The sequence below is a fragment of the Marmota monax genome, unplaced genomic scaffold (assembly GCF_021218885.2).
Source record: "Marmota monax isolate L192 unplaced genomic scaffold, Marmota_monax_Labrador192_F-V1.1 WCK01_AAM20220418_F8-fsc00113, whole genome shotgun sequence".
Taxonomy (NCBI): domain Eukaryota; kingdom Metazoa; phylum Chordata; class Mammalia; order Rodentia; family Sciuridae; genus Marmota; species Marmota monax.
The window spans coordinates 402,679-513,200 of NW_026694479.1; the positions used below are offsets into that span (position 1 = coordinate 402,679).

At 40.6% G+C, this 110,522-nt stretch overlaps 1 protein-coding gene and 1 long non-coding RNA gene across 5 annotated transcripts; one reads left to right on the forward strand and one right to left on the reverse strand.

Annotated features, from left to right (window-relative positions):
* Positions 1 to 26,839: 26,839 nt before the first annotated feature.
* LOC124075551 (uncharacterized) lies at positions 26,840 to 35,180 on the reverse strand. The gene is made up of 4 exons (XR_006846093.1): positions 35,075 to 35,180; positions 32,125 to 32,332; positions 30,419 to 30,479; positions 26,840 to 26,937 (listed from the first exon to the last, which is right to left on the reverse strand). It is a non-coding gene; the product is annotated as an uncharacterized LOC124075551 (long non-coding RNA).
* Positions 35,181 to 41,010: 5,830 nt separating this feature from the next.
* On the forward strand, positions 41,011 to 106,785 carry Acsl1 (acyl-CoA synthetase long chain family member 1). Of its 4 annotated transcripts, none has more exons than XM_046419071.2 (21): positions 41,011 to 41,168; positions 58,881 to 59,107; positions 77,410 to 77,524; positions 81,317 to 81,381; positions 84,118 to 84,219; positions 86,660 to 86,759; positions 86,967 to 87,145; positions 90,592 to 90,624; positions 90,772 to 90,823; positions 91,345 to 91,418; positions 93,930 to 94,007; positions 95,483 to 95,617; positions 97,029 to 97,163; positions 98,019 to 98,114; positions 99,087 to 99,159; positions 100,666 to 100,754; positions 101,364 to 101,480; positions 102,838 to 102,981; positions 104,486 to 104,587; positions 104,703 to 104,774; positions 105,066 to 106,785. In XM_046419071.2, exons 2-21 carry the CDS (start codon positions 58,913 to 58,915, stop codon positions 105,204 to 105,206), a joined length of 2,097 nt encoding a protein of 698 aa, XP_046275027.1. In that variant the 5' UTR covers positions 41,011 to 41,168; positions 58,881 to 58,912; the 3' UTR covers positions 105,207 to 106,785. The 4 variants fall into 4 exon arrangements, with proteins under 4 accessions (XP_046275027.1, XP_046275028.1, XP_046275029.1 ...); XM_046419072.2 differs by lacking the exon at positions 41,011 to 41,168 and adding an exon at positions 57,064 to 57,203; XM_046419073.2 differs by lacking the exon at positions 41,011 to 41,168 and adding an exon at positions 58,586 to 58,608.
* The last annotated feature ends 3,737 nt before the right edge of the window (positions 106,786 to 110,522 follow it).

Genomic DNA, 110,522 nt, shown 5'->3' on the forward strand with positions numbered 1-110,522 from the left:
TTAAAATGCATAGCGTTTAATCTACTAATCCCTCGTCTAAGAATTCAGCTAAGAAAATAATCAGACTGAAGTCCAAACTGTCTACAAAAGATGTTTGTAACAGGAGGGAATTAAAAGTCCAAAAAATGTAGGTAGGATCAAGTGAGTTGTTATAAATTGTAAAATAGAAATCACTGAAGTCATTAAAAATTATGAGACAGTGCAACATTTATTGGCATAGAAACATTCCACAGTACCTTTTCTCATAAATTTTTTTTTCTTTATGATGCTGGGGATCAAATCTAGAGCCTTGTGTGGGCTAGGCAAGCACTCTATCATGAGCTGCATCCCCAGTCCTTTTATTTTATTTTTTTTCTGTTTTCTCCATCTTTGCAATATACTACAACTATCCATCAACTATAGCTAACAACAGTGAACAGGTTATCTATCCCATTTGATCCAGGTACAGATTAGAATTCTTAAGCCGGGAGTGGTGGTGCACACCTGGAGGCTGAGAAGTCCAAGGTCAAGGGACCTACATCTGGTGCAGGCCTTCTTGCTGAGGCATGCCATGTTGGAAGGTAGAAGGTGAAGAATGAGAGTAGGAGAGCAAGGGCAGGGTTAAGGGGGATGAACTCATCCTTTTATCAGGAGCCCACTTCTTCAATAACTACCCTACTCCTACCACTAATGATGGCATTAATCCATTCATGAGGGCACAGTCCTTGTGACTTAATTATATTTAGTTACCCCTTAAATGTCCCACTCTCAACATTTTTGCGTTGTTTCTAACACATATATAAGAAGAGATGTATTAGGAGCTGTTCACGCCTATGATTATGGAGTCTAAGTTCCATGATCTGCAGTCTGCAAGCTGGAGGCCCAGGAGAGTCAGTGGTAGAGTTCCAACCCAATGCCCAAACCCTGAGAACCAGCGGAGCTAATGGCATAAGTCCCAGTCCTGAGAACCAGGAGTCCAAGGTTGAGACAACATATGTCCTAACTTAAGCAGAAAGTGAATTTCCCCATCCCCATTTCCTTCTATTCAAGCCCCCAATGGATTGGATGATACCCACCTTCATTGGTGATGGTGGATCTTATTTACTCGGCCTACCAATTCAAATGTTAATTTCTTTCAGAAATACTTTCACAGGTACACCCAGAAAACACACACACACTTTACAAACTTGACCGAGCTAAGGATACCCTTAGCTCGGTCAAGTTATTCATCATAGGAAGGAAAAAGGAAGGGGAAATGTATGTGGATAGCAGGATTCCCGGGAAGGAGGAAACAGGTGTTGAGGAGTTGCCATCCAAAGGTCCTATATTGGATTTATTCATGGTAGACAGTGGAATTTGCTAGTTGGGTTAGGATGTGTTGCACTCTAGGTAGGCAAACCCCATTCTCATTCAATATTTTTTTAATCAATTATTCATTCAATTGCTCATTCAATTCTTCTTAATTAAATTGATTAAACTAATTTAACTGCTTGCTTCTGTGCCGCCTATAACTTGGCCTCCCAATGTGGAGCTGGGGTGGGAGCAAAAATCAGGACCAGGTCAGGATGCACAGACCACAGCAGTTTTTTTCCTCAGAGAAATTTTGATACAAAGTATCAGTAACTGGCTACTTGTGGTAGTTTCCATTTGCTGCTGCAACAAATTACCATAAATTTAGTGACCTCTGACAACACCAATTTATTACCTTACAGTTCTGGAGGTCCAAAATCCATTGCACTGGGTGAAATATGGTTTTAGTAGAATTACGTTCCTTTCGAGACTCTAGGGACAAACTGTTCCCTTGCTTTTTCCAGCTTCAAGAGATGCCTTCCTTTCTTGTTGCATGCCCTCCCCCCATTGCTTCAGGGGGTGCTTATATCTTGGCATGCCCTTCTCTGACTCTGGCTCATTTCTTCCCTCTCATAAGGATACCTGTAATTACATTGGCGCATGCAGATAATCCAAGATTATCTTCCCATCTCAAAATCCTTCACAATCACATTTTCAAAGTACCTTTTGCCATGTGAGGTGTATAGTCACAGGTTTTAAGGATTAAGATGCGGATGGGTATCTTTGGAGAACTGTTACTCTATTCTTCAACTGACAAGGCAAAAATAGAACACTAAGGTAGTCATATATAGACTCAATCAGCCTCTGCAGGGAGTAGCATCCTCAGCTAAGGTTGCAGTAACAAAGGGGGAAGGTGTTGGCATACTTGGAACTCAGAAGCTTTGAAAAGGAGCCCACAAAACAGACATCCAGATCTCTGAGGATGAGGTACAGTGGCTGATCCTATGTCTCTGAAGCACACTGAGGCAGGTTCTCTGACGGGTTGAACTGCAGACCATACATCAGGAGGAAAGCACAGCTCGGGGGAAGAAGCCAGGGTTCTGATGCTGACCAGAGCAGGAAGCAAACAGGAAAGCCAGAGGAAGTCACAGCAAGGAGCAGATCCCTCTCCCTTTTTCCTCGCTGACCAGATTCCCTCTAGTATTCTGCACTGACAGAGGCTAAGAGGGAACCAGCTGGCAAAGGAAAAATATGTGTGAGTCCCAGTTCCAGAATCACAAAGCGGAGGCACAGAAGGTAGGTTGGAATGAAATGGAATGCATGATTTTAAATTTCTCATAAAGAAAACTCCAGATCCAGACAAATTCACTGGTGAAAATTATCAGGTATTTAAGAAAGCAATAATGTGCCAGGTGTGGTGGTGCACAGCTGTAATCCCAGGTGAGGCAAGAGGATCACAAGATCAAAGCCAGCTTCCACAACTTAGCAACTTAAGAGATTTAGGGAAACCCTGTCTCAAAATAAAACATAAAAAGGGCGGGGGACTTCGCTCAGTGGTTAAGCACTGCTGGGTTCAATTCCTAGTTTAAAAAAAAAGAAAGAAAGAAAGGAAGGAAGGAAGGAAGGAAGGAAGGAAGGAAGGAAGGAAGGAAGGAAGAGATTATGTTAATTTTACATAAGTTTCCCCAGAGAACAAAACAAATAGAGACACTTCTTCTGGTTTTCTGAGGCCACTCTTGCCTTAATACAAAAACGTGACAAGAATATAAGAAAGAAAAGCTACAGACCAGTATAGTATCATGTTTTACATTAGCATGAAAACAAATATTTAAATCAACTCGGTTGTTCTTTTCGCAAAATACATCCAGCAATGTCTAAAAAGATCACTACATTGTAATGAATTTGGCCTACTTGGAGAATGCAAGAAGGGTTTAATATTTGAAAAAGAGTGAAATTTGTCTCATTAACCAAATAAAGAGAAAAACATCATAGGACCTTCTAGATAAGTATGTAGTTGCGGGGGGGGGGGGGACTTGACAAAATTCATTGTATATTCATCACTGGAACTTTAAGCAAATATAACCAGAAATGCTTGACTCTCATAAAATGAACCTATAAAAAAAACTTTATGGTTGCATGTTTAAAATGTTCCTTCTAGAACTGAGACCAACATAAGTATTTCCTAGCCAATTTCATAAGCAAGATGAAGAAAACAAGTAAAGAACAGGAACAGAGTTCTGGGGATGTAGCTTATGATAGAGCTCTTGCCTAGCAGGCTTGAGGCCCTGGGTTCCAACTCAGCACCACAAAAAAAAAAAAAAAAAAAAAAAGAGAGAAAAAGAAAAAAGATGCATATAAGCTCGAGGACGAAATCTGCCTCTATTCAGAAGTAATTTGGTGATGTACATAGAAAATCCAATAGAATCTACAGATAATTATTTTATTGAATTAGTGAGTTTAGCAAGGTTGTTAGATATATACAAGTGTACAAAAATTACAATAACAAAAAATCAAATTTAAAAAAGTTTCATTGGGACAAATGTACAAAACTCAATTCATTGGTGATTAATGTCAAAATAGTTAACTATTAGGAAGGATTGAGAGGTAGTAATGGGGGGGGGGCGGGCATCAGGGCCTCCTGTGCTGCTGGCAATGTTTCATTTCTTGTCCTGAGAGATGGTTACATGAGTATGATTATTTGGGGATAATTCACTGAGCTGCACAAATATGATTTGCTCACTTTATGTGTTTGTGTGTGTATGTGTGTGTGTTACTAAGGATTGAACCCAGGGCTGCTCTACCACTGAGCTACATCCCCAGCCTATTATTATTATTATTATTATTATTATTATTATTATTTTAATTTTCAGATAGGGTTTTGCCAAGTTGCCCAAGCTTGCCTCAAACTTGCCAGCCTCCTGCCTTAGCTTCCGTAATCACTGGGATTACAGGCATGTGCCACTATACCCAGTGTCAACTAAAACTTTTTAAAAACTTCCTTTTTCATAGAGACATCAAATAGTAATAAGTGCACTGGTTCTCTTTCTTCTAAATTGTCCCAAATTTGTTTCCTTTTGCCAACTGCCATCTCACCATGAACCTTTAAAAATTTTTATAGTCCATCTAACCCATTTCAGGTACTTTTCCAGATTCAGTTACCTACATTGCACATTTACTCTTTACAGCTCTGTGAATAAGGAAGTTATTATAACTGAGGCCCAGGGAAGTTTAGTGAACTGCCCAAAGTCTATCAGCAGCAGAGCCAGGATTAGATCCTGGTGTGTTTTCTGCATTCCATCTTGCTTTCAGAATCCAAAGATTAAAAATAGAAAATTCCAACACTTACCAATTCATTTGAGCATTTATTGACTCATTCAAAAAAGAGAAGCACTTCTGTGTGCTGGTTGCTCTTCTAGTTCTAGGGATAGAGCTTGATACATAAAACAAATGTCTCCTTACACTAATGGGGAGGAGAATATATATTACTAGAAAACACTTTCTTTTTTGCCTTTTCTGTATTTTCTAAACCCTTTTCAATGAGTATGCTGTTGTATTTGGGGGAAAAAATGGCAGAAGGGAGGCATTAATGAAAAGTGACATTAGCTTGAGATAGCTGCAAATTTTCTTCTGTGGTGTGAAAAATTACCCCAACAACACACAGAGGACCAGGTGATGGGTGAGGAGGAGAGTTGATCAGAACTTAAAGGAACAGGAAAGGAACCATATTCCTGCTGTCTCCCATCCTGCCCTTCTGTTGTTTGGGGCTTTCTGGATTCCAGAGGCATCTGATGTGCAGTGAGTCTATCACCCCAGCTTGCTGGGTCCCTTTCCTGTAGACGTTCACATCAATTGTCCCTTTTGTGGCAGGATTTTGTTGCTTTGAAATTTTCCCTGTAATAAGTTTTAAATCATGATTTTGATACTCCTTCAAATTACAATAGGTCATTAAACTTTCTAAAGGCTTACAAAGCCGATCTGAAAATATCAAGCAGAGGTTAATAAAGGCACAGACTCAGCTCTTTCTTCTAAGAAATTGCTGCTAATTTTGGGCTCCTCTTACAACATAGCACAACTGACAATAATTTTAGAGCTTTGGAGGAAGTCCGCATGGGCAAATTTCTACATCCCTTCTCCACTCCCAAATCATTGAGCCTAGGTTTTTGTTCATTCCTGTCTGGTCTTGGTTGGATCAGAGTAGGGAGTCCGAACGGAACTCTGCTTCCTGATCATGGTGCACCATGCTCTTTGCACCCGCTCTTTGCACAGAGACAGAGGAATGATTCAGACATCTCTTCAAGAGAGATCACTCACAGCATTATTCCCCATGCAATAAAAGAGAGATCTGCAAGATAAGATCCCAGCATCTTAGGCTGGAAGCATCCTGTAGTTCTGCATCCTTTGTCTTGGGGACATATTTTAGGCAGCAACTTCTACTCCTCTGTTGGAAACCTCTCTTGTCATTGAAGCAGATTTTGGAGGTGCATGAATATCCAGTTTTTAGACTGAGTGCCCTGAATATTGATGCTATGTTTAATTCTAGCTATTCAATGAAATTGTGATTGATGCATACATGATAAAACGGGCTTTGATAGCTTCATTTTAATAATATTCCTAAGATATGTTTTACTCTCTATTTCCCCCCACAAACACAGACATTTCTTCCCCATTTCAATTTTTTATATCCCCCTCTCCCCAAACTATCCTATTGTCAGCTTCTGTTGACAATCCCTCCCCATTCTCTGTTCCTATTTGCTCATGATCAAGTCTCTGCACTCAGAGAACTCTGTGTGTTTTGGTGTCTATAAAGCACTTGCTGCCTGAGTTCAAATCCTGATTCCAGCACTTAATGATAGTAACCTCTTCACACCTCAGTATCCTCATCTGTAAGTTGGGACTGATAAAGAAACTATGTAATGGGTTTATTGGGGGAAGGGTAATGAAGGTAGAGGAAGCTGACCATTAAAGAAGCATTCAATCAACGTTCATTTTTAGTAATATTTCTTAGGTAGATAGAGGTGCTAACATTGTCTTGATAGGAAATCAGTTCTCAAGAACCTCTGTCCAACTCTAGACTTTGTCACATGAGGACAATATGGATAACTGACCTCTGGAGTGAAATCTGCAAGAGGTGACTAGGAAGTGTCAACAGCCCCTCCCTTGCCCAGCACCTTCCAGTTCAGGAAGCTTTTCCGTGTGCCTCAGCCCCTTCCACTTTCCAGCTACTTGACTGTCTGCTCAAAAGACTGAACTTAAATCACAGACTCACTGAGATCAGTGTCCTCACTCATCAGCTAGCCTGTCCTCCCTTTTATTTATTCACTCACTGATGTATTATGTAAGTAGATATTTGCAGTGTTAGGGCTAGAACTCAGAGCCAGGCAAGTGTTCTACCTCTGAGCTACACCCCCAGACTCTCTTCAAAAGAAAGAAAGCTGCAACCTTCTTTTTCCATCTCATGGTTTAAGAGTACAATTTGCCTAGGGTTGAACAACCAGTAAGTGACAAAGTTGTGTTGAAATTCCAGGTTTGGGGGCTGGGGTTGTGGCTCAGCCCGTAGAGCGCTTGCCTTGCATGCTCGTGGCCCTGGGTTTGAGCCTCAGCACTACATAAAAATAAATAAGTGAAATAAAGGTATTTTGTCCAACTATAACTAAAAAAATAAATAAATACATAAATTCCAAGTTTTCAGGGGACCGATCCAAGACCTTTGGGAGACACAGATTTGCTAGGCCTTTCACTCCCACTTAATTTGTCAATAAGCCTAATTTGCTTCTAGGCCTTGACTTCCTCCCAGCCACGTCCTCTGACACACTCGCATACCTGGTGGAGCTTGAGATTAAGCTCGAAGCCTCAACCCAGGTCCCATGGCCTGCTCACAACCGCTTGGCTCAGGACCTGGTTCAGGCACCCGAATTGGCCCATCCCGGGACTCTGAACTGCTCAGTCATGTCAGTTCCTGCATAAACAGACAGATTTCATGGAACAGTACCTCACCTCTTGGCTCCTGGGCACTGGAAGGCTGGCAACCTCCACTGTTTCCCGGCCTTGTCAGCCATATTCTAGACTCCTTCCATTACCTGCTGCTTCAGAAACTGGGGGCACTCCTTCCTTCTTACTTTCTATCACCCATGTTGTCAAAGGACTAATAATATGTTGTATCTGCGTAGATTTTTTTTCTATAAGTCATAGGATGTCTTTATAGAGTGAAATTTGACTATCTACTCCAGCTGTGACTTTGGGCAAATCATTTCACCAGTCTGAGACTTTCAGTTAAAATGACTTAAAAACAGCATACTACAGGGACACAGCCACATCAATGTTTATAGCAGCACAATTCACAAGAGCTAAACTGTGGAACCAACCTAGATGCCCTTCAGTAGATGAATGGATTAAAAAAATGTGGCATATATACACAATGGAATATTACTCAGCAATAAAAGAGAATAAATCATGGCATTTGCAGGTAAATGGATGGAGTTGGAGGAGATAATGCTAAGTGAAGTTAGCCAATCCCAAAAAACCAAATGCCAAATGTTTTCTTTGATATAAGGAGGGTGATTCATAGTGGGATAGGGAGAGGGAGCATGGGAGGAATAGACGAACTCTAAATAGGGCAGAAGGGTTGGAGGGGAAGGGAGGGGGCATGGGGTAATTAATGATGGTGGAATGTGATGATCACTATTATCCAAAGTGCAGGTATGAAGACATGAAAAAAATGATCATTAAAATATATGATGCCTTTATGCTAGAAAATTCTGTGACATAAGGACTGAGGCATCTTTTCTATTACATGAGTATTCTAAGCAGGGGAATATGATTAGTGGGCTAAATCACTAAGTCACTTTAGTCTTTAGGTAGGTCTGTATCTTCCAGGAGGAAGATATGCTCTACCACAGGCAAAGACCTCTAGTCTTTATTTCGAATTCATATCCCTCCTGCTATTGGCTTTTTTTATATGTTATTTTTGGTACCAGGGATTGAACCCAGGAATACTTAACCACTGAGCCACATCCTTAGCCCTTTTGACTTTTTAGTTTGAGTCAGGGTCTAGCTAAGTTGAATAGGGCCTCGCTAAGTTGCTGAGACTGGCTTTGAACTTGTGATCCTCCTCCCTCCTCCTCCCGGGATTTCAGGTGTGCACCACAGCACTCATTTCCTCCTGCCATTGTTTGAGAATCACCTTTTCTCTTTCTGTAGCTTATATCACATTGGTCCTTTTTGTTTTTTTTTTTACTTTGAAACCTTTGAGACCTTTGTAAAATACCCTCCACTTTGTACATTATGCTACTGGCACAAAAAGCATATAATTTCCTTCAATCTGAAAATAGTTTGGAGACATACAATAATGAAAATAACCTTTAAAAGGAAATGTCACCCTGACACTATTAGGGAACTTTGCAGTCACTGGATTTCAACTATTTTAATGCTCTGTACTGTTTGTCTCTCAACTGTTGGCTAAATGATTAATTTCACAGTTCCCTTTTCTGCCTCTTAGACTTTTTAAAAATCTGTTTCTTGCTGGGCAGAATAAGTTCCCACCATATGACTGAGTTATGGTCTCATACTGTTTCTTCAGTGCAGAAGAAAGCTTTATTAATTTAATAATGCACCCATTCAACAACAACAAAAACTCCCACATTTCTCATTTATGCTTTTTACCAAAGAGAGAATGAGACAATGGGAGAGGAGTGAACCTTATGCTTTTTTGAGTTTCCACAATGTAAAACCTCTATTTGAACCTGCAGATTAAATCATTCCATATTTGTGGGCATGCTAGTTGGTAGCAAAACATAAGCCATTAACTAGATTTTTAAAAAATCCAATCTATATTTTTCTCTAGAAGAGATTGACTCACCAAGCCTAGTTCTTTTTTTACTGGAAATACAATCAGATTAATTTCCCAGTCACCACTGCATCGACCTCGGGCCATAGGGCTAGTTTGGGGCAATGGAATGGAGTGGATGTGATACTGCCACACAGGCACCCAGGAAACTCTTCCCTCTTCCTGTGTGCTGACTGGAAGATATCTTCAAACTCATATTGAAAATGGCAGAACTTTAAGAAAGGAACCATGTCCCTGGATTATTATGTGGAAGACCACCCACTGACACCTGCTGGTCTGTGAGGTAAGTCAGGAGCACTCTAGAATTGTTTGATGTAGCAGTTGGCAGACCCTCACTCTTCTCTTCCCATTTAAGTTGAACAAATGTAAGACTACACGATCTTAGAGTAGCCTCTCATGGCATGTTTAAAGATGGTGCTTCTACTATGTACTCTTCCTTCATGTTAAGTATTTTTGAATGACATCTCCTCTACAGAATAAGAAAGGGGTTCAAAGCCATGAGCATTCACCCTCCTTTCAATGTTCCTTTGCTGCTCGTCCATGGTAGCCAATCCTACAGGTCAGAGTTCTGAGCTTGGAAGCCTATCAAGATCTCCCTCTACTTGGGCATTGCATGAATAATTTTTTTTTTTTAAATGGGCTCTTTGGTGTGATTCGACCTCAGAAACTGAAGCAAAGCATTCTTACCGAGACCTTTAACTGCTTTCTGATGATTCAGTCATCTGGTTTCTTTCAAGATAATTGCAATCAAACCATTAATTGCCAATTCAAATCAAACCAGATAATGTTCAATGGCTCTTTTTTTCCCCCTCACACTTGTCCAAATATTTTATTCCCCCCATTGGTCAAGGAACAAATTCCTTTGGTACACGTTAGCAGGAGCTTTGAGATAAGAACAGAAAGAAGATGAGAACTGAAGGAATACAAACAAGCTCACAAGTAACGTATGAGATTCATTTACATAAATCTATTCACAAATAAGATAGTATATAAGTTATCTAGCATGCTTCAAAAGTGCATTCAAAGAGCTAGGGTTGTGGCTCAGGTGTAGAGCACTCACCTAGCTTATGTGAAGCACTGTGTTTGATCCTCAGCACTACATAAAATAAGTAAATAAAGAAAGAAAATTGTGTCCATCTACAACTAAAAAATAAAAACTTTTAAAAAAGTGCATTCAGAACTACAGAGGGGCAAAATCAATATGTGCTACAGTAATGGGACAGTTTGATAAAGTTGGGATTTGGCCCTTGAAAACTATCACACTATATCAATAGGGAGTACAAGCAATGTGAGTAAAAGCAGAGAAGCAGAAATATTAGTAACAATTACAGTGGGTCCTATGTATTGTGCACCTATTAGAGGTCTTGTACTATGCCAAGACTTTCACATTTATTAATATGATCCCTACACAAGCCTGGGACTATGAGGTAGGTATCTTACAAATGAGAGAACTCAGTCTTAGAGAGGTACTCAATGAACTTTCTATTAGCACTTCACCCACGAATAGGAAATTGGGGGCAGTTGAGAAGATACCACTCTAGGAAGTGGAAGGTAGTGGGCCAGGTAGATTGACGAGGCTGAATTAGGGAGACACTGACTACTGAACAGGAATGCTGGGCTGGACCTGTTACAGATTTTTCAGTGTATTAGTGTAGTGTGACAAACTTTGGAGTTGGACAAGATCTGTGTCTATGGTCATGTTGCATGTCAGCTGTGGGACTGTAGGAACCATGGTTAAACTTGCTGAGACTCAATTTTCTCCTTTGTAAAAACTGTTCAACAGTAGTATCAATTCATAGAATTGAAAGGCTTCAATGAGATGATGTATTTCAAGCTTCTACTAAAGTACTAGAGTAAGCATTTAATATATGATAGATGTTGTTGTTACTACCACAACAGCATTTCAGCAAGACAATTTAGAGAAATTTATTTTCTTCTGGTTTGACACAGTTATCTAGAAAAATAATAGCAATTATTATTGTTGTTGGCTTCAGATCACTTCTCTCCAACACACTCAAGTTCTGCTGCCTCTTCACCATGATTTCATCATGAGTTGCACCCAACTGTTGATTGGAGCATTTCCCAGGAAAAAAACCTCCCTGCTATGGTCCACTTCATAAGCAATTCTTGGAGGCGTACGTCCTTCTCAAAGCTTATCCAGTTGGATTTCTCTAATTCCTGCGTGGGTTAAGCACAGGCTTTCCATGATTATTTCCCATCTATGCCCTTCTCAAACATGCTTGCTGCATTTAACCTCAGGCTACAAATAATATGTGCCAATAAACAATATAGATACAATTCCTTCTGATGTAGCATTTACCCAATAAGCTAGCCACATTAGCTTCTTTTATATCACCTTACATCATACAGATAAGAAACCATCTGATTCAGTTTAGACAAAGAGCCTTATCAGATATAGGACACTAATTGCCTAGGTTAGAGAATCAGGGAAGAGTTGACATCATTTTGCAAAAGTAGATTTATGTAGTAGATCAGCATGGTATATAAATGCCTGGAGACCCTCACAGAAGATCTGAGAAATCAAAATGCTATTTTCTAAAAAGATGTGTTTTTTGCCTTTTTCTGTGTTAACACTTTTTGGGTTTTTTCATTTATTTTTTTTATTGGTACACAAAAACCAGATACTGATTGAGGTTAAAATGCTAACTTGAACTGTAAATGTCTTAAAAAGAGAGGAGAAAAGTCAATGGGATAAAATTTAACAGAATGAGTTCTGAAATTTCAATTTAAACAAATTCTATAAGTATAAGTCAGAGGCTGGCAATAGTACTTTGCTGTCAAATTTAGTTGACCCCTGGTCAGTGGGAGATTGTAGTGGGGGGTATGGCTTCATAAAAGCTATCAAAAGCTTATCCTGTGTTTAATAGTAGTAGTAATAAGTTAAAGCGTGTTTTGGTTAAAGAATGAATTCTGATCAGAAAAATGACTTACTCAAGCCTAAATGTCATAGAGCAAGATGCATGGAGGTAGCTGCCCATGGCTGAGAGTTTTGCTTCAGTGGTTTGCTACTATCTCTGGTAATCTCTTAGCCTTTCCCTCATGATGACCATCTCTCAGTCACAGATGGCTGCTGCAACTTGGGCTAATGTTCAAATTGAAGGCAGGGAGAAGGCAAAAGAATAGCCACAACCATGTTTGTCCTTTTCCAAGCAACAATGAGAAGGTTTCTCATTGTCTAGAACTAAAAACATGTGCTTTTTGCCTTTCTCTGTGTTAACAGTTTTTGGGTTTTTTCATTTATTTATTTTTTATTGGTGCAAAAAGCCAGATATTGATTGAGGTTAAAATGTTAACTTGAACTGTAAATGCCTTTAAAAGAGAGGAGAAAAGTTAATGGGATAATGGCCATTCTAAGTTGCATGGCTGGCCAGAGAGTCAGTATTTGGGTTTCCCAATACCTGCATTAGACTTGGGCAGGAAAGGAATTCAATTTGGGAAACCAATAGTGCCAGGCACTTTACTTGTATTATCTCTAATACCCATAACAATTCTGAAGGGTAGGTAAATATTTATTATCCTTATATAACTATCAAACTAAATAACAAAGAAAAATTCTCCAAAAATTAAGTTTATTGGAGAATAGCGTTGCAATGGGAACATATCACCAGAGTGAACTATGTGTGTATTCACAGAGGCTGAGGCAAGAGGGAGTTTTTAAATTCAAAATGAGGGTTATTACATAAGTTGTTTTGAACTAGTTATCCTCAGATACATAGATCAATAACAAGGGGTGTGTCAGTTCAAGGTTGAACAGGCAGTTGTTGGACAGACACCCTTGTGGAAGTATTTTCTGCATAAGGTTTCACTGGCCATTGTGCCAGGTTATAAATCTGTCCGAGTTTTTTGTGATAGCTCTTGTTATCAGGCAAATGTGCATAGATCCCTTTCTTCACGACTTCCTTCCTTTGTTTATTTCTTTATTTTTAATTTTTTTAGTTGTTGATAGGCATTTATTTTATTTATTAATTTTTATGTGGTGCTGAGGATCGAAACCAGTGCCTGATACATGCTAGGCAAGTGCTCTACCACTGAGCCACAACCCCAGCCCTACATTTATTTTACTTTATTTTTTTTTTGGTTAGGGCATGACATTCCTTTTTTATTCATTTTTTAAAAAATTTTAGTTGTAAATGGACACAATGCCATTATTTATTTTTAGTGGTGCTGAGGATCCAACCCAGTGCCTCACACATGCTAGGCAAGTGCACCGCTACTATGCCACAACCCTAGCCCTCCTTTTTCATTCTTGCAATTTTCACATTGGTTTAGGAAGCCAATAATCCTAGACAATTTATTTTTATGATCTTTAATTCCTACAGCAACCCTGGACGGTAGGTATTTATTTTCCTTATTTAGCAAATGAAGAAAATTAGAATCAGCAACATAAAGAAAACCTGAGGAAAGCCTGCAATTAGTAAATAATAAAGCCAGGGTTCCAATTCAGATCAGGTTGAACTCCAAACCTTTGTTCCCTCCCATGATATCATGTCATAGTGTTCTGGTCATGGTGACCCAGAAAGGAAGTATTGTGTCCAACACGTGAGTCGCCATAAATGTTCACCACATTTCTTTTACCAATTAAAGCAGAACATACATAGAGGAAAGTGTGTATGTCTTTGTGCATAGCTTGCTGAATTTTCCTGTGCAGATTATGTAGCATCCCAGAAGAACCCCTTCTCACTCATACTCCACAAATTCTAAGAGCATAGTTAAGTTTTACCTGTTTTTATAAAACTTCATATTAATGGAATTATGTATAATTCATAATATATTATCATACCATATATATTCCATTGGCTCCAACTTTCCTGGGATCCAGATGGGAAGCCTGATTCTAGAACAGTGCAAAAGTTCAGTTATAAGAACTGAGTTAAAGTTCAAAGGCAGATTAGAGTAGGATCAAGGGTGAATATCTGTTAAGACTTGAAATATTAGCTTAAGACTTGAATATTAACCTTCTTGCTAGCTAAGATCATTTTGGACCTTGAGCAATGATATGGATCTTCTTTCTAGAAAAAGCAAATAGGCACAAGACAATAAAATCTTGTCTGCAATGTCAGGGAGCTCACAAACTCTTTAAAGTTCATCTATGAATTCCTTGGGGATTTGTATCCACCTAGATAAGAACCTTTGTCCTACAGGAGCAGGGCTGAGCATGCACGTGGAGGTCACATGATTCCAACCATGGATAGAGAGGTGTAAAACCTGGGAAATGTCCCTGACATGACAACTCTGCCAATAGTTTCTTTTTCTTCTTAAAATTCATTTGGAAAAAAAAAAGCCACACGAACAAGAAAAAGATGACTAGTAAATTGAATTTTATTTCCTTGTTAGTCCCTGTATTCTCAACGATACAACCAGATCCATAGTCTCTCACCTCAGAGACCACCAGTTACCATTTTCTTGTGTATCCTCCCAGAAATGTTCTGACCTATAATCTGACCTAGTTATTCTATTCAAAGTTTCTAGCCCTAACAATTCATGCTGCAAATATTGCCAGACTTGTTTTCCTAAAACATCAGATTATGTTATTTTCTTGCTCAGAAATATTTTATAGCTCCTTGATACCAACATAATGAAATGCAAAATCCCTAACTTGACATCAATGCTCTCCTTCACCAAAACTCTGAAATCCCTCTCTAGTGACTAAAACAAAACAAAAGAACGTGAAACCTCTTCTGTCCCCAGGGAAGACTTCTGCCAGACCCCATGATCCCAAATACCCAGCTGCCATTTTCTGTTAATTCTTCCATTGAGATATTCTTTATATCTTTCCTTTCTTTCTTTGACATCTTTTTTTCCCCAGCCTCTGAGCCAGGCCTGCTCACTTCAGCCTAGTGCAGGGCACCACATGGCCAGTGTCACCTTCTGGAAGCTGCTCCTAGAGCATTTCATTTTCCTTGCAAACACCTTCAGTGAGTCCAGTCCAAACTCCTTTCTCTAAATAGCTGCGGCAAAAATCAAGTGATTGAAATAGAAACCAAATGGCTGTGAACAAGTAATCTATTAAGGCCAGATCCAGATTTTTGTGGGGATGAAGTTTATAATCAAGGGGACCTTCTCTAAGAAGCAGAACATAAAATATAAATAAAAAATCAGGTAAAAAAGCAATAATTTATTTAAAAACTGATTAAATTCTGACTGATATCACAAACATAATCCAGAAAAAGCAACATAATATTTTTAAATAAACTGCCATCTATAACTTAATAATATTATTTTGTGTCTTCACCCAACAATGATTTTGTAGTGTCATTTTAAGTGAGACTAAAGAAAGGTGATTTAGTCTTTCTCCTAGCATGATTGATTAGAATTTGTTCTTTATTATTGATATTAAATGTTATTGATGCATTTTAGGAGTTTGTGAAATTCAAGAAAACTTCTATTAAGTTCCCATAAGACTTCAGGGTCCTTTAAGTTTGTTTTTGTAGTGGTTAATCTTAAATACTCTGAGCTGATTTCACTCATGATCCAGTTTGTTATCAATGTCCCATTGGAGATATTAATTTTCTGTTACACTTGCTGAAATCAGTGTCTTATGACAAATCATTAAGAGTCATAGGACTCTCCTCTTCGTTGGCTAGGTCATCAAATAATCCAAAGACTTATTCATTATTTCTATTCTAAATGTACCTTTTTCTCCTAATGAACTTCTGGTTTTTGTATGATTTGAAAATCCTTTGATAATCATTTCTTGTAATATACATTCACTCTGCAATATCTACCACCACTTCTTAATTACATATGGAAATAGATGAAAATATTTGTATTTTATATGGAAATAGACGAAAATATTTGTATTTTATGATCATTTATAATTGCAAATGGTGCATGATTAAATATATTCTGGTAGAAGAGAATTCCGTTTTGGCTAGGCATTATCTTCCGCTCACAAGTTTAAAAACTGTCATTTTGAAATTCTTTCAAACATATAGAAAAATTTCAAGAATGTGAAAACACACTCCCATGTGCCTTTGCCCAAATTGACAATTATTCAAATTTTATTACATTTGTTTTGTCATGGTACTTGTGTGTGGTGTACATGTTTTTTTTCTTTTTTTTTCCTGCATCATTCAAAAACATTGCATATAGTATGCCACTTTACCCATTAATATGTATTTTCTAAAAAGTTATATGTCCATATACATTATACATGTAAAATATATATATATATATGTGTGTGTGTGTGTGTGTGTGTGTGTGTATGGAGAGAGAGAGAGAATGTGTCTATGACATCCACAGCATATCATCAAATCCAGGAAATTCATATTTATTCAATATTGTTATCTAACCTAGAGTCTATATACCAATTTAACCAATTGTGCAATTATGTCTTTTGTAGCATTTTTTCCATCCAGTGTCTAATTGGAAGTTCTTCAGGTTTTTATTTCCTGCTGCAGCTATTTTTGTAGAGCACAGGCCAGTTGTTTTACAGGATGTTTCTCAGTATAGGTTTATCTGACATTTCCTCATGACTAATCAGGTCACAAATTTGGGTCATGGATGCTATATAAGCAATGCTGTGTTCTTGAGCTTGGAACAATGATTCCAGGCCTTTTGGGAGTCCTTACCTATTTGAGAATGTGTTGGAAGCTATATGGATCCTATTTTTATAAAAAACACATAGGCTGGGCTGGGGATGTGGCTCAAGTGGTAGCGCGCTCGCCTGGCATGCGTGCAGCCCGGGTTCGATCCTCAGCACCACATACAAAGAAAGATGTTGTGTCCGCCGAAAACTAAAAAATAAATATTAAAATTCTCTCTCTCTCTCTCTCTCTCTCTCTCTCTCTCTCTCTCTCTCTCTCTCTCTCTCAAAAAAACAAACAAGCAAAAAAAAAAAAAACAGGCACAAGTAACAAAATCTTGCTTGCAATGTTAGGAAACTCACGAACTCTTTAAATTTGTCTATGCATTCCTTGGGGATTTGTGGACACTCAAAGTAAGAACTTTTGTCCTATGAAAGCTCTTTTTCTAAAGAGCTTTCACCATTTTTCATTTTTACCATCAATGTCTGAAGCTCCAATTTCTCCACAATGTTGGCTTGTGACACTATTTGTGTTAACGTCTCCTGGAGAAAGTGACATTGTAGTTTCTCTATGTAAAGGTACTGTTTTTTTTTTATAATAAATAATTTGTGGAGAGATGCTTTGTGACTTTGTAAATATCCTGTTCTTCATCTTCATCAAGCTCTCATTCTTGAGGTTTAGCATCCATTTATGGTTGTTACCTGAATCAATTATTGCTGTGATCTTGTAAAGTGAAGATATTTTAACTCTATCATTGTTTCTACATTTTAGTTGCATTCTAATAGGAGATAGAACCAACCCTCCCTCTCTCCCTTCCTTCCTTCCTTCCTTCCTTCCTTTCCTTCTTCCTTCCTTCCTTCCTTCCTTCTCCATTTCTTTGATATGTATATCTGCATGCTTCTGTGACTGTGTATTTTCATATGGAAACCTAGGTTTCTATCCCTTGGGTTACAATCTATTACTGTCACTGTGGTTCAATTGTCTCGGAGTTCATTGGTGGAAGCCCATTTAAAACTGGTACCTCTGACCTTTTGACATTTCTTTTTTCTTTTGAGCTTTCATTACTTTCTGGCTTGATGAGATGAACAAGATGTTCAGGGATCTTCTTGTACTTTCCCTGCTCCTGTCTTAGAATCCGCCTTATCTCCAAGATGCCCTGGTTCTTAAGATCTAAGTGTTAGGTGTGTTCCTTGCTACTGGAGTAGCAGAGCTGGATTATCTGAGTTTATTCTGATAACTCAATACCCACCTAACCTCATAGGTTCCTCCTTAGCTTCTCACATTCCAGATTTGTACCTCCCTCTTCCACAGGGAGCATACTGACTTGCAATATCATTATATTTACTCATTTGCTCAGCCCCCAAATACACATAATACAGTCTCAGAATTTTTATACCTATATAACCCTGGAAAAGCACACCTGTTAGAATTCAAGGTTTATTGCAATGCCTTTTTCTTCTTTGCACTAGGAATTTATAGCCAAAAAACTTTTTTAAAAAATTAGAGATAAAATTGTACCCCATCATTTTTAATAGAGTTGGGGTTATTCTGTTTCTATCTATAATAAATTTTAGGGGTTTTATTTTATTTTTTTTTTTTGAGCAGACTTATTGAGATACAATTCACATATCTAGAATTCACCCATTTAAAATATATAATTCAATAATGATTAGTATATTCACAGAGTTTGCATCCATCACCACAATCAATTTTCAAACATTTCAATTACCCTAAAAACAAACCCCATACTCCTTAGCAACACTCTTCAATTCCCCCATCCTCCTAATTCTAGACAACCTTAATCTACTTTCTATTTCTATGGATTTGCTTCTTCCAGCATTTCATACAAATGTGATCATACAATATTCTCCTTTCTTAGCATAACATTTTTAAGGTTAATTCACACTGTAGTATGAATCAGTACTTTATTATTTTTATTCCTGAATAATATTCCATTGGTTGTACAGATATGCCACATTTTACTTATCCATTCACCTGTCAATGGACATTTGGGTTATTTCTATATTTTGGCTACAATGGATATGCTGCTGTGAACAGGTGTGAACTGATGGACTATATGGTACTTAGAGATGTTTAACCATTTGAAAGAACAGTTATCTTTTTCTAAAGAGCTTTCACCATTTTACATTTTTACCAGCAGTGTCAGAAGCTCCAATTTCTCCACATCCTCACAGATACTGTTATTATTTGTTCTTTTAATATATAGCTACCCTAGTAATATCTCATTGTGACTTTGATTTACATTTCCCTCGTGGCTAATGGTTAGAGCATCTTTTTGTGCACTATTTGGCCATTTATATACATCTTCTTTGAAGAATTATCTATTCGGATCCTTTGTCCATTTTTATTGTGGAGTTGTAACAATTCCTTATTTATTCTAGATACAAATCCCTTATCAGATATATGCTTTACAAAAATGTTCTACTGTTTCATTTGCTGTCTTTATTTTCTTGAAGGTGTTCTTTGAAGCAGAAAAAATTTAACTGTGGTCATATCCAATTTATCTATTTTTCCATTTGTTGCTGTGCCTTTGGTGTCCCATCTAAGAAACCAAGGTCGTGATTATTTAAACCCATCTTTTCTTCTAAGATGTAATCTTATGTAAATCTTTAGTTCATCTTTAGTTAATTTTTGAATAAAGAGTAAAGTACGGGTCAAAATTCATTTCTACATATAGACATCCAGCTGTCACAGCACCATTCCTTTACCTACTGAATGGTTTGGGTATTCTTGTAAAAATAAAATTTACTGTTTATGTGAGTGTTTATTTCTAGACTTTTGATTCTCTTCCATTGATCTTTTGGCTATCTTTAGACCACATTGTCTTGACAACTGTAACTGCATACTTAGATTTTGAATCTAGGAAATGGGAGTCCCACAGCTTTGTTCTGCTTTATCAAGATAATTTTGGTCATCCTAGGTTTCTTGAATTTCCATATAAATTTTAAGATCAAGCTGTTAATCTCAGCTGGGATTTTTACAGAATTGAGCTAAATCTGTAGAATCATCTGGGGAAATATTGACATTTTAACAGCATTAATTTTTCCAATCCATGAACATAAGATACCTTTCCATTTATTTGATTCTTTCATTTCTTTCAACCATGTTCTGTTGTTTTTAGGGTATACGTTTTGCACTTCTTTTAAATTTATTTCTAAATATTTTACTTGTTTGCTATAAATGAAAATTTTTTAGTTTCATTTTTGGTTTAATCATTACTACATGAAATTGATTTTTTTGTATATTGGTCTTATATTCTACAATTTTGCTGAACCTCATTCATTTTAAGTTTGTTCTTTGAATATGTGGAATATTAAAAAACTTTTAAAACCAAAATTATGCAAAATAGTATCATTCTTATAATTTTACATGTCTACTGATTGAAAGAATTCTTCATAAACTAGTTTCTGACTATGTACATTTTAAACCTTATTTTTCCTTCAGTATTCATATATCTTCATTCTAGTTCTGTATACTATAGGACACAGAGTATAACAGTATGACTCCAGATCCTCAACTTTAGTAACATAATGCCAATGAGTCAGCCCATAAGCATAGGTGTATTCCTGGAAATTATTACTGGAATCCCCAATAATAATAACTGCATGTTGAAGTTACTGAAAATCACATCAGTTTTTTTCCATACCACCAAAACTAAGTGTATCCATAGCTTAATTTTTCCTTAACTGGATCTCCAAAATGCCCATAACAACTCCAATGACATCTGACAAAAGATAAATGCAATAGAAGGAAGGGTGAAGTAAAAAGATACCAATTATAGTTAATGTATCTTACCTATGAAAATTTACGAGACATGTGACTATGACCACAATTCTAAATTCCTTCTAGTGTCCTGGAAGAAGGTATCAGTGCTATTGAGAGGCTCTGAAACTAAAGTTTTATTAAATTCATTGCAAACCCATTCTTCTCCATGCCTCTGAGTTTGGTTTCCTTATTTGCAAAATCAGGATATTTGCTTTGTTAATTTTAAAGGTGTTGTGCTATATCATGACATCCTGCATATTTTTTAATTTTTTTTAGTTATTTATAGACATTTATTTTATTTATTTTTATGTGGTGCTGAGAATTGAACCTAGTGCCTCACACATGCTAGGCAAGTGCTCTACCACTGGGCCACAACCCCAGCCCCATCCTGCATATTTTAAAAAACATTTAATATTATTATTTATTGCATTTCACAAGTATTTCTGTCATTACAATTATACAATTGCATACAATATACAATTATAATTATTATTTTGACATGCTTAACATAGTGTTTCTGCTCTCATTTAAATTTTGGTAGATCTGTGACCAGAGCAGAAGTGATATAATTTCCAAAGCTAGGTTATAAATAGCAAAGTCTTTTACCTGGCTCTCTTGGGACATTTTATCTTGAAACCCACTGCTATGAGAAAGTGTGAGCTATCAAGAAGCTCATATAAGGAAGAACAAAGAACCACCTCCAACTTCCAGCCACATGAGGAAGCCATCTTGAATGTGGTTCTCTAGTCCCATTTAAGCTGGTACAGAAGGCAACAATGACAAGCTGTAGATTCATAAGCAAAATAAATGATTGTTGTTCTAAGCTTTAGAATTTGGAGTAGTTTGTTACACAGCAATGGCTAAATGATACACCATCCATCTTTCCATTAAACCTCTCTCTTCTCACTCCAAACTGATCTTCTCCCCATTCTGTCATTGCATGGACACTTTGCAATTGTCCATCCTTATGCCTTTTCTCAAGCCATTTCTTCCACCAAAATGCCTTCTTCCCCTTGAAATCTTAAGGACTTCCTCAAATGCCGCTTCCTCTATGAAGTTCCCTTACTTGCTCCAACTGGTTTTGATATCTTTCTCCTCTGAAATCTTGGAGAGCTTTGTTTCTATCACTTATGGTGCTTATTATCAGAATTGATACACAATATATTTATCTGGGAACACCAAGTACTAACCCTTCAGAAAAGAAATCTCCCGAATGATCCATTCTGTGAGTTCCCTCTGCTTTTTAGCAAAGTTTGTTCCACACATTCCCGACTCCCCTACTAGCCCAGAAGTCCCTTCAGAGCAGTGCACCTCATATGTTTTTCTAAGTGACCTCTCCTCCCATGCAAAACATAGAACCTTGCAAGAAATAAGCTCCATACATTGTTTTACAAATAATTTGTTGAGGCTTCAAAACTAGTAGTCTGACTAATAAAAGACAAGGTCCACAGAGAACACTCAGGGATAAAAAGGGAGCTTAAATCTTTAAAACTATAAATAACAGAAATAAGATAGGTTTTCTTAAACTGGGATCTTGAAGTCACAGGACCTTCTAACCAGAGAGGTTAGGAATCATCTGATTGGTTCTCACATTTTTATGCACAAAAGAATCACCCGAAGGGGCTGGGGATATAGGTCAGTAGTAGAGCACTTGCCTAGAATGTGTGAGGCACTAGTTTGATTCTTAGCATCACATAAAAATAAATGAAGGTATTATGTCCATCTATAACTACAAAAAATTTTAAGAAAAAGATTCACTGGAAGGAAAATTGGGCAGGAGGGAACACTGATTCTGAATTCCGCCCTGGATGTTTTGTATAAGCAGGTCTGAGTGGGGCTGATGAAGTCTTCTTTTTGAAAATATATAAAAGATTTTTAAATTGACGTAACAATTTATGTATTTATAGGGTACCATGTGATGTTTCAATACATGGAGACATTGTACATTATTCAAATCAGGATAACCACATCTACCCCTAAACATTAATGGTTTCTTTGTGGTGAAAACATTAAAAGTCCTTTTTTTCTAGCTATTTTGCAATATAAAATATGTTGTTATTTGTAGTCACCCTACTGTGCTTCTGTGCAATAATGCACAAGAAGACACCTCCTCAGGTTTTTTTGTTTTGGTGGAGATAATGCTGGGGATCATTCCCGGGGCTTTGAGCATGCCAGGCAAGCACTCTACCACTGAGCTAAATACATCCCCATCCCAAGATCTGTCCTTCTTAATGAGCTCTTGAAGCGACTCTAATGCAGTACTCTGTGTACCACACTTTCAGGAGCCCTGGAGAGGCCAGACCCCTCTGTTGGTGTTCATTTTTTTTTTCCTTGTGCTGTTGTCACATGCCCTTTGAAGTGCCCATGGTTGCTGCACTACCATCAAGTGGACAAGTGGCATAGCCAGATGGAAAGAAAAGCCATGGGAGCCACAACTCTGGGGCTGTTTGAAGGAGAAATCCCTGCCTCTTTACATCCTTGGGTGGTGGCGAAAACAAATGAAACACAACAGGATCAGCAGGGAGGCCAGTAGCCTGGTTGGACAGTCTGCTGTTTGGAGGTGTCTTCAGATGGGGTGATGTGTTTCCTCACAGTCGAGTAGATTATTACCATTGTGAATCACTCGTGTCTATGCAGCCTCCACCCTTGGCTACCCAGTTCCTACCGGTCCAACATCTAATTTGTAATTACTCACAGCCTCAAGGCTGTGCTGAGATTCTAACTCAAGATCATCTGCTTAATATATCTTTTTTTTTTTCAGCATAGAATCAACCCAGTTCTGAATTTTTCAAGATTAAACCCATGGCATCTTTCCAGTTTTGCTCCCCACATCTTCTGGAATCCTTCACAAGATGAATGAATCTGCCCTGAGAGCTACCTCTGGATGAGGTCTCAAGGCACTGCTGATGCCTGAGACCTCACCCCATACCTCCTAAAGAGGCTGTTCCGCAGCCTTGCACATCTCCATACTTACCTAGAATTAAGACAGAGAAATGTTCTTGAACTAAAACACCATCAGTGTCTTCCTCATCTTAGAAGCAAAAAAGCAAAGGAGCAGGGGCAAGTGGAGAAAGCCCCTACACTGACTCGCCACACATTGCCACCACCTGTGTATTATTAATGAGCTGCAGCGGCTATTCTGAAACATTATCTCTCCGATCCTTATGCATTTTTAATTTTTATAAATATCTGCTCAGACCACTGATATCCTAAATGTCTGAGACCCTTTAAAACTAGAATAGCACGCAGGATAATACAAATATATAACCACAAGATGGATAAATCTCTATCATTGCTACAGACCCTCTTTACCAGCAAAAAAACCCCCAGAATTCCTGAAATTCATCTTTAATAATTGTGCTTTATTGGTTTTTGTTACATGAGCACTCCTGTTAACGTTGTATAACACACTCTATCACAAAATTTCATTTCATTCTACACAACACTATAAGATAGATACTACTTTAGGACCAAGAAAGCAAAGATCTGAGCTGGACACAGTGGCACATGCCTGTAATCCCATAGACTCACAAGGCAGGAGGATGGAGAGTTGTAGGCCAGCCTCAGCAACGGAGCAAGATCCTGTCTCAAAATAAAAAAAACAAAAAGGTCTAGGTATGTAGCTCAATGGTAAGGCAACCCTGGTTCAATCCTCTGTATCAAAAAAGGAAGAAAAAAGAAAGCAAGTTTCTGAGAGTTTTCATGCTTTGGTTTAATGCCCCCACCAAAACTCATGTTAAAATTTAATCCCCACTGTGAAGTAGATAGAGCTGGATCCAGATAGGAACTTTAAGAGGTAATTATGTCATTGATAAAACCAGGATAAAGAATAATTTGGCAATTTCTAACAAGGTTGAAAAAGTGAATATTCCAATTTCTAGAAGTCTGTCTTATAGTCACAAAGCCAGGAGAAACTCCCACATGTATGAAGGAAACAGAAATAGAGATGTTTAATAAAGTGTTGCTTGTACTAGCAAAATAAATTAAATGTTCATCAAGAGAATGGATAAGAAAGTTGGGGTATATTCAAATTATTAAATATGATAAAGCAGTTATAATGAACTGTGTATTAATAAAGATGACAAGAAGCAAATTGCAAAAGAACTTGAATAGATTAAAAACATGAAAGACAATACTACATGTTGTTCATATAGTTATGCAGTAAAAAGACAAAAAAAATACATGAGTGAAAAACACCAAATTTAGGGAAGAAAGAAAATGAGACTGTGAAGGGGAATACACATGTGGCTTCAATTATATCTGTAATATTTGATTTTTTCATAAGAATAGAGAACTAATACAAATATGGCAAATGTTGAAACACTAAGGCTTGTTAGTGGGTACAATGGTATTTATATTAACTTCTGTGTTTTTTTGTAGATTGAAATGTTTCACAATTTTTCAACAATAAAAATGTTTGGCAATAAAACAAAAAAAAAGAGGTAATTATGTCATGAGGGCTCTTCCCTTATGAAGAGATTAATCCATTCATGGATTATTGGATTAATGATTTAATGGGTTCTCTCTCAAGAGTGGGTCTGTCCTAATAGCCAGTTGGACTTTGTCTGTTGTACACACCCCTCCCAACATGTGATTCCCTGTGCCACCTCTAGACTCTGCAGAGTCCCCACCAGCTGGAAGGCCTGTGCCAGATGCAGCTCCCTGACTTCCCAGCCTCCAACCATAAGCGTAAATTACTTAGTCTGTGACATTCAGTTATAACAACAGAAAATAGATTAAGATTTTAGTGACTCACTTAAGATCAAAGAACTAAGTGACAGATGAGGGGTGGAGCCCAGAATCTCCATGCCAATTCCAGGGCACATTCTACCATGGCATGCGGTACTTGCTGTATGTTTGCACCAAGCAGGACCCATACAGTTTGTCCATGAGACAACCTGGACACAGGCTTGAGCAACAAATATGAGAAGGCACCCTCAAGAGCTCCCACCTACCCCTGAGAGACATGGGACTGACTTTGTCTCAGGACTCACCATCCACCTTGCTGAACTTGTCTTAGACTGCACAAGAGCTGAAGAAGCCTCCATTCCATCCACCTTCCTCTCCTTCACTCAGGATCTGGGCTGCTGCTTCCTAGAAGAATAGACTACCACAGCCATCCAATCCTGGAGAGCTGATGTTCCTGCAGGGGATATCTGCAGCTTCAGGAGCCAAAAGGGAATACTCAGACTCTAGAAAAGGAGCAAATAAACCAAGAAAGAAAAAGAAAAATTGGGCAAACCTCAGCATGCATGCCAATCCTGGCCTGAATCTATCCTTGGCCAAGGAGCAATTTAGGCAGGGAAACTGATTCTGCCAGGGGACTATATGTATATATGGGCAGCCACCATGAAATGGCCATGAAGAAGTGGTTGTTCCTAAGCAGTGGTACCCCTCATAAAGCCCATCTCACTGTGGAAGTCAAGGTATTCCTGTTGGACTTTCTGCACCCTCTTAGGTTTGTCCTTGAGACCTGATTTTTTTTGACCTTCAAAAAAAATCTAGATGTCAAACTCAGGAATAGACAACTCACCATGATACTTGTTAATGAAAGAAACATCCACGTTAATTCCTCCTGACAGGGAGATGTCAGAGAAAGCATTATATGTAACAATGTCAAAGACATAATCCCACACACTCTTCACCCCTGAATCATGGAGCAGGCCTGCCATTCCTATGTTTGTTCATCCACCAAACACTTTCCGAGCTCTATTGTGCCTCAATGGTGGGATGCAGAGAAGAAATGCAGCATTACAGAGTCAACACCAAGTATCAGGGAAACAGGGGGGACTGCAGGATTGACACAGCTTTTACTAAGTATATATATGTATGTATGTACGTATATAATTTTTTACACTGCGAACAAATACTTAGTACAACAACAATGCTCCCAGTTTTAAAACACACAGCATTAATCTTCCAATGGGTCACTGGTTAGTCAAGTATGGCTAGGGACTGTCGGATACAGATATGTGTAATAATGGCATCCGTATCCTCAAACACCATTGCTGGCCCTCAGGCACTATGAACTGATTTACAGATCTGGGGGCACCAAACAGTCCCCCAATGTCTGGAGAAGGAGGGGAATTTAGACATCAATGAGCAAAGTTACAATATCCTCTAAATCTGTGCTGTCCAAGAGCCACATGAGGCCGCTGAGCACTTAGAAGGTGACTAATCTGAACCAAGAAAGGCTGGATGTGTAAGGTACACAATGGATTTTGAGAGAACATGACAAAAAAGAACATAAACTATCTCAGGAATAGCTTTTATGTTGATGAAATATACTGATTTGGGATATATTGGATTAGATAAGTAAACAATTCAAATTAAACCTCACTTTTTTTTTTTTAAATGTGGCTACTAGAAAATTTCAACTTACACATGAGACTCACTTTCTACTGCACAGATGTCTAGATGTCAAACTCAGTGAGGGCAGGGACTGTCTGTTTTTGTTGATCCAGTTCATAGAATTCAGCACAGTGCCTGTCCCTTTTCAGGAATGAATGAAAATATGAATGAATAAATGGACACTAGTTATGAATTTCTCTTGAGCATCAGTTCTACACTTTCCTTATCTTAACCTAATGTCTGAGAGGAGATTTGCAAAATCTATCTCCCAAATTAGAATCTCAAGCCCTGACCTCCCCGAGGGCATATCTCACTGTCTGCATGCAAATTCCACTTAGATGAGGAGCAGACATCCAAATTAACATTTCCAGAGAAGAATTCTTTATTTTTTCCCCCAACGTAGTTTCTGCCCAAATCTTTCTTCTCTTAATAAATGGCAACTGATCTACCTGAAAAGAGTAAAATCCTAGATATCAATCTTGAAACCTCTGTTTCCCTACTCTTTTCCTGCCATTAACACCATCACCTAACCCTGACCCAATCAAGAAAATTTTATTGATTCTATGGAAAAATATTGTCTAGATATGTGCATTTTCTCCACTATGACTACTACAGCCATCCTCAGTATAAACCACCTTCATCTTGCTCTTGTGCAGCTATCGTAACTATCCAGGTATTACTGACATCGTCTTCAGAATTTCTGTGAGCCATTATGACCCTTCTGATAAAGACTAAAAAATAAATAAATAAATAAAAGTAAGCCTGATGCATTTCACTGTGAGATGATAAGATGATTTTTATCTTTATTGAACAAATGTACTTTAATATAGAGTATATAAACTGCAAGATGGAAACAGCTAGGGGCATTCATCTAAGTATACACCTGCCCTCGGGCAAGTTTTCATTTTATAAATCTGCTCCATTTATAAAGTTCTCCATGGATGTAGGGTCCAGAGACAGGGAGGCTGAGCTTGGACCCTACTCTTCCCCAGGAGTGGGCATCACTCTTCACCCCAGAACCCTTTCTGCCAGCTTTTGGGGACTTCACTAAGGGTGTTCCCCAGCTCAGATGCAAGTGAAGCATAACCCTCACCCTTAATTGGATGGCACAAAATGTGAAAAACAGTCTTCATTTGCGTGATCACAGAGAAACAAGGAAGTCAAGTATTATAGAACTAAGTCACAGGTATATTTTGTTGATTCAGTTATTTAATGGACTCCTGTTGCTACAGAACTGCAGGGAAAATGGACTTAGCTTACCAGAAAGGGGATGCTTAGAACCTGAATCTTACACGTGGAACTTATGCTCTCTCCCTTCCATGACAGGAGAGCAGGGACCTCTGAAGCTCATCTCTGCAATCAGACTTGGGGCCCAACATCTTCATGCTCTTCCCTCTTCCTGCCCCTAAATTTTCCCTTCTCCTAAAACAATGTCCTTAAACAACCTCCTCCCCTGCAACTCAGTGGGCACCTGCAAACTCATCCCTGACCTTCTACTCCTTGGTGTCATCTTGGACCCCTCCTGTATCTGGTCACTCTTATCCACCACCAGCTCTTATGCATTCCTTCAAAGGTTTCTAGTCCTGGGAGCACCATCTGGAGCTGACCCATAACTCCGTACTTCCACACGATCACAGATTTCCCAGGACAGGTCCTTTCTTCACTCTCTTCCTATTGAGTCTAACCCATCATGCTCATTGCTACCAGGTCAGTCTTCCAAAGCACAATTTTCTTTAAGTCATGCTCCCAAATAAGCATGGGCAGCAGCTCCCTATGGCTTATTCATTCATATTTTATTTATCTGTTTGATTTGTTTTGTGATACTGGGGATCAAACCCAGGGCCTCACGCTTGCTAAGTAAGCATTCTACGACTGAGCCCTCATTCTTTTTTAAAAATGTGCTTGTCCACTGGGCATAGTGGTACACATCTATAATCCTAGCAGCTCAGGAGGCTGAGGTAGGAGAATAGCGAGTTCAAAGCCAGGCTCAGCAACTTAGCAAAGCCCTTAGCAACTTGGCAAAACCCTTGTCTCAAAATGAAACATAAAAAGGGCTCAGGATGTGGCTCAGTTGGTAAGCACCACTGGATTCAATCCTTGGTACCAAAAACAAAAAGCGCATTTTTCCAATTCTAACATTAGGCCATATGCTCTGTGCTGGGATGAACAAAACAGACTGGTAACTCCTGAAGTGTGAATGATCTCCACTCTCTGCTGTATGATTTTGAATACTTTACCAGCTCCCAGACAGACCTCTACTCCATGATTTCCACAGCATGGAACTCCTTCTCCTCTTGTCTTCATTTGAATTTTGTTCATCTCAAAAATGTCAATTTAGAGCCTCCCTCTTTGATGCTTCTTTGAATTCACATCATTTACCCTCTCCACACCAATTATCCGATTCCTATCCTCCAGTCTTATTTTTTAATGCAGTTATCTTTTTATTTGTGTGAATCTTATCCCCACAATTAGATATAAATATTAACACAGCTTGAGGAGGGTTCTCCCACAGAGTCTAATTATTAGATAACCTTGCAATATTTCTGATTAATTGATCTATATAGGAATTTATTATTTGAGGGATTTATTTTCTTATGTGAAAGTCGTATAGAGGAAAATTAGACTATTACTTTACTGTTGTCATGTCAAATTGCTCAACCGAGTTTCTATATTCAAGTTTTATGTTAAATCTTTAGTAAGCAGATATTTAAAATCTATTCTTTACACTAAAAAAATTGTTCATAAACTATTTGTAAAGCAGGTGCCATGCTGAAAGTCAGGGTGTGTGTTTGTTTGTTTTTGGTGGCCCTGGGCATCAAACCCAGGGCCTAGTGCATGCTAAGCACACACACTACCACTGAATGATGCCCCTAGTCCTAAAGTCAGGATTTGATATTTCATTTTTTGTCCTTATCTACTGTGCTTCATATAGCATTAAGCAAACAGCAAACACCTGATTTAAAAAAATGATTGATTGCAATACTTTTTAATATTTCATTGGTTGATTAATCTTGGCTAACTTCACTACTGACTTACTCAAAAGTAGGGTAGTGTTCTGTCCACTGATGCCAAACAGGGCCTCAGACAGGCCTGCTACCCATCAGAGGGGGGAAATTGCTGAATGTGATGCAAGGATAGAAGGATGGCTAACTGGATAGATGGATAAGTGAACGGATAAGTGATGTAGAGTAGCAGGGATTGCTTCCAGTCTGGGTTATCAGAAATTTTCTGAAGGATCTGGTAGTTGAGCCATGCCTTAAGGGCCAAGGAAGACTTAGATATGAGAGATGAGATCAAGGGTGAACTTAGGGAAGCAAACAACTCAAGCAAAAGTTTAATGGACCAGAAGAGTTCGCTATTATTTCCCCACACCAAGTCCCCAAGAAGCAAATAATCCCTCTCCCCCAAGCAATTCCAATTCTAGCATTTGCCTTATTGGTCCAGAATGTGGTGACCACTGTCAGTTATTACTGTCAAGTATTTAACCCCTTCCTGCCTGGGACGGTGTTGCATTATCCCATTTGCAACTGCAGGTGACAAAACAGATTCCCTTTCTCTATCTCTACCCACAGCAGCGAGGGCACAGGCACAGGACCAAAGACAGAAAACTGGAAGCTCTTACCTGAATGACCGTAACAGAGATGAGGGGAGGGCTGGAATCCGCTTGTGGCAACAGCGTTCACCTGTATCCAGCATGGTGACAGTTATTACAGTTTCGATGGCAACATCCTGATTAAACTATTCTTCTTAAAAGATAGCTGTGGTTTTTCCTGCTTCTTGGCACTTGAGCCAGATCAGATATTTCACACTCGAAAATTCTCCAGTTTCCTTCCAATGAATTCTGGATCTACTCAAAACAGTCATAGCTGATTTCTGTTGCTTATGATCAAGAAGCCAGCTATTTTACACTCAACAGCACTGTGCAAAATAGTAGGTGCTTGGCTAATGAGTTGATAGTACAGATGAACATACTTGAAAAGGAGACAAATTTAAGGCAGAAAAATTAACCTAAAGTTTAGACTAGGTCTCTGCATTATTTCTACTTAATATGCAAATTTTGGGAACTTTGGCATGTGGCACTTCAGTAGGAACAACACCAGTGAGAGAGATTTCATAAAATTACAATTATCTAAATCTAGTCTCTCCAGATTATTACCAGAAAGCCAGGTTTTGGGGCAAAGTACAAGCCTCATATACCTGCAGTATACTGCCAGGCTGCTAGACTGATTGACTTGAAGAAGATACCCTGAAAGCAGAGACATCCAGACATTTTCAATAGTGAGTCCAAATGTCCAGAACACCATAAGCTGCCTGCATTTAGAATGGATAGCTATATTAAAGAATAGCCTAGTGAGTATTAAAAAAAATAGGTATTTTCTGTCAGACATAAAAATCAGTGCCTATAAAATACATTTTAATAAACTCTAGCTTTGCAGAGTACAACATTATCATCAATTTTACCCAGTCAGTGACAACATTGACGATATTTACCTCATTGAACTAATTCCAAAACCATGTATTCAATATATTCAGGCCAAAAACACCTCACTCAATTTTCACTACCCAAGAATATTCTTGATGAGGATTCTTGGATTGAAATTTAACAGTCAAGGAAGAGAATGTGTATGCACAGAGATATATAGGTTCCACACAAGGGTCAGACTTTGATCAGAAAGACCAAGGTATTGAAGGAATCAATAATACAATAACTCTTTAGTAGATTAATTAGATAAAATGTTTTGTGCTAAAAACTTTAGAAGATATTGCATTGTAGGGATAGACTGGCACTAGGTCATCAGACTGGGAGCTTTTTGAGGTCCCATATTTATTCAACTTTGCACACCTTTCATGATCAGGGCCCACTACGCGCGTGCACACACACACACACACACAGAAACCTGCACACCCCAGCACCTACCATTGTGGCTAGCACATAGTAAATGCTCAATAAATATTTTTAAGCAAATACATGAAGACCTAAACTTAGAATGAAACTCCACCCCATCACTGACTACACGTGCCATACTGCCAGCTCTATACAACACATCTGGGAGGCAAGGATGGGGAAGTTAGAATAAAGGAGCTATGATGTGGCAGACCCCTTACAACCTGAAGTGCTAGCTATTACATCTGACTTTTCAGATGTGAAAAGTGAGGTTCAACGAGATCAGTCACAGAACTAGGAAGAGGTAGCAAAAGGCTTTGAACTTAGATCTTTTTAATTACAAATCTAGTACTCTTTCCATTTTACCCGGGAATCATAACTAGGGACTCTAAGAAACCCACATAATGCACAATGGGAAATGTTTATGAGTTGGAGATCTGTACCTTTCATCAGATTCCCAAGGTTGTTCAAGATCTTCACAAGGCAAAGATGTGAGCTTCTGGTCACAAGCAGATGTGGACTCGCATTTGCCCATTACACTGGAGAAGAAGGTAAGAGTCGAGGTGGAAGAAGGTGGTGGTTGCTCGAATCACTCAGATTCAACATCCCTCCAAGCTGCTATACTGACTCCAGAAGGTACTGGTGTCCTCCCTGCAAAGAGTGACAAACAACCTGACACAAGTCCCAAGCATTTTCCATGTTCTACTTGGAGAAACTTACAACACTGTGTGTGTGTGTGTGAGTGTGTGTGTGTGTGTGTGTGTGTGTGTTCGGCAGGGATGTTAGAGTGGCTATAGGGACAGGAATCGGACCTCACACACCTGGACATGAAGCCCATGTTGTGTTGTGATCTGAGTAAGAGAGAAACCAGTGGAGCTGAGACCCTAGGGATGGAGAGGAAAACTGCCATAGATGGATTAAGTAGTAAATCTAATTCTACTCTGGACTTTTGGTTACAGCCTTCTTGGAAGTAACATAGAGATTGGAAACTCTGTTTTTTTTTTTTTCATTTAACAGGTGTTTGAACAGTATACACTGCTATAGTAGGCAGGGTGGCAGGGAGCTCTGTGTAACAGAATGGAGTAAGGTATATTCTATTACACAAGGCATATTACACAAACCTGTAATCGCAAGTCAGTGTGACAAGTACTACACCAGACACATGATAAAGAGCTGCAGGTGTACTGCCAGAAGGAAGAGAGATTATACCTAAGGGAATGAGAAGCAGTTCTATTGGAGGTGACTTGGCAGTTCAATTAAATAAACATGTAGCAAACTTCAGGCACTGGATTGGCTTGGGGGCAGAAGAGGTCTAGATTCAGAATGTCTGCCAGGCCCATGATGTTACAAGAATGGAAATTACAACCTACCAAAGCAAAGGCTGACATAGCTCTGGGAATAACAAACTGTGTGTACGTATTCTGGGGGAAGGAATATCTAAGTTAGGTTTGGAAGAATGCATAAGAATTTACCAGGTTTCAGGCAGAAAGATGCATAGACTTAAAGGCTACCCAAAGAGAAGCAAGAATAATAGTAATAGTATTTATAGAGCATTCACCAGGGACTAAGCATTGTTCTAAATGCCATATAGACATTATCTCACAGGGCAAGCCTCTGAGTAGGCACTGTTACCACATTTTATGTGTTCTTAGGTACACATTTTTTTTCGGACTTTTTTTTGGACTTGCAAATCCAAATTGTGGTGGCCACAATTCCCCTTCCTTGTATCCATGTGCTTGGATAATGCTTTCTCATACTGATTTTTGACATGACACATTACTTGTTTTGATCAATGGAAATAGAGCAAACAAGAAGTAGACATTTGAAAGGCAGTTGTACATTGAGGCTTATCCCCTGTGCTGCGTTTGGAGCCCGAGATCACATTTGAACACGCGTGGATTAGTTTGATGAAATGGTCATGCAGACAACTGAGGGACCTTAGTAAATAGTCTACCAACCATCACACCTGTGAGAGAGACCATCCCAGAATATCTAATTCTAGATGATCCACCATTTGATAGTATCTGCAGGAGAGAGCCCAAGAGATACCAGCAGAGGAATCATGGAGCTGCACCCAGCCCCAGAGCTAACCACCAAGATAAGGAGCTCATAAATGTATGTTGTTTTAAGCTGCTCAGTTTTGGTGTGACTTGTTATTTTATACAGTAAAAGCTAACTGATACAGACACCATAAAATGATGGTGTCTTGCAATTAAAATGAGCAGCATTTTTTTTCCTTAGGGATTCATAAAATAATAGTGAATCTTATAATTGATTTAGATTTCAGATCTGATGCAATGCACTTTCATATTCGGCAGTTAAAAAAGCTAGGGATCTGAGAGTTACTTGCCTTAAGTCTTTAATTAGTAAGTAATGGAATTTGAATCCAAGCAATCTGACGCCATACTTTTGGCCCTTAACCTTCAGATAGTTCCATCTAGCTGGAGAAGGTAACAGACAAACTGGTTGATGAGGAAAGCAGGTACAAGTTCTGTAGGTCAACTTAGGAGACATTGAAAAGAGTTTGAATTCTACCATTTGAGAATCAGAAGCCAATTGAGTTAGGAAGATGGAGGAATAAATAAAATCTTGATATTGACCAATTAAAATGCTCATATCAAGAAACAGAAAGAAAATAGTGTGGGGTGGAGGGTGGGGTCTGGAAGCACTGGCCTCTTTGATGGCTCTAGGTTGGGCAGAACTTCAATGGCAGGAAAGGGCCTGAACAGCGGGGCTGAGCAGCTGGTGGACTGTGACCCAGAAGGAGGAGAGAAATACCCAGGACAGTTACTGCCTGGGTCTCTGCAGACTAGCTCTTCCTCATAAAGTGAATGAAGCCAGTGGCTCAATTATATTTAAAAATTACAAGGAGTGTGGGTAAGACTATGGCTTAATTAGGGCCATTGAAGACCATGTGATAGTTATCAGTAGTTACAGAACAGTGTTGGTTTGGTAGAAACACCCTTCTTCCCCACTGCTGGATGCCCAAGACAGTTGAACTTGCAAATCCAAACAGGGGCATAGTGACAGTACCAAAAGATTTCCAACTGGACTAGGTTGACTTTTAGGCTAATGGTTTAATTTTCAGAGCCAATCACTTACAGCAACCCCATGAAATTTAGGGAGGGACCCTAGCAACATGCTCTCATAGTTAAATGTTCCTCTAGTCTTTGCAAAAGATGATTTAGCTACTACCAGTTGGTTCAGTCATCACTCTACACCGTCTCTTCCGTCACTACCCTCTTGCTCAGTAGTGCCAAGGTCATTTTTGGAACCCAGCTAAGGGGAACTGGTGTTGGTTGTATATGTTCCTTTGGGTTTGGGAACTACATTCATGGAATTTGCATCATCAGGGATGCTGTCAGGACGACCTCACCTGCTGGGCCAACTTACCTAGCCTACTGGCAGGAGGTTCAAAGCCAGAGATTCATATCTCCAAATCAAGGCACCTGGAAATTTATGTGATCAGGGAAGAGGAATGCAGATTGAAATGTGAATAGTCAGAAGGTATACCACAGAAAATTCTTCTAATTGGCATGCATTTAAAATAAAAAGCAATGGGCTGGGGATGTGGCTCAAGCACTCGCCTGGCATGCGTGTGGCCCGGGTTCAATCCTCAGCACCACATACAAACAAAGATGTTGTGTCCGCCGAAAACTAAATAAATAAATATTAAAATTCTCTCTCTTAAAAAAAAATGCAATGGATCTCATTCTCTTCAATATCCACTAAAAATTCTAAGAAGTCCAGGCCTGGTGGCATATACCTGTAGTCCCAGCAACTAGGGAAGCTGAGGTAGAAGGATCACAAATTCAAAAGCCAGTCTCAGCAACTTAGTGAGTTTGCATAAATAGAGGCCCTCAGCAACTTAGTGAGACCCTGTTTCAAAATAAACCATAAAAAGGGGTGGGGATGTAGCTCAGTTGTAAAGTTCCTCTGGGTTCAATCCCTGGTACCATTTAAAAAAAAAAAAATCTCGAGGAATTCCATCAGTCTTGTTAGGGGAAAGATTGAAAGACTAGATTTTCTTTCTATTCTTTATATAACAAATTGTGTTATTAAAAATGTCATATGGGGCCAGGCGTGGTGGTGCACGCCTATAATCCCAGCAGCTCAGGAGGCTAAGGCAGGAGGATCGTGAGTTCAAAGCCAGCCTCAGTAAAAGTGAGGCACTAAGCAACTCAGTGAAACTCTGTCTCTAAATAAAATACAAAATAGGGCTGGGGATATGGCTCAGTAGTTGAGTGTCCCTGAGTTCAATCCCAGTACCCCTCTCCCAAAAAAATGTTATATGGGGCCAGCAATGTTGTAGCTCAGTGATAGGGCCTTGCTTAGCATCAAAAGACCCTGGGTTCAATCCCAATTACCACCAAATTAAAAAAAAAATCTTATGTGGCTTTCCTGCTCCCAATACATAATCTCATTCTAATCAAGAGAAAAACATTTGACAGCTGTCAAAAGAAGGATGTTTTGCAAAATACCTGACCAATGTTCCTCAAAACTGTCAAGGTCCTGAAAAACAAGGTTAATCTAAGAAACTCCCCCAGCCAAGAAGAGCCTAAGGAGACGTAAGAGACATACCAAGTAAATGTGGTGTGGTATCCTGGTTGGTGTCCTGAAACAGAAAAAGGTAAAAATGAAGGAAATCTGAATAATTAATGGATTTTAGTCATAGTTAATGTATCAGTGCTGAAGTCTGGCTGCAGCAAAATAACGGTGGGGGGGGGTGTGACGAGCAACTTGTGTACATTGATACAGCAGGAGTGGGAGCCGTTTATTGTAGGACAGGAGGGGTATATATACATTCCACACAGCTTATCTTAATTAACATAAACTAGATACAGCAGTCAACCAATAAGGAATCTCCACACTTAATGGCTCGCTGGCGTTACTTCACAAACCACTCCCTCTGGCAAAATGCCAGGCGCCATCTTGACTTGTTTACAGACCTTAACATATCAGCACTGGCTTGCTGATTGTATCCTAGGTACCCTGCTAATGTAAGACGTGAATCATGTTGGAAGGTGGCTGAGAAGTTGGTGAGAGTGCTGCAATTTTTCCATAAGTTGAAAACTGTTCTAAAAAATAAAGCTTATTAAAAATCTCACACCAAACACCACTAATGAGTACACAGCCCAAAACAGTGAGAAAACTTATTTTGGTAGGAGGGAATAATTTTTTAAAATTTTTAGGTTATTTTTCTGAACTTCATGAAATTTTTGGTGCAATGATAATGGGCAACATTCTTTTCCTTCCCACTACTGAAGGCCCAAGAGAGACTGAAATTTTAAAATTTGTATTTTACTGGGATTTCTGTTCTCATTCAAAAGAAACATTCATTGTTGTATTCAGTTTCGTATTTGTAATTTTCTTCAAGAGCTCCCCCAAACTGTATAAACTTTAGGTTCCACACACCCTGAATCCACCCTTGGTTAGTCCTGATTACATGTGTATAGTTAGAAAGATGTCCAGTTAAACACTGAGTACTATTACTTAAATACCATCCTAGGACTAGCAGTGGAGTGAGAAGGGGTAGGATGGTTCATGAGGATTCATGGGACACAGTGCCTGCCCTCCAGGCACTAAGCGTTTCATGAGGGTCATTAATTATATGCCTATTGTACATGGTGTCTCAAAACAGGTTGAGCATCATTTACTGATTGACAACTCTTTCAAAAATGGCCAAGACCTGGCATTCAAAGCACATTGAATAGCGTTGAATGATGTAACTTGACTTCAGATGATGAGGATTGAAAGCAATAGATGTAGAAGATCAAAAATAATCACAGCTGGGCTGGAGTTGTGGCTCACTGATAGAGCACTTGCCTAGTACATGTGAGGCACTGGGTTTGATCCTTAGTACCCCTCTCTGTAAGTCACAAAATGGAACGTTTAATTAAAGAGTCTGGAACCGGGGCTGGGGATGTGGCTCAAGTGGTAGCGCGCTCACCTGGCATGCGTGCGGCCCGGGTTCGATCCTCAGCACCACATACAAACAAAGATGTTGTGTCTGCCAAAAAAACTAAAAAATAAATATCAAAAATTCTCTCTCTCTCTCTCACCTCTCTCTTTAAAAAAAAAAAAAAAGAGTCTGGAACCTTCATTGAATGAGAAAGCTGAGGGCCTGGGCTGTCAGTCCCTAGGACACTGTTCTATAGTAGGTATTATTCCTGTTTACAGAGGATAAAATAACTAAAGCTTGTATTCTTAACCACTGTGCAATATAACCTCCCATCAAAGTCTATCTGATGGCCACAGGACAATCCTCCAAACTGTGAAACATTTTGAAATGTCAGGAAGAAAGGTTTTAGTTTTGTTTTGTTTTTCTTCATTGTTAGTGCTGGAATACACCTGAGAGATCGAGATTATTTAGTTTGTTTCCTTTATTTCTAGAGGGAAAGTCTGAGGCACTGGGGAATGAAGTTGCTGTCCAATGTCATATAACAGCTTCTGCCAGAGAGAGTAGGAACTCAGATCTGATACCATATTGTGTGCATTCTCCACTCTAAAGTTGTAAATCACCTGTGTTAAGAGTTAGAGCCCGGGAAGAGGCATCCAGCTTGAGTTCAGTGTCTTGGAATGGGAAGAGATACAGAGACAACTGCCTGAATGTTATGGAAAGAAATGTACCTCCCTCCCCATTCATATGTTCAAGGGCCTGAGAATGTGATTTTATTTTGGAAATAGGATCTTTAACAGAGACAATCAAGTTAAAATAAGGTCATTAAGTTGAGCCCTAATGCAATATGTTTCATGTCCTTATAAAAAGGGAAATTGAGACATACTTTGTAGAGCCAAGGTGATATGAAGAGCCACAGGGAGAAGACAACCATTTGCAATCCAGAAAGACCTGCAACAGATTCTTCCTTTCAGTTCTGTGAAAGAACCAACCTTGTCAACTCCTTGATTTCATACATCTAGTCTCCAGAGCTGTGAGTCAATGAATTTCTATTGCTGAAGCCACCTAATTTATGATACTTTATTACACAGCCCTGGGAAAGGAATATACTACAGAACAGGGAAAGTGGCTAAGGATGCCCTGGGCCTCACAGACCGGTCAAAAAAGTAAGAAGGGAAAGGAGAGGATAAAATGATGAAATCATGGTGTGGAGAAAGAGACCTGGGCGAAGAAACCAAGGATTAGCCAATAAAGGAATGTGCAATCTATTTTTTCTAATAAAAAATATTTTTTTCTAATAAAAATCAATGTGGAGTCTATTTATTTTTCTCTCATTTAAATGGGTGCATGTCCATCTGGAAGATACAGATCTTAAAGGGGAGCTAGAAGCAGCCAGCTGTTATAGAAGTTGTTGGTGTGTGGGTTGCTCTCACCACTACTATGCCACAGAGCTCAGCACAGTATGAGAGGAAACAAATACAATTGCTACTTTTGGGTGTTCTGGAAAAGCTCTAGAGACACCCAGGAAAAGTGTTTTAAGATATTATTTGCTGCCTAGTGCAGTGGTGCATGCCTATAATCTCAGTGATTAGGGAGGCTGAATCAGGAGGATTGCAAGTTCAAGGCCAACGTCAGCAACTTAGTGAGACCCTGTATAAAAATTTTAAAAAGCCAGGGATATGGCTCATTGATAAAGCACCCAGGGTTCAATCCCCAGTGCCTCTCCCCCTTCCATTATTTGCTGGAATCAACTTGAATATGCTTGAGCCTAGAAGGAACACATCTGTTTTTAACCAGTGTAAACCTCAGTATAAACCCACCATTGTTATGTTCATGCTCTGGAGGCAGACCATTTTGAGTTCCAGGTGTAGTCTTGCCCTCAACTGACATATAACCTCTGTGCCTCCATTTCCTCTTCTGTAAAAGGGGAATGATGATAGCACCATATCATAGGGTTAAGATGAAGATAGGGTCATGCATGTGCAATGTCTGATATTAAGCATCCAATAAGGGGTATGTTATTGAAGTGGCACCCCCTTTCTCCATAGAAAAGCCCTTTTCACCATGGCTGATTTTAGGACTGTCAGAAAAAGAGTCCAATGTAGATAAACTTCCTATTTTCATATCACCCTGTTTACTTGGCCACTGGCCAAGAAGATACCAGCACTCCAGGTGCTGGACACCCCCTTACTAGTTTTTCACAAACGTATCCAGTATAGTACTTGAAGAAATGTGCAAACAAGGCCTCTGGCCTTGAGCTGGGCTTCACAGAGATGTCTACATTTTTAAGATAAGTTACAAATGAGCACATGGTAACAGCTGGCAGGGGGAGGAAAGAAAGGGGGAGATGAAGCTCTCTCCTTCTCAGGTGTTGTCCTTGAAGAGTTAACTTGCCCAGAACAGTGAAAGTAACAGTAAAAGCTGCTTTTGTGTGAGCTTCTGCAGACTGTGAACTTCTGAGCCCCTCCCCTTACATGGTGGGTATAAAATTCTGAAACTCCCTGAACTCGGGGTTCAGGGATTGTAATTGATTGATTACAGCAAAGGCAGTACCCTCTGAACCTGGCTGCAGCCAAATAAAACTGTTTCCTGCTATCTTCGGTGCCTGGCCTCGTTTGTCCCTACAACATTATCACCAGAGGCCTTTATTTTAACAATAATTCTTCTCTCATCCCTCAAATTCAAAGCAGTACTAGACCTCTGCCCAATGCTTTGTACAAACACCACTGTAACTGGACAACTCTTAGAGCTTAAAGATACTGGCAGGCCTCAGGAACTAAGAGGAAAAGTAACATTTGAGATTTGAGCCTGAAAACAATTGCGTTGGTGTCTGAGAATCCCTCAAAGTTCATCCCATAGAATCCCTCAAAACTGCATGGCAAGAACTCAGCAGGTGAATGTGATGCTTCAGCAATGCCTAATCTCTTTTGCTCTAACTATCCTGGGGCCTGAATTGTCCAGGGTTGCTTCATGTCTAGGACATTGCGGAAGTCCACACAGGTCTTCCCTGCCAGGGACTGTGGCGAAACTCAGGGTGGGGACGGTGGTGAAATCCTGCTAAAAGGGGTCGCGTAAGTCTGTGCCAAAGAAAAACGGAAAGGGAAATTCTTTGACCACCAGACATCCGCAGAGCAGAACACCGGGGACCTGGCAAGAAGTCAGTGGGGCAGGTGGCTGAGCGTGCAAGGTGCAAAAAGACGTCTCCCACCTCAAGGCATCGCAGACTCGCAGTCTCCGGGCCTTTGGGGCTGGGGCACTACTATTTACCCTCTGCCCTTCCTCAGATTCGTTGTGAAACCGGAGGGCAGTTCTGGTGACTTCAGCCGCTTTTGCCCGCCACCCGCTAGCAACGCACGCGCCCAGCGGGGGGGGGCGGGGCCTGCTGGGCGGGGCCTGGAGGATGGGGCAGGGCTTGCAAGGTGGGGCGGGGCGGGCGCGGCACGCGCACTTACAGCCGCCTAGTTCGGCCGCGGCATCCGAGGGGGCGCAGCCAGTGGGCAGTGGCGGCGGTGACTCTTTAAATAGCACCAGAACCCGGCGCTGGGCTGGGAGTGGACTGCAGTGACAGCCGCCCGGCTAGCGGAGGAGGTGAGTGCGCCCGCCGCGGGGAGCCGCAGCTGCTCCCGCTGCGGCGCGGGGTCTTGGCCGAGGCGCGGGGCTGAGGTTGCACCGCGGGGCCGATCCTCAGAGGCGGTGCGCCGCGGGGGCGCGAGAACAGCTCGCCGCTCCCGGAGACGTTCCTTTTTCCGGTCTCTGCTCTGCGGCCTCGCTTCCCAGGGCAGCCCGAGCTCCCAGGCCGCCCCTCTCGCCGCTGCTTCCTGTGCTGGAGCCCGAGTTGCCTGCTCGCCGCTTCCCGCTGGTGGCGCGGGCGCGGGGCTGGTGCACCGCGTATCCGAGGGACGCGTGCCGCGGGACCGGCCCCTGGTTGGCGTGGCGGCGGGGACCGGCCCGGCCCACAGTAGGAGGCCCAGCCCAGGTGCGTGGAGGTGGCCCTACCCGATCCGGGACGGTGTTCTCTCGGCTGCAGGCATCCCTCGTGCCCCAGGGGCAGGGTCTGTAGGGCGCGCTCAGACCACGCTGGGAGCTAGACTGGACCGGTGCCTGGGTGTGATGATGGCCCCTGCGCGGAACGCTCGCTGAAGGGTCAGAGGCAGCACCAAAAGCAGGTTGCCATGTGTAGAAATTCTCGCGGTGTCTCCAGAGGAGCGTTCATAGCCCCTGCACATAGCCGTGATAGAATCATTGATTTAAGGCACTCTGGCCTTTTTTTTTTTTTTTTTTAAATTAGGCAACAGAAGATGATCTCTATCACTTTGTAGCGTAGAGGGCCAGCTTTGACAGATGACTTGAATGAAGGCGTGGATTAGAATCTAGAGACAGACTCCAACTAATCAGCGTTGAATGTCAGGGCTTGCAAACCCTATCCCCACTCCACCCAAGCTCAAGGTTATGGAGCCTAATTAAGAATAGCCATTATAAAAGTGCCCTTCAAGTGCCCTGGTTAAGACCTTTAAGCTGCATCTTGATGCATTAATATCCAAAATACTCCAACTATCAATCAGTACCATTTAGTTATTGACCTTTGATTAATGTGAGAGAAACTGGTTAAATTGCAGTTTCTGACACACCTTTCACAACTTAACCTGTGATTATTCCAAAGAAACCAAGTGTTGACTTAACACAAACAAGCAAAAAATCTACCAGAAACTTCTTTCAGGTGGACATTGCCCAAAACTTACTTTGAGTTAATGATCTGCAATGCCATAGGCTTGAGAAGGTCGAGCTAAAAGGAACCCATCATTTTGGAGCAAGAAAGGGCAGGATGATACAGTGGAAAACACAGGACCAGGTCTTGGGAGACATTCCTTCTTGTTTTGGCTCAATTGGGAAAATCCCTTCCTACCCTGAAACCAACTCCTCATTTATGAAAAGACTGCATTAGACTAAAATTGCATGAAAGAGCTAAAATTCTAGACTGGAAAAGGGAAAGTCTTTCAAAGCAGTACAACTTATACCTCCCCTCTCAAAATAAGGTATGCATATTAAAAACTTCTGTTTTCTAATTTACTGTAAATATAGAAGACTTTAAAAAATCACCCTTCCCTCATAATTATAAGCATTTTGACATGTTTCCTTCCTGTCTCTGTTATTCATATTTTGGCAGGATTTTTATTATTATTGTAGGCAGCCTGACTCAAAAGAAATCTCTGGGATTTTTAATTTTTGACATTTAAGAAGTGATATGTGACAAATGCAGGTAGGGAAAGGCCATCTATTTATACCATAATGGTACAGTTTTCATAGCTACCTCTTTGCTTCTGAGTCAAGTTCGGGATAACTCAAAATGTATCAGCATGCCACAGTGTTTTACTTTGCGTCTAAGTCTTCCAACATCTTTAGTTTTGATGTGACAGTGTTGTGGAATACGGCTGTGTGTCTAGGGGAGGAGCCTGTGAAAAGATCGGGTTCATTTATAACTGGAGATTTCTCCTCTCTCCTAGATTTCCTCTCTGGAAAGTGCAAGTCTGTAGGAATACTAGTAATTTCTAAGTTTATATTCATAACTTCAAAGGAGCATTAGTTTCCAAGATCAGTTGAAGTTATTGAGCAACCTTGCATTTTAAAACAGGTATCCATTATTCCTTTGCATTCACTGTCTCTTATAACCAAACTCTGTTATGTTAGAATCCATTAGTAATGTTTTATGGACAGTCTTGTTTGGATGATGCAGTGTGCTAGTCTCCTGTGCAGTATGCTCCTCTCCTATGTGACAAAATAGAAAAGAATTTCCTTTAAGGCAAATAAGCTTGCTCTCCAACAGGCAGAGGTCAGTCAGGAGATGAATTAAGGTTTCACAATTTTTATTGAAGGTTGTCAATCCAGCTTAAACAGACACATGAGGGTCATTAGAATATGCTTGACATTAATGCATGAAGAGTAATTTTCAGTGAACAAAGCTGATCTGAAGCTGCCCATGGTTGAGTACATGTTAGTTCTTCCAGGGGCTTCTGAGAACTTTAAAGCCCTGAAGTAGCAACTGAATGTTGTGAACTAGAAGGCAGAGGCAGTTTTACCAGTGTTTGTAACAGCAGCTCTGAGACTGTTGTGTCTATAAGATGCTGAATGTCAACTCCTAAGAAATTTTAGTTTGTTTAATCCTAGGGTGATATGTAATGGCAGAAGAGATAGTCATGGCAGAGTGAGTTATGTTAATTTTCCCCAGCTCTTGATATCCTGTCATGTACAAGTTCTTAACAGTATTCAGTCAGTTGTAACCTTAGAGGAATCAAGAAGTGGGGGATGAAATCGGATGGCTTCTTCCTTGATGTGTGGCTGGCTAAAAGGATGTCACCCTTGGACAGAAACTCACCTGGAGGTAGGAAAAGGCTCTGTGCCCCTGTGACATCTGCCTCCAAATGTATTTGCTGATTCCTAAATCTATGATTTCAAAACTGGTGGCCTGGGAAATTTCTTCAAGAATTATTTGCTGGTCCTCAAGTTTTAAGTAAACACTTTGAAATTTATCTAAAGCCATTTTGCCCTCCCCAGTTGTACTTATTTATTTTTTATTATTATAAAAGTAATGGATGCTTATGATAGAAATTTGGGGAAGTAAAAAAATAATAAAAAGGTCTTCTAGAGATGAAGTACTATTATAACATTTTGGTGTATTTTCTCTTGTTTTTTTTTTTCTTAACAAATTTTTTTTTAAAACAAAGCATACATTGTTAATCAAAGATAAAAATTTTGGCAATTTAATTTTAATTACCAAAGTTACATTGTGAACTCTTCCCTTATGTTGTTATGTACTATTTTTAAAAAATGAGTTTCAAAGATGACACCATTGTATACTTTATGGAATATGTTTTAATTTATTTACTTCTCCTTGCTGGATATTGAGGAACAGCTATTTATTTCAAGGCAGTTTACCAAGATTTGTTAGTTTTTTTAAAAAAATAAATCAGGTTCTGCTTTAAATCTCTAGAAATTGACAATGATTTAAAAATTGTTTTTATTAATGTATGGGTTTCAATGGACTTTTGGGTTCTAATGAAAAACTGTTGAAATAAGGTTTTCATGGTTTGGAAAGATAAATTGAAAGGAGTTGGGGCAACAGAGTAGGAGATGTGGGTTGCCTTTTAGACCATTTCCTCATTCTGAGTGGGACGTATGCTGAATGTCTTATCTGTCTATTTGCACATTTTTGTCTATTGTAGAAATTGGCACTTTCCCCTGAGGTTTGTTGTGGAAGAAATACCCATATCCAGTAAGTCAGAAAACCCTTATATGTCATCAAGAGAAAGTTGCAGCAGGGACTGGTTTCACTCTCAAGGCACAACTGTCAACTGTGAAACAGGGCTCTGGCAGCCACAAGAGTGGAGGCCGCAGCCAGAACAGGGCCAAGGCTCAGGGATCACAGGGGTGACAGATAGCAGCTCACAGGTCAAGGCACAGTTCTTGGTGCTTCAGGTATGTAAACTCATTAGTCCCCCCAATGACCTTATGAGGTAGGTCCCACACTTTCTTATCCATACTTTACAAAAGTTAAAAGAACAGGTGCAGAGGTTAAGTTGATTCTTCCAGGATTTGAACCTAGACAGTCTGACTTCAGGGCCTGTGCCCTGGTTGCTTGGCTTTGCTGACCCTCAAGAGCTAGAAGGATTCTCAGTGCGGCAGAGGCTGGAAAGTTCCAAGTTATTCAACTGGTGGCAAAGCAGGACTGTGCTGAGTCTCCTTTTTCTGTATCACTGCTCCTTATTTTTTTTCTCTATCTTATTTACAACCTGCCATGAATTTTCCCTTTGTGCCACCATAGTGCTGAAAGAGACAACAAATTTTGATTCAGCTTGGTTCGGTGCTTGATGATATCATTTGCTTTTTTAGAGAATTAAAGTGTAAGTGGCTTTGTCTGCCCTTGAACTTGGTCTTGGAAGCCTGGAGAAGAGTCAGGACACATGATTAATGCATCAGGTGTACCAGAGGAAAAGAGCACATTCCACGTGCGCACGGGAACCCAGGCTTACCACAGATGGTGGAATAATGCTCGCTATGTAGGAGATTGGCCTCTCTGTGAAAACATAGGTTTGCTTTCTGCTGCATTTCTTTGGGCCCTTTTACCAGAAACAGACTTCTCCACATGTTCTAGATCATATCGAAAACTTGTCATAGACAAGAGAATTGTGAATTTTGAGGGCTCAAAGGGCACAGTAGCATCACTAGTGATTATGAATCTGTTTTTCCTAGTGAAATTTTAGATGGGACTTCAAGATGTGAAATAAATAAGAACAGATCTGCTGTGGTTGAAATGGGGAGGCTGAGTATGGGCGGGATTGCAGATCACACAGATATGGTTGTATCTTCTGTTCTCCCTTGCTGCCTTGGAGGCTCTGCAGAGCAACCCCAAGCTCTGAAGCAGCCCAACTCACTCATCTTTTCGATGCAGTAACTGTGGTGCAGGGAGAAGAGGTGACTCAGCCTCTGGCCATGACACACACAGGAGTTTTGTTCCTGGGCCCTTTGCCTGTTTGGGGAATGGCTGGCCCTCACTGCTGTCCTTGACTTATGTTCTGAAATCCCATCAAGTCAGCAGGTTCTGCTTATTCTAGCCCACTCTCTGTATAATATTGCCCAATACCTACACACTATTGCCAGATCACTCTGAAGACAGTGCTCATTTAGTCTGGAGCCTGTCACCTCTGGGTTAGACAATGAAAGCCTTTAGTTAAACGCGGCAGGAGGAACAGTGACTACTTTTTCTGGAGCAGAGGTCTGGTTGTATCCCTCTTGAGCAGAAACTTTTAGGGCCCTTCTCTGTAAGGCCCCACATCTTTATTTCCTGGGACTTTCTACAGCTTGGCTTCAACCTGCTATTTGCCCTACTTTTACCAAATCATTGTGTACTGTGATTTATAGAAAATAAGCTGGTGGCACAGGGCTGTGCCCCAAGACTGTATGTGAACTGTCTCAATGCCCCAGTGGCCGTCCTGTGTCCTGGTAGGGACTGAAGCTGTGGAGTATCCAGAACAGACCCCCTGTGTGTCTACCTTGGCCCATCTGGAATGCCATTCCTCATCCTAACCCTATTCCTCAGAACCCTGCTCTTTAGAGTCACTCCTGGAGTAACTCTGCCCTTTCTCATACTCCATCACTCACTGTAACCTGAGGCTCAATGACATTCATTCAGCCGGAAGGCATCAGCAGCCTTGCAGGTGGAGAAGATGTTGCATTATTCCCATGCTAGTTAGAAAACTGCTGCTGCCCCAGGGAGCTCCACCCCTAATTCAGAAACCAAAGGACTCATCTACTGCCTAACAGAGCTTCTGGTCTGAGCAGTGGCCTGAGTCTTTTCTGATTGGTTAATGTCTGGCCATATTGGTCATTAAATATTTTGAATAGCATCCCTGTCTCTATCCTTCATGTGCCTTTTCCTGTGTGTGTTTCTTGCTTCTTCACATAGGCATCCCAGCCACACTCTTAAAAGACTTGAGCATGCAAGAGAACTAGTCATTGTCATTTCTGTGTTTTCAGGAACTTTTATCATAGCACCTTAGTGCTCTTAAGTATGTCATATTATCTGATGTTTGATTCAGACTAGGAAACATTCAGAGAGCCCCATAGAAATGGCTCCTGACAAGAATATATGTTCTTGTCATCTAATGTTGCAGGTTTGTCTATTCTATTTTATGCATAGCTTAGATCTTATAGTTAAGCTCAAGGAATTGAAAAATCTCAAGACCAAAACCTGTGTCTTCATGGGTGTAAACTTTGAGCTTAGGAGTACCTCTGAGGGATTTCTTTCTGTTTTGTTTCACTTATGTTAGAAGCAGGTGGCTGTGGGCTTTGCAGGATGTGGGAGGAGAGATTAGTGTCAAATTCTAGATAATCTTACGTAACTGTACTATAGTCTTCATTTACCTGGTATTTCTATTTTAAAACTGTACCACGTTTCTGTGCCACTAGTGAAATGGTCAAATAGATCTTTGTTCTTTCTGTAGGACAGTCGTGCACATTGTGCCTAGGTGTTCCAGCATGTGCAGTGGGCGGGGACCTAGTCTGCTCAGCAGTCCAGCCCCTCACCTCATGAAGCATGGAACAGAAGTCCAGAGGGTGTGGCTGAGCAGCCCCGCCTTATAGGTTACCTGTAACGTTGCACCGGTCTGTTTTCCTCTCCTTTTTCTCTTGTTGGTGATGGCAAGACTTCTCTAGAACTCAGGAAAGGTGAGGATCCTTGGCCTTTGGGGTAGGGTCTGAAGCTGTGAGGTATCCAGGACAGACCTCATCAGATGAGGCTAGACTCTGGGTCCAATGTGGCCCCCATGGCTTAGATTCTCCTTCCACTACAACAGCCAGCCCAGTCCATTTGACTACTTAAATATGACCTGTGACAGTCACCAGCAGTGCTTGCCCTCTCCAGCATGCCTCTCTTGGTCACTGGATGATGTTGAATCTTGGTCTTCCCCCTGCATATGAGTTTCTTTTGACAGACTCTGTGGTTCTGCCTCTCAAATGTGGCAAGCTCTGCAGTTAGCTGTTTTGTATATTGTCACTCATAGGAGGAAACTGACAGTGACTCCATCGGGCAGGTGATCAACAGACGCCACAAGGAGTGCACAGCACACTGTCAGATAGTTCTCAGAATGGGGAAATGTTCACCCTATGGGGACAGCTAGACCATCTATTAGGGTACAGGATGGAAATATTAGAACTTTCATAGATATTTGTTTATTTTTTGCCTTTATTTAAATTCTTATTTGTTTTACAGTGTTCAGGAAATATTTATGGACGATACATGTGTATAGATTATGAAAATCATTTAAATTAGGGACATATTTATTACTAATTGGATTATAACATTAACAGTAGTCATTGGATTATAACAGTATTAACAGTAGTTATTACAAGCTTAGAGAAACAGAGAGTTAACTCTACCACTGGCATGGCAAGAGACTTCTGAATGCCAGTTTTAAAAAGAAGATGACTCAATGTGCCAGTTGAAGGGGAATAGAAACTGAAACTCCTCTCTAAAACTAGGTTGTGATCCATGTTAGAATGGGTTTCTGACTTCAGGAGAAAAACTTAACAATGCAGAAGCCTCAATTGGTTCGTGTTCTCTCTCAGATTGGTTTGTTTCTCTCCCCCCCCCCCCCCCCCCCCCTCTCTTCCCCCCCCCCCAAGGCTGGAGCTGTGCTTGACATATAGTGGGTACTCAGAGAATATGTCCAAACGGAATATATGAACCTTTTTCTTGCTTGACAATTAAGTATCAATTTGAATTGACTGTTTCAAGTCAATGTTTAAGTTGGTCTCCTTTGTTTAAACTTTTGGGCAGTTGACAGGGTACAGTATATGTGCCAGTCTTACTGCTGCACAAATGATTTCCTGAACTGTAAAGTCATAGAACTGTTGAAACCTCAGAAGTGTCATCTGGATGACAGGATGTTTGCGACTACTTTAAAAAAAAATTTTTTTTTAAACATGGATAAAATGAAACAGTATTAGCAAAATGTTGATTATGATTGAATGAGAAGCTCGGGTAATGGAGATATGGTAGTTTTATTACACTTTGTCTACTACTGAATAAGACTTGGAACTTTTCAGAATAAAAATTGAAAAAAGCATAAAAGGAATATAGAGACCTGAAGCTAATGTCACCTACTGAAAGCAGGTCATGACCAAATAGGACAATCTCCTTTCCTCTTCTCTCCTCTGTCTGCTCTCTGAGTGTCATTATTCTATAATCTTAGACAACTTTTTAGATTTGTTTTGTTTTTAGCCTTCCCAGGGCCAGTCACTGCTTCTGATGGTTACCTGAAAGCTCAGTGTAATTTTAACTCATGTCCTGTGGTATCAGACAATACCTCTCTTGTCCCTCCACATACAATGAGCAAAATCTTGCTCAACCTTTTCTGTTGCACCTGTTGTCCCATGTTCTTTAAATGCCCTCTTGAGTCCTGAAGAACTTCACCACATACCAACGTTTTGTAGATTTCATTTGCTTCTGCTTTTTACCTGTAAAGTCCCGAGTTTTCAATTCTGTGAATATTTCAACAAAACTGACACAGGTGCATTAAAAGTAAGTTGGAAATTATAATCTAAGGCTTATATATATTATATTGATATTGTGATAATTATCATGTCATAATATAATTATATTCTTATTATAATAATTGAATTATATTATAGAGCATACAATTATATTACATGGTATATGCTATATTTAAGTTTTTATAGGTGTTCCATATATGGGACAATGGGACAAAATGGGTTAAAGGAACCGCAGTTACCTGTTGAAATCTGTAAACACTGAAAAGTGACTTCTCCAACTTTGAGAGTAGCTGGTTTTTTTTTTTTTTTTTTGAGTAGAAATCGGTCTTTGTGTCTGTCTGCTTCTCACACCTGTTCTGCTAAGCCATTTCTCTAGTTCATCGGTCACTCTGAAACCTTGATCTATTTTAAGAGGCGTCAGTAACTCTACCCAACCTTGTGTCCTGTTCAGCCTCCTTATCCAGGTCATGGTATTTGATAGCTGTGACCTCTGGGAGCTGCTAGGCCATGTGGGTTCCTTGAGGACAAGGACTGGGTGTGTTTTCCATCTCCCACACTGGCCTGGGCTCCAGCAAGGACCTGGAGGGATATATAAGTTGTACACCCCTCTATTGACAAACATGTTGACCTGGCCTCTGCCTAAGGAAGCTGGCTTCCCCTGCCCACCTCCAGGCTCCCAGCATGGTCTAGCCTTTGAGGGTGTCTCCCCACCCCCACCTGTCTCTGCCTATTTAGATTTGGCCTGGTTCCACCCTTAGCTCTGAGCCCTCCTCCTGACCTCCAGTCCATACACAGTGCCTTCTCCCTTCTCCAGGGAGCACCCCAGCCCCCAGCATTTACTTCTGAGGTTATCATCCCCATCTTATTCGGGTGGGTTTGCTCTTGCGGGTGTGTTTGTCTTCATTGGTATCCTAAACTTGCTGAAGGTAGAGAAAACACTGGCAATGCTTTATCTTCATGGTGATGGCCTTCTGTGTGCAAGGGACTACTGAGAGTTCTCTAATTCCCTACAATTTTCAGAGGATTGTTTGTGTGGAGTGAGATCTTTTACCTGGTCAGTAGCTGAGCCAGAGCCCAACACAGAACAGAAGGTGAGAGCTTAGATATGTGTTTTCTGGGAGGGGTTTATATCCCATCTGTCATTCTTTAACAAGGACAGGTTACCACCCTAAATCCTTTGTGGAGCAGGTGGGAAATACAGGCCCCCTCCTTTTCCAGCTCGTCAGTGAATTTCCCTGTCTTGCCATGATATTTAGGCAGAAATCAGTGTTAAAACAGTATTTGAAGACAAATGGAAGAAACTTCCTTCTTTTAGGAATTTTTTGAATGGAAGCTTTCCCTTATAAGTGCATCTCATTGAAATTTAACCTTGTGGTCCTGCACAGTCTTTCACATGACTTGAATATCTTCATCAGGCATGTCCAAACGATAATTATCATTTTCCTAGGTGGGCATCCATGATAGTCTTCTTTGTATCTATGTGTTGAGAGAAGGGAGGAGAGCTATATGGTTTATGTAGTTATTTATTGCTCTGGAGCATGTTGGGCAAGTCTTGTTGTCAGCATTCCTTACATCTGGGAGAGCCACCCACCCAGCATTCTCAGTGTTTTGGAAGCAGCCTCCTCTCCAGAGCCCTCACATGGTCCTCCAGCTCCTGTGCTAGAAGAAACCTGGCCTTGCTCACTGGCTTGGAGCAAAACTCACTCAGACTTGGCCACCCCTTGTGTGGCTCTCTGGGCTTGAGTTCTTCTGGCATTTGCTTTTCTACCTAAGAAAGGTGCTAGCTCTTCCCCTCCCTGTGGAAAGCCTTGATTCGTTTTAAGCTGATCAACGGTCATGTGTCTAAATGTGTGTCTGAAAGTGAAACAATTTGAGAAACATAAAACATCATGGTACAGGGAGAAGATAATATTTTATGCACTTTAATCATTGTCTTGCTAGCTGCCCCTGCCCCTACCCATTACCCAGGAAATGCTATTCACTCCCTTCTAGTACATGGACTCCCAGCAACTCTGAGGCGGGGGATGGGGTAGAGGAAGGAGAATACTGCAGTTGGGGAATGTTTTGAAGGCCCCCTTCTTCTTTGGAGAATCACTCTTCAATAAATAACATCCTCCAGGGGCTTAGGGTAGAGAAATGATCAGAATCACAGAGGGCCATTCACGACTCAGTAAATATTCCTCAAGTATCTGTTTGGGGCTAGGCACTATGTTAAGGCTAATGGCTGGAGGAGAAAGAGAAGCAGCTAGAGTTACTAAGTGTTACCCACCATAAGCACAAAACAGGAGGTGCTAAGTACCATACAAGGGAGGCAAATAAAGTATTGCTAGAATTCAGAAGAAGGACTAATTACTTCTCCCTGAGGGAAGCGTATAAGAATTTGTTAAAAACGTGGCCTCTGCCTTCTTTGGCTTGGATTCAGACATTACAAAAAGAATCAGGGAAGGAGGATTGTAGGTGAAGGGGGCATTGGGGGAGAGGGAAATGCAGAACAGCCAGGTTTGGGGGTAGACCTTCTTGAGGAAGGATCCTGGGGGCACCAGGGACAGGGGAGCAGAGGTAGAGCAGAGGCACATGGGCGTTGGTACTGACCCCTGTAGGGGAGCCCGCCTGCCTGGAGGAGTGCGATATTACAGACCTTTACTTCTTGCACGCGAAGGAAGGGCCCTAAAAGTCGGACTGGTAGCTCACAAACCAACTTCCGGTCTACCCCTTTCCATTTTCTAAGACTATACCCATCCTTTGAGGGCCAACTAGTCATGTACCCCTCCATGCAGCTGTGGTGGAAAGTGAATGCGCCTTGGGTTTCTTTTGCATTTACTGCTACCTTGTTGGTTTTTTTTGTTTTTGTTTTTTTACTCAAAAACCCCTTTGTGTATGTCTCTGTGTTAAATGTTTTACTTTCAAGCTTCAGGAATGGGTCTGCCAATTTTCCTCAGTTTGTACTCCCATCTAGATATGAAATAATTCTTAGACTCCAATATAAGAGAAGGGTTCCCCCAAATACTTTATCAGTCTTAATATTAAAGTCTTAACAAAGCTCTCACATTATAGGGCATGCTGTCAGCCACTTTCCAAATGGCTTCAGATAGAGAAAACTGCTTGTCCTGAAACCATATTGGCCAATCCTAGTCTTGGGTCCTTGTAAAGGTTAAAAAAAAAAAAAAATCACTGAATTTGACCCTTCTTAAGACAAATTTAAAACTAGTTGGGCAACTAGTTCTTGGTATTTGAACTTACAAAGGCCAGAGTTAGATATTGTTATAAAACCCTTTTTTTAAAAAAAAATCAGTTGAAACAATGAAGCATAAGATTTAGTTATATAAATGTGGATCTATAGGACAAAAATCTTTACTGTTCTATTTAAATAGGTTCTTGTGATCTGAGAGAATTTTTTTCAGTAGTAGGTACGTGCATGATTTTGGAAAATGCTTCAGCTTAATTTAATGAAAGGGAAATATGGGATGGCATCACACAGAAAACGATTAGATGCCTCAGAAAATGGCTTTAAAGATAACTAAGACCTTGTTTGAATGTGCATGTTTAAAGAATTTGAGTAAAATATTAATGGAATGTGAATCTTTTAAAAAACAGTATTTTCAAAGTAATTTGTCAGATGACTTAAATATATATGGAGTTGAATGAATATGGAAATAAGGAAATATTTGTCTATTTCATCTACATCTCAAAATTTTTCTTTTCAAGTTGGACATGTCACATTTGGTATTTTTTATTTTGGCAGTGGCACACATAATAGTTGTTACCTGTGGCCAACCTGAATGGGCAAGGTATGGCCCCGATCTTATTGGTTAAAAAATAATATTGCAGGGGCTGGGGTTGTGGTTCAGTGGTAGAGCGCTCACCTAGCACATGTGAGGCACTGGGTTCGATCCTCAGCACCAGATAAAAATAAATAAACAAAATAAAGATATTGCGTCCATGTATAACTAATGAAATGTTAAAAAGAAAAAAATAGCATTGCATTATGCTTGCTTTTGAAAGTGTTGTGTCCCATTCTTTCTCTGGCTTTAGGAGGGATGAGAGGAAAGTGGTGTAAGTGTTGTAGTATTCAGATTCAGCTTGACTTGAAGAGTTCATGAAATCAAGTTTGTAAAAACAGGGCCACCTTTGTTTGCTTTGTTCCTCCATTTTTAATCTTCATGGAAATTGAATTGATAATCCATTGAATCCCTTTAATGAAAATTAAAAACCCACTGGTTTAAAATTTATTGATTGTACTTAGTTGAGAAGAAAAGCCTCAAGGCCGTGGATGGGAATAATTAATTCTCTGTGGAACTACAGGCTTATTTCTACAAGCTTATTTGTGCATGGGATTCCAAAGTTACCCAAATGGTCTTTGTCCTTCTTCTGCCAAGGGCAGCAGTGCCACGGCATGGGGAGGGTTTGGACAGCAACCTCTGCCTTCCTCTCTAACCGGGAGACGCTGGCGTCTCTCTGGAGCGTCTGGGCCTCCCTCTCTCTAGGGACAGCCTGACTGCTCTTTTGGTTCAGGAGGTGGTGGCTTAAGCAAATCTAGCTTTAGGTGATTTGCCAGCCAGGGTGAAGGAGCAAGAATCCAACAGTTCTGGAGTGGCAAATTGAAAGAACAGCAAATGGCCTGGCTGTTGCTCTCTTGTTCCTCTCAGAGGCCCGAGCTCTGCCCAGCTAGGGTCAAACAAAGGGGGTGCTTTCAGCCTTCTGTAAATAGCCTATTGTGCAGGGGAGGAGGTGGGGCAAGGAGTGGCAGTATCTTGCCAGCTTGGCTTGCTGCATTAAGGAAAGATGTCAGGACTTCTTAATTTGCTGCTGCTGGGGCAAGATTGCTATTTATGTGGGTTTATTTGAGGTCTGCTTTCTTAGTGAAATATTCATTCAAACTGCTATTATTCAGCTTGATGAAAGTTTGAGGAACTTCAGAAGGAGAGAAACATCCAGAGCACCTGTTTTTTTTGTTTTTGTTTTTGTTTTTTGGAGTTTTTTGTTTTGGGGTGATTTTGTTTTGTTTTTTGATTGTTTGTTTTTGGTTTATAAATGACAGGAAGAAAATAAAATGCTAATGTAAGTAAAAGTCTACCAGAATTACAGGAGGTGTGTGTGTGTGTGTGTGTGTGTGTGTGTGTGTACAAGTGTGTCCATGTGTGTCCTTAGAGAGTGATGCCCTTGTGAATTACCTCTGGCTCTGAGTCTCTTTTCTCATAATACAAACTCTGTGGCTGGAGGTGAACCTTTGTGTACAGTGGGCTGAATACAAATGTGCAGAGGCCAGGGTGACAGGATAAGTGCTGGCACTCATGTAAGACATTGGGAGTTTAGGTGGATTTCAGATGTGGATCTCTAGACCATGGAGTGTTCCTACTGGAAGGACCCTGAGAACCTGTTCTCACGGTTTCTTAACAGGGGCTGGCTGAAGGGGGCTTGCAAGCCCTGCTTGTGAGGTGATCATGTGGGTGTTCATGGTGGACAGGGTCAGTGGCCCAGCAGAAGTTAGGCATTACTTGTGTAGATTGGTCTCTGGCCTTGGTTTTCTCACCATCTTGTGCTATTGTGACGTTCCAGTAAGATGCTCCCTCTCTTTCTACTCATGTCTGTTTAAAGGCGTCCTCTGCTCTGGTTCTTTACACTGGGCTTGTGACAGATTTCCCTGATGATTGTTACATCCCATGTCATTTCTGTAGTTTTAGACTTTCGTTTTGAATTTCTTCATAGGCAATTCAAAAGACCCAGCTGAGCAAATCCACTTTTTGTAAGTGAGGGCAGAAGGATGCCCAAGAGTAGCTGTAGCAGGAGAAGCTAGCTGTCCGTAGCCTTGTGTGTTCTCAACTGAGAAATACCGGCTTCCTAAGCCTTTAAGCCAGTTGAATCATATTCTTAGCAAATAGCAGCAACATGATTTATACGCCTGGTCTATAAACTTCTTTAGATGACGATATGGAAATTTGCTTTTGAAAGAATAAAAAAAAACCTCCAACTAGAACACCATTGAAATAAGAACACAATCTATCCGTTAGTTTTAACCATTTATTAGCAAGTACGTGAATATTTCTTGGAGACTTGTTAAACCTCAGTCATAAGGCATGGTGTTTATGTTCACTTATAGCACATCAGGGCTATTTATTGCCCCTTATTTTCTTTTTCTTAATAGCAGATGAATTGAAGGGGAAAGATTATGTTGTCGGTTTCATCCATGAGAGTTGTTTTTCACATGGATCAAAATGGGGTATTGTCTTAGTTCTTTATACATAGTTTTCCCATGTACAGTATTAACCAATTTGTTCATTGAAGTTGGTTTGCAGCTTGTTACCTGGCTGCCAGCTGAGCGGAATGGCTTAAAACCTCCAATAGCTTATCATGATCACCCACTAAATGTAGGAATTTGGCTGAATTTAAATGCTTAGCATTACAGATTAGCATCTAATAAAATACTCTTCCATGTGAGCCATTCAGTCATCTGCAGTTTTCTGAAGAGTTTTAAAAAACTTTTTCTTCCCAGACTTATTAAACTTTCCTGTTGGTGTAGTGCAGACTGTAGCTTGGCTGCTGATGCTTAAAATGGACAAATTAATCTCCTGTGTATGACTGTCTTTGTGTGGAAAGGAATTGTTTGCTCTTCTCACTCAGGGATGGGATTCTATTGAATAGCACCTGTGAATTCACATAATCTAGAATTTGTGGGGGAATTACTGAAGAAACTTTGGGGGAAGAAGAGAGAAGGACCTGGGGTTGGGGGCTATAAGGGGTGAATAATTACTTTTCAGATTGAAGTGCTGCAGGGTGATGAAGACAACTGGAAGGTGGAATGATTTGAGGGCAGGACAAGTTTGCACATTAGACTTTAAAGTTGTTGTCATTGTAGAGTTGTAATACTGTTTGGACAGTTTGTCTGGAAAGACCCTCCCTGATGCCAGGTGGACCTTGCTTGTTTAATTTTGTGTCTCCCCTACTAGATAGCCCATTGAAGGCCACACCCGGCCACTGGCACAGTCACCTCAATACTCCTAGCCCAGTGCCATTACAACCTAGGTGCTCAGATGTGCACAGTGACAAGAGTAGCACAATTCCTATGAATTCATCTAGAATAAGTCTGTGCTGAGTGAGCTCTTAGCAATCTGTTTCTTTCTGGGTATGTCTCATGTTGGTTAGACCAAGCACCCAACTTCCTATTTCATTCCAGTGGTTTTTAAAAATATGTATATATGCCCATTGTCTCTTTTTGATGGGAAGCTGAGCAGAAAGAAAACAGTGTCTGTTTGCAGAACTGGTACTGGCAGCCGCACTCACTGATGCCGGTCCCTGCCCATGGGTGGAGCAATGGGGTGACTCTGCTCCCAGCTCCTCATTGGCCCATCCTCCACCCCCTGTTCTCCTGAGAAGTCAAGTATGGATTTTGTCTGCTAGTTACCTTTAGCCCACTGGGCAGCAGTGTATGACTCGGCATGTGACTAGTGCCCTGAAAGACCTTGGCAGGCCGGGCAAGCGCCAGCCGAGCGCCTCCAGCCCCCGCTCCACCCCCAGCCTGCTGCCCTTTTCTGTTTCTGCAGTGGTATGTCACCTAGCAGTCAGCTGTTGGTGACACAGATGGTGAGTGGTTTTGTGAGTGCTGGAGCTTTCTCTCCAGAGTTTTGACCTGAAGACATTGGCTTATCTGTTCTTTCTCTCGTCATGTTAAACCTTGACATTCCCTCTGTGTGTGTGTTGTGTGTATGTTGTGTTTGTGTGTGTGTGCATGCGCATACATGCATGCACATCTTATCCAGAGCCATAGTAGCCCAAGCATTATATTGGTTCCTGTGACGTTATTGGTTAGTAAAAGCAGCTTGATATTTTGCTACTCTTTGAAAAAAAATATATAATAGTATAGATTTGAGTTTACATAGAAAATTTCTATATTTAAGAGAAGAAAAATCTTTTCAGTCTTGTAACCTAGCTATTTAAGGAAATATATGGTAAGTAGCTCACGAGTACCATCTGAACTTAGAGTGCCAATGTGCATACTTATCGGAATTACCAAAGAAAAGGCTTCCAGCTCATTTACCATTATTTCCTTCCCTTTGCTGCCAATCTTCAGAATAGTTCTTCATCAACAGTTTTCTTGTTAGAATTATTCTCATTTATTTATCGGTACTGCACATTTAGTTTTTAGACTATATATAAATTGTCTGTAACATTAAGTTTGAGGCTTTGACATCTATCAAGCTATTCATCTGATTTTCTTCTGTGTGTTTTGACTTCTTAAGTTTGCAGACTGTAGGCAAGCATCGTTTTTTATCATCTGAGTAACTTACTGTTGTGTCTTCTGGACTAATCACAGACTGTTGGTAGAGGAAATAATAGCAATATCTACCATTTATTGTGCATTTTCTGGGGTATGGCATTATCCTAAACTGTTTATTTGAATCAGTCCAATGAGATAGGTACTATTTTCACCTCCATTTATAGATTAAAAAAACAAAAACAACAACAAAAAAAAAACTAAGGTACAGAGAGCTAATGTATTTTGTCCCAAATCATATAGCTAACAAGCTGGAGAGGCCAGATTTAATTCCAGAATCTTGGATCTTAAATATTAATCTATACTTTCTCTCAAATACTATATGATAATCTCTTTCTAGATTTCCGGTGTTTGGTTTAAAGTTTATGTACACCAGTTTATTCATTTATTTTAGATATGATGTCCTGGGAATATAAAAGAAAATGATCTAGTTGGAATAGCCATCTGTGGGTTTCCAGCATTTATATTCCACTTTTGTGGTGGGAAGAGTACCAGCAAGGTCAGAGACATTTTTGAAATTTGGATTGGTCTGTTTTACCAGTTGAGGAACTTGTTCTGAGACTGTAGGTGGTTTGGGCTTGTCTGATCTTTGCATTTGTGTCCCCATTAGCCTTGATAAAGGGAGTGGAGTGTATTCGATTAGGTGGAAGAAAACAGAGATGTAATATCCCAGAAGAAAGTAGAAACTTGTGCCACTTATTTGAGCATCTTGTGGTAAGAATTCTTTGAGTAAAATCTTTTTAGTGTGGTTAATAAAAGCAAGATAATGTATTTGTTTTCTTTCTTTCCTTTTTTTAAACACAAGATAATGGAGAAAGGGAACAGAAATGAATTCCTAAATTCTTTTTATAAAAATGAAATTTGACAGCCAGGGAACGACCCGGACCATGGGCTATTAGACTGTGGGCTGAATGCCACAGCCTCTGGGGATTCTGGTGAGGCGTCCTTTCTCTCTGTAATGAATGTGACATTTTCTGTTCTGACAGAATTCGACCTAGGGCACCACCAGCACAGGACCATGCAAGCCCACGAATTGTTCCGGTATTTTCGAATGCCAGAGCTGGTTGACATCCGGCAGTACGTGCGCACCCTTCCGACCAACACACTTATGGGCTTTGGAGCGTTTGCAGCTATCACAACTTTCTGGTACGCCACGAGGCCCAAAGCCCTGAAGCCACCATGTGACCTCTCCATGCAGTCAGTGGAAGTGCCGGTAAGTCACAGGCCCAGCCTGCCTCCTGGGTTTTTTCTGCATTGCCCCCACTGGTTAAGCCCTTTGAAGGTGATATATCAAAATCATAGTCACATTCCAATATGTGTTTGTGAGGACACTGTGTAAAACAGAAATGTATTCAACAAACAGAGGTTCTTGGTAATAGTAAAAACAGAAGCCAAAATTCAGGGCACAGGGACAGAAGAGGTGTTTGTTGTTAGTCGGTCATCTCTCCACAGTCGCAGAAGAGCGTTCCAGAGATCACACTGTGTTTCCAGCCTGGCTTGGGCTCTGTGTAGGCACGAAGAATTCTATAAGAGTAAAAAGACAGCCTCTGTCCCCAGGGGTACTACATTCCAGCAGGGGAGCGTCAAACAAATGTTCCAGGAAGGAGAATTTCACTTGTGTAACATCTGCTACTGGGAACTCATCCTCACACTGTTGAAAGGGACACTGGGATGTCACATAGCATAGGGCTAGCATGGGAACTTGTCAGAGTAACAGCTGCAACATTTAGGATGGGACAAGAAGAAATAAGAGCATTCGAGAGACACCCAAGCTTGAATTATTGAGTGTCACAGTTGTATATGAGCAGGTCAAACTGAAGGCCATGCCCTCCCAGTTGTGAAAATTAAATCAGAACATATGCATTTAGGGGCTAATGGGTGGGAAGGTACAGGGAAACCTCAAGACCCTTTCAGGAAGATTCTTTCTTAGTGCTCCTGCTCTGCCTTCCTTGCCTTCTTCATCTCTTTGTAGGGTTCTTAGAAAAAAGTGAAAGGTTGAAAAGGAAGAAGCAGCCAAGTTCTCAGTGGCACTCTGACCCCTTACCTGCTTTTTACTTTGTGGCTGCTAGCTTTCCTCTCCCTAGGTCAATTTTCAGTGTTTATAACTTTCAACACATAGGCAGAAGGATGTGGTGAAACACAGGATCCCCTCACTTATTGCTTTTAGGTGTGGAGGTAGAATAAGAGGCCTTCCCCATTTTTTCTCAGCTGAATGCCAAGGAGGAGCATATGTATCCTTCTGCAGAGAGCCCTGGCTTGCTTACTAACATTTTGTTATTAGTGAGTATTAGTTTTTTGTTTTAGACAAGTTCTTAGATTCATCCACATGAAATTTTCATCTACCAACCCAATTTATGCCAGATCTATAGAAACATAGAATGAATGAACTACTGTAGAGAAAAGTTGGCTTTATATTTTATTCCTATTGAGAAGGTGAAGGTAGCTTAATATTTTACCTCTGCTAATTACATATGGATAAGGAGTAGAATCTAACTTTTCCTAAGAGGTTGGCAAGAGGTTTTAAGCATTCCTCGGTGGCACTGCCATCGCTGTGGCAAGGGTATTGGCAATGACAAGGGTAGACATTTCTAATTTAGCAATAAGTGTAAGAAATGCCTAATTCTTATTATGTGAGAAGTTGTAGGGGCATTTACAATGTGGTTTTTAAGTTCTAGCTTAGCATAAAGTCGTTGTGCCTTATTAAAATAATTATACAAGTTCTCTGTAGAACAATTCAAAACTCCAGATAAGCAGAAAGAAAATTAAATCTATAATTTTACTATCCGGTATACAGACTTCCTGTTTTTCCCTCTGTGGCTATAGAAATAGAGCTCTGATTTTCAGAATTCATAGGTCTTAGGAATAGATACTGAACTTGCTTTGCCTTTCAAAAATGTGTGTGTGTGTGTGTGTGTGTGTGTGTGTGTGTGTGTGTGTGGTGTTTACCAGTTATAGATGCTTTGATATGGCAGGGAAAGAAGAGCTTCATTCATTCATAAGGTAGTGGTGAAAATCCTGTTAATCTGGAACTATTTCAGGGACTGATGATCAGAACAAATGCTGTTGCTTTGTTCCTGCTTTGAGAACCAGGAGCGCCATTCACCAGCCCATTCCCATCTCACCGGGTTTTTATCACTCTCCTCTTCCCGTCAGCTTTGCGTGAATATGAAAACAAGAGGAGTCTGCACTTTTGGTTTGGCCGCTTCTCCTCACAGCCCACACTGGCTGTTTCCCAGCTCCATTTTTTTAAAGCAGCAGCACAGAGAATCTGTGTAAACTACACCTTTTAAATTTCCTCTGAATGAAGCTCAGGGTCATAAAGAGGACGTCAGCACTCATGCTGCAGATCCATACAGGAAAGGCAGTGAAGACCCACACTGTAGCCCACACAAGGCAGCTGGGCTTAGGACCAAGAGTCCAGAAGCCTTTCTTAAGTTTTTGAGCATCATCTGGTTTTTTGAGCATACCCTGTCCCAAGAGTCCCATGCCTGTGTATTCTGTGACAGCTCACCAACCCGTAGCAGTGACCTGAAGCCAGACTGTCCCTGCTGGCCAGCGAGGAGCACCATCCTCTGAAGTTTTGTGCTTACTGCTGCTCTGTAACTTTGAGCAGAGGATGGAAGCAGTCTTTGTGGACTTTATTTGTTTTAAAAACACTTTTATACTCAATGTGCAAGGTTTTCTGTTTATTTTGGTCTAGTTTTCTTGGTCAGATTAAGAGCCATGACCCCCTAGTGAAGATGCTCTTCCCTGGCGCGCCTGGAAACCTTTTGGCATGGTTAGGGGTTAGACCTAGTGGCTTCACTTAAGGGAAGGACGAGAGCATGTTGGAGCCAGAAAGGACTGGGGAGCTGGAGAGCCATGGTAGGGGTGGGCCGTCTCCTCTGCTGGACCAGACAGCCCTGGGCACGTTCCCCTGACTCTTGTGGCCTTCATATACCTCATCTAGAAAACAGAAGTGATGGCTTCTGCCCTCCTTCAGCTAAGAAGACAGTGCAGATACGCAGTGTCTGCCTGGCCCACAATAAGTTTTCAGGAAATGTTAGCTTTCTTCTTCCCTAAAAGTCTTTTCATTTCACACTCACATTTTATACATGAGAAAACTGAACCCAGAGAGGTGAAGTTATGCCATAGAGTCAGTGGAGGATCTGGGACTCTGTTGGATTGCCTTCACTGTAGCAGTTTGAAAGCTGTATAATATAAATAACCAGGGCTCAAGCAAGGGAAGATCTGAGAATAAGGAAAGTTTAGTTCAGTCCAGGTGAATCTGAAGGCGCAATTGGCTGGAGCCATGGAACAGGCCTCTCACTTGTGAAAATGTATAGGTCAGTGCGAAGAACTGCTTGGGACTCCTATCCATGCAGAGAGTGAGAGCCATCCTTGAACTAAGTAATGAGAATAACCTGTTTTCATTTCTTAAAACTGGTCATTCTCGGGTAAGAACTTGAAAGAAGTAAACTAAATATAGTATTACCCTGTGTGTATTGGTTTCAGAATCCAAAAGTTACAGCTCACTGGAGGTTTTCTCAATGCCAAGGCTTGCACAGGCAAACCACAAACCTCTCGACTCAGATGCACACCGCAACATGAGTTAGAATTCTTAGCCCACGTTGAGAAGATATGTATGGAGCATATTATGGAGTATGATTTTTTTTCCCTGTGGCTGGTAGAATCACTTTTTTCTATATGAACAATTTATACCCAGGTGTATATGTAAAGAACCACTTGTAAACTGGCATAAGTCATTTCTTTAAGAGAAGAAAACAGGTCATTGATTCGTAAGTTTTCATGAAAACTCACACTAGAGGCTTGTAGAGGTAGTGATGATATAAACTGAAAAGAAGGTGATGCCTTCCTGGACTGGATCATCGGGGACCAGCTCTAAGCTGGAGAGCTCTTGTTGAATTGGGCAGGATCAAATACTACTGTGAAGCAGACATTTAGGGTCAAGCCTGAGAGGGAGCTGTCAGAGAAGGGCAGATGGGTTTGGATGGTGGTATCACTGACTCTCTCTCATGCCATCCTGGAAGTCTGCAGGAGTGTCAAAGGCAGCCATAGGATGGGGCATTAGACTAATGAGTTTGATCCAGGTGGAAGGTAGCATGTGAGTACCAAGGGAGGTTAGGAACAGTTGTTGCATTGGTTATTTCTGTTGCTGTTTGTAAATGTGACACTATCTATTAATATTTCTGTAGTCATTGGTAAATAGAAACCTCATTCTCACCTTTGGGTGGCCTTGGGTCCGAGTAGTTTTCAGATATATTTTTGATCAGAGGTGCAAATGAGACTGCAGAGGGTTATCTTGTCTAGTGCTTTGGCTTCTTACTTGGAGTCTTCCTAGCGTCAATCTTGTCTATATCTTAGCATTTACTTAGCATTTGTAACCATAGATTCCCCCATGGCTTATTTTTCCTTTGTCTTGATCATGGTGTAATGTTCAGGTGAGCAAATAAAGATGTGAGCAAAAATTTAACTACCTAATTCTACCCTGGGAAATTCCAAGAGTTCTTGGCCATGGTTTCCTGAAAAGTGTTCAAACATATGAGGGCATTTTCAGCAAGCAGTCCTAGCAGTTGGGATGGTGAGGGTGGATGGAGAGTGTTCTTCGAGTGCTGTATATATATGCCTTTCTAAAATACTTTTTTTTTTAACTACACTCATAGGAAACTGAGGTAAGGTGTTTATAAGATTTTTGTGCAGACTTAGAAACACTCTAGCAAGTGACTAGGGGTTTGATTAGGTGGAGGAAGTATCAGCAGGAGCCGTGGCAGCTGGGTGAGTGCCCTGCAGGTGAGGGGCGGGAATTAGAGAGAGCCAGAGGCAGAGTTTCTGGTCTTCATGCCAAGACCAGGCTACTGGGGAATTAAGTATCTGTCTTAGGAATTTGAGGAAAGAAAGAGGTTGATTGTTATTTTTAAAGAAGTGTTTGTTTTTGGGTTCCCTTTAATAGGAAGAAAAAGCTAATGTTCACTGTACAGAAATATGATAAAGCAGGTCTGAAAACACCGTGTGATTTTGAAATGATGCCACTTCTCACAGGACTCCTTAAACAAGGAACACATGTACACATAAATCCCAGAAATGCAGGCTGTTAATATTTATTTGAGTTTTAAACAGTCTCCCCAAAATGGGGCCAACCGGGGCCAAATAAAAAATGACAAACATTGCCTCCTCTCTGCCACTTGATAAAATCCCTGTTGCACACTGACATCCAAAAGGCTGGCGACAAAGGGTAGGAGATATGGTCCCTGTGGACGAGGCAGAGGTGAAGCAAATTGCCGTGTGCGTTCTAAATGGCTGGCAGGTAAGAATTCTGTAGGTAGTCCTCCCAACATTGTGTGTTTGTGGCCACTTGGATTTTGTGACTTGAAACTTTCTCCTCTTTCATTGAGGTGGGAGGATGATATTGTCCCTCCTGTGAGTGGCAGACTTTTTCTGGTGAGGAGCTAGCTATTTTGCTATGCTCCGTCATTACCCCCCACCAACCCCACCTTTTCCCTCAATCAAATCCTCTGACTGGGGTCTTGGGAGCTCAGGAAGTTAGAAATTGGAGAATGAACTAGGAGTGGAAAGAACAGAAAGTTCTGAGAATTAGAGGAAAGTGTTGAAGAATCAAAATACCCAGCTAAGCAATGGTGATCTGGACTCTCGTCTCCTCAGGGATGCAGGTGAGTGACCCATGGGCAAGTCTGAAACCTGCTTGCAACCACAAAGCAAAACTCTTACCTGACCAGGTGTCCCCTTGATCTAGCTTTGAAGCTCTGCTCTATTATTTCATAGACCTGGGACTAGAAAGGGAAAGTGTCTCCCTGAGACTGTTTCTTTATCTGGAAAGTGACTGGCTTTTAACGAGTACTCAGTAAATACTCACCTTCCTGCAGGCATGATTGGAAACCCAGCATTGGCTGTTACAGGGAAGCTTTGTTTGCACCTGAGTAAAGGATCTTGGGAAGTTAGCTAGTAATGTAGTGGATAGCAAACCCAGGGGTTCACTGTTAACCCTGTGACTTTCTGTAGTGAAGCATACAGTCCAGGTGTCATCCAAATGTCCTTCTCATTATCAGAAATTGTTGTGGGGGATGTGGAGGGGTTTGCCCATAGGCTAACCTTTAAAACACCTCATCTACATGGGGGGTGTAGCTCATGCAAGGCCCTGGGTTTGATCCCCAGTACTGCAAAACTAGTCTGCTGCATCAGAATCTAGAGTTGCTTGAGCCTCTGTGGAAATTGATGGCCAGAGACCCCCTCTGAAGGGCCACTGGAGAGAAAAGCAGTTTTGTTCTTTTTTATAAAAAGAAACGAATGTTGGTAGCCTGGCCAGAGGAAGAGATCTATAAAATGTAAATGCTAGGAGGGATATACTTTATGCAGAAAAAGCACAGAATCACTTTTTACCTCTCAGACTGGGGTTCCACATGCTGCTTTTTCCCCTAAAGATGGGATGTAGTGTTAAAATTAAGTGGTCAGCAGTCTCTTTAGAAGTCACTTCTTACTGCTCCTTTTCTTTCTTTTCCTCCTCTCACTCCTCTCATTTCCCCTTCCTCCCTCGCTGCCTTGTCTTTTTTTTTTTTTTCCTGCCCACTCCCCCTTCCAACCCTCTCTTGAGAATGAACAACAGTAACCCAATAAGGCATTTACCTGATACTAATAAGGCCTGTAGAAACGCATTAGGTAGATTGGTATGAGTGAGACCACTATTTATAAAGCCTGGGCCTTTGTGCCTCTGAGAAATCTCAGGGATGTAATTTGCTTTTGCATTTAAATATGAAAGTGCACAGAATAACTCGTCAACAAGTGTTCCTATTTATCAAGTATTGGCAAGAGCCTTAGTCTTGGGAGCAACGGATCCTTAGATGTTCATCGTTTTCCTACCCCTAGCTTTCTCCCTTCCTGCCTTGAAGGACAACTTGAACTTTTATTATTCTAATTCAGCCTGAACCTTTATTTCCTAATTCAGCATGCAGGGAGACTGACCTCCAAGGCACCTTAGCTCATATATATGTTGGAGAATACAATGGTGACCACTGACTTGGCTGTAGTGTGTTCAATGAATCCTGTTTTGTTTTAAAACTGGAAAAAACTATGTAACCACATGAAAGGGGCCTATAACAGAAGGCATAAAAACCCCATAATCTCCTTGACTCCCAGTCTTAATGACTGGTCAGAGCTGTCTCCTTAGCTCTCTTTAGCTTCTTGAGCACAACTGATTGCCTCTGCCCCCAACCTCCAATCAGCAGGTTATGACAGAAGGCCACACTTAAATTATTTTCCATTTCCATAGATGTTCCTAGAAATAGCCAGTTGGACTTGGATAACCTAGTAATTAAATGCTTGCTTTTGAAGTGACTGTTTCGTATCATGTGAAGACACTGGGGGCTCCAATGGTTTTAGCCATGCTTCCCGGCAGGCAAAGTGCTGTCCTTGCTGCTTGTAACTGAGGTTGCAAATACTCAGTATTGTACAACATTTTTATTCAAAAAGAATGGGAATACTTATGCACATCAAATATGATGATTCTTTTTTTTTTTTTGCAAGTTAGAAGCAGCCTTCAGAAGTGTCTGCCTTTATTTTTATACTTTTTTAGAGGTATCAGGTAGTTAATGGATAGCTTCAAAGCTCAAAACTTCTTTAATTTAAAATATGATGATTCTTTAACATGATATGTGATTATTTCATAAAGTAACAAATTTCAAAGCACAAAATCTTGTTTGTGCTTGCACCCATTTCACTTACCCTTCTCTGAAAATTCCAGTACATGCCTTATAATTTAGTGGCATTGTAACTTTTTTGCCTGTTTTACCTGTGCCTTAAAGCTAGTGCCTCTTTTGGGCATACATCTCATTCACTGCTTCCCTTTCAATCTTTTGCTAATTAGTTTAATTGCTAATTAGAGTAATCATAAATATCTTGTCCTCAGGTTAACAGGGGATATAATTAACTTCTTTAGCTTTGATGTGGCAGTTTTATCTCCATGTTTCTCAAAATCCTAAAGATTATATACCACTCAAAATTTAAACCTAACTAAAGGATTATTTAACTTAAAGTTTGTTATAAAATGATCCTCTAGAGCAGTGATTTTCAAAATGAGAATTGGGATGGTGACCAAGACAGGTGGCCTGTCTTGAAGGGATACTATCTCCATATCCAAGATAAACCCAGTATCTTTCTTCAAACCTACCCACTGGCCCCTGGCCTTCCATTTGCATGCATGGAACTGCTCTCTTCTCAGCCCTTGGATCCCCTTCCTCCTCTTCTACCACATACTGGTGCCTGTCAGATGCTATGCATTGGTGCTGAGGGGCTTCTCTCTTTTTGCCTACCAACCTGGTCTAGTACATTGGTTTCTCTCTCGTCTCTCCCTGCATCCTGCTCTACATACTGCTTGAACTCCCTGCTCTTTCTAAAACATTGCCTTGACCTTCACCACTTCTCTGTTGGAGAATGGCTCCAGGATGGTGCTTCTCAAACTTTTAACCTGGACCAGAATCCTTGACAAACTTATTGAGACACCAGTTACTGGACTGCACCTCCCAGAGTTTCTGGTTCAGCCCTGGTAATTCCCTTTCCTAACAAGTGCCAGGTGCTCCCCAGACTGAGGACTTTGACTGTAGGATGAGCCTGTGCTCCTCAGGTTCCAGGCTTCCTCCTGCCTGTCCATTTTGACTTCTTCCGTACTCTTCTCAGCCAAGGATCCTTGGAGTCTCTTTGGTCACTCAAGGGCAAGACTTAGCCTCCTTCAGAACAAGCTTGTGTCTTGTTCCCCTGAATCGCATCTGCCCCACTTACAGCCATGAGAACCACTCTGCAGAATATAGGAAACAGTTGTGTTTTTCCAGAAATACCATTGAGAAATGCCATGAATGAGTTAATGTCCTGATGGGAAATATAGAGTGTTCCATCCTAAGCAGAGTGTCAGGAGGACCTCACTGTGGACTGGCCAGGCTACCTGTACTTCTAGCCGAGTCTCAACAGTCTAGTGAGTTGGGTCAGTGGCCAGGAGCCATGAGTTATTTGTGGCAGTTGGCTCTTCTGCACCCTGTACACTTACTTCTTTTTCACTCTTCCTTATTTTCCCTCTTCTCTGTCATTCTGTCCCCTTCCCTGGTTCTTTTTGGTGGCTTCATAAGTTGAAAACACTTCTGATGCTTACTATAAAAACACAAATTCGAGAGCCGCCCCCTCCCCCCGCGCCAGCAAGGTAGACAGAACTGTGACCACCCACAGAACAGGCCCAGCGGCCTGCTGAGGGGCAGAGCCGCCCCCCACCCCCCGCGCTTGCCAGGTAGGCGGAACTGTGACCACCGACAGAAAAGGCCCAGTGGCCCGCGGAGGGGCAGAACTGCCAATCACTCCTGCAAGGTAGGCGGGCCTGCGACCCACCGGCAGAAGAGGAGCAGCGGTCTGCTGAGAGGCAGAGCCGCCCCCTCCCCCCACGCCGGCAAGGTAGACGGAACTGTGAGAACCCACAGAACAGGCTCAGAGGCCTGCTGAGGGGCAGAGCCGCCCCCCCGCCCGTGCCTGCAAGGTAGGCGGAACTGTGACCACCAACAGAACAGGCCAGACCTGCAACCGACAGACAGAACAGGCCCAGTGGCCTGAGGAAGGGTAGAGCCGCCGCCGCCCCCCCCCCGCGCCTGCAAGGTAGGCAGACCTGCGACCCACCGGCAGAACAGCCCCCGAGGCCTGCAGAGGGGAAGTGCCGCTGCCTGCGCCTGCAAAGTAGGCAGAACTGCGACCACCGACAGAACAAGCCTAGCGGCCCGCAGAGGGACAGAGCCGCTGCCCGCGCCTGCAAGGTAGGCGGACCTGCTACCGACCGGCAGAGCAGGCCCAGTGGCCTGCCGGCGTGGTAGGCACATTGCCCCAATTGGAGGAGGGGCAGAGCCACCGCCCGCGCCTGCGAGGGAGACTTTGCAACTATACAAGACCAATATAAATATATAGGGGGAAAATTCAATAGCACAACAGTTTCACCAAGTAGAAAGGAACGCAAACAGTATGAAGAGACAAGGAAAGAAAGGACCACAAGCAATGCAGGTCAACTCAACGTTAGAAGAGGTAATAGCTGCAGCAGATGGAATGTCAGATAAAGAATTCAGGATATACATGCTCCTGATGATCTGGAGTCTCAAGGAAGATATCAGACAGCAAAATCAGACAATGAAAGATCACTTCAACAACATAAACAAATCCAAGAAGCAAAAGATCAACTATACAGGGAAATAGAGGTTATAAAAAACAAACAAACAGAAATCCTAGAAATGCAGGAAGCAATAAACCAACTTAAAAACTCAATTGAGAATACTACCAGCAGAGTAGAACACTTAGAAGATAGAACATCAGACAATGAAGATAAAGTATTTCAACTTGAAAAGAACATAGACAGCTCAGCAAGACTGTTAAGAAACCATGAGCAGAACATCCAAGAAATATGGGATAACATCAAGAGACCAAATTTAAGAGTCATTGGGATACAGGAAGGGATAGAGGTTCAAACCAAAGGAATGAGCAATCTATTCAATGAAATAATACAAGAAAACTTCCCAGACTTGAAGAATGAGACAGAACCCCAAATCCTAGAAGCCTACAGGACGCCGAATGTGCAGAATCATACGAGACCCACACCTAGACACATTATAATGAAGATGCCCAACATACAGAATAAGGAGAAAATTTTAAAAGCTACAAGAGAAAGGAAGCAGATCACATTTAGGGGTAAGCCAATCAGGATAACAGCTGATCTTTCCACACAGACTCTGAAAGCTAGAAGATCCTGGAATAACATATTTCAAACACTGAAAGAAAATGGGTTCCAACCAAGAATTGTGTTTCCAGCGAAATTAAGCTTCAGGATGGAAGATGAAATTAAAACCTTCCACGATAAACAAAAGTTAAAAGAATTCGCAGCTAGAAAACCATCTCTTCAAAACATCCTTGGCAAAACATTACAGGAAGAGGAAATGGAAAATAACAATGAAAACCAACAGTGGGAGGTAGGACACTAAAGGGGGGAAATAATCAAAGAGGAAAACAAACCATGTTTAGTAACATAAATAAACAAATATGGCTGGAAGAACAACCCATATCTCAATAATAACCCTAAATGTTAATGGCTTAAACTCACCAATCAAGAGACACAGGCTAGTAGAATGGATCACAAAACCAGACCCAACAATATGCTGCCTACAGGAGATGCATTTGATAGGAAAAGACATACATAGGCTGAAGGTGAAAGGTTGGGAAAAATCATATCACTCATATGGACTTCGGAAACAAGCAGGAGTGTCCATACTCATATCAAATAAAATAGATTTCAAGCCAAAGTTAATCAAAAGGGATAAAGAAGGACACTACATACTGCTTAAGGGAACCATACACCAACAAGACATAACAATCATAAATATATATGCCCCAAACAATGGTGCAGCTATGTTCATCAAACAAACTCTTCTCAAGTTCAAGAGTCTAATAGACCACCATACAATAATCATGGGAGACTTCAACACACCTCTCTCGCCACTGGACAGATCTTCCAAACAAAAGTTGAATAAGGAAACTATAGAACTCAATAACACAATTAATAACCTAGACTTAATTGACATATATAGAATATACCACCCAACATCAAGCAGTTACACTTTTTTCTCAGCAGCACATGGATCCTTCTCAAAAATAGATCATATATTATGTCACAGGGCAACTCTTAGACACTATAAAGGAGTAGAGATAATACCATGCATCTTATCTGATCATAATGGAATGAAACTGAAAATCAACGATAAAAGAAGGAAGGAAAAAGCATACATCACTTGGAGAATGAACAATAGGTTACTGAATGATCAATGGGTTATAGAAGACATCAAGGAGGAAATTAAAAAATTCTTAGAGATTAATGAAAACACAGACACAACATATCGGAATCTATGGGACACATTGAAAGCAGTTCTAAGAGGAAAATTCATTGCTTGGAGTTCATTCCTTAAAAAAAGGAAAAACCAACAAATAAATGATCTCATACTTCATCTCAAAATCCTAGAAAAAGAAGAGCAAAACAACAGCAAAAGAAGTAGAAGGCAAGAAATAATGAAAATCAGAGCTGAAATTAATGAAATCGAAACAAAAGAAACAATTGAAAAAATTGACAAAACTAAAAGTTGGTTCTTTGAAAAAATAAACAAAATCGACAGACCCTTAGCCATGCTAGCGAAGAGAAGAAGAGAGAGAACTCAAATTACTAGCATACGGGATGAAAAAGGCAATATCACAACAGACACTTCAGAAATACAGAAGATAATCAAAAATTATTTTGAATCCTTATACTCCAATAAATTAGAAGATAGTGAAGGCATAGATAAATTTCTTAAGTCATATGATCTTCCCAGATTGAGTCAGGAGGATATAGACAACCTAAACAGACCAATATCAATTGAGGAAATAGAAGAAACCATCAAAAGACTACCAACTAAGAAAAGCCCAGGACCGGATGGGTATACAGCAGAGTTTTACAAAACCTTTAAAGAGGAACTAATACCAATACTTTTCAAGCTACTTCAGGAAATAGAAAAAGAGGGAGAACTTCCAAATTCATTCTACGAGGCCAACATCACCCTGATACCTAAACCAGACAAAGACACTTCAAAGAAAGAAAACTACAGACCAATATCTCTAATGAACCTAGATGCAAAAATCCTCAATAAAATTCTGGCGAATCGGATACAAAAACATATCAAAAAAATTGTGCACCATGATCAAGTAGGATTCATCCCTGGGATGCAAGGCTGGTTCAATATACGGAAATCAATAAATGTTATTCACCACATCAATAGACTTAAAAATAAGAACCATATGATCATCTCGATAGATGCGGAAAAAGCATTTGACAAAGTACAGCATCCCTTTATGTTCAAAACTCTAGAAAAACTAGGGATAACAGGAATATACCTCAATATTGTAAAAGCAATGTATGCTAAGCCTCAGGCTAGCATCATTCTGAATGGAGAAAAACTGAAGGCATTCCCTCTAAAATCTGGAACAAGACAGGGATGCCCTCTCTCACCACTTCTGTTCAACATAGTTCTCGAAACACTGGCCAGAGCAATTAGACGAAAGAAATTAAAGGCATCAAAATAGGAGAAGAAGAACTTAAATTATCACTATTTGCTGATGACATGATTCTATACCTAGCAGACCCAAAAGGGTCTACAAAGAAACTATTAGAGCTAATAAATGAATTCAGCAAAGTGGCAGGATATAAAATCAACACGCATAAATCAAAGGCATTCCTGTATATCAGCGACAAATCCTCTGAAATAGAAATGAGGACAACCACTCCATTCACGATGTCTTCAAAAAATATAAAATACTTGGGAATCAACCTAACAAAAGAGGTGAAAGACTTATACAATGAAAACTACAGAACCCTAAAGAGAGAAATAGAAGAAGATCTTAGAAGATGGAAAAATATACCCTGTTCATGGATAGGCAGAACTAACATCATCAAAATGGCGATATTACCAAACGTTCTCTATAGGTTTAATGCAATGCCAATCAAAATCCCAATGGCATTTCTTGTAGAAATAGAGAAAGCAATCATGAAATTCATATGGAAAAATAAAAGACCCAGAATAGCAAAAACAACTCTAAGCAGGAAGTGTGAATCAGGCGGTATAGCGATACCAGACTTCAAACTATACTACAGAGCAATAGTAACAAACACAGCATGGTACTGGTACCAAAACAGGCGTGTGGACCAGTGGTACAGAATAGAGGACACAGAAACCAATCCACAAAACTACAACTATCTTATATTTGATAAAGGGGCTAAAAGCATGCAATGGAGGAAGGATAGCATCTTCAACAAATGGTGCTGGGAAAACTGGAAATCCATATGCAACAAAATGAAACTGAATCCCTTTCTCTCGCCATGCACAAAAGTGAATTCAAAATGGATCAAGGAGCTTGATATCAAATCAGACGCGCCGTCTGATAGAAGAAAAAGTTGGCTACGATCTACAGTCGGTGGGGTCGGGCTCCAAATTCCTCAATAGGACACCCATAGCACAAAAGTTAATAACTAGAATCAACAAATGGGACTTACTCAAACTAAGAAGTTTTTTCTCAGCAAAAGAAACAATAAGAGAGGTAAATAGAGAGCCTACATCCTGGGAACAAATCTTTACTCCTCACACTTCAGATAGAGCCCTAATATCCAGAGTATACAAAGAACTCAAAAAATTAGACAATAAGAGAACAAACAACCCAATCAACAAATGGGCCAAGGACCTGAACAGACACTTCTCAGAGGAGGACATACAATCAATCAACAAGTACATGAAAAAATGCTCACCATCTCTAGCAGTCAGAGAAATGCAAATCAAAACCACCCTAAGATACCATCTCACTCCAGTAAGATTGGCAGCCATTATGAAGTCAAACAACAACAAGTGCTGGCGAGGATGTGGGGAAAAGGGTACACTTGTACATTGCTGGTGGGACTGCAAATTGGTGCAGCCAATTTGGAAAGCAGTATGGAGATTTCTTGGAAAGCTGGGAATGGAGCCAGCATTTGACCCAGCTATTCCCCTTCTCGGTCTATTCCCTAAAGACCTAAAAAGAGCATGCTACAGGGACACTGCTACATCGATGTTCATAGCAGCACAATTCACAATAGCAAGACTGTGGAACCAACGTAGATGCCCTTCAATAGATGAGTGGATAAAAAAAATGTGGCATTTATACACAATGGAGTATTACTCTGCATTAAAAAATGACAAAATCATAGAATTTACAGGGAAATGGATGGCATTAGAGCAGATTATGCTAAGTGAAGCTAGCCAATCCCTAAAAAACAAATGCCAAATGTCTTCTTTGATATAAGGAGAGTAACTAAGAACAGAGTAGGGTCGAAGAGCATGAGAAGAAGATTAACATTAAACAGGGATGAGAGAGGTGAGAGGGAAATTGCATGGAAATGGAAGGAGACCCTCAGGGTTATACAAAAGTACATACAAGAGGAAGTGAGGGGAAAGGGAAAAATAATACAAGGGGGACAAATGAATGTCAGTAGAGGGGGCAGAGAGAGAAGAGGGGAGGGGAGGGGAGGGGGGATAGTAGAGGATAGGAAAGGCAGCAGAACACAACAGACACTAGTATGGCAATATGTAAATCAATGGATGTGTAACTGATGTGATTCTGCAATCTGTATATGGGGTAAAAATGGGAGCTCATAACCCACTTGAATCAAATTGTGAAATATGATATATCAAGAACTATGTAATGTTTTGAACAACCAACAATAAAAATTTTTTTAAAAATAAATAAATAAATAAATATTAAAAAAATAAATTAAAAAAACCCACAAATTCCTTTTGATTTTAGTCTATTTGTTAAGGTAAATATATAGTTTATGGAGGATTTGTACTGCAGTTAGTGCATGCGGTTGGTTATATGATTAATATTCTACACATTCAGATATTTTTAATTTTTTTATTTGTTTTTAGATATACATGATAGTGGGTGTATTTTGACATATTATACATACATGGGGTGTAACCCATTACAATTTGATCTCATTCTTGTGTTGCACATGAGGTGGAGTTACACTGGTCATGTATTTATATATGAGTATAGAAAGTTATGTTCGATTCATTCTGCTGTCTTTCGTATTCCCTTCCTTTCATTCCCCTTTGTCTAATCCATTGAACTTCTATACTTCCCCTCCCTACCCTCCCTTCTTATGGGTTAGCATTTACATATCAGAGAGAACTGATTGTTTAAGGACTGGCTTATTGTACTTAGTATGATATTCTCCATTTCCATCCATTTACCAGCAAATGCCGTAATTTCATTTTTCTTTATAGCTGAGTAATATTATATATATATATAGCTATAATATTATTATAGCTATAATAATATAGCTGAGTAATTTTATTTATATATATATATATATATATATACATACACACACACAAAAAAAAAATCATGTTTTCTTTATCATTAATTTATTGAAGAACACCTAGGTTGGTTCCATAGCTTGGCTATTGTGAATTGAGCTCCTATAAACATTGATGTGTCTGTGTCACTACAGTATGCTGATTTTAAGTCCTTTGGGTATAAGCTGAGGAGTGGGATGATTGGGTCAAATAGTGGCTCCATTGCATTCCATACTGTTCTCCAGAGTGGTTGTACAGGTTTGCAGTCCCATCAGCAATGTATGAGTGAACCTTTTCCCCTATACATTCATATTTGATAGGAACATTCTTATTTAACTAAAAATAATTCTGGAAATGGACATAGAATCTCAGAGATTAATAGTAATGCATGATACTATAAAGTGAAGATCTTTTTCTTACTCTGTATGCATAAAGAATAACTTCTTTGCTTTATAAAGTAACATGTTATAGTTGATATCATGGCTATAATTATTAGAAAGTTTCTTCCAAGATAGAGAAGACAGTATTATGATTAGCATACATTATTGAGTCATATTTATTCCATAAAAATATTATAAATCAAGAGTTAAACATGAGGGAAGGGGATATAGCTCAGTGGTAGAGCACTTGACTAGCATGTACAAGGCCCTGGGTCTCTGAGCTCAAGCCCTAACATTAAAAAAAAAAAAAAAAATGCTGGGCATGGTGGCACACACCTATAATCCCAGCACTTGGGAGGCTGAGGCAGGAGGATCATGAGTTCAAAGCCAGCCTCAGCAAAAGCGAGGCACTAACAACTCAGTGAGACCCTGTCTCTAAATAAATACAAAATAGGGCTGGGGATGTGGCTCGGTGGTCAAGTGCCCTGAATTCAATCCCTGGTGCTCCCCCTACCCAAAATTAACACCCATGTGTAGTACATAGTAGCTATTGAAAGAATGAATATAAATGTATAAATGTAAGAAAAGGTTTGGAGAACTATATCAAATTATTAGTGGTAGTTAGTAATATTTTTTTCCTTGACATACTTCTGAATCATTCAAATAGTTTTAAAAACAGCATCTGAATTATCAATTAAGGGGAGGACAAAAAAGCAAAAGCGTTTATAGGAAGAGGAGTGAAAAGTTGTAATTTTTAAAAAGAACCATATCTGGGATATGACTCCATGGTAGAGCACTTGCCTAGCATGCATAGGTCCCTGGGTTTGATCCCCTGCACTTAAAAAAAAAAAAAAATGAATCCATGAATATAGACTTCGTCACCACATTGGTGCCTCCCTGGATTGTCTGGTTCCAGCTGCCTGTCCAGACTGTCTGTTCTTTGAGATCTTGCTCTTTGACCCCTGCTTCATGAGTTATTCCTGTTTTCTTTCATCAGACCTTAAACCGGAAATGATCCTTTCCACTTGTGGACAGTGCTTTCTCGTGGTACCAGAAGTTATCGTATCACTGTATAATTTCCCCCACGAGTTTCCTGCCCAAAATTGTACATGTGAAGGCCCTTTTCTGAAATTAAAAAAAAAAAAGTCTCCATTATCAGTTGTAGTTGAGCTTTTGTTTATCAGTCTATAAAGAATGCTTTTGGGATTCTTGTGGATACCCCTAGCAGTAATGGCCCAGCAGCTGCTCCTGCTACCGCATGAGGCTAGGAATGGTTGTCTTATCCTGGATTAGGAGCTGGTGTACATGGTGAATACACTTATGAGCCAGCAGATCAAGACAGATTAGAGAAGGGTGCTCAGCAATATCAAATCTCCACGCCTATTTATGTTGTCAATAAAACCAGTCTGGACTTGTGTCTGCACCTCTATGTATTTTGTAGATGAAAATTTTACCTATCAGAGGCTCTACAAGAAACCAGAGTTCCTAATGGATTGTATTGCAGTGAGCAGATAGGACAGTAGAAATGATCTTGAAAAGAACGCAGATGATATTACAGAGGTAACACTGAGTGGTGTGTCGTTTTCACCTGCAGAGTAGGATTCTCCTCCGTCCTGTTGATGGCAGTGCTTTGAGGATTTTCACAGTGTCTGTCTGTGGTGGTGACAGTTTCCTTTTGTCCTCATGCTCTCTTTAGCTGTGTCTGGCAGGACAGATGTTTGTAGATCTGTGAGCCTCTTTGCTTTTTCCTCAGTTTCCTGCCTTAGCTTTCCTTCCCTGGAGCCTGAACTTACCTCTCAGTGAAAGGCTGATTCATATTAGCACATCCACAAGTCCTGCCTGTCATTCATTCAGCAGATACTCATAAGCATAGATGATGGGGATGCCATGGGAGGCGTGTGAGCTTTTCATTTTATTTATTTGTTTAATTGCCAGATAGAAATTGTATATATTTATGGTGTACCCTAGAAGGAATAAGTTCAGGAGTTCTGTTTTACAATATGGTGACTATAGTTAATTATGATGTATCATATATTTGGAAATTGCCAGAAGAACAGACTTGAAGTGTCCTCACCCCAGATGATAAATATGGGAGGGAATGTACATGTTAATTAGCTTCATTGAGCCATTAAAACCTCATGTTGTAGGCTTTTTTTTTTTTTTTTTCACTTCTAACATGCTCCTCTACCTGTCTTCTTCAATAGGGTAGTGATGGTGCTCGAAGGTCCGCACTTCTTGACAGTGATGAGCCTTTGGTGTACTTCTATGATGACGTCAGGACGCTATATGAAGGTTTCCAGAGGGGTATTCAGGTGTCAAGTAAGCCTCCACTGCATTTGTGTGACTAATGCTTAAATGTTGTTCACAAAGAAAGAGTTACTTTCTTTTTTCGAAAGGAACATTTGCTCTAATCTCTCACCTACTTAGCATTGCTCAAGCCCCTCTGTCTCTTCCTGTAGTTTGTCCAGAACCAGCCCCAAAGCTCGCTGGACCCTCCAGGTGTTCCCTGTGGTCCAGGAGGCTCCACGGCCAAATATGTCCCCTATTTTATGGAGCTCCTGAAAGACTGTGAGGTCTCCTGCAGTAAAGAGTTTGATGAGGTCAAATCCAGCACTTTTCAAGCTTGCGGGATAAGACTGTATTTTGAGAAAGAAATACTGACATCTCAAGGAAGAAATACTGACATCTCAAGGAAGCAGAGTTCTGTAAAAAGATACACTGGGAATGGGATTACCGCATTGGCTCATAAGATTACCCTTAATTATTAACTGTGATGTTAAGAAGCCTGCTTCCTTTCCAACCCCTCTCCCTTGAATATATCCCTCAAGCAAGACCACCTCTGTTGTCTACCACCCGCAAGACTCCGTGCATTTTTTTTCTTCCTGATCATAAAGCCTAGTCTTTCCACCCCCATCCAGGGTTGATGAGGTATTTTCTCCCCGCAATACTAGGAATTGAATCCAGGGGAGCTTTATCACTGAGGCATGTCCGTAGCTCTGTAATCATCATCATTATTTATGTTGAGACAGAGTCTCACTAAGTTGCCTAGGCTGGCCCCAAACTTGTGATCCTCTTGCCTCAGCCTTCTGAGCTCCTGAGATTATAGATGTGCACCACCACACCTAACTCATGAAGTATTCTTATACGTCTTTAAAAACTCATATTGCACTTCACCTGTTCTGTAAAATCTTCCTGGTTTGTTTTCACTCCTTTTGCCCAGGTAAGGCACATCTCCCCTTTTCCCTCCCAGTACCTCATGCCTGCTTCTGTAGTAAAAAACCTCATGGTACAGAGGTGTTTACCTGGCATCCTGCCCCATCATCCTGTGCTCCTGGAGAACGGGGCAGCCCTCAGTGAGCTCTTCTGTGACCCATGTGTTACAATGTCTGCACACAGTGGACACTCCATTAGTGTTTCCTCCATGAAGGAAGGAATGCCCTATTTTGTTTTAGTCATTTCATTTTTTCTGCTTTTACCAGGTTCCTGTATAGAAATGGTTTCTGGGATCCATGCTTTATTATTTAAATCTTTTGTTTGTTAGCTAGATTGTAATCTTCTTAAAGTCAGGGACTAGGGGATATTGCTTTCTCTATCCTCCATAATCCCTTGCAAGCAATATGCACTCAAGAAGTGCCTTGGGTTTTGTTTTTTTCTTCTTCTTCTTCTTCTTCTTCTTCTTCTTGGTACTGGTACAGTTGGATTGCTCAGCTCATTGCATTGAACCTAGTCCTATAGCAGGTTCACCAAGCTCCACCACAAAGGGAAAGCAGACTTACCTGCTTATTATTTAATTTATAAGCTTTTTGAAAGTTAGTGTCAGAGTTTGTCTGTAACAGTAAATATCCACAACAAAAAGAGCAGTCAAGCATAAGACCTCATGAAAGTATGTGTAAAAATATCTATATATTTTTCCCGTTGTTTGCAATGAATGGTACTCACTTAGGAGAATGGAGATGCACAGTGTACTTCTGACAAATTGAGTAACTTTTTGTTGTTGTTGTTACTATGCTGTACTTGGAAAATGAAAGTTCTTCTATATATGTTTTGGAGAAGAAGGAAAATAAGTTATCTTCCTCATCTATACTGATTAAAGGAAGCTACTTTGCAAGTCACTCTTTTTTTTTCCCCCCTGAGGACCTTTTTTTTTTTAAAACTCCTTTTTTTTTAATATTTATTTTTTTAGGTGTTGATGGACACAACACAATGCCTTTATTTTTATGTGGTACTGAGAATTGAACCCGGGTCCCGCCCGTCCTAAGGGAGCGCTCTACCGCTGAACCACGATCCCAGCCCCTCTGAGGAGCTTTATATTCTACACTTTAATTTTCTTGGGCTGCTCTAGGATTAAAGTATTAAGGAAGAGGAAAGTCCAGCATTCGCATAAGGGGATCAGAAGTTTATAGGGTGATGGGAGAAGCCAGCCTAACATTTTTAAAAATTGCATTTTAAAACTGCACCTAGGAACCTATTTGTAAAGGTGAAGTTCCCTGTTTATAACAGCTCTCATCTAGCCGGGCGAGATGGTGCACGCCTGTAATCCCAGCAACTCAGGAGGCTGAGGTAGGAGGATTGAGAATTCAACACCAGCCTCAGCAGATTAGCGAGGCACTTAGCATTGATATTTAGCAACTCAGCAAGACTTTGTTTCTAAAGTAAAAATATAAAAAACGGGCTGGGGTTGTGGCTCAGTAGTTAAGCATCTCCGGTACCATTAAAAAAAAAAAAAAAAAACTCTTATGCCTAGGTGCAATTTAGTAGCACTTGGGGACACTAGAAAATGGTAATGCCCAGGCCTCATCCTCATTCATTTATATCAAGATTTTGTTAAGTAGGCCCAGTATATGGAACATTTTTTAAGTTCTGCAGGTGAGCCTCCGGCTTAACCACCACTGTGCTAGAGCTGGAGTCGGCATGCTTTTCCTGTAAAGGGCCAGACAGTAAATATTGTAGGCTTCTTGGGCTCTCTCACTGCAGATGGGCAACTGGAGCCCCAGACAACATGTAAATGAATGAGTATGGCTGCGTGCCAGGGACACCGCATTTGCAAAACCAGGCAGTGGCTGTAGTTTGACCTGGCTCTTGGCTGTAGTTTGCCAATCTTGGTTCTTGAGGAATAAAATAATGTCATTTTATATGGTCAGTGTATTTTTCCCCCATCTGAAAACAGCATCTGATAGAACTTGTTAGTCTTGTACTGCCCTGACTTTGTTATAGTCTCTGTAAATTGAAGAGGGTCTGAGAATAAGCCCTTTCTGTTTTCACCAGGATGGTTTTTTGGGGTGGCAAAGAAGTCAGTGTCCAGCTTGTGTCTGCCCGTCTTCATGGCCGGTACTTCAAACTCCAGGGTATACATCCAAGTCATTGGGACCAGGCTCCTTCCTTCCCTGTTCTTGCAAGTCCCCAAAGCAAATGAAAACACCTTCACACATTCAAACCTGAAGCAGTGAAGCTAGGTGTGTAGTGATCTCTTTCTGCTTCTTTGGTACCTACATTGGAATCAGAACACATCCTGATATTTCTTAACTTTTGTTTTCACAAGTGGACCTCTGTTACCCCTCACGTTGCATCTTCTTCATTCCTGTTCATCAGCAATCAAGACTTCACCCATGTGATTAGGGTTCCACGTGAGCCTAGCTGATACATTTGGTCATCAGAATTTGGACACATAAAAAATGGGATTTTCCTTTTCATATTCTGAGTTAGGAATTTAAAGTTGAATTTTTAGAAAATTTGAGGAATATCTCTTCTTGAAAACTTATGCAAGATCTGCTTGCCACTTGTTTACTGACTCCTAGTCCAAACCAATAGGGTGCTTAAAAAGAATTTCACAAGTTTGTCTTTAAAAGTTATATTTGCCTTTTCTTCTCTATTTATCCCCCTCTCCTTCCTTATTTAAGAAACAAAGCAAATAAACACACACACCAAAAAAAAAAAAAAAAAATCAAAATGCAGGAAGAAAACATTTCTAACCAGAACTCCTTGTTTCTAATTTGAAGGCTAAAGTAGATTCTACCTTATATTTTATAGAATGAGATAAGATGCAGATTAAAACACAGGAATATTTATACATCTAAAGCCATCTTGCTTTATCATTGTTTTTTCCTGTTTTAGATAATGGCCCTTGTTTAGGCTCTCGGAAGCCAGACCAACCCTATGAGTGGCTTTCCTATAAACAGGTGAGTTTTCCACACTAAGAGCTATTCATGCATGCTGTAGAATGAGCTTTCCAGGGTGGGACGTTTGTGCATGTGCTGGACTAGCTCCAAGCTTTTGGATAAACATGGAGCATTCATGGAGAAACTTGACACAAGGATTCAGTGGGGAAACGCGTGAAGTAATTTAACTGGTGGTCTAAAGCACTTCATTTTAAAACCAGTGCAGATGCATTGTGAAGTGGACTATATTTTTAAGAAAAAAAATCTAGAAACTGCCTGAAGCATGTGACTCCTCCCCAGACCTCTGGAGAAGTAGAATTACTTCTCTCTGTTTGAGGGGTACCAGTAAATTTAGATACCCCAATAGGGAATATCCCTCTCATTTTATAGACATGGAAATCATGCCCTAGGAAGAGATGTGACTCGCCAAGGTCACAGCTGATCAGTAGCAGAACCAGGATCAAAAGTGAGGTCTGCAGCCAACTTCTGTAGGGTTCTTCTAGGCATCATACTGACCCTCAAAGCTGTCCTTGGTCATCTCTCTCTGAGTGTGGCATTTAGCCCCAGCACTGCTGTAGGGAAGAGCACAGATGTTCAGAGAAGACACCTGCCATACTATATGAACACAAAGGAACTGGGGTCTGGGTATTTTTACTCTTGTCACTATCTAGGTGCCGCTGACGGGTGGCTTAACTGTTCAGCAGTTTGTGAGTATGAGCAACAGGTCACAGAGCAGGAAGCCATTACTTTTAATTTTTATTATGATTGCACCAAATCTAGATGTCATTGCTTTTCCCTGGTCCAACCCTGAGGACAGGCAGGCACAACTGCAAGCATTTGTTTCCCTCCAGCTGTCCAGGAAACGGCTGTCTGTCAGTCAGTCCCTGGGCTCCCGGTCCCTGCTCCAGGGCTAGGTCAACTGTGACATTCATGAATACAAATTAATTTCCTCCCTCTATGTTTTGTACAAAAGGTGTTTTTAGTAGTTGGTTTGTCTGAGGGTGTGTCTGTAAAGGGGTTGTCATTTGGAGCCGCAAAGCACAGCCGCAAACACAGGGTTACTTCCCTCCTTGGAAAGTGCAGGACTGCGCAAGGCTCCTCGGGAGGAGTATTTGTCTCTCTCAAGAGAAAAAAGATGAAAGGACTCACCACACCTTGCCCAAGGAGCTGTAACTCAGGTGACCAGAGGGATTTCCCTGTTTTTATTTTTGCCTGACCAAAGCCAGAAGGTGGTTTCGTATCCAAATTGTAGTTTCCAAGATCCCTCGTTTCCACAAGTGGTTGAAAAACATGGTTTGTGTTGGACCCATAACACAGAATTGCTGAGCACTTTCTGGATTGGCTGGAAGGGAGAAGAAATGTCCATTGCAGATTGGATTTTCAAGGCAGATTGAAAATCACCAGGGTTTCTCAAGGAGTTAATCTCTGATTTGCACACTTCAGTCAGAGACTGGTGAAGATGTAAAACTGGACTTAACTGAAGCCAATTTGTAGATTTAAATCGTTTTTTTTTTTTTTCCCCTTTTACTAGCTCAGTTAATCTGACCTTTTGAAGTTTAAGAATCCCTCTGATATCTTTTAGAAGATAAGGACCCATCTTTCTAGAAATACAAATAGATGCATATTGTCTGGATAAACTCTGCCAGCAATTGCAGGCATTTCTCAGGTTCCAAGCCCTTAAATGCAACCAAGAGCTGTGAACGAGGCCACAGAGTAGAAGGTACTAAGCCTGTTCATTGCTACCCTGCTGTCACCCCAGCTGTGTCAGTCTGATTCCCATTGGCAGGGCTGGGATGGCACCATGTGCCAGATCCAACAGGATTCCTGGCAGGGACAGGTGTGGCTACATTTCCTATGGGCATGGGTGTGCTTTGAAAGTACTCTTGAGAATTTATCAATTGAGAATAAAGAAAAGAACGCCAAATATTAAGATTAAAAAAAATGTTTAGTTAATTGGGGGCAAGAATGGGGAGAAGACAAGCTTGGGTATATAGCACTGGCTACTTTTTGTGAATCTACCTAGTTTTACTTCTTTGTCATAATAATATTCAAGTTTGTACTTACCCATGTTGTTTTTCACTGTTACTAAAACTACCCTGTTTGATAGGTTTCTTATGTATTTACCTAGCTACGTTGCATTTCCTCAGAGACTTACCATCATTTACTTAGCCATCCAGTCACTGGTTTCCCCACCCCCTAGAGTTTTTTAACTTCAGTTTTTTAATAATATATATTTTGAAATATATATCTTTATATGTAAAGCTTTTTAAAGCCTTCTTCTAAAATTGAATTATTTACCAAGAATAAATTCTCAAGAATGGAATAACTGAGTCCAGGGATAAGAGCTTACTATTATATTTTTTTTAAAGTCTCAAAAAACTTGCTGCTTCTGTTTAGACCAAAGGACAAGTTTTGGCTACTTTGTTGTTCTTTATAAGCACAAAAAAGCACAAACAAAACTATGTCCCTGTATTGCTTCTGCGACTTTGCTAAAATAGAAAAAAGAAATAGTCAAGAAGCTAACATCTCATCATCTGTGAACCTGCCACGGTTTAAAGGATAATAATTTGCTTTGCAGAAGTAACCTTATGATCAGTTTTTGTATTTTACAAAAATTTAAAACAAAGAGCTACCTCCCCTTTTCTGCGCAGCTCTGCTTTCTGACTGAGATATGAGTCTGTCACCTAGTAAGCTTTGTTCCTTGTGAGGGGTCCTAATTCTTCTCTGATTTTTTTTTTTCCTCCTCATTCATTTCAGGTTGCAGAAATGTCAGAATGCATAGGCTCCGCGCTGATCCACAAGGGATTCAAGCCCTCTCCAGACCAGTTCATTGGCATCTTTGCTCAAAATAGACCTGAGGTATTAACCATTAGTCACTTACTGGACAGGGGTTTGAGAGTCCTAAACCAAGGGTAAGAGCCAGAATTCACACCTACTTCTACTTGAGACCAGATTTTGTGGTCTGATTTCTGCTGAGAATATGACATTGTGTAATGCCTTAGAAAGTTAAATGTACAGAAACCTAAACCAGGGCTTTCTTAACCTTTAAATATATATATATATATATATATATATATATATATATATATCCATTTACCCCCTTATTATTAGTTTTTGTCTTTATTTTTCAAAACTGGATCCCCAAACAAAATTCTTAGAACAAATATCTAACAAAGTCTTCTCATTTTAAAGTTGGAGAAAACTTGAATACATTTTGTTAATAGAAACATCTCATTTTTTTTTTTTTCTGAAAGGTCTGAAACTTTCCCTCTGGTCAGATTTCAAAATTGAAAATATTATAGGCCCCGGGGGAAAGTACCTCCCTGAGAGCTAGCCTTCCTGTAGACACACAGCCTGTTATTTGGCTATCAAGTCCTGTGCATGGTGCTTCAGGAAACCATAGTATGAAAGTGAATTTAAATGAGAGGCCCTTTTATAGGTGTTGCTTACATTGTTAGTCAACAGAGTAATGGCACAGCTGGCTTGGAAAAATTCAAGCATCTGGCTTAAATCAAATGTATTCTTATACCTTCTTGCGTCCAAAAGCATATTGGCTCAATCCCTGTTCTACTTCCTATTTTATAAATTAATGGCTTTTTGGGGTTTTATTTTCTGCCAAGAAGAAAAACAGCATTCTCCACAACTGAACTGTGACGAAGCTCATGAATTTGGTTTCTTTCATTACAAGTGAACACATCCAAAATTTTTGTGTGAGTGGAATTTTATCATGAATATGTAACTACAAAACATATTCCTTACTTCAAGAAGTAGACTCCTGGGCTGGGGTTGTGGCTCAGCAGTAGAGCACCTGCCTCGCACGTGTGAGGCACTGGGTCCAATCCTCAGCACCACATTAAAAAATAAATAAATAAATAAATAAAGGTATTGTGACCATCTACAACTAGGAAAATATTAAAAAGAAGAAGACGACTCCTTTCTATCTTTATAAGTTACTTCAGCTACCATTTATTGAGCACCTACTATATGCCGGATACTGTGTGAGGCACCAAGGCAACAAAGCAGCTTGGATCTTTTTCCTGCAATACCATATAAGGGAACACAGACCCAGAAGAAGAGGCTTTACCTATAATGTAGTAACTGTGGCCACAGGACAGATTATGGGAGGTCAGTCAAGGAAGGCTTCCTGGAGATGATGTCCAGGTAGATACTTTAAGAAAATAGTGGTGAGGGGGCCAGAGGAATTCCAGGACAACGCGTGTTCACATCCAGTAGCATATCTGTGTCAGGGAATGAAGCCCTTCACGGTGGTGGAGTTTGGAGTAACAGGATAAGAGGCAGGGAAGAGAGGGCCATGTAAGGCACATGTGCCTGAGGCGCTTGGACCTGACGTCCATGCTAGAAACTTAACATCGATTCCAAAACCCCCACAAAATCCTACTTCCGGGTCAAGTGAGTGTGAATGCTTGTGTTCCCTTCCCACGCAGCTGTGCCTTCATCTGTATCGTGTGTCCAAGTCCTACAAATAGTTTCATTTGAAAAATGCAGCCAGAGGAAATGGGGTGCCCCCCCAGGGGTCATAAGTGAAAGAGTAACCATGTTGCACTTGTCTTGAAAGTAGGTCAGCTGCCCTGGGGCAGATAACCAGTTACTGTATCATTTCTTTCCTTCATCACTTTTCTGGAGAAATCTTGTCAAAATAAACACACATATGTGTACGTGTGTCCTCCTTCCCCTGTTCCCAAGCACTGCTGCCAGGCAGAACCTCCTTAACCTCCACAGCCACTGTTTGGCCAAGAACCCTATGTGGCTCTGCATGGCCTATGGACTAGAGCTGGACTCCGCCAGAGCGCAGACTGACCAGCCAGTGCTTTTGATTGAAAGCCTTTGTCATCCTGTGTCCTTCTCCCAACCCACTTCCAAACTGTGCTTCTTTTGCAAAGGGCAGACTCGGGTTCTTCCTGGCAAAAGTGTTGGCAACTTCCTAGAGCCTGTGATAAGCGTTCTCCAATGAGTCTCTGTCTTGTACTGTCAATGACCTTTCTGCACTTGCCTCCATTCTTCAGACAGATTGTAATTTTTTTTTTTGATGGACACGATATCTTTATTTTTATGTGGTGCTAAGGATCAAACTCAGTGCCTCACACGTGCAAGGCAAGCGCTTTACCACTGAGCTACAGTTTCCAGCCCTGTCATTTCTTTTTAAGAAGGGAGCAAGTGTTTTATTTCCATTTGAATCCCTTATAGCACCTGGCACAGAGTAGCATACACAGAGTATTGTCCTCTTTAGAGTGATTGCTATATGACATCTCGGTCTCTCTCCCCATCCTTTTCTGTTTAGTGGGTGATTATTGAACAGGGATGCTTCACTTATTCAATGGTGATCGTTCCCCTTTACGATACCCTTGGAGCTGAAGCCATCACGTACATAGTCAACAAAGGTAAGTCTGTGACCTTTGGCTGGATACTGGCCTAGTTACTGGTTAAATTCAGTGTCTCTGCAATTGCACATCTGATTGGACAGGGGTTTACATATGTACTTTTCCATTCAAAGGATGCAGTACTTACAGTATCCTTGTGTCCGATACCATGCAGTCGAGCTTTTGGTATCCTAGAACTTATTCTTGACCATCTCTCTTTGTTTACAGCTGAGCTCTCTCTGATTTTTGCTGACAAGCCAGACAAGGCCAAACTCTTACTGGAGGGTGTAGAAAATAAATTGACACCAGGCCTTAAAATCATAGTTCTCATGGACACCTTTGGCAGTGATTTGGTGGAACGAGGCAAGAAGTGTGGAGTGGAAGTCATCAGCATGAAGGCAATGGAGGTGAGTCCCTCGCCCACCCCACTTCTCTGAAAAGTTAGGCATGACATGCAGTGCCACCATGCAGTCCCCATGCTGGCCAGTTGTCTTTGCAGCCTGGTAAAGACGTAAGGCAGAAATTCCTTCTTTTTGGTACCTGGGATTGAATCTGGGGGTGCTTAACCCCTAAGCCACATCCCCAGCCCTTTTTAATTTTTCTTTCTTTCTTTTTTTTTTAATTTAGAGACAGTGCCTCTCCAGGTTGCTTAGGGCCTCAGTAAGTTGCTGACACTGGCTTTGAACTTGAATCCTCCTGCCTCAGCCTCCCAAGCTGCTGGAAGTTCAGGCATACACCACTGTGCCCAGCTAGAAACTCCCATCTTATCACTGAAAAGAAGGATTCTGTGGCATGCCCCATGTTAGTAGTACATCACATCTCACAGGAGTTCTCACTCAGTGAGTTGCAGTGCCCGTATTTATTCCAGAGCACTGGCAGGCCATGCCAGTCAATGCCAGAGCTATGAATTTCAGCTCAAGACAGTTGTGGAAGTTTTAAGTTTGTCTTCTTTAGCTTCAGGGTCTTTTCCTTACTGATTTGTCTCTGAAAGTGAGCCAGATACAGAAATCTGCCTCATGGTTCTTTTCCCCAGGTTGACTTTATAGAGTCCTGGTGAATTTCCAGCATAGATGTTTGATTTGGCTTGTTTTCGTACTCAGGATCCACAGTAAGCCCAACTTTACAAGTAACCATTCTAGGAGAGTGAGTGTGGTCCGTGTGAACTGATCCCTCCAATTGGACTTGGATTAGAGTTCAAGGGAGCTGGCAAGAGAATGTCTCTTTACACACATCATAGGAAATAGTAGGCTAAATAGAGGAAGTCATGCTCTTTCTCTGAAGACATTGTAAGTATTTTTATGAATTATAAGTAGGGTTTTAAATTTTTATTTATAATTCTCTCCCTTCTACAAAGACTTTGGGGCTACAAGGAAGGTCCTAGAGAGCCTTTCCTGAGGAACCTTGCAGTCGTAGGGAAAGTCATTGTTCTAACAGAACCTTCCACCTCATGTGTACACACACACACACACAAACACACAACACAAATGCTAAGCAACCTGCAACATGACTCCATGTGCATTCATGGCTGTGCTTTGTGGTTTAGTCGGTGTTTTAGTTAACCTGTTACCTAGCATCTCCCCACTTTTCTTTTTTTTACTTATAACCCCCCATCTTCCCTTCTATCTTCTCCCCCAAGACACACACACACACACACACACAAGTAGTTTTGTCTTTGTGATTAATACATGATAAAAATCACTTTTAAAAGTTAGACATTACATCATCATATAAAGTTCATACTAAATCTTAGCTTATAAAAAACATTGTTTGACATTTACCTGCCTGATACGGTTTGTGCATTTAAAACACAATTTTAAGCAAAAGATGACGGTTTGAAACATGAATTTAAAATTGGCATTGTGGTTGATCATGGGATCAAGTAAAAGTCTATTTTTATCAGGCCAAACATAGAAACATTGGCATTTGGAAGGTTTGCATTTTTTTCAGTATTTTAATTACAAAAATATAGTTGAAAGAAGTATACAGGAGAGAGCCAGCCATAGTCCCATCGACAAAAGTTTATTTATTAAAATATCAACAAATTTGCTATATCACATGTAATTCTATCAACCCTTTGCTGTACACATTCATCAATACATTTTTTTATGCATTTTTCAGTAGGTTACCGATTTCATTTCCCCTAAATACTTAAAAGAGTGTTTATTATTAACTAGAACTCAGGTTTATTTATGGCTTGTTTTTAACTTCAAAATGGCAACATTTTTATTTCTTTTATTTTTGGACATAATGCCTTAATTTTATTCATTTATTTTTATGTGTTGCTGAGGATCGAACCCAGTGCCTCATACATGCTAGGCAAGTACTCTGCCATTGAGCCACAACCCCAGCCCTTGCTATATTTCTTTTAAATGATGACAAGGCAGAATTAAGGCTATGAAATGTCAATGGGAAATGATGCTCTAATTTATCCAATATTTATCCCTCAAAAATAAAAGCCAAGTTGCTTTTTAACTATTGCTTTATTTTACTTGATGTCAATTTTTAAAGAATTCAAGATCTCCAGAAGTTATGTAAGAATTTTGGACAGATGAGTAGAACTTTAGAGCTCATAAAGATTTATTTTGAAGAAAGATTTACAGAATTATCATTGCTTGAACTCCTACCTTACTTCTAATTGGATATCAACATATCTGTTTTTAATCGTCGTCTTTCATGTATGTAATTTAAAATGTGATTAAGATTTAAAATCCTGTGCCTGGTGAAGCCCGCTGAGCCTGAGCACACCTGTCTAATTTCCATTTTATAATAGACTGCTTGCTCCATGTGCTCACTCAAGCTGTTCAGTTTTAATAGGAAAAGATTATAAATAGTTCATTTTGGGAAATTAATGGATATGAAAGTGCCTTAATGTAGCAGACTGAGCCACATCAGTGATAGTCCCTGGAAGCCTGCATTGGCAACTGCTGCATTCCTTTCTGAGGAACCTTTCTATAGGAACCTTTGTGTCATTTGAGGAAATGGTTTCTGTTGTGGTCTGATTTATAATGGGAGGCTCCTAAGTCCTCTCCCCTCTCTGTGAGTGAAGTGCAGGTATTTGGACCTTACTTAAAAGGCTAGCAGCTAAATCTGACAGAGGTTGGTTTCTCTCCCCGGCTGAAGATGTCAGTTCCACAGAGCCAGGTGGTCAGGTGGTGCTGCACTCTGAATCAGGGAAGGTGCAGAACATCTGCCGTTCTTTGGTTATTGCCCAGAGCAGGCCTTCTTAAAGGCCATAATAGGAAATATGAGTGAGCACCAAAATACCGTTTAAAAAAAGACTCTGATTGCTGTCTCTTGAATAAATTCTAAAAATTTTCAAAGGCCTGTCCTATTACCTCTTAGGTAGTTTTTTGTTGTTGTTGTTGTTTATTTTTATGTGGTGCCAGGGATTGAACCCAGTGCCTCACACATGCTAGGCAAGCGCTCTACCACTGAGCCACAACCCTGGTCCCCTCTTAGGTAGTTTTATAGAAGAAAGGAGATAACTAGAAAATGGATTCTTGGGCTGGGGGTGTGGCTCAAGCGGTAGCGCGCTCGCCTGGCATGCGTGCGGCCCGGGTTCGATCCTCAGCACCACATACAAACAAAGATGTTGTGTCCGCCAAAAACTGAAAAATAAATATTAAAAAAAAAAAAAAAAAAAGAAAATGGATTCTTAGAATTGTGAATATTTTAGTTAATTAAAAGTACTATAGTTTATTTAACGTAAAAATTATGATGTCTTTGAACTAGCTGGGAGTGTATGTACTTCTCAGGAAAGGCAGCTTCAGATGACTTCATGTGACCTTACTCTTTATAGTTGGACAACGATTCCACTTAAGATTTTTTTTTCTTCTTCTCTCTTGTAATCAAGGACCTCGGAAGAGCCAACAAAAGGAAACCCAAGGTACGTACACTGTTTTAGACCATGTCACAACCCTCTCTGAAGTTTACAATATCTAGTCATATGGAGATTATTAGAAAGTTTGGGTGATAATTTATGTCTGATCGTTTTCCATTTTGATTTATACCATTTTTTTTTTTTAATCTTCAGCCTCCAGCACCTGAAGATCTTGCAGTAATTTGTTTCACAAGTGGAACTACAGGTGAATTTCAAGATGGAGTTGCCTCTGCGTGGTATCTGGAAGTCTGTACTCTCAACCCCCCTTTTTGAATGACTTATTAGCTAATTACAGGTGGACTGAAAGAAAGCGAGAGAGACAGGTGGTTCAAGTGCTGTCTTCTTGTTGCTCTCTTTGATGTTCTTAGGGCCGTGTGTTCACACAGACATGTATTGAAGGTGATGTTAGGGTCACCCATCTTGCTAGGGCAAACTATTGGTTGGTGTCTCCTGGAAATAAAATTCTTGATTTTTCTTCTCTTACCGATACACACATCTGCTAAAATCTGTCTATATTAATGAGGATTGTTTAAAGATGACTTTAAGATAGTAAGTTTCATTGAAAGGATTACAGGTTACTCAAGAATTGAATGTTACTCAACATTTGTCTCTCATGGGTGGATCTAAGAGGAGAGGAATTTGAAACCTAAATTATACAGGGCTTCTACCATTCTTTGATGAAGTGCCTGTACTTTGACTTTGTTCTGTTTTCTGTGTGCTCTGCAGGCAACCCCAAAGGAGCAATGATCACTCACCAGAATGTAGTATGCGACTGTTCAGCTTTTGTGAAAGTGACAGAGGTAAAATTTTGGAGGGTGTCATCTCCCTTCACGTTTATTCATTGGCATTAGGCCTTCGGAGTGGAAATGTGGAAGGTGGCCACCCCCTCCCCAGGCTGGGTCCACAATGTATGTAGAACACTCTGAAACATGGGCAAGGTCTGAACTTCAGTAGGAACAAGGCCACCTTCTCTCAGATGGTCTTCCTTGTGGACCTACCACAAGGTATCATGAAGTTGAATTGACAAATGGAATTACTACAGTGTTTACCTAGTAAAACTATTGGATATTGTCCTGTAAATATTTTGGAAATGACAAAGGAGAAAGGGTCTCTTTCTGCTTTGATCCACTGTTTCACTGTTGGGAAAATAATTTCTTTAGGTTAGGAATGAAATCTTAAAGACTGCTGAAGGGTTTTGAAATCTTATTATTTATTGTAAGTCAACTTGATTCCCATTGTAGGAGAAAGACCAAAGCCTCAAACTTCAATTAATTTTCTATAATCTTCAAGTTTGCGATCCACAGGTCTTAGTTCTACCCGGGTGGTCCTAACATAGTATGACAGACTGGGTGGCTTAAACAACAGACCTTTATTCCCCAACAGTCCTGGAGCTAATGAATTCGGTTTCTGGTGAGGGGCCTCTTTGGGCTTGCAGATGGCTGCCTTCTTGGTGGGTGCTCTCCCGTCCTCTCCCCTGTGCATGCTTGGAGAAAGAGAGCTCTGGTGTGTCTTCTTATAATACAACATCCCTATAAGATCAGGGTCTACCCCCAAATATGGTCATATAAGGGCCCTACCTCCAAATACATGGAGGTTAGGTCTTCAATGTGTGAATTTGGGAGGGGGATATAATTCAGTCCCTACAACCAAAGATATATTTCAATTTTGTCTTTATAAAGGTACTTATATTGAACAATATAATGCCTTTCCCCCATACTCATTTCACATTTTGCACAATTTGTTTTTGCAGTCCCTTTGAGGGTATTCTGTAGCCCTAAATTTTGTGGCAGGAGCCTGTGCTTACTGGTTTTGGGGAGTGGCTACAGAGGTCTTTAAGGTCGCTTGCCACTTAATTTTACTCCACAATCACTCTCTTAGTCCCAAATGCCTTTTTTAGTGTAATTTCTAAGCAGGGTTCAACATTTAGTACCTTACCAAAAGTAAAATTTTAGTTTCCTAATAGACCTTCAAATATAATTCTAAAATGCATGAGTTTGTTGAGGAAATTGATTACAGAACTTTATTCAAAATCAGTTATACTATCAAGGGATGTTCTTAATTTTGTAAAACCTCTAATCCTGACAATGAACATTATTTTTTAATTAAATCAGAAAAAAACAAAAAGTATGGATATTACTGAGTCTAATTCTCATTACGAAATATTTTCATAGTAAGAGATCCTAGTTGGGATGCAGGTCACACTTGAATACCATTAAGCTTACCACATCCAACATTTCTGGGGCTGCTGTGTTTGCCCAGAACCGGTGTTTTCACCAGTTGTCACCTTATTGAGGATAACTCAGCTTTGAAGAGGAAAAGGGCATGGTTTGGAAGGGTACATTACTTTCTAGGTATATGACACCCTCATTTTTCAGTTGACATGGTACAGCTGCAGTTAGCAAGAATTTATTGTGTTCATAATGAGAACATTCCAAGTACACCCTCACTGTGCCTGCCCCTAAATCAGGCCCTCTCTGAGGGATACCAGATGCCTAAACTTAATCTGTCTGTAGACCCATCATGATCAGAATATTATGGGAGATCAAATTGCCGGATACCAGATCTGAGGGTGCCTTAAACAAATTGTGACATTTTCATGGGCTAAAAATGTTTATCACACTCAAATTACTGTAGATATGGTGCTGGGGATATAACTCAGTTGGTAGAGTACCTGCCTTGCATGCACAAGGCCCTCGGTTCAATCCCCAGCACCACAAAACAAAACAAAATACTATAGATACATTTGTACTATAAATAAAAGGATGTTGAAAATCTTATCTCCCCGCCCCCAACACTTTCCCTTTGCACCATAATGCGCTATTTTATGTTGGAGTGGATTTCATATTTAAGGGGCATTTGAACTTGCTGGGTAGCGGATACTGTTATTCTGAAATAGAGCACACAATCCCTTAACATCCCAATTTGGGCAAAATTTTCCTTACAAGAAAAAAGTTCTGAAGCAAATGTACCTGGCCACTGAGATGACCTCCACTCTATCTGCATGAAGGATTTGCTTTTCATTTCATTCTTTGGTGAAAAAAAGTTGTAAGCCATATGCGAAAATGATTTTTCCTGTGTTGAGGTACTGTGTGCTCTGAAAGGAAGTGGGTAGTTAATGGAAGTCTTAACGCTTCTCTGCTTTGCTGGTATCTTTGCTTTCAGAACGCAGTCACTCCTTCCACAGATGATATTTTGATCTCTTTTTTGCCTCTCGCCCATATGTTTGAGAGAGTTGTAGAGGTAGGCATTTGTTTTTGTTTAGCCTGCATGCATGTTTGTTTTGTGTTCTGCTAAGTTGTTGTGTTTTACAGAAAGTACTTGCCTTGAATGCCAGTGACACACACATTTCGTTTTTACCACTTGCACACATGTATGAGCACCTCATGGAGGTAAGTATGACGCGCAGGTTACCATCCTCCAGATAAGCCTTTTGCTCATCCCCATCTTAGAAGTGGCGCAAATTATTGGAAACAGTGTTAAGTTCTTTTTCTGCATCTGACCTAAATACCTGAATCCTAATCCTTCATTTTAAAATTAGAAACCCAAGCTTTTAAAAGAAACTAAATATGGACGCGATTCCAGGAAGAGTAATATAAAAGGAAGATTTTTATTCATTCAATCTAACAGAGTCTCTGAAGGCTTCTGTTTTTGAAAGTCCATTTTTGATTGTGCTTGTTCCTGATGTACAAGTTACAATTTCTCAGCAATACTGGAAAAGCAGGATGATGTTTAACCAACCTTTGCCTGAACTCCATGTATATAGCAGTGCAATTAATTTTAAAACTAACCAAGAGCTATCTTTTTTTTCCCTTCTTGAACAATTTTGGATTTTATAAGAAAAACAGTGGGTACCATTTTTTATTGACTGAATATTCATTGAACACCAGCTGTTTGTCAGGCACTGTGCTAGGTGTTGGGGACAGTTGACTAATAGAGAGTTGGCACTTTGGTTGACTGCGGCTCCTAGGAGTTACTGACCCCCTAAAGAACGAAGGATCACCAGATCCTGTCATGCATTTGTTACCACGTCTTGCACACCTCAGGATCTCATGAGTTATAAAATGATCTCAGATCAGTTGCCAGTGTACTGTGTGACCCTAAATTTAGCTTCAGAGGTTGTGCTTAGGAGGCAGGCCTGAGCTTTTAATTTTTTGTCAGTGAACTGTGATGTATCTGTCCAGTGGTTTAAGCCAGAGAGTGATGGCACTTCCATTGCACCATCTTTTGAATCTCTTTTTCTTTTTTAAACTTAAAATAGGCAGACTATCTGGCTTCCAGTGCATCTGGCTTCTAGTACAATTGAATGAGGCAGAGGGAAAAAATCATGCCATACACTGTAGCAGAATGACAAGCCACTCTGGCATCAGATTAGATATCCTGGCGTGTCAGCTTCATATGCAGTGTGTTTGTAGAAATTTTGGGTTATATTCAAATAAAAGAAAATGGGATTTTAATCAGCCTGAACTGGAGATGGGTGAAGTTTTTGAGAATAAAAAGCCCTAAAGTTTCTGGAAGTCTAAAAATATTTGGAGTATATAATACCATGTAGTTCATTCAACAGCTATTGATCCTTAAGCCAAGATAGAATCTCTGTGATCGTCATTTAAAACAACAGATCCTAGTTTCCTACTCACTCCTGTATCTTTGGGATGATCAAGAGAAATATACCGTACTTTGGTGGTGTTTGTACAATTAACTGTAAATGTGAAAGCACTTTTTAAGAAGCTGCCTATATTTAGAAGCTTTTAAGATTTCTGGAAACTGACTTGAAACACTAACGCGGATGTCTCGTGCGTTGCCTTCTGTGTGCTGTGTGGTTCCTGCTGCAGCCATAAAGCCCACATTGTTTCTGTTCACTCCACAGTGTGTAATGCTGTGCCATGGAGCTAAAATAGGATTTTTCCAAGGAGATATTAGGCTACTTATGGACGACCTCAAGGTGCTTCAACCCACTATCTTCCCTGTGGTTCCAAGACTGCTGAACCGGATGTTTGACCGAGTAAGTTCCCGGCAGCAAGTATGAAGGCTGGAAAGCTGGGGCCGAACTTGGGCTCAGCTCCCTACTATCTCTGTGACAGTGGACAGTCCTTTTACTGTCACGGAACTTCTGTTTACTCCTCTGTAATATTAGAGTCCGTTCACCTCATGGAACTGTTAGTAGGAGTAGGAGAGAACACAAAAGGGGTTTCGTGAAGGATGCAGGCGGGTGGCGGGAGGCCCTTTGATTTTTACAGTCAAGCCTCTGAGCATCTCATACATGAAAAGACCGTTCCCTCTTTTCCCTTTTGCCTGCCTCACAAAATTGCTAACTGGATCACACAAAAATAACGACTATGAAAGCTTAACCCCCCATGCACGAATAAAGTATGACTTACGTAGTTCCATTGGGAGAAGTGATAGAACTGAGGCAGGGGCAGAGGGGATGCCAGCCCTCTGTGGCGGCCGCACTGCTGGGCAACTGGGCAACTGCCAGAGTAAGTTATAACCGGGCAGCTTTAATCTATTTATGAGGCAGGGCTTTTCCTATCTCTGAGGATCTTCTCTTTTTCTGAATCATTCTTGTAAAAGAATTTTAAACAGCTTTACTGAGACATAATTCCACTCCCTTACAATGCATCCATTTAAAGTCTGCAACTCAAAGACTTCCACGAAAGTTCTAAATTGGCTGGTTGTAGAACACTTACATCACCTTGAAAAGAAACTGTTTACTCTTTAGTTGTCATCTACCACCTCTTACCCCCATCAACCCCTAAGCAACCACTAATCTGCCTCCTAAATCTATAGCTTTCTCAGTTCTGGACTTTCAAATGAATTTAGAGTCATGCAGTATGTATTCTTTTGTGAATGGCTTCGTTCATTGGTGTGTTTTTGAGGTTCATTGAAGTGGCACATATTCATACATCATTCCTTTTAGTGGCCAAGTCATATTCCATTGTATGGATATAAACATTTTATTTAGCTGTTCCTTTATCAGTGGTCATTTGGGTCATTTCCAGCTTTGGGCTGTTATGAATAATGCTGCTTTGAACATTGGTGTGCACATTTCTGTGTAGGTGTGTTTTCATTTCTCCTGGGTCTGTACACCTAGGAGCATAATTGCTGGGTCATAGGATAACTCTGCTTAACTGTCGGAGGAACTGCTGGCTGGTTTTCTTCCCTCTTTCCTCCGTTCTTTGTTACTTAGTGGGGATTGAACCCGGGGCCTCATGCATACTAGCCAAGTGCTGTACCACTGAGCTACATCCCCAGCCCTGCCAGATGGTTTTCCAAAGCAGCTGCATTGTTTCCATCCCAACCAGCAGTGCGAAGGTTCCAATTTCTCCACATCCTCGCCAGCACTTGTTATTATGACTTTTTTTATTCACGTCATCCCATAGTTATGAAAACCTTCTTATTTCTTGCTTCATTAGATTTTTGCACAAGCAAACACCACACTGAAGCGATGGTTGTTGGACTTTGCCTCCAAGAGAAAAGAAGCAGAACTTCGCAGCGGCATCATTAGAAACAATAGCCTGTGGGATAAACTCATCTTCCACAAAATACAGGTAACAAACAGACCCAGCTATGGTTTCTTACGTAAACTCATTTGGGTTTCAAAATTTCTATGAGGGCTATTTTCTTAAAAGATATGAAGGCAAGGGAGAGAATGGTATGGTATTATTAATTCTTTTTTTTTTTTTTTTTTTTTTTTTGTATCGGGGATTGAACTCAGGGGCACTCAACCACTGAGCCACATCCCCAGCCCTATTTTGTATTTTATTTAGAGACAGGGTTTCACTGGGTTGCTAAATACCTCGCTTTTGCTGAGGCTGGCTTTGAACTTTCAAGTCTCCTATCTCAGCCTCCCCAGCTCCTGGGATTATAGGTGTGCTCCACCACGCTCAGCTGGTTTTATTCTGATACATGTCTAAAGATTAAGGGCAAAGTCATGAAGTAAACCATCCCAGTGTCCTGGGTGCATCTATACAATATTGTAGTTAACTAGTGAAAAAAGACTCTTTTTGAGTCTCCATTTTGATTTGACCAAGTATGTCATTCTTGAGGTAATTATTTTTAAGCTTGAGTGATGAAGATTGTGCAATGACATTATGTCCCTCAGTAGTGTCCAAACTGGTAGTTTCCATAAATCTGCCACCATCTTGTTTTAATTCCTTAAAATACCTGCAAGGAGTGGCTTAGTTTCATACTTGTTGGGAATGAATGGGTTAATTCTGGGCAGAAACAAACAGGATTCCTGTGCGAATACCTGTGGGTTCTGTGTTCCCAGGGGGAGTCCCATCCAGTGCCACCTGCAGAGGTAGGTTAGGGCACAGGGTCCCAGGCAGATATCTTTGACGGAGAAGCCCACTGACTTCCAAATACATAACCCTCACCACCTTCTTCTCTCTCCACTTTGCAAGTCGAGCCTGGGCGGGAAAGTCCGGTTGATGGTCACAGGAGCCGCACCCGTGTCCGCCACAGTGCTGACGTTTCTGAGAGCAGCCCTTGGCTGCCAGGTGAGGCCCTTCATGGATCATTCAAGTCTTTATATAGACCAAGTCCTCTTCCTTACCAACAGTCAATTTGTTTCTCTTTTGTGTGTTGTCAATTTTTAAAAATGGACAAAAACTATGTGTTTTTATGGTGTAAGACATGATGTTTGATATATGACTACATTGAGTAATGGCTAAATCAAGCAAATTAACATACGTGTCACCTACTATACCCTTTTACGTGTGGTGAGAACACTTAGAATCCACTTTCTTAGCGATTCTGGAGTACAGAACACATTATTATTAACTAGTGTCAGGTTGCTGACAGTAGGTCACGTGAACTTTCTCCTCTTACCTGAAAGTTTCTGTCCTTTGACCAATGTCTTCCCAGTCCTTCCCGCCCTCCACTTTGCGTCTGTATATTATTTTTGTTTGGAAGGTATATATTATACTAGATTGTTTGGAGAAATAAGTGTACGTTGTAGTTTGTGTGTGGTTGTGTGTGTATACATATACATACACAAACATATATAATTTCACCATAGGCAGGGAATATGGATGGGCTGTGTAATTTTTTCTAGGATAGGACTCAGCCATACCTTTAGAGTCAGGCAAGCAGATATAGGAACACACCTTGCCTGCAAACCATGCAGAGAACCTGTTTGAAAGGGGGAAGACAGGGGAATGTATTAACGATAGGACATGTGCAGGTCACACGTATGAAGTGACAAAGTGAGAGTGCTCCCAGGTAAGGAGTGACCAGTCACAAGGGGGTCTCCCTTGCTTGTCCTCATGGATGACGGATGACGGCTGGTGTTTGGCATGCAGGGGACAGGGAGATGTTTGGGGGCACGTTGTGCTCCTGGGTGAAGTTCACTTCACAATCAGCAATTACTCAGGAGTTAGTGGAACTTGATTATTTGTGCACTTCCTGCAAAGGCTGACTCTCCCCCCCCCCCCCCCCCGTTAATAATGTCTCCTCTCTTGGTGACCCAGTTCTACGAAGGCTATGGACAGACCGAGTGCACGGCCGGCTGCTCTCTCAGTGTGCCTGGAGACTGGACAGCAGGTAGGATTGACGGAGGGCCATTTTCAGAATCTTATTCAAATGGGGTTATTGAAATGTTGGAATTGGGTTAATCATTGATCAGTTCATTAGCCAATTTAAACAAGTGTTAAGCCTCAGGTCATTCAGCCTTGAGGCAGACAGTCTTATAATTCAGGCAGCCACGTGGAAATGCCCTTCTGCTCCTGTGGCCAAGTGTGGTAGCATTTTGGGAATCTGACCGTAATGCCAGGTGGCAGTAAGTCTTTGTCTGGATCCTACAGGCTACATCTGAGAGAGGATGTCTGGCCTCGTAGGGCTTGCAGGTAGCAGATTAGGGTCTCATCATTTGCTGGTAATTTTAATCCACACATATTTACACCATGGTCTATGCTATGTATTGGGACCCTAGATAGGAATAAACACAAGTTCTTTTTCTCAAAAGGGAAAAAGGGGAGGACAAATACACAAATAATTGACTGAGCACCTGACATGGATAAGCTTTCTTGATGGATGCTTAAGATGGACATTATGTGAGGGTAATCCCAACAACATCCCTGTGAGATTGGTACTGTCTCCTATGAGAGGAAATTGTCGATTGTTGCTTAAATAGCATGTAAATAATTACACAGCATTATCTCTTGGAACCAGGATTCCAGCCTGAGCTGACTGCACATATTCTGTGCTTTCCTCTATGCCATGTTGGTAGTTTATTCTACACTGCAATTAATAAACTTCCCTGATTTATTCGGTGTTTTATTCATATCAGCACTACCTGGTAATAACAGGTAACATATTTCACTGGAATGAATGCTGATATATGGTGTTTGTTTCATTTTTAACCTCAGGTTCCTTAACAGCCAAAGAATTTGGCATAGTGATCTCTAGATGTTAAAATTGTTAAGACATGGGCATTGTTTGCAATGCTCTTTAAATGCATCTGATATCTGTCATTTTTGTTTTTGGAAAAGACAACCCAATCCTAACACCCTTTGACAAGAGAGGTAAATTGACAGTGGAAATAAGCACTGTCCTGTCTGAATAAACTTAAAAGTGTAGAAAATGTTTGTCCGTGCTTAAGGAGATAAGACAGTATTGGTCAGAATCAGATGGTGCATGACAGAATAATCAAGGTTTGCCAGAGCTGTGTATATTTTCTCAGAACAGGGACATGAAGTTTGAGGGCTGGGCAAATAATGAGTGTGGTCAGTCAGATCATATAAACCAGGTAAAAAAAAGTTTTAGAATGCTTCCAGGTATTTGTGCTAACTAAATTAGTTGCTAAGTTATTTATACTTTGAAAAATAATTCAGAGCCTCAAATTTGGGTAAGGTCCAGAGGAAATTTTTGAATATTTTCATCTGTCTTCTTAAATTATTTTACCAGGGAGAGAATGGCTGTAATTGCAGAAGCCAGAAGTTTGTAGCAGCTTTATGATGACTGAGGCTTGTTGGTTATAAAAATGCTTTGTCCTGAGGATATTAGCCGTAGCCTCAGGAATGATCGTTCTCTTATTTAATTAATGCACAGGCCATGTCGGTGCCCCCATGCCTTGCAATTTTATAAAACTTGTTGATGTGGAAGAAATGAACTACTTGGCTGCTAAGGGCGAGGGCGAGGTGAGTGAAACCCCGTTGGTCCCTGACCCGCATGGCCATCTCCCATAATAGCTGGCCACTCTGAGGGCAGCGCCTGTTCCCAACACGGCTCAATAAAGCTGTTGAGCTCAACTTTATGGGTGATCTTTAGAGTCCAACAGGGTTCTTATTGAAGGTACATTTGTGTTTCACTCCCAGGGGGTCAGAAGACAGACGCTAATGCCTGCCTCCTGCCAGATACGCAGGGGTTTGGGCTCCAGAGCGATGCAGAAGCTCAAGTGGCCCAAGTCCTCAGGGCAGCACATCTTCTGTTTGCTGATTGCCCTGGATGCCTATTAGGGAGCCACTGTACTGGGTGGAAAGCCTCATTACTTGAAAGTGATTACATCCCTTTGGGGGCTTCTAGCAGCTCTAGGGCGGCAAGCATTCGCCCTGTAATTTGATGGCAGTGGAGGTAACAAAGGGACATAGGGACCTTGGAGGTGCCTCCAGGATCTTGATGGTTTCTGGTAACTCCCTCTGGATCCTGAAATTCAGGGCTTCCTAGCTAAAAGTGGGGACACACGCATACCCCTGTTGTTGGGAGAAGCCCCAATACATGCTATTAACAGATTCTTTTTTTTTTTTAAGGTGTGTGTGAAAGGGCCAAATGTATTTAAGGGCTACTTGAAGGACCCAGCAAAAACGGCCGAAGCTTTGGATAAGGATGGCTGGCTGCACACAGGAGACATTGGAAAGTGGCTGCCAGTAAGTTGTCAGCTCTTCTTCTCACACACAGTTTTGTTCCCTACGGGGGAGAAAATATCCACCAGATGCACAGCTGCCATGAAGCAGTGACACCCTCCATACTCTGTTTCCCTTTTCACTCGTTGAATGGTACGTTGTAGACAGGCTCATACTCTGACCATAATTGTTTAGGAATTTGACTTTAACGCTAGCAAATGTGTTTTGTTTGGATGCTTAACATTAAATTCTGGTGGCTGCTTCCCACTTGAAATCCAACAAGAATGGCATTTTAAACTATAAGTGCTGCGCCTTGATAGTGGAAATTCCCACAGTCACTTTGTGGCAGGCAGTCAACTGACACTTCCCAAAGAGCCAGGAGTAACCCGGTCTCCCCCAGGGATGATGAAGGATCTGGAATCCTGCCTTAGTGTAGTAAACATTTCTTGAGCCCTTACTTTGTGCAGAGCATGGTGAAAGATAAGTCTGTGCCTTGCTCTCACAGAACTTGACTTGTGGGCTAGGGCTGTGGCTCAGTGGTAAAGCGCCTGGCATGCATGAGGCCCTGGGTTCAAATCCCCAAGCACCAAAAAAGAACTTGATTCATGGCCAGTCAAAAATGTATGTGCTTGTGGTACGTATACATAATGGAATATTACTCAGCCATAAAGAAAAATGAAATTATGGCATTTGCCTGTAAATGAATGAAACTGGAAACTATCATACTAAGTGAAATAAGCCAATCCCTAAAAACCGAAGGCCTAATGTTCTCTCTGATGTGTAGATACTGACTCACAGTAGGTGGTGGCGATTCACTGGATTGGACAGGGAGGATTGGGGGATGGGAAGGGAAAAGGCAGTAGAATGAATCGGACATAACCTTCCTATGTTCATATATGAATACCACTAGTGTAACCTCACATCATGTCAGCCCATAAGAATAGATGTTATACTCTATGATATGTCAAATATGATATGTCAAAATACATTCTACTGTCATTGCATAAGTAAAAAGAACAAATTTTTTTAAAAAAAGAAATAAGTGCCTAATTCAGGTAGGAGGCCAGATGAACGGGCTGAAATAAAGGGAGCAATTGAAACACTCCTAGTAGGCTGACAAGTCACTGTGCCGGGTGGAGAAACAGTGTGAGCATGGACTCTGGAGTCCCTTTTCTATATCTGTACCTGGCCAAATGGCAAGTTGACAAAACTCTCTAAACCTTGGTCTCCCCTCTCTGTAAAATGGGATAATGACTGGCCTCTCTGAGATGATTTTAGGGTGAAAGGATAGTGCACATGAAATGCCTTGCATTGTGTTGTGATTGATGGGTGCAAACCAGGTCAGGGACCCACTCATAGCCCCTTCCTCTCTGGTAAACAGAATGGCACACTGAAGATTATTGACAGGAAAAAACACATATTTAAACTGGCACAAGGAGAATACATAGCACCTGAGAAGATTGAAAATGTTTACCTGCGAAGTGAACCTGTTGCTCAGGTGTTTGTCCATGGAGAAAGCTTGCAGGTATGTACTTTCTAGATTGAGAACTCTGTTGCTAGGCATTGCTAGTGCTTTGGACTGCAGGTGCTTTAAATGTGATTTACAGAGATAAGCGTGCATTGACTTTTGTATCTGACGTGCTAGAATATCATTAACTCAATATATTGACTTTTTTTGTTGCTTGGCATTTCCTGCCCAGAAAAGGTTTTTTTGTTTTTTTTTTGTTGTTGTTGTTGTTTTTTCCTCCTTTCTCTTTAATTTCTTGGGGTTTTATTTGTTTTTGTTGTTATTGTTTTGTTTTTATTTTTGTTTGGAGGTACTGGGGATTGAATCCAGGGCTTCACACATGCTATATATCCAGTGAACTATATCCTTAGCCCCCTCTTTTTTATATTTTGTTTTGAGGCAGGATCCAGGCTGGCCTAGAACTTATGATCCTCCTCCCCTGGCCTCCTAGTAGCTGGGATTACAGGCCTGGCTTTTCTCTTTAACTTCCCTATTTTATTTTTTAACTTCAGTGGTCTGAATACCAATGGTAGTATTCAGGATGCTTGGGGGTGGATAATATATATTCCTCATTTAATTATGAAAGAAAATAATGATAATATAATAAAGTTTAAATTTTCAAATCTATTAAATATATCTTATTTATTATATGCCTTCTAAATAATTTTTGAGCAAATGGTAGCTATGAGCCAGGCAAAATCAACATTTCAATGGGATGTAAATTTGACAAAATGTTGGACAGATGGTGGCAAAAAAAAAAAAAGGATATCTTGTTTCCCAAAAGTTAATCTTTGAACAAATTTTGAAATTAAATTTTTTTTTTTTTTTTACTCTAAGCAACTCAGTGATACCTTGTCTTAAAATAAAATATAAAAAAGGGCTGGGGGTGTGGCTCAGTGGTTGAGCACTCCTGGGTTCCATCCCTGGTACCAAAAAACAAAATAAAACAAACAACAAAAAGAAAGAAAGAAAAAGAAGAAAAATCATTTTAGAAGAATATGTTCTTTCTTTTAAGAGAATGACCTTTTTTTAAGATTGCATCTACTTTTTCTTAATTTGCTTTAGAATCTTACCATGCTTTTGATTTTTGTTCAATTTTATTTTTGCTAAGTTGTAAAGACTGGTATTTATTAGAAAGTTTTATTTTAAAAAATGACTATACATTTTCTTTCACTCTTTTAAAGGCAGTCATCCAATATATCTGTCACCTTGTTTGCTCATTTGACCCTGTTTTATTTGTATAAAATACTTTTTCTTTGAACAGAATACATGAAAGTAAATAAAAAATGGGGTTTAGTTAGACTTCGATTTCTAGTGCTTCTTGTGAAACATTAGTTGCAGAATTCCCGATACTATCTGTATTTCAGAGCCAGGGGCTGGGTGACGGGGTACACTCTCTTCAAAAGAGGGCCCATAGTTTTTGTCAGACTCTCCTAGGGTTCCATGATGTGGCAAAATAAAGAACCACTACTTTGGAGCCCTTGGGCCAAGCCCTTTAATAACTCACTTGTCTGTGTTCCAGGCCTTTCTCATAGCAATTGTGGTACCAGATGTTGAGATACTGTGTTCCTGGGCCCGAAAGAAAGGCTTTGACGGCACCTTTGAGGAACTGTGCAGAAATAAGGTAAGGCTCTGAAGCGTCCAGGCTACCTTCGGTTTCTCCACTCTGTATTAAATGTGCCTGGGGCTCTGCACAGACCTCCAACAGAGAAATGATTTCATTTTTCTTATGTTATTAGGACGTCAAAAAAGCTATCCTAGACGACATGGTGAGACTTGGGAAAGATTCCGGTCTAAAACCATTTGAACAGGTATGACTTTCATTGATGTGAAGATTGTTTGCCAGTAGATTAGAGAAGAGGATAGGGTAACCCAAAGAAATACACAAGGAGTAGCTTGACGGGAGGGTTTTTTACCCAAGGGTGAGACTCCTGTTTTCTGGGGATCATGACACAATCCTGAGTTCTGTCCTAATGTGACACCATGGACAGGGAGCCTGCAGGGGTCCTCATCCCCTCCGAGGGCTTGCCTGCTGCAGAGACTGTGTAGGTTTGTGTGCATCTTGTGCTCCTCCCTCCTTTAACAACCTGGCTTATTTGCAGGTCAAGGGCATCGCTCTGCACCTTGAATTATTTTCTGTCGACAATGGCCTTCTGACTCCAACGATGAAGGCGAAAAGGCCAGAGCTACGGAACTATTTCAGGTCACAGATAGATGAACTGTACGCCACCATCAAGGTTTAATGTGAGGCAGAGAGCTCTGAAGAAACGGCGCACCTTCACAGTCCCTTCTTCTCTGATGGCCTTCATGTTGGTAATTTTGACTGCAGCGAGCTTAGGGAAGGAAACGTCCATGTTTGACTTGTCCGCGCGGGGTCTTGTCATAGGAATATTAGAGGAAATGGAACACTGCCTTACAGTCACCTGGCATCGCAGACCATGTTCATGGTGAAACACAATTTCCAAAATGAGCCTTAAAAATTGTAAAGGGGAAATTTATAAAAGTGCTAAGTTATTTAAGACTTCCTCAGTTAATAATAAGGTGGGTGTTAAAACTTCTTGTCTCCCTGTTTTTCTAACCAAGGGGTTAGGACTGTGCTGTTTTCTGAGATGTCTGCTACTTGCTGCAAAATTCTGCGGCTGTCTGCTGCTCTGACTAGTGCAGTGCACTGGAGGGAAGTTGTCCCCTTAAGAACAAGAGCAACTGTCCTGGCTGGAGAAGGTCACAAGTGGACCAGAGATTTCGTCGTCTTTTTTTTTTTTTTTTTTTTTTTTTTTTAATCCCTGCCACCTTCCCTTCCCCATCTCACACAACCCTTCTGATTTCTAAGGGTTCAGAACAGTCCCCTGTTGTTCCTGCTGGGACATAAATTTCTCAGTAAACCAAAGGACAGATCCACCTCAGAACATTGTGGGTGCTGAGTCTTAGAAGAAGGGTGGCTTGTCAGAGCAAAATGGCTTCTCACTCACACAGCAGGATTCTTTTGGACTCCTCCATATCTGGTTCCCTCCCTCCATCCTTCCCAGGGGTTATTAAAAAAAAAAAAAAAAAGATCTGCCTTAGACTCTACAGTGAAGACAGCATTTCAAGAAAGAATCACCTGGATCTACCACGCTCAACTGTGATGCCTGAATAACTCTCCACTTGATCTTTACTGAACTACTCACTGTTTGTAATGGCCAACGGGTTTTTAATGTGGTTTTCCTATCAAATGTTGATGTAGTGATTCAGTCGCTTCCCCCTCCCCAAAATGAACTCTCAGGCAAAACGTGTCTGCAAAAATATTAAGGGAGTATATACACTTGGGTACTTATTGAAATGGACCGTAATAAGCAAATGTTCTTATATCGTAATACTACCTGACCTCTAGGAAATGTATTTGACAAGCCAAAATTCTGGGATGTAGAAATATGGGGGGAAAAAAAAGATCACTTCCTGGTTTTAACTTCTCGAGGATTTTTTTTTTTTTTTCAAAGTTAATTTGGGAAATTAACAGCATTTCGCTTTATTGACAGTCTTTGCCACATTTGACCGAATCGAGCCGTTGTTTATACATTTAAAGCCACTGTTGTTGGATATGTGAGAGTACATGTATTATACAAGCACAACAGGGTTTGCACTAAGGAATTGTCATTGTAATAACACTATTTGGTAGCCTAACTTCATATGTGTATTCTTAATTGCACAAAAAAAATCAATAATTTGTCACACTGGGGTTTTGAATGTTTGCTTTAAGTGTTGGCTATTTCTATGTTTTATAAACCAAAAACAGAATTTCCAAAAACAATGAAGGAAACCAAAATAAATATTTCTGCATTTCAAGTGAGTGAAGGATCTCTTTTGATGTCAGGTTTAACACATGGGATGGCCTGTGATGTGTACAAGCAAAGAGCAAGACTGGCCCTCAGCTTCAACTTTATCCCATGAGCTTCCTGCCCTGCCCAGGTGTCTTCTTTTAACTCACTCTCGGACACTTCCAGACTCTGACCTGAGCCTGCCACCAGGTTGTCTCTGGCAACAGTCCTAATGTGTTGTGGAGAAGAAAATCATGCTGTGGATAACATGGACATTCCTGAATGGAACTTCCTTGGTTGAAATGCTACATTTCAAGAGACATTGGCAGTGATTAGTCATGAGGGCGGGGGGTAGGGGTTAATTCTGTTATCTTTCAGTAATTCTCTTACTATAGAACTATTTCAGAAGATATCAGATATAGCAGCCAACTTTTTTTCCTCTATCCCTATCTTACTCCCTGTTACCATTTTAAAAATTTCCTTTTCCATGGATATTAATTAACTCCTAATTTTTTTCCCAAGCTTGTTGTTTTAAATCAATCTTCCTTTGTCACTTAAGTTTTTATGTTTAGTGTGTTTTGTTTGTTTTCCTTCCTCTGAAGCCCAAGCCCTATGCACATATCACTGATAAGGCTTGTCTTAGCCCATTTTTCTGTTGCTTTAAAAAAATACTAGAGACTGGGTGATTTGTAAAGATTAAACATTATTTAGCTTATCATTCTGGAGGCTGGTAAGTCTAAAAGCATGATACTGGCATCTGGTGAGGGTCATCTTCCTATTATATAGAGTCCCAAAGTGGTACTGGATATGGTGGCAAAAGAGCCCACAAGAGCTAACCAAGCTGACTTATATCAGACTCTTGTGATAACTAACCAACTTCCCTATTGCCCATTGTGTATGAATGGGTGAACCCATTCCTGAGGGCAGGGGTCTTATGACCCAATCCCCTCCCAAAGGTTTCCTCTCTAATTATCAATAACATAGGACTTTGGGAATTAAATTTCCTTTTTTTAGGGGGAGGGGGAGTCCTGAGGATTGAACTCAGGGCCTCATGCATGCTAGGCAGGCACTCTACAACTAAGCTAGATCCCTAGTCCTTGGGAATTAAGTTTCCAACACATGAATTCCAGAGAACAAATATTCAAACTCTAGCAAGGTTCCTGGATCATTCTGCCTTCTTTAGTTATTAAAAGCCTTGTCTAATCTTGTCTTAAGTGTTCATTTATATGTGGTGCTGAGAATTGAACAAATATTTATTTATATGTGGTGCTGAAAATTGAACCCAGGGCCTCACACATGCTAGGCAAGCCCTCTACCACTGAGCTACAACCCCAGCCCAGTGCACATGGTTTTGATTGCTATCTGATGGTTTTCCTAACTCTTCCCTAACTACAGTCTGAGGTTCTTGGGAATAGGCATTACCTTCCTTTTCCCTCCCTTAGCACCTGAACAAATGGCTTAGAAACCAATAGATGTTCATTAAGTAAGCCTTTTAAACAGAAGCTTGAAATTTTGAAAGTTCCTCTTGCCACTGGGTCAAAAATAAACGCTGGGGCTTGTTTGATGATGGTGAAATACACATACAGTTGCCATCTTAACCATTTTTCAGCATGCATTTCAGCAGCAAGTACACAAACATTCTTGCTTTCTCCTCATCCATTCACAAAACTTTTCATCTTGCAAAGAAGCAGCTTTGCATCCACTGAATGATAACTCCTGCATCTCTTGTTTCTGTGACCGTGAGTAAATACCTCCTTCAAGTGCAATCTCACAGCAATGCACAAAAGTTCTGTTTTCCTAAGTCCTCCCTAACCCTTGTTTTATGTTTATGTGGTTATTTTGTTTCTGTTTTCTTATCATCCTAATGAGTATGAAATGGTATCTTGTTTTGATTTGCATTTCCCTTATGATCATTGATGTTGAACATCATCGTTTGATAGCCATTTGTGTGTCCTCTTTGGACAAATTTTTATTCAAATCCTTTGCCTGCTCTAACACTGAGCTACATCCCTCGCCTTTTTTATTTTTGATTTGAGACAGGGCCCCACTAAGTTGCCTGAGCTGTCCTTGAGCTTGTGATCCTCTTGCCCCATCCTCCTGAATCACTGGAATTACAAGTGTGCACCACCATGCCCAGCCACCCATTTTTAAAATTGGGTTCTTTGGAGTTTTGTGTTATTGAGTTATAGGAGTTCTTTATATATTCAGGCTATTCATCTGGAAACAGTTTTTTTAATTCTTAACTTTCACGGTGCATTGATTGGGGTCATTGCCTGCTCAGCAGCACTGAATATACAATGGAGCTTCTTCCTACAAATCAAAACTGCACCTCAAAAGCCCACTGGTCTCTTTCTCTCTCTCAAACCCTCCTCTTTAGTCAGTACAGAAAACAGGAAATATTATTGACCACAGCTGGGTTTTGCCTGGCAGAGAGGCAATCGTTTCTTCCAACCAGGCCTCCTGCATCTGCATTTTAAGCTTCTTTCAGCAGCTGCCACACAAGCTGGTTCTGGTGGAACTGAGCCAGGAGGCCCGTGTGAGTAAGTGGTGGCAGCTCAGCTGGCCCCTCCTTCCTGGCCCCAGCAAGGACACACCCTCGCTTTATTTCTAAATTGGAAAAGCAGTTTGTTTTTAAGTATATTTGATGTTTAGTAAATATTTTTGCCTTTCTCCCTGGCTTTAGACTTACTTAGGAGAATAATAAACTAAACTGTACAGTGTTGCTGCACACCAAGCACATTTTACATAGATTAGCCCTTTGTATATTTCCAACCTTTTGAGCCGATTTCTGCCTGTATCCCCAGTTTGCAGATGAGCAAATCAACACACACAGGTTTTGATCCACGTCATGCACCTAGACGAATAGAGCTGGCAGTCTGGCCGCAGAGGACCCTTCACCTCAAGCTACAGATTACTCTTCTGTCTTCTCTGTTTATAGCAAGGTCTACTTCCAGACAAACTGAGCATCAGTGCATGTGGTTTGGTTTTTTGGTGTTTTTGTTGTTGTTTAGTATTTTATGAATTGTTGAAGGACCTTTATTTATTTATTTATATGTGGTGCTGAGAATTGAACCCAGGGCCTCACACATGCTAGGCAAGCCCTCTACCACTGAGCTACAACCCCAGCCCAGTGCACATGGTTTTGATTGCTATCTGATGGTTTTCCTTCGTCATAGCAGAGGCTATTACCACTTTTATTCTGGATTTATGACTTAAATTAAAAGTCAACAATTATGTACAATGGTAACCCCAAATTCAACAAGGACCAAAAAGCTGGATAGAACCAACCACTGCCTGTTAGGAAGAAAATTTGCATCAAACTGGGTCACAGACATTTTGCAGGTTCATGTTGTTCCTTAGAACTTGTAGAAATTTCCAACTTTGGAGGTGATAACAGCTACAGATATTGTGGATTTAGTATGCAGAAACACATACTATGCTATTTACCTACACGTTTAATTCTTCCCAAAACTCTGGTAGGTAATCAGTCCATAATTATGTATTTGCCATCTGCTAAGTGCCAGGCCCTGTTCTATAGGGACACAGCAGTGAGCACAGCAGACCCCATCCTTGACCTGGAGAATCTCAAAACTGGAGATAGACAGCAGTCAAGGAGCAAATGAACAATTTAAAATTGTGATAGATGCTTTGAATAAAACACTTGTATTAACATTGTTCATTTTTAAGTAGGGTGGTCAGGAAAAGTTTCCATAAGGAGATAACATGGAAGGTGATAACCTGAAGACTGAACAAGATCCAGCTTGC

What these genes read in the sequence shown, in the direction of transcription:
- Acsl1 (XM_046419071.2), top strand. Translation starts at nt 58,913, where the DNA reads ATGCAAGCCCACGAATTGTTCCGGTATTTTCGAATGCCAGAGCTGGTT. An exon ending in CCAACAAAAGGAAACCCAAG is followed by an intron (nt 90,625 to 90,771) that starts GTACGTACACTG and finishes TTTAATCTTCAG; the next exon opens with CCTCCAGCACCTGAAGATCT. An exon ending in GAGCAGCCCTTGGCTGCCAG is followed by an intron (nt 98,115 to 99,086) that starts GTGAGGCCCTTC and finishes TTGGTGACCCAG; the next exon opens with TTCTACGAAGGCTATGGACA.